This window comes from Vipera ursinii (genome assembly GCF_947247035.1).
Source record: "Vipera ursinii genome assembly, chromosome: 2".
Lineage (NCBI taxonomy): Eukaryota > Metazoa > Chordata > Lepidosauria > Squamata > Viperidae > Vipera > Vipera ursinii.
The window spans coordinates 24429719-24562448 of NC_139513.1; the positions used below are offsets into that span (position 1 = coordinate 24429719).

General features: G+C 42.1%; 7 protein-coding genes and 2 long non-coding RNA genes across 10 annotated transcripts; 4 read left to right on the forward strand and 5 right to left on the reverse strand.

The window, feature by feature from the left end:
• Positions 1-9791: 9791 nt before the first annotated feature.
• On the reverse strand, positions 9792-10492 carry LOC310636348 (histone H2A-like; the record flags this gene model as incomplete). The annotated part of the gene is made up of 1 exon (XM_083356101.1): positions 9792-10492. Exon 1 carries the CDS (start codon positions 10263-10265, stop codon positions 9792-9794), a length of 474 nt encoding a protein of 157 aa, XP_083212227.1. The 5' UTR covers positions 10266-10492.
• Positions 10493-17384: 6892 nt separating this feature from the next.
• Positions 17385-34909, reverse strand: LOC310636303 (butyrophilin subfamily 2 member A1-like). 2 transcript variants are annotated; one of them, XM_083356028.1, is made up of 8 exons: positions 33978-34909; positions 33089-33224; positions 30698-31045; positions 28366-28641; positions 27513-27617; positions 25158-25178; positions 22626-22658; positions 17385-21335 (listed from the first exon to the last, which is right to left on the reverse strand). In XM_083356028.1, exons 2-8 carry the CDS (start codon positions 33153-33155, stop codon positions 20821-20823), a joined length of 1365 nt encoding a protein of 454 aa, XP_083212154.1. In that variant the 5' UTR covers positions 33156-33224; positions 33978-34909; the 3' UTR covers positions 17385-20820. The 2 variants fall into 2 exon arrangements, with proteins under 2 accessions (XP_083212154.1, XP_083212153.1); XM_083356027.1 differs by lacking the exon at positions 33978-34909 and adding an exon at positions 33784-33962.
• A 5490-nt stretch (positions 34910-40399) lies between these two features.
• LOC310636340 (ohanin-like protein) lies at positions 40400-49614 on the forward strand. The gene is made up of 4 exons (XM_083356089.1): positions 40400-40429; positions 44137-44231; positions 45599-45694; positions 48346-49614. The coding sequence occupies exons 2-4, from the start codon at positions 44159-44161 to the stop codon at positions 48822-48824; spliced, it is 648 nt and encodes a 215-aa protein (XP_083212215.1). The 5' UTR covers positions 40400-40429; positions 44137-44158; the 3' UTR covers positions 48825-49614.
• Positions 49615-68975: 19361 nt separating this feature from the next.
• RACK1 (receptor for activated C kinase 1) lies at positions 68976-78490 on the forward strand. The gene is made up of 8 exons (XM_083356075.1): positions 68976-69228; positions 72488-72659; positions 73112-73259; positions 74070-74165; positions 74865-74975; positions 75864-76004; positions 76633-76743; positions 78355-78490. Exons 1-8 carry the CDS (start codon positions 69120-69122, stop codon positions 78418-78420), a joined length of 954 nt encoding a protein of 317 aa, XP_083212201.1. The 5' UTR covers positions 68976-69119; the 3' UTR covers positions 78421-78490.
• A 355-nt stretch (positions 78491-78845) lies between these two features.
• Positions 78846-82800, reverse strand: LOC310636364. Its single transcript, XR_014491696.1, has 2 exons — positions 82564-82800; positions 78846-82472 (listed from the first exon to the last, which is right to left on the reverse strand). It is a non-coding gene; the product is annotated as an uncharacterized lncRNA (long non-coding RNA).
• Positions 82801-83448: 648 nt separating this feature from the next.
• On the reverse strand, positions 83449-97404 carry TRIM41 (tripartite motif containing 41). Its single transcript, XM_083356003.1, has 6 exons — positions 96134-97404; positions 91933-92028; positions 90076-90306; positions 87280-87302; positions 85835-85962; positions 83449-85461 (listed from the first exon to the last, which is right to left on the reverse strand). Exons 1-6 carry the CDS (start codon positions 97013-97015, stop codon positions 84941-84943), a joined length of 1881 nt encoding a protein of 626 aa, XP_083212129.1. The 5' UTR covers positions 97016-97404; the 3' UTR covers positions 83449-84940.
• Positions 97405-107276: 9872 nt separating this feature from the next.
• LOC310636322 (uncharacterized protein) lies at positions 107277-114241 on the forward strand. The gene is made up of 2 exons (XM_083356064.1): positions 107277-107434; positions 111574-114241. Exons 1-2 carry the CDS (start codon positions 107425-107427, stop codon positions 112704-112706), a joined length of 1143 nt encoding a protein of 380 aa, XP_083212190.1. The 5' UTR covers positions 107277-107424; the 3' UTR covers positions 112707-114241.
• A 162-nt stretch (positions 114242-114403) lies between these two features.
• LOC310636312 (zinc finger protein RFP-like) lies at positions 114404-126055 on the reverse strand. Its single transcript, XM_083356042.1, has 7 exons — positions 125421-126055; positions 122490-122585; positions 120699-120917; positions 120242-120264; positions 119862-119977; positions 118448-118576; positions 114404-116108 (listed from the first exon to the last, which is right to left on the reverse strand). Exons 1-7 carry the CDS (start codon positions 125679-125681, stop codon positions 115582-115584), a joined length of 1371 nt encoding a protein of 456 aa, XP_083212168.1. The 5' UTR covers positions 125682-126055; the 3' UTR covers positions 114404-115581.
• On the forward strand, positions 125983-130332 carry LOC310636366. Its single transcript, XR_014491698.1, has 4 exons — positions 125983-125999; positions 128791-128869; positions 129472-129612; positions 130108-130332. It is a non-coding gene; the product is annotated as an uncharacterized lncRNA (long non-coding RNA).
• The last annotated feature ends 2398 nt before the right edge of the window (positions 130333-132730 follow it).

Genomic DNA, 132730 nt, shown 5'->3' on the forward strand with positions numbered 1-132730 from the left:
CACCTCACAGGGTTGTTGTGGGGAAAATAGGAGGTGGAAGGTGTGTTGGATATGCTTGCCACCTTGAGTTATTTATAAAAATAATAACAGTGATATACAAATAAAGTAGAATGGGCGTTCTCCTACCTCTTCGTGCTATATGAAAAGGCTTATTCATCAACTGGTTTACTGCGAATCTAAGTGTATTTTATTTGCTGTAATTTTGAGGAAAGGAACTTTTATTCTGTCTAGGCTATAATCTCAATTAAATGTTATTTGATTCTGGAAACTGAAATGCTTTCTAAAATATTCTTTTCAAGATGAAGGCAAAATAGAAGACTCAATGCTGAGGGCAAAATAGTAATTCTGACAAAAAAATGTAGCACATTTTAATCTTGCCCTTTCTCCAGGAAGTTTAAACTAGCTAAAAATCCTGTGAGGTAAATTAGTAGAAAGGATATGGGTTAATAGCTTCAAGGGAAATTGGGGAACTTAGTTATCTTTGGTCAGCTTTTCTTTGTTATTAAGCAGGCTGGTAATTTTGATGTTTCTTTATGTAATTTTATATAGTATGGAGATGATGCAATTGTCTATTAATTGTCAGCCTGTTGTTTTCATTCTTGCTAAATGTCCTGTTTATTATCTCAGTGGGGATATTTTGTTTCAACAGCAGAAGCCAGACAGAAAACACAATTCTCCCAAGGGGTGACATCCTACAGGATTTCATTCCCATTAGTTTTATGGAGGTTTATTCTAGCATCAGCAGTGCCCCTCATTCACAAACCTCCCCAAGCCATCAATTTTTGCAAGAGTATGTTTGGCATGGATAGACATGCCTAGCCGAGGATTATTTTTAACCCTGAATTTCTAAATGCCTTACTTTATTAAACCAGAAAGTGCTTGGTTTGCTTCTGGCTAAGTATGTTGTTGTTGTTGTTGTTGTTAGTTGAAAAGTTGTGTCCGACCCATCGCGACCCCATGGACAACGTTCCTCGAGGCCTTCCTGTCCTCTACCATCTTCTGGAGTCCATTGAAGCTCACACCTACTGCTTCAGTGACTCCATCCAGCCACCTCATTTTCTGTCGTCCCCTTCTTCTCTTGCCCTCAATCTTTCCCAGCATTAGGCTCTTCTCCAGTGAGTCCTTCCTTCTTATTAGGTGGCCAAAGTATTTGAGTTTCAGCTTCAGGATCTGGCCTTCTAAAGAGCAGTCAGGGTTGATCTCTAGGACTGACCGGTTTGATCGCCTTGCAGTCCAAGGGACTCGCAGGAGTCTTCTCCAGCACCAGAGTTCAAAGGCTTCAATTCTTTGGCACTCATCCTTTCTTATGGTCCAACTTTCACATCCATACATTGCTACTGGGAAGACCATAGCCTTGACTATACGCACTTTTGTTGGCAGGGTGATTTCTCTGTTTTTTAGTGTGCTGTCTAGATTTGCCATGGCTTTCCTCCCCAGGAGCAAGCATCTTTTAATTTCTTAGCTGCAGTCCCCATCTGCAGTGATCTTGGAGCCCAGGAAAATAAAATCTGTCACTATCTCAATTTCTTCCCCATCTATTTGCCAGGAATTGAGAGGGTCAGATGCCATGATCTTGGTTTTCTTAATGTATGTTGTAGGAAGCCTATAATCAAACCACAGTTAAAACAAAACTATGAGCCGTGGTGGCGCAGTGGTTAGAATATAGTACTGCAGGCTACTTCTGCTGACTGCCGGCTGGCTGCAGTCTAGCAGTTCGATTGTCACCGGCTCAAGGTTGATTCAGCCTTTCATCCTTCTGAGTTGGTAAAATGTGGACCCAGATTGTTGGGGGGCAAATATGCTGACTCTGTAAAGGGCTGTAAAGCACTATGAAATGTTATATAAGTCTAAGTGCTATTGCTATGCAATTTTATAACACATTTCTATTCTGTTGCAATCTAAAGACATAATGCCTTACATAGCATACAAAAATAGTTTAAACATTCAAGTTATAAAGATAACCCCAAAATATCATAACTAAAAATAATAAAATGACCCTGAGCAAAAAAAACCCCACAATATGGAAGAAGCTTGCATTTTTAAATAGCTTCTTATGGCTATAAGATTGACTATGAATTTAAATTGACTATGAATGTTTGAGTCAAATGCAGTCTTTGCTTCTCTCCTTCCATATTGCCCTCTGCAGTAATTGCATTTTTTATTGTCTAATGCAGTTTCTATTAGGTAAGCCTGAAACTGGAGGACAGATTCTAGGCAGCATTTTATAGGGTTTCAGCAAGAAGGCCTATTCAAGCTCTGCTATTCTAGATACTTGTTATTTCAGCTAGGGGCTAGGCCTGCAACCCGCGGCTCCGGAGCCGCATGCGGCTCTTTCAGCCATCTCCTGCGGCTCCCAGTCCTCTGCCATGTGTTGGCTTTTTTGGCAGCTGAAGCACACTGCTGGTTCATATTTAAGTGATTGTCCATTAGGACTCCAAGATCCCTCTCAGTTACCACAGTTGAGCAAGGTACCACCTATACTATACCTGTGCATTTGGTTTTTCTTGCCTAAATATAGAACTTTACTTTTTTCACCATTGAATTTCATTTTGTTAGATAGCGCCCAATGTTCGAGTCTGTCAAGATCCTTCTGTATTTTAAGCCTATCTTCTGGAGTATTGGCTATTCCTGCCAGCTTGGTGTCGTCTGCAAATTTGATGAGTTCCCCATCTATCCCCTCATCCAAATTGTTGATGAAGATGTTGAAGAGCACTGGGCCCAGAACAGAGCCCTGGGGCACCCCACTACACACTTCCCTTCATGTAGATGTGGTTCTATTGAGGACCACAAGCTGAGTACGGCTGGTCAGCCAGCTATGAATCCATCTGGTGGTGTGATGCTGCCTAACCCACATTTTATTATCTTATCAAGTAGTAGGTTGTGATCTATCAAATGCCTTACTGAAGTCCAAGATAATGTCATCAGGTAGGCCTAGGGAAGAATAGTGTGTCCTTTTTTTCCAGTAGCTTATGTTGAATAGAGGAGGGGAAAAGAAGACATCAAAGAAGAAATGTGAAAAAAAGAGATTGGAAGAAAACTGTGTTAGTCTATGGTGGCAAAACATCAGAAAAAGTCTGGTAGCAGTTTTTCTTCCTATTTAATTTAATTAAAAGGTCTAAGCTTTTGTGAATTGTAACATGCTTCATCAGATGGAATGGCTAGACTGATGTAAAATTTAAATTAGGATGAGATAGAAGGGAAGAAAGATTATTTACGCCACTGCAGATTACAAATAGCTTATCCATTAACACTTGTAATGTGTTAAAACATCCATTGTATTTGTTGAGAGTTTACCTGAAAACCTTTGTTGTATGTGAGTTCAGCAAAGGCAATGTTAAAATCCCATTCTTCCAATTTGACTTCAATTTCAGGTCTGCCCTGGGGTACCCTGGTCACACGTCTTTAACTTGGAGGTCCTCTGGGTTGGAAAGGAAGCTACAACATGAAATAATCCTTGCTTTTGCAAAACATACCTGCCTACTTCCTACATTAGCAGAGCATGAAACATTTCGTAGGTGTGGATATGAGAGAAAAAGGGATGAATTCTCTTCCCATTTTACTGTCTCCCTCTTAGAGAAGGATCTTAAATGGGTGACCTAACAAAAACTTCAAGCCTGTTGTGAGTTTTCTTGATCTTTTTTCTTTTATAAAATTGCCATAAAAATAGCATAGTTAAATCTCTGTGGAGACTAACCTTTTCCTTGCCTATCTGATTTCCAGGACATCAAAGAGACCATAAGCAAGCATGAATTATTTTGTCTCTCCCTTACCAACCTTTCTGTCATATGTAAGATTAAATAGACGTTCTAATAAGGAAAGAAATAACCCTTTTCTATTTTGCAATGGATCAGTTGCATGGAAGAAATGGGCTGAATTGGAGCCAAAGGCCAAGCTTTCAGGGTCTAATAATCTTGTGTGAAATTCAGTCTTGCCCCTGTGCAGATGTGACAAATATTTAATTAATATTCCATTTTATTGGATGCTTGATGATTTGTCTGCTTGGTCCTTCGTTTTTACATAAACCACTTAAGCATGTGTCACTTAAGCAACCATGCTGGGCTTGTCCAAATTCTGAATTGTCTGAATTCACATTTAAGACCTGTGGCTGCTGGTGTTTCATGCAAAACATTTGTGGCAATTCTAGGTAACATCTCTCTCCCTCTTGGGTGGAGCTCAGTTTCCGGTGATTTCACAGACACAAGGCATTTCTCTTGGCAACTGTAAGGAAGTAATTTATCAGATTGGATGCATCATCCCTGTCCACCAGTGCTTTTTTTCTTAAAAAAAAGGTGCCGGAACTCAGAGGTGCTGTCACTGGGAGTGATGCCGGTGTCTGTAAGAACCCCCTCTTGTTACGGCATTGCCGCCTGTCCTTTGCACCCCAGCCCCTTTGGCTTGGAGCCACAGGGATTCTCCTCCCCACAGCCGCCATGGGGATTCCCCTCCCTGCAGTTGCCATGCTGCAGCCCATGCTGAGCCCCCACCCAGAGCTGCTGTGAACCCTGACCCAGAGCTGTGTTCCTCATGGCAGTCGTCTCCGACACTGAACAGCTGACGGCCTCCGGCACTGTCCCTGACACCAGCTGAAGACGCCCCAGCCCTGGAGCGCTGCATCAGGCCACCTGGTGTCTCCAGCACCAACAGCTGATGGCCTCTGGCCCCAGCACTCGTTCACTTACTGCCCTGTTGCTTCCAAACACAGTAAGTGAGCGAGCAAGTGGCATTTGGAAGTGTTTAGAAGGGACCGGGCAGTAAATGAGCAAGTGAACAAGAGGCCTTTGAAAGAGACGGAGTGAGTGGGGGAGAGACTGAACGAGGTGCCTTTGAAAGAGACGGAGGAGTGAGTGAGAGTGACTGGAGACTTTTGTGAGCAAAGTGTGAGAGTGAGTGGGGGGGGGCTTTTGCGAGTGAAGACTGAGAGAAAAAGGGAAATGTGAGGGGGAGAAGGAAAAAAGAAAAGGCACTGACTTCTGACTTCCTCTGTTACAGGAGTAGAAGGAAGCATTAACATTGAACCTCAACTTTTTACTTTTCTATAACATTATAAACTAGCCATTTCTATAACAATAAATGAATCTAACCAATGAAACCAAAAATACACCCCCCCCTTTTTTTTGTCATCACGTTTTTGACACCTTGTTAAGCACTGGTGGTACTTGAATATTGTCATGTCCTAAAAGTGGTACAATTTCTGAAAAGGTTGAAAAGCCCTGATGTAAATGCAGTCTAAATTGTTTATTGCCATCCTATTTGCAAATATCTTACTTACCTAGTCGAGATGGTGTAGTTGGGCAGCAGGGAGAGGTGCAAAGTTCCTGCCTTCACTGCAGACAACTTGCCTGTGCAACGTTTGCTGGCTGGGTCTTTTGCTGCACTCAGCAGTAATTCCTACTGGCTTTCGAAAGCCAGTAAGCCAGGGCTAGGCAACCTTGGCTCTTTTATGACTTCGAAAGCCAATAGAGGGAGCAGCACAGCAAGTGCAAAAGCTTTTTTTTTTTTTTTTTGCAAAAAAAAGGTGCCGGAATGCTGTTCTGAGCATTCTATGAGAAAAAAAGCCCTGCTGATAACCATCTATTTGAAGGGCCCAATATCCATCATAATTTTGTCAGTCACAATGGCAGAGTGTAGTTTTTTATAGGTAAGAGGTTTGCCACTGCCTTCTCCTATAGAGTATGAATTGATGTGTTTGCCATTGTCACTAAAGTGACCATCTACCTCCAACATCTTTCTGTATCTCTGCTACGGAATATAGGTACCTGTTTGCTTTAGCTGGGCTTCTAAGAGTATAAACAGTCTTGATGTACTCTCACAACATTTTTGATCCATCCCTTACATAAACATCAATCTCCAGGATAATAAGGCTCGAGGAGACTCCTTGTAGTAAGTTACCCCAATAAACTTACCCCTTAATTCGTTCAATGTTTGCAGCCTCCTCAATTTGGTATACTCCAAGTATGTTGGGACTGCAATTCCTAGAATTACTAGGTATCTGGGAACACATTTCAAATTCCACATTTGAAAAGCCTGTTTATGGCATTATAAATTAAGTGCCTTAAATTTAAGGTAGACAATTGGATAAGCATGAAGGATTTTAGACATTCAGCTATCAATGGCATTTTCTTGCTTAGCAACCAGTGATGCCGGATTCTAAAACTAGATTGTTTTCTTTTGTGATCTCTGTCTATGTGCTATCTCTTTCTAAGTTCTAAGAATATATATACATCTGTATAAACATCTGACAGCCTATCCTCTAGAACATCCATTCCTCTTTTTATTTAATGCATTAGACAACTAACTTTATCTAACATTGACTTTTTATGCTTGTAGAGGTATGCTTGTTCAGAAAAAGTGAAAACATTGATTATTTATTATAAAAAGTTGGAATTATAATTGAGCTGATATAATACGATATAGCATGGTTGATAAAGCAGTGTAAATTGATTATATAATTGAAGAGAAGCTGAACATTTCTTGCCAGAGTTGTTATCAAGCTTAATACACAGAAGTGCATACACACCGACAACTACATGTAAGTGCATGTATGTCTGGCCATGAATGGTTCCAGCATTTTCAAAATAGAAGATATTATGGGAAAAGTGAGTGAGTGAGTGAAAGAGATGAGATTCTTAACTGAAATGTACAAGAATATGGAAGATCTATGCAAGCACTTAATGTGGTTTTGGGAACACTTCCTGACACATAACATCAGCTGACATTTAGGGCTGAGTTGGTGTCTTTCATTTTTTTTAATGTGGCTTGTTTGAACCTGGAACAAATCTGTTGTTCTTAGTTGTTTTTGTTTCCAAAACTTTATTTCTTCTGAGCTAATATATGATTCACTTTTCCATTGGATGAACCATTTCGGTTTCTTGGACTTTTCCTTTTGTTATTTTTCTTTGTGAGGTTTTTCTTTTTCTTTTTGGAGATATCAACTTTTAAATGCAGTGTGTTAAAGCAATTCAACACGGATTTTTCCTTTTTTTCACAATAGAATAGCCTCTCATCATAATTGAGAGCCAGGGTTGCTAGCAATTGTAAGGGCTGAGACTAATTTAAAGGGATTTGATAAAGTAAATCATAGTCTCCTTTTTGATAAAGTGGAAAAATGGGCTTAATGGCACCACTGTGCATGGATTCACAGTTGACTTCAGTCATCCTGGTGAGATAGTCAGCATATAAATTTAATAAATAACATTTTTACCCCTATCAGGAATTGAATTTGAATGAAGTTTCAGAAAAGCAAATGTCCTGTGCTGGTGGTACTAAGCTCCCAAAGATCTAGCATGGGATAAATGAATTCTTCCTAATAAAAATAACTTCCTGCCTTTTTCTAATCATTTCTCCCCTACAGCAATTTGAAAATTAAAACAAAGTGAAACAAACCACTACTCCATCCATGCAGAGAAAATTTCCTTGAGTCATACTTGGATATCCTATTTGCAAATATCTTACTTACCTAGTTGAGATGGTGTAGTTGGGGAGAAGGGAGGAGTGCAAAGTTCCTGCCTTTGCTGCAGCTTGCCTGTGCAACATTTGCCGGCTGGGTCTTTTGGCGTGCTCAACAGCAATTCCTGTTGGCTTTTGAAAGCCAATAGCATAGCTGACTCAGGAATTCTGGGAGTTGAAGTCCATGAGTCATGAAAGAACCAAGGTTGCCTTTTCCCCTGCAATAGGCTTTCAAAAGCCAATAGCAGCACAGCTTGTACAAAAGCTTTTTTTTTTTTGCAAAAAAAGGTGCTGGAACACCGTTCTGAGCATTCGATGAGAAAAAAGCCCTATCGTCCACCATATTGTTTCTGTCATGGTGCAGAACAGAAGATCATCTGGGATCCTACTTTCCATCTCTAGTGTCCCCATTATGTAAAAAAAATAGTTGAGGCAGGAGTAACCGATGACCATTATTGGATCCCTGACCAGATTGGTCAAAACTACCAGGCAGGTTGTGGAGAGCTAGTGCCACCTGGTGTGGAGACAATTGAGCTCAATGCAGTAACAATGCCTTGATGAGCCCTAAGTTATTCCTGTGCTTTTAGCTACAGGGAGTTCTCAGCTTATGACTCTAATGGAGCCTGCCCAATATGGTTGTGAAAGCCATAAAACAGGTCCCCTATGTGATCAAACCAATTTTATGACTTTTCTGGTGGTCTAAAGTGAATGCTGCAGTTCTGAAGCAAACCAATGGTTTGCTGTGGGCAGGTTTTGCTGAAAACTGGAAGGAAATGTTAGTTTTTGGCAAAAACACTGTAAAATGTGCTCATCTGACCACGGGTTGCTGCAATTCACCATAAATGCATGCTGGCTGCTGATGGCCTGACATGGTCATGTGACCGGAGGGAGGGTGGAACTTTGGAATCAGGTCGTATCTCCAGTGAGGGAGATGGGTTAAGAAATATGAAATATAACATTTTCCATTCTGCCTGACTTTTTGTTACTGAAACATCAGAAGAAATAAATTTTAAGATCCTATTTTCCTTTGGTTTCCAGAAATAAAGATCAAAAGTACTCTAATTAATACCTTACTTTTAATGCCATTTGAAATGGTAGTCTAAGTGAATAGCATAAAAAAAGCCTCTTAATAAAATGTGATAGTTAAAAGAGCACTTCCCAGACTCCTGATTTTTTTTGTATATTGTCTGGGCATTTAATCTGCAAAAGTAACCTTGAATGTATTTAGTGTATTTGCTTGTTTTAATGGGTATTAACGATCTCAAATTTGGGGATTTTCACCCTCCCTCCCCCCAAGATTCAACTACATCACCAGCCTTCAATTTGATTCCATTCTTTGTGTCTCTAAGGGCATTTGCTTCAGGAAGGCATTTCTGGACAGTAGAAATAAAAGCCTCAGGAGAAAACTGGGCAGTGCATGTTAGCAAGGAGTCTGTCAGATGGAAGGGTGCAATCCCCCTTAGTCCAGAGAATCTGAGCTTTGCAGAGAACTAATATCATAAGAGGAGTGAGGAGGCTTGCTATCTGTATTTATATAGACTCTGAGGAGTTAGTAGCATTTTTTATGCCCACTCATAAGTTTTTCTCCTGTTTTTGCTGGAGATTGTCCCATTCTTCCTGCTGTCAGAAGAGCCCAATTGTTTTTGAAGCATATCTGTAGTAAGCTTGATAATCAAAGGTAGATTTTTTTATCCCACATTTATAAAAATTCAAGGCAGCAAAAAATACCTTACTCCCTGCTCTTTTCCTCACAATCATCCTGTGAGGCAGAGGAGGCTGAGTGATGGGTCCAAAGTCCCCCAGCTGGATTTATGCTTGAGGCAGGAGTAGAAACACCAGGTTTCCAAGTCTGATGCCTTAACCATTAGACCAGACTGGCTATTAGAATGTAGTCGTAAACATTTACACCAATTTGAAATTTTTGTTAATTTTAATATTTTCTCAATCCTGAGAAATTACCAAATATTGGCAGCCTAATGTACTAAATATACTGAGCAGTTGAGTAATTACAGGATTGTCATCACTGTTCAATAGAATCAACTTGTCTAACCTATGATTTAGTACTTAGAACAGGGACATTCTGCCATTGGCAACTTTTTATAAACGACCACAAAACGTTTTGACTTTACTACTTATTTCGTTAACAGCCCCGCTTCTATTATGTTCAGATACTCTTAAAATATTTAATATTCGTAAAATTGGTATTTAAAAAATATTCCTGTATAATTGATTTTTGTGAATTTGTTTAGTGCAGCGAAAAGCTCTTCCCAAAAGCCTGTGGGTGGCTCTGAAAAGAGCCTTTGGGTCTCAGTATTGTCCCTCGGGGCAAAGTTGTTGTCTTGTCTTCACTGAACAGCAACGGGAGCGGCCGTCGGTTTGACTGCGACTTTGGGCACCTTGGAAGACTTGCTCACGCCGGCGGTGGGCTTGCCGCTACTAGCAGTATGCAGGACTTCGGTTTTTTTCGGCAATAAAACCGCATGGATATTCGGCAAGACGCCTCCCTGGGCGATCGTAACTCCCCCGAGCAACTTGTTCAGTTCTTCGTCGTTGCGCACCGCCAACTGCAAGTGTCGCGGGATGATTCGGCTCTTCTTGTTGTCCCTCGCGGCGTTGCCAGCCAGCTCCAGGATCTCAGCGCTCAAGTACTCCAGCACCGCAGCCAAGTAGACCGGGGCCCCTCCTCCAATCCGCTCGGCGTAATTGCCCTTGCGTAGAAGCCGATGGACTCGACCCACGGGAAACTGCAAGCCGGCTCTGGAAGAGCGGGACTTCGCCTTCGCTCGGGCCTTGCCTCCAGTTTTGCCGCGCCCAGACATCCTTAAAGCCCTTCCGCCTCCCGAGACGAAACAGCAGCAAACAATCGCCGTTGGACGGCTTTTATACCTTTCTTGACCGCCTCTCTCTTACTGCGATTGGTTGAAAAGAGCAGACCAATAGGAACTGTTCTATTTTAACCAATAAGAGACTGGTATTGTCAAAGACCAGTATAATAAAACGACGTAACGGTTTTTATAAACAAGAAAAACCTCTGATATTCTTTGTACAATTCTACTCTAGTATTATGTGCGAGCGAAGTAATTTACTTTACCATATCAATAAGATTTTATTTTATTTATTTATTTATTTTAATCCCATTTATATCACGCCCTTCTCCGAAGACTCAGGGCGGCTTACAATTTAAGCACAAACCAATGTGCTTAGCACATTGACTTATTTTGTAAATAGACTTATTTTGTAAATGTTTGTTCTGGTTCATAGTTCCATACAATCTAGAATTGATCCATTTGATTAAAATCTTCCTGCATATGAAATCATACGAAATTTTTTCCTAAAATCTACTATATTGCGTATTTGGTTGACGAGAATTTCTTTAATGTTGTATTCGCAAATGTAAATTTCCGGTTAAAAAAATATGGATGTCGAAAAGACCCAAAGGGGAGAGGAGAGTGAAAACTGACGGGCGCAAGAAAACCGCTTATGAAGCAAATGTTCCGCGTTTCCCGCCCCGCCCCACCTCCACCCCGTGTTGTTCTTTGTCGCGTTGTATTTCCCTGACAAAGCAGCTGCTCTCCTTAATAGCGTATTGTTTAACAACATAATAACGCTAAACACAAATCAATTCTCATCAGGAAGCCGAACGAAGATTTCTAATCTCCGTCAATATTTTTCTCTAAATATTTTCTCTATATTAGGCACTGTATCATAGCTAATGTTTATTTTGTTAATATTGCAATTCAGAACCAAATGTTCAATCATTCTAGAAAGGGCGTTCAATCGGTGGGATTTATTAGAATTTACTATGATAAAAAACTAAAATAGTTACAACACTTTTGAGGAAAACTATCAGTTAAATTCAGACATCAGATGTGCATGAGTTGGGCAGCCATATAAATATTGTTTAAAAAATATTTAATTATAATAATGAGGGAAAGAAAAAACGGCTGAGAAAATTTAGAACTCCGTCCTCTTTGACCACATCACTTTGAAAAATTCCTCCTTTGCCTTTAACAGCCCATCCCCATTATAAAACAAACATTGATAAGCAGGACAGGTTGACAGAATATATTTCTCTTTCTATGATTTGTATGATTATTTTATCAAATCCCTATGTCTAGAAAACCTATTGTTCTTGATAAATTCTAAATACTGGAAATATAGCCCAAACTGTTCATTCTTTAATGTATTTCAATTGAGACCACTGCACTGATCCTGCATTTCCAAGTATCTTCTTTCCTGTGGGTCTTTAATATTTTACTTTTACTTTTTTTCGTATATCCTTCACATTGGCCAGTTTTTCTGAATGTAATCCAATTAGAATTTACCATCAGAATCCAAATTAATATGATCTGGAACGTCTCCTTTGAGGCGAACTCGACTCTTAAGGACACTAGATTACTGACATTAGAGGGACTTTATTGGTATTATGTACATCCATTAGAACAATTAAAAGATATACTATAAACTACTTATACTAGTACTTAGATTAAATTTATTTAATATAGTAAAAATCTAAGCTGTTTCCCTGCTTTGACTAGGATTATATTGAATTTACATACAGTGCATTTGTTGAGATGGATGGCAGTACAAACTGAATAAATAAATACACCAAATTCAATGTTCAACCCAAATCTTTGCTTTTCATCCTAAACTTTTATGAGTGAGGGGTCTTTGGTGCTCTCTGAACTTGGTTGTTTTCTTGCAGATATTTCATTACCCAAACTAAGTAACTTCATCAAGGTAATGAAATGTCTGCAAGAAAACAACAAAGCTCAGAAATCACCAAGGGTCCATCATTTCAAGTCTGAGCTACAAATATTCGCCTTTATTGGTACTTTTATAAGTGCAGTTAAACGTTACTTTGCAGGCTAATCTGACCGGGAATGTGCTGGTTATACAGATGATTAAACGAGTCCGAACTGAAACGTGAATTTGAAACATTCCGTTTTATTAAATACAACTCAATCTACAAGGTTTCTTGAAAGACTTGTTTGAGGGTTTGTTACAATCAATGAGGAATAATATAGACTTGCCTGTCCAATACTTATTAAAGATGGCCATAGTACTTTTGCTGTTACAGTACTTTTCTTCGTATATCCCTCACTGGCCAGTTTTTCTGAATGTAATCCAATTAGAACTTACCATCAGAATCCAAATTAATATGATCTGGAACGTCTCCTTTGAGGCGAACTCGATTCTTAAGGAGACCGTGGGCGCACTTGCTTTCATTTTTAAAGTGTTTATTCAAACACCACAGTTTCATGATCACAATAGGGATCCCAGTTATTTCAAACTAATTAGCATCGTAAAATCTAAAATATGCCGACCAAAACCCATACATATCTCTCGGAATTCTTAGATTTCATCAGAATATTGTACCGACCAATGCGAATAGAAAGAATGGGTGGGGAAGAAATGACAATTGTGTCTGTGCCTGTTACCTTCGGTAACATCTTCCGCTGTAACATAACAATAAAGCGTCATGGAGAATTTTGTGAGCTCGGAAATTTGTTTATTAGGATCAGCCCCAAATGTAGCCGATCAGCGCACAGAAATGCAAACATCTAATGTGATGGCTCCGTGGCTGAATCTAGAAGTGCGCTAAGAAAGTTCCGTCGAATCCAAACAAATCCCTGTTTAGTCCTGCATTATCTCCGTCGCACCTGAGAAGATAATAGCTGAAAGCTATTTTTTTCCTTCCAATGGGCGACAAGGTATTGTTATTAAGCTAATTCCTTGCAGTACCTCCATTTAATTCCATTTGATAAAATGTCATTTTTTAATTCCCTTCAAAACCCCAATACGGCCTAAGACAAAAATTACAAGTAGGTGATTTTTTTTCTTTCCCGTATCGGACAGTTAAAACAGAACCTGAACGGTAAAAAAAAAAAAAAAAAAGATCGGACGAACAATAAACCAGGACTTGTGCCCAAATCAGCTTAGAAAACCCTTCTATTTCGACGCAGGAATACAAACTACCTCTGATTCAAAAATTAAGTTGGAATATGACGGTCGGTTTTCTAATTTTTCAGTCAAGAGAGTCACGCCCCCTTTACAGTCAGCCCTGACAGAAAACTTTGAAAAAAAGAGGTTGACCTTTAAGTAAAGATACACGAGATTGCACTGCAGTACCGCTTATTGTCTGTTGGCTGATTATTATGTTGATGTATCTTGTGCTGTTTCAATTGTGCAATCATAACGGCAATCTGGAAAAAATGCACAATTCTGTTGTGCTGTATAATGTTGAGAAGATGTGAGAAGAAATTTCATTTAATGCACACAGCATAAAATATTGAAAAAAATAAACCAATTTTTCCGAATATGAAATAAAGTTCATTGCAGTTTTTTCCTGGAACAGCATGTGCAACTTCCTCTGGCATAGGAGATTTTTTTTTATGCCTAAGGCAGGATTAGAACCCACACTCATGACTAGACCAAACTGGCTCACTTCCTCATGCATAGTAGCTTTTGTAAAAGGTAACCAACTTCTCACATGGATAGGTTTTCTAATTATTATTATTAAAGTAAATAATCATAATGAAATATGGGAGGATTTTATAAAAACAGTGTTGGTGTAAGACAAAGGGAATAAGCCTACTCAGGAATATATGCTGTTTTGGAGGGGATAAGGGCACAATTGAAATATATTGTATATTGTTAGTTGTTATATGAGAAGAAATATAGGTAATAAAAATGGTCTCTGGGGGGTGGGTGCACTGCAATATTTATATTTTTATTGTTTTTTATTTAGACATATGTATTGTTTGTATTATTTGTATTTGAATAAAAAATGGAGAGGTTTTCTGTCATGTTTAGGTAGTTTTCAGAGAATTAATAAAATTAGTGGGCATAAATTAATTTAACAGTGCAACTTGCATGAGAAGCTTCACTTGTTTGAATATATGTCCTCCCACAGCAATCATTAAAAAAGTCTTGTCCTCTTTTACTTCTGTCCACTCTAATTTATCAAACTGGGAGAACAAAATTCACTGGAATTTTTCAGTTCTACATGAATTATGTCTTTCTGTTTTTCACCAGTTAGAATCTTCTAAAGAAAAGGGGTGAGATTATTGAAAGTGTCTGACCTGACTGAAAACTGAATGTTTTCTGGGAGACATTAAAAAAACACACACACACACAATGTCCATCATATAACTGACTTTGGACATTATGATTTCTCCATTGCAGTCTATAATTTTTCAACATCCCTTATGATGTTTAAGCAAATGATGATGGTCTTAATATAATCTTTGGTGTCATTTTTTTCTTCACTGGTTCCTAGGAGATATCAACAGATAGGACTTTAATAGATATATATCTAGAGCAGGGGTGTCAAAGTGCTGGCCTGCAGGCCGATTGCATCATGCAGAGGTCACACCCACCCCAGCTCCGGCATATATTCCTTGAATTGGTGTAAGCTACCCAGAGTTCTTAAGAATTTAAATATGTAAGTTTAATAAAATATGATCAGCAAATTAGGTATTACCCAAAGTCAGGAAATAGTTTTCCATTTTATTTGACACTGTGACAAATTTCATATTTTGCATTAAACCATAATATGCTGTGTTTGCTTTGAGCCTATTGTAGGAACCTAGTCGACTTTATTGGTAAACCATGGTTTGGGGAAATAAAGGATTATGTGAGCCAATCCAGTTTTTTTGTCAGTTGTAGTCAAGCAAACAGAATGGGTGTAATCTGTGAACTGAGTTTGTGAATATGCTTGTAGTGTCTTGTCTTTGCAGAGTGGCATAAAATGCGTTAGTGACCATCCATGAGTAGGACAACTAAAGCTTCTGAAAAATTGGCATGGGCAAACAAGCTGCAGGTCTGTTCATGAATGTGCTGCTGTTCGTGGTTTAGAGAAATCATTCCCTGGAGCATGCAGCTACTTCAACACTGTCAGATTACCTCTAGGTCCAGGATGATGCTAGCCAAGCTTCTTTTCTGCCTTCAGAAATTGTGAGGGTTCCATCATTGGATTTTTTAAAAGAAGAGATTGGACAGCCATTTGTCTGAAATGGTGCCCTAAGGCTACCTTGCAGTTCCAGTCTCCTGACATCCTCGCCTTGAAGGAAGCTTGGCAAGGTTACCTGCTTGAGTTATTTGAGAACCATGTTTTCTCCATGAGAGCAACTATTTCAGCACCTGAGCAACTGTAACTATCTCAGCCAGTGACATTTACCTCGGCACGTGCCTTCAAAGAGGGATGAAGATCTGCTAATGTATTTCCATCTCATAATGAAATGAATGACCTAGGGCAGTGGTGACGAACCTATGGCACGGGTGCCAGAGGCAGCACTCAGAGCCCTCTCTGTGGGCACCCGCACCATGCCCCGGAGGTGGCAACTGTCCCTCTTCAACCAGCCGCCTGCTAATTTGCCAATGTCCCACGTGGCTGAATGCATCCCAGCACGGCTGGTTTCCCTCCCCTCCATCCCGTCCCTCCTGGCCTCGCATGCTCTCCTTTTCCCAGGCACGACCCACTGCATCACCTCCTCAGCTGTTGGCCGACCATCTATCTCGGAGGCGGCTTCTTTGAACTGCTGGCGATGGGCTGTAGAGCCCCAGAGTATGCCTGTCGAGGGGCTGGCAGGCTGTGGCTACTGACAGACACCGTTGGCCCCCATGTGCTCACTGGCCTCTGTGTGTGGGGGGCGATGGTGTCAGGCAGCAGCTGCCCCAGCCCTTGCCTTGCCCCATGGCAATGGCACCCCCACCCTGGCTCGCCTCACCCCACAGGATGAGTCTCCTGCCTACAGCCCCACCTGCCAGAGACCTCCTGGAGCTCCCCCGACTCTGTCCACCCCCCACAGGTGTCCCTCCCCACGAGCAACATAGAGGTGACCACACCTACCTTGGCGACACCCACCCAATCTTCCATGACCACCACATCCTGGCTTGATTATATTATTGTGCTACTGATTATTTATGAATAAGGTAAGACCTTTTTGTTATTATTAATAATTGTTCTTTCATTATGCTATCATAAAAGTGGAATATTCAATTTCTTGCAAATATTTTGTATTAGCAGAACTGCATGCAAGTAAGAGTAAATTTAATGGCTCATCCCTTTTTTTTATCTTAAAGCAGTTTTGCATCATCATGACACAAGCCCTGTCCCTTTGCAAAATTTCACGGTGAGTAGAATATTAGTAATGATTCTTCTACATTGCAAGATATGTATTATTGCAACAAATAATATAACAGAAAATTGAACCTGTGGGCTCTTTCACTGACATGATCCAAACTCCCATCATTTTCACAATATTGTAAAAAGATAGAACTCATACCAAATGTTAATAACTGGGTTCTTCCCTCCACCCACAAATGTGAATTTTCTTCAGAAACTGCTCCATTTGTGATTATTTGAACAGCAAGTATTTTCATTCAGAAACATTGTGAGATGTGTTTGTAAGGAGTGCATTCTCCAAACTACACTGTGTTAAAGTGGATCTTGTCACATCCACCTTAAATGATGTTCAGGTACTCAGCTGCTTCTGCTTTTTACTTATCTGGATGACCTGCAAGGAATTGTGGTGTTTTTATGATGGACAAATAGATGGGAAGCCAAACATGATTTCCCCACCCCCCACCCCTCATTATTTTGGTAGAAATTCATTCACCATACAGTACTGACATTAGCCACCCAGATTGGTTCACACATTCACAGAATTTGAACCCACTTCTTTTCTTGAAAAATATGCTTGTTTTGGCAGAAGAGACAGATTCTCCCCAGAGACTGTGCTCTTTGGAAGAACTAAAAACAAAACCCCACAAGATCACATTTCCTCCTGACTAATTTATATCTCCCTCAAGTATGTATAAGCTTGATAGTGAAAGATTGGCTATAGTCAAATAATATTTTTTTTTCAAAGAAGGCCTTCCTACTTGCCTCTTCCCTACATTTTGAAGTATTTACATTTAAAAGGAAAAGACAATCTCGTTTGTTCTTTTACTTAAAACATATTTTAAGAATTTAAAATTACATGAAGACAGAGCATATCAAATGAATTAAATTTCATTTAGAGCTACATGCACAAACACACACTTAAACAGTTTTCCCTCTGGGTGAGAGTAAATCAGAGAGCTATCTTTTTTTTTTACAGTAGCCTTTTATTTCCGAGAGGATTTTTCTCTCAATAAACAGCTATCAGCACAGCCAACTCATTATTATTAAATTATTCCTTAAAAAGTCAATTGAGCAAGGAATAACTGAAATAGCAACAATCTTTTGTAACTTATTTTCCATCCCTATGTGGGTGTGTATATGTCTCCTTTTGGTTATCTTAAAAATATATAGTAAATTTATTAGAAATTAAAATTAAAAAGATACAAATTAAAAGAAATGAATGAAGAAAAATGGAAAATGCAGAAAAGGAAAAAATATTGAAAAGGGAAAAATAAGCACATATGTAAGGAATATGTAAAGAAAAAATAGATCAAACAGAAAGGAAAAAGAATAAAGATAAAGAAATAAAGAAATGGCTTCCTCCTTCATCACAAGTATAAACAATTTTAGCGAATTATTATCTTCCCTTAAAATACAGCAATGATCTTTTCTTCCTATATCTTATCTATAAACAAGTCCTTTAAAGTCTTGTCTTTCCATCCAGATCAGCAAAAGTTCATTAAGGATTACCAGAGATAATAACATAACTATTTTAATGTTAATTCAATAATCAGCTTTCTTTTACTTTTAACAATCTCTATCTTTAGTCCTGTCAAACAATATCCTAGAAGCTGATTTCTTCTATTTTTTATTTTATCCCTTTTCACAAATTTTTTCAAAACATTAATAAGACTTGTGTAAATTCAGTATAGAAAAGTTATTCAGGTGACTCCTTTGCTATATCATGTTTTTAAGAGAATTTAAAATGCATTTTTCCACAGGAAGAATTCCTATAACTAATTCCAAAATCTTATTTCTAAATTATCTGGACCCTTAGTCAATTTGTAACTTTCCAAAAGTTCCAATCACCTCTTTTTTTGTTTATTCCAAAATACTTAATTCCTAGACTTGTATTTAAAACTCTTTTCTCTAAGGATTGAAGGAAACTTACCCAGTGCTATAAAACCTGCTGCTGATCCAAAGATGCCTAATAGCTGAAAAGCAGTTAACAATTTCCAAAAGTGATGAGAAAAGGAACTATGCAAACCCACTGTTCTTTTAAAAGCAATGACCAGAGTCTGAGTAAAACTGACTTTCCTACATCTCCCAGAGCTCTAAAGCAGGGGTCTTCAAACTTGGCCCTTTTATGACTTGTGGACCAACTCCCAGAATTCCTCAGCCAGGCATGCTGGCTGAGGAATTTTGGGAGTTGAAGTCCACAAGTCATAAAAGGGCCAAGTTTGAAGACCCCTGCTATAAACCCACCAGAGACTGTTGTCCTGGAGCCTTCTCACAAGAAGCAATTGTGCGCTATCTCAAGTCCGTTCTTTGTCCAGAAAGGAAGTACTAAGAGCCGGTCTACTCACTGGCTCTTTATTCTGCTACAGTTGTTGCTGAGAATTGATCCAACTTCAGTTCAGCATTTCTATCCCAAAAGTCCCTTGCTTTTAAAAATTGCTAAGAAAAATCCCATTGATATTTTGAGCTCCATCACCAAATTTGCTCACACTCTCCTTGGAGGAGACAGCTCATCAGATACAAAGCGTTCTACAAACACCCCTTTCCTCTTGAAGCTTAATCTTGTTTTTCTCTAAAACAGCACTCAGTATGTAAATCACCAAGTTTCCTGTTCTCACTCAGCTCCAGCTTGGGGCAGGGTGAGGGGCATTAACAGGAGTGGCCCCAAAATGAAGTTGTTTGAGAGGAGGAAACTGTCTTCTGCCTCATGGCAATGTGCTTGCATGCAGGCAAGTATTCTGTCATTTCAGTGCAAGTGGTTCTTGCTTACCGACTGTCTGATTTAGCGACCATTCAAAGTTACATGATAGTATAAAACAAACCCCCAGTTTTATGACTAATTCTTACACTTATGACCACTGCAGCATCCTGCAGCTCCATAATCACCATCGACATAGATTCATAACTGGTTTCCAACAAGCAGAATTAAGCAAGGAGTAAAATCACAAATTGTGATCATGGGATATCTCACTTAATGATCCTGGCACTTAGCGATGGGAACAAGGGAACAATAGCCAGCGACTTAATAGCCAACTATCAACACCCCAATCAACATCTAAAAAGCCATCTACAACAGTCACCATCTAAATACTACACACAAAATAACCCCAAACACACACTCTGCTAGAGAGAAGTTCCCCAAGGATGGGCTCCAGCATGAGTCTGAACCCACTAGTCCCTGTGACTGACCCAGATTGGATCCTACAACATTATCCTGGGACACATGTATTCACCTTCATTCGTCTTAGCCAGGGGTCCTCAAACTTGGCCACTTTAAGACTTATGGACTTCAACTCCCAGAATTTCCCAGGTTGGGGAATTCTGGGAGTTGAAGTCCACAAGTCTTAAAGTGGCTACGTTTGAGGACCCCTGGTCTTAGCGACGGAGTTGGCAGTCCCAGATATGGTTGCTAAGCGAGGACTACCTGTACCCATTCCTGCCTTTCCACCCTATGCATTCCCTTCCCTTTGCTCATGAGAGGCAACCTGTGGGCTACATGCTGTTCACCCTGCTTCTCTCTGTCTTATTTCCAGAGCTATCCAAATAGTGCTTCCCAAACCCAGCCCTAGTTTGCTGAATTATAAGAACAAGATTTTTCATGGTTTTTTTATATATACGCAAGCCTCAGGGTAGTCGCATTAAGCCTCCCATTGCATTAATGCATTATTCTATTTTAAAAGGAAACCTGGAAAAATAAAAATAAAGGCTTAACATTTTAGCTCCCACTCCTCACCATGTCGCTGCCATATTCCACCTAAGATGTCAATCTCATACGTGCTGAAAAAAATATATTCTTTTAGCATGTAATCCCTGTCTGCCAAAAATGTTGCTTCCCCCCTCACTTAATACACCTATAACACACATGTACCACCTTAGTCTATCACTCCAAGGTTGTTTCTCCATTCCTGATCTACTTCCAAGATTCAGGGGATCAAAAAGTAGAGGAAACAACTTGAGATAAATCAGCAGCAGGTAAGTAAGATATAGAAAAGGCTGCCCCCCCAACGTTTCCTTGCTTGAGGTGAGTGATATCCTCCCGCTTTGTCAAGACCCCACAAGTTTCTCCTTCTCCATGATTGTAAAGCTGCAGTAAGAAGAAGCGACCCATATAGGACGATTTACAGCCCTTGCACCATATGGAAAATGAACTGCCTGTCTCTGGCTAAGTGCTAAGGCCCGTCACAGAATGTGAAGGATAAGTGTAGCGCATTTAAACTTCTGACTGAACCTCTCTTAAAGGAAAGTCATCAAGGCCACATTCTAAGCCAGCACCCTACCCCTACGTATAAGAAGGGGAAGACCACTTCCCCATTGAACGCGGCTGAGAAGAAGGTGAATATATGTGTTTGGTGATTGACGTCATGAAAGGCAACTAGTTCCATCTCATAATCCAGGTAAACCCCCAGTTTCCTGGGCTTCTTCTTCAGAGTCAGGGGGGTCTTGGGTAGAGTGAGAGCTTTGTATTGGATCCGATCCTTTCCCACTGCCCAGATTCCTTCTTCTGGGACAAGGATGAGCTTTCCCTTCCTCTTCATGGAATCTCTAGCCACCCCCAAGGCCCAGTACCCATCCTCTCCAACTTCTACTTCCCAATAATGCTTTCCGGAGGAAAATCCATCCCTCCCCAGGACACAGCGCTCCATATTAAATCTTTTAGGGCTGTATGGTAGGCTCTGCCACATGAATCCCTGTATGACCGTTCTTTGATCTGCAGACAGGATCAGGTCGTGGTTGGCTGTTTCTGGATCCAGAACTATGTTTGCTGAGAGGAAAAGGAGAAGTCGGAAAAGAGAAAGAAGGGAAGGGTGAAAAGGTTAACCTAAAAGAAAATGCTGCAGTTGCCCCATTTTTAATTATAACGAGGAAGAGAAATTGATCAGCACATAGATCTTATTTTGAAACAACTTTTAGTGTTTATCCCATTAAAAGTCCCATTTCCAAGGCTGCACCAAGTCTCCCTTGATCTATTTAGTATGAATAGCCCGGCATAGTATGAATGACACTTCCCTGGACTAAATTCTGCAGCAAAACTAAGGGGTGGTATCTTCATGCCTAAGCACAATAGGCTTCCATTATTTCATTTTAAATAAAATATACAATGTATTTGCTACCCAGGTATATACTAAGTAGGTAAGTATGTAGTTTAAACTTACTATCTAATTTTTTGGAAGCTTTTTTATTGTACTTTTAACCATATGTCGATGAAGATTCTCAGTCATCCAGGTAGAATTCTCTGGAAGTTGAGTCATGGAAGCAACCTGACTCAACAAGAAGAAAAAATTTCCAGACAATTCTACCTGGATGACTGAGAACCTTCACTAACATATTGCCACACACTTTGGGAAAGAAACCTTGAGGTAGAGCGGGAATACTCCTAAGAATTTTAGGAGTATTGCAATGACTCTCTGCCTGTTCAGATTCTCCTAACCAACTTGTTCAGACTGAAGATGCTGCTTGGACATGCAGTGAAACATCCCAAAGCAACAAGAGAGAGAGAAAAAAAGTCCAGTTGCCATGACTCAACTTCCAAACTTTAATATGTTTTCATATTATTTTATGATGTGGTTATAAACTTCCCAAAGTCACCTAGGGGAGCTGAAGGTGTAAAATTGGATAAATAAATAAAATAAATAAAAAGTAAAGTTAAAAAAAGGCAGCTACCTGTTAACCTCAGAACTTAAAATTGTCTATTTGTACAATTCATGAAGAGGTCTTTACACAACGATGGTAGGGCTTCTATGGAAGTCCCTTGTGTGTAAGTCCCTGCTTAAAAAAAATGAAATTTCCTCCTAGAATTTCTGTAAAAAAGATATCAAAATCTCCACTAATGTGTATCGTATTTGTCACTGAAAAATGCAACTGGGCTGATAGCACTTGATTCCTTTACATATAAATACCAAAACTCAACACATGACAACACTTTTGCATTAAAAAAAAGTTCCCTGAAGTAAAAACCTCATTAAAACTTGATGTAAAAATTCAGTTTCGGAGATTAGCACAAGAATGATGGAATTTACATTTTGGAGTGATAACAAACAGGACAACCACCAACCTTTTTCTATTGGCATCACCATGTTCCTCCAATCTAAGAGCAAGATTAAAGATGAAAATGAATCAAAGGAACAGTTTAATGTCAAAAAAATAATTTAAAAAACAGCTGTTCAAAAGTCACTACAAAGTGATTTTCTTTCTGCATCATTAGAACCTAGCAGGCCCAAGTGCCTTTAAGTTTTAGGGCCTCCCCGATCCAATGTTTTTCTAAACAAATTTAAATCATCATCACCATTGTCATCGTGGTCATCATCTTTTGGTTCCGAATGAAGTTGCCCCCCCAAAAAACGATTGGAGGGTTCTCCTGAACTCACAGCTTTTGTTCAAACAGGAGGTGGCAGCAGTGGCCAAGAGGGCTTTTGCAAACTTTATTTTGTGAATTTTGCATCGCTTCCTAGACTTGGAGGCATTGCTCACATCACTCATGTCTTGATCATCTCCCAAGTGGATTACTAAAATTAAGTGGGGCTGCTTTGAAAGATCATCTAAAAGCTGCACCTAGTCCAGAACGTGCCAGTATGAGCAGTTATGGGTGTACCTCAATGCATGCATGTTATGCCCTGTTTTCCCTACAAGTTCCACTGGCTCCCAATGTGCTTACAAAATGGAATTCAAGATGTGGTTGCATGTTTTCAAAGGGAAAAAAATGAAGAAAGTCCAGCTGACTTTTAGAAAAAGCACCTTTGGGACAACCATGACCTGGAGGATTGAGAATCTCCACAGAGACGTGGTTGTCACCTATAAAGCCTTCAATGGCATGGGGCTGGATTACTTGTAGGACCTCCAGATGTTTCTTTCAGGTCCTACAGGAGAGATACTGTCCTGGTCCCCACAATTAAAGAATGCCATTTTAAGGAAGTATGTCAATTCTTCCCTCTGGAACACCCTATCTCCCAAGATTAAATTAATGCCAACTATCAGCCTTTCAGAAAACTCCAGGGCGACTTCCGGGTGGAAGATCTCAGCGTATTTGAAAGACCATTCGCAACAGAGATATATTGTGGAGTGGAAAAAATGGATTGATTACATCCAGAATAAATATGGGACTGAAAAGTTTCATTTAGCATTTGAATAAGTGCTGATGTGATATTTATATTGTTTGTAGTTATTTTATAAGAGTTAAAGTGCGATAGATTTAATAGTTTACTGTTGTTTGCATATGTTAGATTATGATTGTTTCTACTTTTATACCTTGTATTTAGCACTGGGAAGTCGGGGAGGGGGGAGGGGGAGGGAGGGAGGTGTTGGGGAGGGTTGGGAAGAGGGGAGGGGGTTGGGAGGGGTTTGGTTTTGTTTTGTTAAAGATAAAATGTACTGTAAAACTTTTCAATAAAAAAAAGAAAACTCCAGGGCTTGGAAGGTGGGAAACTACATGTGATATTGTTGTTCTTGATGAGCATTCATTGCATTTCTTTTTGATAACCATTATAAGTTTTATAAGGGATGCGGTGGCTCAGTGGGTTAGGACGCTGAGCTTGTCAATCAGAAGGTCGGCAGTTTGGCGGGTCGAATCCCGAGTGCCGCGTAACAGAGTGAGCGCCTGTTACTCATCCCAGCTTCTGCCAACCTAGCAGTTCAAAAGCACATAAAAAATGCAAGTAGAAAAATAGGGACCACTACGATGGGAAGGTAACAGCGTTCCGTGCGCCTTTGGCGTCTAGTCATGCCGGCCACATGACCACGGAGACATCCTCGGACAAGCGCTGGCTCTTCGGCTTTGAAACGGAGATGAGCACCGGCCCCTAGAGTCGGAAATGACTAGCATGCATGTGCGGGGGAACCTTTACCTTTACCTTATAAGTTTTATGTTTCTGCTGTTGCTGTGTTTTTTCTCCTGTTTTTTAATGTGTTAGCTGCACCTAAGTCATATTTGGGCTATGGGTAGCCATAGAGATTAATTTAATAATGATTATTTATATTTAATAATTATCTACTATAATTTGTCAAGGGAAGTTGAGAAATTGTCCCAGGAAAGAAGAACAGAGTATTACTGCCAATAATATTTCTATTTCAGTGTACACTTAAAAAAATTGTGAAGGATTTTGAAAATCTTTTGAAGTATAGTGTTATTTTTTTTAAAATTCACCTAAAGGAGTGACCAATAATAAAATTACATGCTTTGCTCATTGAAATTTAATCCCTTCAGATAACAGGACTAGAACTTTTTTAAGACTCTTATTTGAAACCATGGAAAATGCTGAATGTCACATCACAATGACTGAGATAATTGGGCTTGCCTGTTGGTAATTTTCTGAAGTCCACACTTTGTTCCTATCAGCAGATACTTTGCTATGGACTTTTATCTGTCCCTTTCTGTTTTGTTACACAGAGTGACAATTTAACAAAAATATAATTAAATTGATATTCTTCCTTTTCCATGAAAGGAACTCAACACGCAATCACCTATAATACCTATATTATACATTAAGGAATGCTTAATCTCACTGGAATTGATGTGTTAATAACTTCTGTATTAGACTGTGGCCGAAATGTTTTTCTCAAAAAACAGAAGAAGCAAAAGAAAATCACTTACTCAGTTCAGTGACCAGCTTTTCTAGAATACAAGAAAACAAAAACAACTTATTACTGTACTGCTTACAGATGCAGAAAACATAAATGTGTGACTTTGACTCCTCCCCTCAGGACCCCACTATAGGGCACTGCATGCCAAAACAACTAGACACAAAGACAGTTTCCCCCCCCCCATGGGATCACTCTGCTAACACCTAATTCCCACAGCACTGTCTTATGCCTAAGGATATTTACCCATGTTAACCTTCTCATCTTTCCTTTTACCTTCTCCTATTGGTATCTTATGATTTATCACTTTCTTGTTTGTTATGTACACTGGGAGCTTATACACTAGAGACAAATTCTTTGTGTGTCCAATCACACCTGGACCATAAAGAATATCCTATCCTACCCTATTCTTTGCCATCATTATTTATAAATAAAGCCAACTGTTATTCCCTAAATCTTTGGAGAAACAATAAGGAACAAAATAGCAGCTAAACATAATCATCATTCAATATATAACATAAGAGAAAACTAATCAAGAGCTAGCCAAGAACTTTTTCATTCACGTTACACTGTTGATGGATCGATCTTTAGAGTTATTCCTTTAAACCAGTGGCTTTTAAAATATGGTCCGAGGATCCCCTTTGATAATTATTGAAGACATTTGCAGAATTTTAAAACAATGTTTGCTTTTTATTTGTTACAAAATATGTTCTCATTTTAAGAAAATTTTATTAGATTTAAAAGATAAAAGGTTAAAATACAAAATTACAACAAAAAAAAAAGAAAAATTAGGGGGCCATAGAGAATGTTTAGTATAGGTTTTTCATGAAAGATATTTATGTTAGTATGTTGGGTTAAATATTCTTTTTACTTCATTTAATAAATAAATATTCTACAAAGATATACATTTTAATTTTTAATATAGTAAATATTGATAACCTATATAAACAAAACTCTTTTAGAGTCCTCCATAATCTTTAAAAGTTCAAAAAGATTCTTTGAGCAAAATGTTTAAGAAGCACTAGTTCAAACAATGGGTGGACTGGATGACCTATCTGCCACTAGATGGCAACAAAGTATTAAAAGTTTTGTTTTTTGCAACTGTTGGCTGCCATCTATTGGCCAACTACTTTATGCAGCTGAGATAAAGTTGTCGAATTGAAATTTAATTAAGGGTTAACTGAAGATCCCTGTGGGAGTTGTAAAGTATCCTAAGAACATAACTGAGGAGAGGAAGTAAAGAACAAGAACCTTTGTGTGTGCTGAGGCCATTTTGCAATGGCTCCCTTATTATCATTAATATAACGGTTAATATCATCCTGCTTTTGTTTTGTTTTGTATTAAGTGCTGTATGCCACCCAGTGTCACTTTCATGTAAAATGGGTGACTACACAAATACAAAAGTATTTTGTATTTTGTACTTTTGTACAAAAGTACAAAAGCTGAGTCTTTTCCATTACATTTTTAGTTCTGCACATTCAGCCTAAAATGGGCTAATTGATTTCAGGACTGGAAGGACTAGTTAACCAACCCGTTGAAAAACAGTAGCTATAGAAGCCAAAATTCAGTTAACCTTGCAGCCAAAAATGGAGCGAGGAGAGGGTGAAGAAGCGAGGGACAGATTGAAGGGGCCAGTCGCACAGAAACCAGAAGAATTATGAGACTGCCAGCATAGGACACATCATTTCAGGTCATCTCCCTGAATATGCCTTCTGGAGCAGAGCACCTACACCATCGTTAGTGGCAGATGAATGCTAAGGTTCAAGCAAAGACATAAAAAGAGTAGTGTGCCATGTGTTAATGCTGCAACCATTGACATGTTTTTGCACTGACACTACAAGAGGCAGCTTTTTGCTTTAACTGTTTGGCTTTGAATCACTAAAGCACAGGAGGAATTCAACCCAGATGTTTTGAGAAGATAAGAGCACGCTTCAGAAGGGAAATGAAACTTTGTGTGTTAGACTAATTGGTGAATGTGATTCATGATGTGTAATTAAGGGAGGGAGATTCTGTATGATATGATGGGTTAAGGGGAGGAGAATTTAGATTCTGGCATCCATTCATGAGTCCCAATGCTCCATTCTCATTATTATAGACTTTTTGGGAATAAACAATCATGCAGTGTTCTTTGATTTGTCTCATTAATCAGAACCATGACACCATGTTTGCACTGAGGCAAGACGATTAGTGGATTTATTCTTAGAAGGCGCACTAGCCAGGAATTAAAAGAGAAATGTAGTATTCCAACCTAATAAGAAACACTAATTCCAACCAAACACGAATACTGTAACCGCAGGGCTAACTGACAATTAACTGTGCAATAACCGTACTTTTATGCCAGTAAAAGGACAGTTTCCTATGTACTCACTGTATTTGTTCATTAGGTAAAGAATAAATATAGCGAATCCAACCACAGCCATTAGGGAAAAACATAGAGCTACTATCCAGGATGATATTTTGGGGAAGAGGTGATCTGAAAAAAAAAATGAAAGAAATATAGATGAATCCATTTTAAAGCAACCTTGAAATATTGGAAAATGCTCTGCTTTCGTCTTTCCTATCCCTTCTGCTATGATTCATGTTTCAGGAACATACACCTTAGCCCAGGGGTCAGCAACCTGAAACAGTGAAAGAGCCACTCGGAACTGGTTCCCTCACAAAAGGAAAAACTGGGAGCCGCAAAAAATGTGTGCGCATGTGCGTACATGTGCAGAACAGGGTTTGACTGAAGAGTAGAGCCAAGGTGAGATATGCACCTACCCTGCATATTTGAATTGATTGGTTGAACTTTTTTAGTCCCACTTTTTTTTCTTTTTGGACTGCACATGGCAGAGGACTGGGAGCCGCAGGAGACGGCTGAAAGAGCCGCATGCGGCTCCGGAGCCGCAGGTTGCAGACCTGTGCCTTAGCCTGTACCACACACCCCAAACCCAAACCATGCCCATTGATTCAGATACATACATGTTCCTTAAATCTTCCCCAATTTTTTTTCTTTTCAAGAGTAAAAAGAAAAGAAAAAAAGAAAAGAATGCAAAGAAATATGCTACATGCACTCATTTGAGATTTTTCTTCTTGGAAGGATGTCTTGTCTTCATTGACTCTGAGTTTGCCCTAAACAAGACATGGGCACCACCTGCAAATCTGTCCAATTTTGAATCCCAGACTCGTATGACTGCAAAGCCTAAAAACAGAATGGCTATTAACAGTTTTGGTTGACTCACTTGTTATGTGGATGGTTGATTCTTTTTCCAGACCAAGGAGGCTGTTTCTAATGACACAGCTCAAGTTTGAACTTCCTTTTAGAATGAGGTCAGCTTGTACATCAAATGTCCCATCTTTTCTTTGTGAATCTTTTTTGGCCAATGAAGATAGAAGTCTCCCATTGAGCTCTCTCCACAGGACCTCAGGCTTTGGGTACCAGCCACTGGAACGACAAACCACTCGGATCCCTCCGTCCTGATAACCTTCAATGGAAAGGAGAGGAGCAGGCCCTAATGCTAGATGTGGGACAAATAGGCACATTTTAAGCGTTTTCAGGCTGTTCCAAAGGTGGACATCCTGCAGCGAAATCTGCAACCCCAAAACCCCTACGTTGACATTCTGGCTTCAATTGCTGGAAAAACTTGCGGAATGCCTTCCTGCCCTTGTGAGATGAAAACACACACAAATCCTACAACATAAGCAATAAAATAAGTTTAAAAAAAGAAAGAAGAATTCTCCAAAAAAAGGAGGGAAGAAACTTGAGAAAACTTAAAACCTCATTTGTATCCATGGGATGAGGTGCTATTCACGTTGAGTTATTGTCCCATTTATTCTATCTTTTGGGCCCAGCCCAAATATTAAATGAGGTTCTTGGCATCCCAGAAGTTACTAGCCTGTTCAAAGAGCTATGGAATCAGTTCAAAGAAAATAGCAGCAAGGTATCCAACACTGAGGGATAAAAGAATACTTTTTTAAAAAAAAATACTGTAGGATCAGAAGATTGATTGTCCAGTCCAATCTTCATCCTGTAATTATTTAGATTTATTTTTTTTAATCGTCACCCCATCTCCCTCCTCATCCCCAATCCATATATAAAATTTATATTCTACGATAGAAAGTTGGCATACTGCATAACAAGTGTCTATGGTTGTCAGATTGAGGCATAAAGGGAAACCATACACTAGAACAGGGGTAGGCAACCTTGGCTCTTTTATGACTCGTGGACTTCAACTCCCAGAATTCCTGAGCCAGCCATGCTGAGGGGAAAGGGAGAGGTTTCCAAGCTGAGCCATGCTGGCTCAGGAATTCTGGGAGTTGAAGTCCATGAGTGATAAAAGAGTCAAGGTTGCCTACCCCTGCACTAGAACGATTATTCTGGGGGATTTTTTATGTCTGGATTATGATGAGTATTGATAACTTCCCAATTTGTCTGCCTCTGTTTTTTTTACCTCTTAAGGCAAAGAAGGGTGATTTTTCCTCCTCCTCCTGTCAAAACGATCCTACCCTTTCCTTCCAACATAAGATGAATGGTGGATTGAATCAGTTCCAGACACTGCTATCATAAGAAACATGAAATGAAACGTTCCAGGTCTGGGTAAAACTTCCAACAGTAGCATTTCAGATATTTCTAGTAAGCCTACAAACAGAGCATGCAGTCAACAGTACAGTATGTCGTAATTCTTCTCATCATTCACTATTTAGAAGCATATTGCACCTGAATGTGAATGTTCCAGTCAGGTATCACAGGTGTACAGCCAGACATCAGTGGGGTTGCATATCTTTAAAGGACCAGATTCCAGGCTTTGAATGGGGATAAATATTCAGGACGGCACTTACAGTAATTGAAGAAGCTCAAGGAGTGAGAAGAGTAGTAGTTATTACCAAAAGTAGCTGCCTGGATTTACTTTACAGCAGGTGGAGGAAACCTCAACCCTCAACAACAAAGCTGTAGGAGATGACCAGGCTGAACAAGAGGGAGGGGTCAAATGTGTCATCAGTCTTGAGTTTCTTCGTGCCCACTAGAGATCTAAGTCAAACCCACCTTGAATTCCTCTGACTCTTATCTACTGCCTATTTGCTTCAACTGTTAGTAGTTCAGATTCTTACAGAGAACATAAGCTTGCAATAAACATTTGTATTCATCTGAACTGCTGATTTCCCACACTTCACAGCAGCCCAGACCTGAGTCTAAAATTGGTAGCAAAATGGTAATTTTTGGTGCCATGATTTAAACCCCCCCCTCCCCTTTTCCCCTCAAGCATCTGGAAAATTCAATTGTTTTGGGCTTGCTTTTTTATTACATGCTGACACTGAAAAAGGAAAAGCTATGTTTTTCATCAACCATACTTTCTGGCCCCCATTTCAAAGATGTGAAATAGAAATAAATGGCCAGTAGAAGAAAAATGATTATCCACCTTGACCTTACAGTAACTTTTACTCCTTCTAAACATCAAGAAATAGCTCTGATTTTCTCACAATCTAAGAACATATTGGAAGGCTGATGACTGCAGAGGTTTTAGAGCCAACTTCAGTTACACATTTCTATTAAAAAAAGATTTGCCCCTTACTTACCAGTCACTTTCATATCTAATGTGGCTTCCTGTTGGAAACTCCCATTCTTAACAGAGCAGTGGTAGTGTCCCTCATCAAATAGGCTAATATTAAAAATTTTCAGCCCAATCTTTCCATCCCCAATGCCATCTTTTAAAAATTCTGTTCTTCCTTGGTATTCCGGCTGCTGCTGTTCCAGATGATCTTTGCCACTGTGATAAAGGTGTATATATGAAGAATTTTGGGAGCGGAACCAAGTAATCTCCATATTCTGGACATTTGTTCTGGGGGACAGATGACAGTGTAGCACAATAGTCTCCCTCAGAGAGGCAGTGACTGGGTGACGTGGTCCAAGCAATGTCAGCTGCACTGTGAAATGTACCAAGTGTATAATAATTACAAGTGGCCAAATCGATTGAAGGAATAACACCATATAGACAGCTTATCTACAACCTCAAAGCATGTCAGGCAATTGATGTTTGCCTGAAATAGTAACCCTTCATTTAAATACTGTGGATTGGGTTTCTGTTGGGTAATCATTCAACTCAAAACCAGATAGAGGGGGAAAAATGGGGATGTGGTTGGGATAGCTCATAATGCAATATTTGCTTTGCACATACGAAAAACCAAAAAGAATATTTAGCATTTCCAGATAGGCTGAAGAAGAACTATACAGGAACGAGCTTAACGTCCCTGATAACCACAATGAGGTGGTTACTGACCTCGAGCCAGACATCCTAGAATGTGAAGTGAAGTGGGCCTTAGAAAAGCTGAGCAACAACAAAGCTAGTGGAGGTGACAGTATTCCAGCTGAGCTATTCAAAATCTTAAAAGATGATGCAGTAAAAGTGCTACACTCAATTTGTCAGCAAATTTGGAAAACTCATCAGTGGCCACAGGATTGGAAAAGATCAGTTTACATTCCAATTCCAAAGAAAGGCAGTGCCAAAGAATGTTCAAACTATTGCACCATTGCACTCATTTCACATGCTAGTAAAGTTATGCTTAAAATCCTACAAGCTAGAGTCCAGCAGTATGTGGATTGATAACTAACAGAAGTACAGGCAGGATTTCGAAGAGGCAGAGGAACTAGAGATCAAATTGCCAACATACGCTGGATCATGGAGAAAGCTAAGGAGTTCCAGAAAAACATCTACTTCTGCTTCATTGACTATGCTAAAGCCTTTGATTGTGTGGATCACAACAAACTGTGGCAAGTTCTTAAAGAGATGAGAGTACCAGACCATCTTATTTGTCTCTTGAGAAACCTATATGCGGGTCAAGAAGCAACAGTGAGAACTGGACATGGAACCACTGACTGGTTCAAAATTGGGAAAGGAGTCCGGCAAGGCTGTATACTGTCACTCTGCCTACTTAACTTATATGCAGAGCACATCATGAGAAAGGCAGGGCTAGATGAATCTAAAGTTGGAATTAAGATTGATGGGAGAAATATCAACAACCTAAGATATGCAGATGATACCACTCTAATGGCAGAAATTGAAGAAAAACTAAAGAGCCTCTTGTTGCGAGTGAAGAAGGAGAGTGCAAAAGTTGGCTTGAAACTTAACATTAAGAAAACCAAGATCATGGCATCTAGCCCTCTCAATTCCTGGCAAATAGATGGGGAAGAAATGGAGGTAGTGACAGATTTTATTTTCCTGGGCTCCAAGATCACTGCAGACATGGACTGCAGCCAAGAAATTAAAAGACGCTTGCTCCTGGGGAGGAAAGCCATGGCAAATCTAGATAGCACACTAAAAAGCAGAGACATCACCCTGCCAACAAAAGTGTGTATAGTCACGGCTATGGTCTTCCCAGTAGCAATGTATGGATGTGAAAGTTGGACCATAAGAAAGGCTGAGCACCAAAGAATTGAGGCCTTTGAACTGTGGTGCTGGAGAAGACTCCTGCGAGTCCCTTGGACTGCAAGTTGATCAAATCAGTTAGTCCTAGAGGAGATCAACCCTGACTGCTCTTTAGAAGGCCAGATCCTGAAGTTGCAACTCAAATACTTTGGCCACCTAATGAGAAGGAAGGACTCACTGGAGAAGAGCCTAATGCTGGGAAAGGTTGAGGGCAAGAGAAGAAGGGGACGACAGAGAATGAGGTGGCTGGATGGAGTCACTGAAGCAGTAGGCGTGAGCTTAAATGGACTCCAGAAGATGGTAGAGGAGAGGAAGGCCTGGAGGAACCGTTGTCCATGGGGTCGCGATGGGTCGGACATGACTTCACAACTAACAACAACTCTCTCTCTCTCTCTCTCCCTCCCTCTCTCTCTCTCTCTCTCTCTCTGTGTGTGTTTCTGTGTGTGTAATGCTTCTTAATACATAATACATAATACAATACATAATACAATACATACATACAATTATATTTCTTAGAAAGTACAGTAATGCATAAGGTTCTTACTTGGATTGCCATTGATAATAGGTAGAACAACTAAGAAAGTGATGAAAATAAACAGGAAATAACTCATTTTGGAAACAGAGCTGAAGGTTTTCACTTCCCTTGTTTTCTTGTTCTGGTGTTCAAGACAGGTAAGAAACTGACAGAAGAGAAGTGAAAAAGAAATATTGTTAGTATTGTATTTTGTTAGTATGATTCTGTTTTTCTTTACATGTATCCATAGCATTACCTGACTCAAAATGCTGGTAAATGGTTTTTAATGGCTGATCTAGGCACAAGCTGCTGGATAATGTGAATTTTCAATTAAATTTATTAGTGGAAATATGACAATACTTAGTTATGGTTTGGGATCGCAACAGACTAGCATACAATCTTTTTCTCTTCATTGTCAGAAAATAGTTTCAATGAAAGAGTGCCTGTGGAACTTCCTGCCAGGTAAAAAATTAAAAAGTGTAAAACTAGATAGAAATATTAAGCAACTGTTACTCTTTTTCAGGCAGACTATCAGCTTAGCTATTCAGCTTTTGAAAAATGCCCATAAATACCTCAATCCATTAGGACTGAAGTGTGACAACCAGTGAGACAAAACATTCTCACACGGAAGACAAACTGAATCCAACAAACACATGCACGTGGTAAAATAATTGCAGATACACGTTTAGTCTTGCAAAATCAACAGTTGTAGTCGTTACTCTTACCTTATTGATGGGCAGTCCTTGGGTCACGTCCAACTTGCATTTCCTCAGAACAAAAGGAAACTGCACAAGTTTCCCCCTTACCATAGGAGCGTTTCCCCCCCCTCCATTGACAATCAGCAATAGAAAGATAAGACGAATGGGAGGTGATCCAAATACTCTTTTGCACAGGCAGATGCCAACCAGCCCACACTTACCTTGAAGGGGGTCTTGGGGATGGTGGAGCAAAGAGGGAGGAACTTGTCTTTAAAGATCTCATTTGTCAAAATCTCCTTGTTAAGCTACTTTCTCTTGTGCTCCTCATCGCATTATCAGCAGACAGCAGAAGGCACAACAAAATGGGAAAGAGGCCAGGTTTAAAACCAACGTCATCTTCAGCTAATCACCAACAGGCAGTCCAGCCATAATGTTTACAGATGTTGCAGCAGCATCAACAGTGAGATAGTTTTAGAGATCTGTAGTGTGGGAAGGTGATGATTATGAGGTTGCCTGTTTTTTTTTGTTTTTTCTTGGTTTGGGTTTTTTTTTGCAGAAGGAACCCAATTACTTCTCAATTGAAAGGATCTAAGCAACTTCCTATGTTCCCACTAAGCACGAAGTAATATAGGCAAGGTACCATATGTTCAGGCGGTTGCTTATATTATTTGTCGGGGAGCAACTTTTTTACTACTGACCAGGCATCAAGCTGGAGACCTTTACTACCCAAAGCAGGGACTCTTTCATCAAACCATAGTCCTGTCCCGCCCTTCTGAAAACGCTTTTGGTAGCGCAGTACTGGAAGAAGGAGGACCTGCCTACTATTGAAGAATGGACTTTGAAAGTTTCGAACTTGGCAGAAATGGCTAATATCTCGGCATATGTGAAAGATCACTCACAACAGAGATATATAGTGGAAATGCAGAAGATGGATTGATTTTATTCAGAACAAATATGGGACTACAAAGTATTATTTAGCATTTGAATAGTTATTAGTTATTGTAATTAGAGGCTATATTATTTTTCTTTTCTATGGTTAAGGAGAGTTAAAGTGCGATAGGGTTTAAAGAGTAATTATGGTAATTAGAATATTTTAGAGCAGGGGTGTCAAACTCAGTTTCATTGAGGGCCGCATCAGCATTGCGGTTGCCCTCAGGGGGCCGGGTGGGTGTGGCCTGGGTGGGCATGGCCTACTGGGTGGGCGTGGCTAGAGTGTGTATGGCCTACTAGGTGGGCGTGGCCAGCTCTACATCGTTCGCATCAAGGGTGCCTATGGGGGCCTGGGAAGGAGTGGGACAGATCTGGGGGTCTCTGGCAGAAGGAGGGTCTCTGGGCCAGGGCCAAGGCAGCGGGGGCCATTCCCTCACTGTTTCCAGGATGGCTTCGCGGGCCACATGAAACCACTTCGTGGGCCGGATCCGGCCCCCGGGCCTTGTGTTTGACATGTCTGTTTTAGAGTAAGATTGTATGATGTAATACCCTGTATTCGGCTCTGGAAAGTCGGGTGTGTGTGTGTTGGGATGGGAGGGATGGGGAGAGGGGTGGGGTAGATGGGGTATATGTTTCAAAATGTATTTTAAAATTTTTCAATTAAAAAAAGGCTAAAAGACCCACATAATTGTTCTTCTCTAGTGAAGCCCCATCGCTATTTCTGGAGAAAGGATTGCACAAGAGTGCATTGTTCCAATTTATTCTCAAGTTTAGTTTGCTCCCAATATACTCCAGTGAGGATCTATATCTAGCAAACAAGCCATACTCAATATTATAACATAATGTCTCTTTTTAAAACATCAACCAAATCAAAACATTAACTGGTGAACGAGGAATAAGGAGCAGGCAAAAGCAGGGGAGAGAGACATGGATAACAGGCAGGAATTTATATTATCAGTATGTCTATTAAAAGGACAAAGAACTTTCCAGAGTCATTGGAAACAATACTGTAGGCAATTATTAATTTATTTTTATTTATCATGCCACAACACTGTTTCTCAGTCTTGGAAACTTTTAAGATGTGTGGACATCAGTTCCCAGAATTCTCCAGCCAGCAGGAGTGTGTTAAGGCCTTGTTTCTTGGCTATATTTAATTTATTTGTATCCCACCTTTATTATTTTTACAAATAAGGTGCTGAACATATTCAATCCACCTTCCTCCTCCTATTGTCCCCACAACAACAACCCTGTAAGGTAGGTTGGGTTGACAGAGAATAACTGGACCAAAGTCACCCAGCTGGCTGTCACGGCTGAGGCAGAACTAGAACTCGTGGTCCTCTACTTTAGCGCATTAACCACTAGACCAGGGGTCTTCAAACTTGGCAACTTTAAGACTTGTGGACTTCAACTCCCAGAATTCCTCAGCCAGCAAAGCTGAAGGAGTTGAAGTCCACTAGTCTTAAAAGTTGCCAAGTTTGAAGATCCCTGCACTAATCAAACTGGCTCTATATAAATAGGTAAATACAGAAATAGATCCTGTTTTTATATAATAAATTGAAACATTTATATAAACACATATGCCCTGTTTTTACTCTCTAGGATATCTTGCCATAGAGCTCCTGAAACATCTGTTGAATTGACTACATCCCTAAAGCCATTAATAGCTAGAATTCAACTTTTCTTTTACCAGGTTGTTTCATTTTATATAATAATTTTTTTTCAGAAAAGGCCCAGGGGAGTTTATAAGGAAGCTGTGGAAGGAACTGGATTGCTTTCCAGGTGCATGAAGTTTTTAACAACTCTTTTTATTGACTTTCATCACTCCCTGGTATGGCACTTGCAACATGCCACCAACTCAGTTATTCCAACTTTGTTGGTTGTTTTCAGAAGATGGGGATGAGTGTCTCATGGTCGGCAGTATCAGAGGATACTGGCAACGTGACAACACATGACCATAAGTCACTTTTGTCATTCATACATGACAGTAGTGAAAGAAAAGTCCCGGGTTTTTAATCAGGATTCTTGGTCTTCCTATTTAGGGGGCACAAGTGTGCCAGGCAGAAAAAAATAGGAATTTGTCACACTCCCTCTGGTTAGCTATGCAATACATACATACACACACACACACACACACACACACACACACACACACACACACACACACTGCTGCTCCTCTTCAGGATGCCAATTTAGATAAGGACCAGTTTGGGCTATGTCCTATCTAGGATCATGCATTATTTCTCAGCAGTCTCTCTCCCTACGTTGGCAGAATTGATAACTCACTGTGGAGTACATAATAAGGAAGGACAAGAAACAATGGTTGGAAACTGACCAAAGAGAGAAGCAACCTGGAGTTAAGCAGAAACTTCCTGACAGTGAGGACAATCAACCAGTGGAACAGCTTACCCCCCAGAAATTGTGAGTGCTCCATCACTTAAAAGAGGAGACTGGACATTCACCTGTCTGAAATGGTATAGGTCAGACATGTCAAACACAAGGCCCGGGGGCCGGATCCGGCCCGCAAAGTGGTTTCATGTGGCCCGCGAAGCCATCCTGGAAACAGTGAGGGAACGGCCCCCTCTGCCTTGGCCCTGGCCCAGAGACCCTCCTTCTGCCAGGGACCCTCAGATCTGTCCCACTCCTGCCCAGGCCCCCATAGGCGTCCTTGAGGCGAATGATGTAGAGCTGGCCACACCCACCCAGTAGGCCATACGTACTCTAGCCACGCCCACCCTGGCCATACCCACCCGGCCCCCTGAGGGCAACCGCAATGCTGATGCGGCCCTCAATGAAATTGAGTTTGACACCCCTGGTATAGGTTCTCCTGCTTGAGCAGGGGGCTGGACTAGAAGACCTCCATGGTCCCTTCCAGCTCTATTCTATTCTATTCTATTCTATTCTATTCTATTCTATTCTATTCTATTCTATTCTATTCTATTCTATTCTATTCTATTCTATTCTATTCTATTCTATTCTATTGCAACACTTGTTGTAGGGGATCCAGATGAACACAGCATTGTAGCTTGCAAGGCTCTATGAGTGCCACCTCAAGGAGAGGAGAAAGGATAAAGATGTAGAAGGGAAACAAACATCAATCAATCAACCAAGTGTTTATCAGTCATAACCATTTTCTCGGACAGACTTCTCCTGAGTCCTATAGTTGTTGATTCTCCAGAATAGATCTGTACTCCAAATCAGAGTTTCAATCTGGACAATTTCCATATCTGCAGATTTCATTCTCAGCAAAGACCATTATGGTTGGGGAATTCTGGCAGTTAATATCTATGCAACTAGAAATTGCCAAGCTTGAGAAACAGTGTCTTAGACTACAATAGATTGTAATATAGATGATGATGATGGCGATGACAACAACATGCTGCCTGAATCATTTTCCTGCACAATTCTGCTAATAGGGTACAGGATTTTAACATGGCAACTCAGAATGGTATCCAATTGTTTCCTATGGAAGTTGGAGGTACATGTCACCCTTTTCGGCTTTCCCGTCTTTCCAAAGAGCTGACGGGTAAAGCTCTGAGTTCTTTAAACCGAATGAGTACACACCCTCCAAACAAGTATTGTTCGCTGTTAATGATTATTCTTGCTTGCTTCATGGCTAGAGAATACGGCTGATAATTGGTGTTTTGGCTGTTGCATACAATGTTGTTTCCTAAACTAATTACTGAATAAATAGCCAAGACGCTTGGTATGTTTTCTGAATGGGAACCAACTGGAAATTCTCTTTTAAAGTTTTGAACTGAAGGACAATTCTACTGGACATAACAACAACAACAACAATAATAATATTGGAAGGGACCTTGGAGGTCATCTAGTCCAACCCCCTGCTCAGGCAGGAAACCCTATATTATTTCAGACAAATGGCTGTCCAGTCTCTTCTTAAAAACTTCCAGTGTTGGAGCATTCACCCCTTCTGGAGGCAGGTTGTTCCACCGGTTAATTGTTCTAACTGTCAGGAAGTTTCTCCTTAGTTCTAGGTTGCTTCTCTCCTTGATTGGTTTCCATCCTTTGCTTCTTTGTCCTGCCTTCAGGTGCTTTGGAGAATAGCTTGACTCCCTCTTCTTTGTGGCAGCCCCTGAGATACTGGAACATAGCTATCATGTCACTTTATCACAATACAAGTAGACTTTCAACCTTTTGTTTAGTGACCTTCAAAGTTTCAAAATAACTGAAATAAAGTTATTTATGACCATTGCTCACACTTACAACTGTTGAAGCAGCCCCATGGGCATAGGATCAAAATTTGGATGCTTGGTAATTGCCATATATTTATGACAGTTGCCATGTATTTATGACGGTCATATGAATACTTTTTGCAATCTTTTGACAAGCAAAGTCAATAGCCAGATTCACTTAGCAACCATCTTGCTAACTTACTAGCAACCACATTTGCTTAACAAGTGTAGCAAAACAGGTCATAAAATGGGGCAAAACTCACTTAGCAATAGAAATTTGGGGCTCCGTTGTGGTTGTAAGTTGAGGACAATCTGTAGTCAATTTAAGCCAGTTTGGGGCAGTAACTAAAGTTGCTGGACTAAAGCATCTTCAACTGAATGGCAGCCAGCTGGGTGACTCTGGATGGGTCCCTCTTTCTCAGCCCTAGGAAGAAGGTACTGGCAAGCCACTTCTGAAAAATTTGCCAAGAAAATGAGCTTGTCCTGATCAGGAGTTGAGAGTGATAAGAAGACACAACAAAAAAGGGTTGCGTTATATGCATGTATGTAAGCAACAGTCTTTCCCAGGTTGGCTGTTTCCAGATGCGTCGGGACTTCCAGGTTTCAACCACTTCTTTTGCAGATGCAGCCCAATGTGAGCAGCAATCAGAGAAGTCTAGGATAAAGAAAACTCATTTGGGAATAAGTGGGGGGGGGAATTAAAAGTAGCTAAAGAATGCAGAAACTATAACTAGAACACTTAAATCCCCACTTTGTTTTTCTTCCTCCCACCAACCTCAGTCATTGTGGACAATTGGTTTGGTTGAAGAAAAATGGGAGATATTATCCAACATATAGTGAGAACATCAGGTTGGAGAAGGAGATGGATGGATGGATGGATGGATGGATGGATGGATGGATGGATGGATGGATGGATAGATAGATAGATAGATGATAGACAGACAGACAGATAGATATAAAGTATCTCAAATCTTAGTACTTTGTCTTCTAAAGGCATCCAGAGAGCCACCATAGAGAAATGTGGAATATGCAAAAATATTATTATTAGATACTACAAGCTGAATGACAAGCTGAATGAACTACCTTCTGTTATTCAAGATAAAAACAAGATTTATTTTTTTAATTCCATTTATATCCCGCCCTTCTCCGAAGACTCAGGGCGGCTTACAAGCTTAGCAGTATTTTAGGGCATCTTAAAGACTAAAAAAAGTAGGTAGTAGTCTTTAAGGGCCACAGAACTCTTAATTATTTCCTGTGAGCTAAATTTGTGTTCAAGATTATGAAACCTGAGGTGGGGATGTGACATCTCCTGGATTTGCAACATCTAACAGCTCTGATCAGTTAGCCGGCATCTGGTCCCCACTTCCCTCTGTACAGTATGCCCAACTGAAAAATGCTGCAGAACAGGCTATATGGTTCAGTTTGCACTTTTGAAATAAGGAGAAACAGGAAACCATATCCTTGAGAGAAAGTATTTAAGAGACTTCGGTTAAGGGGCTGGCATCATTTGATCCAGAGAACTCACAGTCCCCAGGCTCACAACCGAAAAGAAGGTAAGATTTTAAATTACTGTAGTTAAAGAAACTAATTTGATGTTGAATATGATAACAGCAGCACGGTTACTGGTGGGACAATATTGGAAGAAGGATAGTTTGCCCACTATAGAAGAATGGGTGTTTAAAGTTTCGAATCTTGCAGAAATGTCTAAGATTTCTGCTTATTTGAAAGATCATTCACAGGAAAGATATATTTCAGTTTGGAGGAGATGGATAAATTATATTCAGAACAAATATGGGACTAAAAAGTTCCATTTAGCTTGTGAGTAGATTTTAGAGGGATATTGTTATTTTAGTGTTAGTACTTTGTATGTATCTATGTTAAAGGGGAGTTAAAGCACATTATGAATTTGGTTAATTGTATATTATGGATAATTCTTATTTAGAATATGATTATTATAACTATAATCCTGTATTTAGCTCTGGGAAGTGTGGGGGGGAAGTGGGTGGTTTGGGGGGGGATTTGGGGATATATTGTAAAATTTTGTTTCTGTAAAACTCTTTAATAAAAAAAAAAGACACCAGTCCACAACCTCAAACAGTCACACTCCAAACTCCACTATGGCCAAGACCAAAGAGCTGTCAAAGGACACCAGAAACAAAATTGTAGACCTGCACCATGCTGGGAAGACTGAATTTGCAATAGGCAAGCAGCTTGGTGTGAAGAAATCAACTGTGGGAGCAATTATTAGAAAATGGAAGACATACAAGACCACTGATACAGGAATCTCCCTCGTTCTGGGGCTCCACGCAAGATCTCACCCCGTGGGGTCAAAATGACAACAAGAACGGTGAGCAAAAATCCCAGAACCACACGGGGGGACCTAGTGAATGACCTGCAGAGAGCTGGGACCAAAGTAACAAAGGCTACCATCAGTAACACACTACGCTGCCAGGGACTCACATCCTGCAGTGCCAGACGTGTCCCCCTGCTTAAGCCAGTACATGTCCGGGCCCGTCTGAAGTTTGCTAGAGAGCATTTGGATGATCCAGAACAGGATTGGGAGAATGTCATATGGTCAGATGAAACCAAAGTAGAACTTTTTGGTAAAAACTCAACTCGTCGTGTTTGGAGGAGAAAGAATGCTGAGTTGCATCCAAAGAACACCATACCTACTGTGAAGCATGGGGGTGGAAACATCATGCTTTGGGGCTGTTTTTCTGCAAAGGGACCAGGACGACTTGTGAGACACCTCACAAGACCAATGGCTCGTTGAGGCGCTTCCAAGCAAAAGGCAGCATGCAGGGATGCAATCAGGTGAAGCTTTATTTAGATATAAAGCAGAGAGGAAGAGTTCCCTGGCATGGAGGCACCCATGCCTGGATTGAGCCCATGGATCAGTCCCAAAGGGAGCTAGAACAAGAGCTGAAGAGCAGCCCCTGTGCAGAGGTTTTTATGGGGGTCCCCGGCCCCCCCTTACCAATGAGAGTGAGGGGGCCGGAGGGCCATTAACTCTCTCCAATGGGGCTGCAGGGGCCGGAGACCCCTGACCCACTAGTGGGAGCAAAGGTGCCTCTTTGCTCCCATCTGGTGACCTTTTAAGGAACTGCCATGGCTGGCACAAAAACATCTAACACGACTGATCCGTGTAAAGGAAAGAATGAATGGGGCCATGTATCGTGAGATTTTGAGTGAAAACCTCCTTCCATCAGCAAGGGCATTGAAGATGAAACGTGGCTCGGTCTTTCAGCATGACAATGATCCCAAACACACCGCCCGGGCAACGAAGGAGTGGCTTCGTAAGAAGCATTTCAAGGTCCTGGAGTTGCCTAGCCAGATCTCAACCCCATAGAAAACCTTTGGAGGGAGTTGAAAGTCCGTGTTGCCCAGCGACAGCCCCAAAACATCACTGCTCTAGAGGAGATCTGCATGGAGGAATGGGCCAAAACACCAGTAACAGTGTGTGCAAACCTTGTGAAGACTTACAGAAAACGTTTGACCTCTGTCATTGCCAACAAAGGGTATATAACAAAGTATTGAGATGAACTTTTGTTATTGACCAAATATTTATTTTCCACCATAATTTGCAAATAAATTCATTAGAAATCCTACAATGTGATGTCCTGGATTCTTTCCCCCCCATTTTGTCTCTCATAGTTGAGGTATACCTATGATGAAAATTACAGGACTCTCTCATCTTTTTAAGTGGGAGAACTTGCACAATTGGTGGATGACTAAATACTTTTTTGTCCCACTGTACATGCCAGGTCGTTTTCAGGCATGATCCTGCATAATAGTTTTATCTTATCTCCCGAAGGAAAAATTATTCAAGAGAAAATCCGAATAAAGGTAGATCTCAACTTACAACGATTCATTTAACAATGGTTTGAAGTTATGCCAGAACTAAAAAAAGTGACCTGACCCATACTTGAAGCTATGACTGCCACACCATCCCTGTGGTCATGTAATTGAAATTTGGGCATTTGGCAACCAGCTTGCATTTAAGAGCTTGCAGTGTCCTGCAGTCACATGACTGTGATTTGCAATCTTCTCAGCCAGCTGCTGACAAGCAAAGTCAATTGGGGAAGCCAAATTTGCCTAATGATTGTGTGATTCATTTAATGGCCATATAATTTGCTTAAAAACCGAGGAGATTTACAGTACTTAATGACCACAGTAGTAGTAGTAGTAGTAGTAATAATAATAATGATGATGATGATGATGATGATGATGATGATGATGATGATGATAAAGTTGGAAGGGACCTTGGAGGTCATCTAGTCCAACCCCCTGCTCAGGCAGGAAACCTTATACCATTTCAGGCAAATGGCTGTCCAGTCTCTTCTTAATAACCTCCAGTGTTGGAGCATTCACCACCTCTGGAGGCAGGTTGTTCCACTGGTTAATTGTTCTAACTGTCAGGAAGTTTCTCCTTAGTTCTAGGTTGCTTCTCTCCTTGACTAGTTTCCATCCGTTGCTTCTTGTCCTGCTTTCAGGTGCTTTGGAGAATAGCTTGGCTCCCTCTTCTTTGTGGTAGCCCCTGAGATATTGGAACACTGCTATCATGTCACCCCTCACCCTTCTCTGATCATAAAACTGATCATAAAATTGGGTCCAGTCACATGATGATTTGCTTAGCAACTGCATTGCTTAGTGACTGAAATTCCGATCCCAGTTGTGGTTGTAAGTTGAGAACTATTTGTAGAAGCAGTAGTCATCAACAAGTTGGGATAGTGGAATTGGGAACGTGAAGCTGTTGTGTGGAATTGTGCAACACTTTGCATGACCTGCTATGAAAACCTGTGCTGCAATCCTTCCTGAAACGTTTCTTAAGTGTTCAACCAACTCATTGCAAAACAGAAGGACAGTTTTGGATTTCAATCCTTTTGTAATTCACAAAAGTCTTCAAAATTTTGTTTATTGGTCATCTGCCAAATCTGAGAATGAACTGTGTCAAAATGAACTGCTCCAACACTGGAAGTCTTTAAGAAGAGACTGGACAGCCATTTGTTTCCTGCCTGAGCAGGGGGTTGGACTAGATGACCTCCAAGGTCCTTTCCAACATTATATTATTATTATTATTATTATTATTATTATTATTATTATTATTATTATTATTATTATTATTATTATTATTAATCACTCACAGCAAAACTTTAGAATAAAAAATGATGACATTGTATGGCATGCTCTGGATTCACTTGAACTAGTCCTAAATCCGTGTTATCATTTACAGTACTTATTTTTTCTCTTCCTTTTGTAGGAAACTAGAGTTTATAACAGTCATGTCTCCTTCTGATGGATTCCAATTTAGTCTGAACTTCCTCCAAAGAAAGAAAGTTCTGTGGAAGCTCACAGGTAAAGAAAAAAAAATACCCTGGTTGTGGTTTGCTTTTGCTGTATCAACACTTTCAGCTCACTTTTGTGCAAAAATAAACTCCAGGGTGCCCCTTTGATCATATGATGCACACTTTTCCCCTGTCTGGTGGGATAAAAATATAAAGATAATGCTTTTATATGTAGCAAAACATTTTTTTCTGCTTTGGTCATCACTGAGTCATATACTTTTTGTCATATTTTGTTCATGTATTAGCGAAGGCTTAATCCCTGTAGAACAGGGACGCGGTGGCTCAGTGGGTTAGGACGCTGAGCTTGTCGATCAGAAGGTCGGCAGTTTGGCGGGTCGAATCCCGAGTGCCGCGTAACAGAGTGAGCGCCTGTTACTCATCCCAGCTTCTGCCAACCTAGCAGTTCTAAAGCACATAAAAATGCAAGTAGAAAAATAGGGACCACTCCGGTGGGAAGGTAACAGCATTCCGTGCACCTTTGGCGTCTAGTCATGCCGGCCACATGACCACGGAGACGTCCTCGGACAAGCGCTGGCTCTTCGGCTATGAAACGGAGATGAGCACCGGCCCCTAGAGTCGGAAACGACTAGCACGCATGTGCGGGGGAACCTTTACCTTTTAATCCCTGTAGATTGCTGGAAGAGACGGATTTATCTTAGAAAGGAAAAGGAAATACATCCCTCTGTGTATTTATCAGCCAGTCAGCCTTCTCCAAATATCTTTTCCAAACAAACCAAACAGAATAATGTATTTGGCTAACCAGGGAACAAAAGTCAGAACATTTCCAATACATGCAAGATATTACAGGTAATCCTGCCCATAATTGAGCTCACAATTTCAATTGTAAGACCTGATGGTCATGAAGTGGATCGTCACATGACTATACTCAATTTTGCAACCTTTTTTGCAGCAATCATAAGGTATATGTGGTGGTTTTAATAAGAACTTCATGGTTGCCCAACCAAATGCCATGGTTGTTAAGCAAACCCATTGTTTGTTAAGGGGAGCTTTTTGCTGGAACCTGGAAGTACATGCTGGTTTTTGTTAAAAATGCCATAAATTGTGGTCACGTGACCACGGGACATGGCAAAAGTTCATAAATTCAGACTGGTTGTCCAGCACTCAAAATGCACTCATATGACCACAGGCAGGGTTGTGGATCTGAGCGGGGATATGAATCTTAATGCTGAAACTTCAAATCCATCTCGTAAGTAGCTTTTTCAGAACCCATGGTAAGTTGAGGACTATCTGCACACTGCATGTGACAACAAGTGCTAAATTACACCCAGTTTTTTTCTGTAAACCAAACTTAATCATCTGTAAGACAATATAAAAATGCCTTACATATTCTTGCCTTTGTGCTTTGTCCACATTTAGGACTCTGTTACATACTCCTGTTCACACTATGCTTTTTTGCTAACCAAGAAAATGGTGGAAAAGCTCTAGCTTTACCCCCTGGGAATTGGCACAAAGGTAAGAGATAGGTTAAATAAGATTGGTGGGCGGCGGCGAGGGTGGGGAGGGTAAGTATTGCTGGACTTTAAAGCATCTTAGTTGAGAAGAAAGGTAGATGTCCTTCTCCAAGATCAGTTGGGTCAGGTGAACAATAATGCCAGACAATCTCATTGCAATTAAGTTGGATCGCTAGATATTCCCTGGCCTCCTTTGTATGATCCAACAAGGGCACTTCTAACATCAGAGTCACTTGTTGAGATGGGCGGCTATAGAAATCAAATAAATAAGTAAGTCTGTCTGTCTGTCTGTCTGTCTGTCTGTCTGTCTGTCTGTCTGTCTGTGTGTCTGTCTATCTATCTATCTATCTATCTATCTATCTATCTATCTATCTATCTATCTATCTATCTATCTATCTATCTATCGTGGAGGGAAGAGAGAACAAAGTCATGTAAAATTTAACTAACAAACATTGGCTTTCCCTGCTTGCACCTAACTATAGTCCAAACCTGTCCCAGAAACATTTTTTTGTACTGTATTCCCATGATTTTACTTTCATTCCCAGTAATCTATAAAAGAGGCAACTTTAAGCCCGCTTGAGCTGTGAGGGCATTTTCTTTTATTCTGACACCATATGTTGCCTAGAGCATGGGTCCTCAACCCCCACTCCGTGGACTAGTATTAGGCCGCAGCATGCTAGCAACCAGTCCGCACAAACAAGCAAACCCCCATCTGCAAGATGCAAGCAGCAGGGGAAACCACGCCCCCTCTGGTCCACGGAAAAACCTCTCTCCATGGAATTGGTCCCTGGTGCCCAAAAGGTTGGGGGCCTCTGGCCTAGAGTCACCTTGGTGAGATGGGTGGTATTAGAAGTCTAATAATAAATAAGCAGACTCAAATGGGGCCTTGAGATGCATAAGATCTGCTAGGCTTTGACATCTTAGAGCAGCGTTTCTCAACCTCTGATAGTTGGACTGCAGAATAGTTTCTTAAGTGGGCTAGCAGATACAGGAAACAGTGCAACAGTGACTCCAGAACTATAGGCAGCCCAAATGTGCTTTTTGAGCGGTCAGAATCTTTTTTGACAATGGTTCTTGAAAACCAGCTGCCTGTAATCAATGACTTGTAAAAAAACAAGGCTAGTGGTAAAAATGAACCATATTGGAGAACTGAAGATCACAGCACTTGTTGTGTCATAGCAATAGCAATAACAATATTATATACCGCTTCACAGTGCTTTACAGCCCTCTCTAAGCGGTTCCAGAGTCAGCATATTGCCTCCCCCAACAATCTGGGTCCTCATTTTACTGACCTCAGAAGGACGGAAGGCTGAGTCAACCTTGAGCCAGTGAGACTGGAACTCCAGGCTGTGGGCAGAGTTCACCTGCAATACTCGATTCTACCCACTGCGCCACCACATCTCATATCACACACATATGTGTGTGTGACTAAACATACACTATTATACATTACACACCAGGCATACATTATTCTGTTATTCATGAGTGTGAGTTTTGGGGAGGCGAGTGTGAGGGATTTTGTTTTCTAAAAAGCCACTGTGGAAAGTCAGCCCCCCAGAGAAGGAAAAATTAAAAGGGCAGAAAAATATATTTCCTCAAAGGCTCTTAAAGAGGCAGAAAAGCATGCCCAGTTTTTTTTCTTAATAGACCAAAGTCTCCCTCCCACAAGCAGAAACCAGCTCTGTAGAAATGCAGATTAATAATCCATTCAGGAAAGTTGAAGCTAGAAGATTAAGAAGACAAAGACACCTAAAATCTTGGTGGAGCAGTGGGCTAATGCCTCCTTAAGTAACACCAGCTGCCTGCAATTAGTGCAAGTTCGCATCCCACCAGGCTCAAGGTTGACTCAGCCTTCCATCCTTCCGAGGTAGGTAAAATGAGGAGCCAGATTGTTGGGGGCAATAAGCTGACTATGTAATAATGCCGCTTGGGGGGGTGTGAAAGCGCTAATAAGCAGGGATATACATAGAATGAAGGCTACTGCTAAGCTTGTAAGCCGCCCTGAGTCTTCGGAGAAGGGCGGGATATAAATGGAATTTTTTTAAAAAAATCTACATACCCCACCCAATTTCTAAGACAGGACATAATAGGATTAACCCACAGATGCCAAAGGGGCACACTCAGACTCAGGTCAAAGTACATGACACAGGAAATACTAAGCCTCAAACAGGAACAGGAAACAACCTCAAGAGCCCCAGAGGGTATAAAAACTCACTCCCTACATGTGCTCTTTCTTCCAGAGCCATCTTCCTGTCTGGTTCTCCTTTTCAATAAACTGCAACCTTCTTTCTAAAGCAGTCGCCATGTTGTTTATTCCTGGCTTGGACTGAACCCTGATGAAGACTTTTCCTTCAACACCACAGTGCCCCTCTTACCTATCACTTAACTTTTGACTTGTTTTAGGGGAGCAGAGTTTTTCAATATCATTGGAAAAACGGTCAACCTTTATTGCACTACAGTATATCTCTATATAAAGCACTATTTAAAAAATCTTGGGCTTATATGAAGAATGCAGACATGGAAGATGAAGCGGGATTCTTTGTGGCCTTTCCTAGCTCTCCAACTTGAGGGTGGGTGAATAATAACGTTTTCAGTGATGTTGCCAACTCAGAATTTGGTTTGCCTTCTGACGTTCCATCTTTCTCCTTGCAGCTGATGTGACGTTTGACTCAAACACAGCATTCAAATCACTGGTTGTGTCACCAAACAAGAAGACTGTGAAAAATGTAGGTGTCCCCCAAGATGTGCCAGACAATCCAGAGAGATTCAGCAGCAGCCCCTGTGTGCTGGGGTCTCCTGGGTTCCGATCAGGGAAACATTTCTTCGAAGTGAAGTATGGCATACAAAGGGAATGGGCTGTTGGGTTAGCCGGGAAGTCTGTGAAGAGAAAAAGATTTCTCAGGCTTCTCCCTGAAGAACGGATTTGGCAAAGGGGTCTCTGGTGGCTTCGGCACCTGGAAACTGATCCTGTCCGAATCTTTGGAAACGCAACTGTGTTTCTGGATTACGATGAGGGAAATGTGATATTTAGACTCAATGGTAACCTCACTACCCTCACGGCCAATTTCAGTGGGGAGGAAGTTTTACCCTTTTTCTTTTTAGGGCGCAATGTTTCACTCTCACTTCTTTAAGAAGTTACAGTTCTTGATTAAAACAAGGACTTCTCTCTACGCAACCTTTGCAATGCCTGTTCAAGCGTTTAATAATCTCTGGCTTTGGGAAGATAATCATGTACAGGTAGAGCTGAACTTACAACCGTTGGTTTAGTGACCGCTGAAGTTACTAGGGAACTGGGAAAAAAAACAACAAAAAAACTTATGGCCACTTTTCACACGTATGACTATTGCAGCGTGCTCAAGGTCATGTGATCAAAAAACAGTCACTTGACAGCGGCCTCATATTTATGACGGTTGCAGTGCCCAGGGTCACGTGATCAGCTTTTGTGACTTTCTGAGAAATAAAATCAGTGGGGAAGCCAGATTCACTTAACAGCCTGTGTTACTAACTTAACAACTGCAGTGATTCACTTAACAGCCGTGTCTGGAAAGATCGTTAAATCAGACAAAACTCACTTAACAGCTGACTTGCTTAATAACAGAAAATTGGGGTTCAGTTGTGGTTGTAAGTCCAGGACTACCTGTATCATATGTGAATATCCCTCCCCGTCCCCAAACTGCCAACAGCATTTAAATTCCAGACTTGTGTTTGTTGCCATACGCTTTGCACTTCTTTATATAAACAACGTAAATATTGCAGACTTTTCCCCTTCCAGGCATAAAGATTCCTTGAAGGGAATTATGTGAGGTCATATTAAAGGTTGTCCCAGTAATATACCAAATCTGTTTGATCATTTTAACAAAAGGAATTGTATATGTACAGTACAGTACTCCTAATAAAGTCTCAATTTTATTACTTTCATCATTTAAATATGATTTGCTTCCAATTTATGGTTACCCTCCAAAAACAAGTAAGCTTCTAGCTAGACCAGGGGTGGGCAACCTTGGCTCTTTTATGACTCGTGGACTTCAACTCCCAGAATTCCTCAGCCAGCCATGCTGGCTCAGGAATTCTGGGAGTTGAAGTCCACGAGTCATAAAAGAGCCAAGGTTGCCTACCCCTGAGACAGACTCTTACTAGTTTTGTATGTTTCTTGACCCAAGTCATCACCCAGGGCAATCAAAACATTTCATTACCCTAGTAAGTCTGGAAGTGAGCCTAAATAATACGCAGAGTAGCTTTGATTCACCTTAAAGAAGCCCAGTATTCTCCACAACCAAAGTGATTCTCCTTGATGACTCAAAGACAGAACCTAATTTACCCTGATAAGGTAGTTTATGTCACTTTGCAGCCTCAGCCATGTTATAAAATTACTCTGGGTAATTTCTAGATTAGTTTGCACTAAGCACTAATCAGTCCACCGTTATATCCCGATTAAAGCAGACACAGTGCTGAAATTCAGGTAGCAAAAATATAGCTTGATGTTTGTCATCTTTGTGTTTGGAACAGTACAACTCTTATTGTCTAAGCAAGGGAAGCCTAATTGGGTTGAAGTTTTCTTGGCAAGATTTCAGAAATGGTCTTACATTGCCTCCTTCCTAAGGATAAGAAAGAGGAACTGGTCCAAGGTCACCCAGCTGGCTTTGTTCCTAAGGCCAGACTAGGATTCACAGTCTCAGAGTTTCTGAAATTTTGCCAGAATTGGCAAAACTGAACAACTGAACAAAATTTTGAACACGACTGAATGAAATTTTAAAAAAATGAAGCTAACAAATGAATCAGTTGATAAAATCTTAATATATCAGTCATATAGTGAGTGTGTGAGTGTGTGTGTGTGTGTGTGTATGAGGAAGAAAAAAATGCATTTGAAGGATGGTGAAGATGAAGACAGAACTGATGAGATCTTCAGGAAGACAGTTGAGAAGTTCTTTTTTTAAAGGATAAGGAATGAATCCACATATCAACATGGAAGAAGCGAGGATGGTTTGCAAGAATAGAAAGATATGAAGAAGTATCATGAACTGTGTTGGCATAAACTGGTTTCAGAGATCCAGTTTGGTCTAGTGCAGGGGTCTTCAAACTTGGCCCTTTTATGACTTGTGGACTTCAACTCCCAGAATTCCTCAGCAGCCACACTGGCTGAGGAATTCTGGGAGTTGAAGTCCACAAGTCATAAAAGGGCCAAGTTTGAAGACTCCTGGTCTAGTGGTTAAGGCACCAGACAAGAAACTTAGGCATGAACCCAGCTTGGTGATCTTGGGCCAGTCCTCTCTTAGCCCTTGGAAACAGGAAGCTAAGGAAAACAGGATAAGCCATTTCCAGAAATCTTGCCAAAAAACCTCCAGGGAGTGGACCAAGCGCACACCAGCAGTCAAGAATGACTTGAAGGGACAAACCAAAAACTAGTTTTAGCTATGTTTCCTTTTCTTGCCTTAGACCAGGGGTGTCAAACTCAATTTAATTGAGGGCCGCATCAGCATTGCGTTTGCCCTCAGGGGGCCAGGTGGGTATGGCCAGGGTGGGTAGGCGTGGCTAGAGTGAGTAAGGCCTACTGGATGGGCATGGCCAGCTCTACATCGTTCACATCAAGGGTGCCTATGGGGGCCTGGGCAGGAGTGGGACAGATCTGAGGGTCTCTGGCAGAAGGAGGGTCTCTGGGCCAGGGCCAAGGCAGTGGGGGCCATTCCCTCACTGTTTCCAGGATGGCTTCACGGGCCACATGAAACCACTTTGCGGGCCGGATCCGGCCCCCGGGCCTTGTGTTTGACATGTCTGCCTTAGACCTTTCGTTTCTTTGTCTTACTATTGATCCTCTGCTGTGCTTTGGGTAACATTGCTTCTACTGAAAGTGTGTAGCCTAATAGGCCAAATCTATACCTATGGTGCAACCCTCCCTCCCATGATTAACAGGAAAACTTCATGCTCTTCATTCGTTCACATGATCAACTAAAAGCCATCACTTAAAAAGAAAAGCTTTCTCCTGTTATACAGAGGCATATAGAGAAGAGTGTCCATGTCTAAACTACTTACAGTATGTGGGGGTGGGTGGGGAATGTTTATGAAAGGTGAGTTCTCAGGGATAGAAGGAAGCATTGTGATTGGTTGCTAGGAACAGAAGCCGGATGGAGTACTTCCATTGTGTCAGATTTTGCTATACATATAGCTAAGACACCAAGTACAAGATTCTGTCTCAGCAGAGGCTTGGCACAAAGTAACGGCAGGCTGACAGGCACAAGTCCCATGAGAAAGATGATGACCCAGGAGAACATGATGCCCATAGGAATGCAGGCACCAGTTCCTAGAAGAAAGGAGACTGGTCAAAGGAAAAAAGAAGCTGCTAATTTCACCACAAAGACCCTGATGGTAGCAAGCTCATTGCAAAATAAAAAAAGCTGGATTCCTTGGAAATCCATTGATTCCCTGCCCAGCATCTCAGGGCTTATTATTGAAGCAATTGCATCCTGTAAGTCACACAATGGCCTCACCTTTGCAGAGCTGAAGGAAGTGCTCGGCACAAAGGGGTACGATGTGAGGAGGCACTATCCTAGAATCAAGAGAAAGCTCCAGTCCTTGGTGTCCAAAGGTGCCCTGGTGCGTATGACATGTGGCAATGGCTCAAGTTTTTTTGTAGTCAGAAAGTACCAGGAAAAGATTGCCAAAATATCCAGAAACTTGGAGAAAGCTGCAAGGATAAAGAAGGCAGGGGTGTCTGCTTCCGAAAAGACGAAGGGAAAAACTGAAGAAGCAAAGAGTTTGAGCTGGAAGGCTGGAAGAATTAGAAGAAAGCCCAAGAGATCCCATCAGAAATTAAAGGCAGGACAAAAGCCGTCAAGGCGATCCATCAGCCCAAGTAAATCTGTGGAAAGAACACCAAATCTCTGTCAACGAGCCCTTTCTGCTGCTAAAAAATCAAGTTCTGCTGGTAGCAAAAGTAATTCTAATTCTCGAGAATCACACCACTCCAATCAGGGATCTGCTTCTGTTTTAAGGAGATCCAGCAGAAACTGCAAGAATACAGCTGCATCTTTTTTTAAGACACCCCAAAGTTCTCTTGACGAAAGAGCTCCTAAAAGATGCAGGCCTTCCAAGAGAGGGCTTCCTCCTCCAGTAAAAGTGCAAGTCAGCCCATACTACAAGGACAACCTCCTTGCAAAGCAAAACACCCACTGTAGAAAGGTGAAGATCTACTCTGCTAAACGACGAAGCCGTCGCCGGATCAGAGCTGCATTTCACCCACCAAGGAGGATCTCATCCAATTCAGAAAAAGTCCTGAGAAGATAACAGAACTAAACCTTGAGGATGGAGGCCTTAAAAGTAGATGTCTTCCTTGTATCTATTAGAACCACAAAACATTCAATAAAGGTAACTAAGGCCTCAGGTTCCATTCATAATGGATGATTTCATAGCCATAGCCAGTGCTTTTTTTGTAAAAGAAAAAGGTGCCGGAACTCACACATGTCATACAACCCACCTTGCCTACCCTACAAGGTTCCATCCAAAAAAGGTGCCGGAACTCCGTTCTGAGCGTTCTAGGAGGAAAAAAGCCCTGGCCATAGCAATAGCACTTCATTTTATATACCGCTTCAAGGTGCTTTACAGCCCTCTCTAAGCAGAGCCAGCATATTGCCCCCAACAGTCTAGGTCCTCATTTTACTGACCTCAGAAGGACGGAAGGCTGAGTCAACCTTGAGCCGGTGAGACTCAAACTGCTGGAAGGTGGCAATCAATAGAATTAGCCTGTAATACTGCATTCTAACCACTGCATCACCACAGCTCTTATTTCAGAAGTACAAGCTAGGGTCTGTATAATTTGGGAGACATACAAAGTGGCCTACAAAAGTGTTTTAAAATCTGTATTTCATTTAGCCTAGTCTAGCTACTTGAATTCTTCTGTTCCACTTGGAATGTTTTGCTCTGCCATAGAGATGTGAATTCTCTCTGTAAATTACAATATTCCTGGCAGCCTTAAACCAAACCCACAGTTCTTGCACATCATCATCATCATCATCCACAAATACAATGATGTTGAATTCACAGGCTCTTCAGTCATAGTGGCAAAATTCTGAGACTGCCAGCCAACCAGTCCTCACTCACTGTCTTTCAACTTTGTTCCTGAATTTATTTATTTATTTATTTTATTGGATTTATATACCACCCCTCTCCCAAAGGACTCAGGGCGGTGTACAGGGCAATTAAAACATGGTATACAAAGTTAAAAAGTAAATTAAAGTTAGCCCCAACAAGACAAATTCTAAAATTTAAAATCCCAATCCCTTAGTCCAGGCTGGCAAGCTCAAATAACCAGGTTTTCAGGTCGCGGTGAAAAGAACGAAGGTCAGGAGCCATCCGGAGCTCAATAGGAAGCTGATTCCAGAGGGCGGGCGCACCCACAGAGAATGCTCTCCCCCTGGGGGCTGCCAGCCGGCATTCCCTGGCCAACGGCACCCTGAGGAGACCCTCTCTGTGGGAGCGCACAGGACGATGGGCAGTTGACGCCGGCAGAAGGTGCTCCCGTAAATAATCCGGACCCATGTCATTTAGGGCTTTATAGGTCATCACCATAACCCTCCATTCCAGAATTTCCACTGCTCTGAAAGGCAGAAATTTAACCCATTGTGCTATCCTGGCAAGCCCTATGGAGTATTATCATCTCAACAAATTCTGCTTGTGTGATGAGCCTGAAAAATTGCAGTCGTTCTAAGGGCTCTACCCAAACTGGGCAACCTGCAATGGAGACGGCACCAGGAGGCAAGGGCTCCAGCAGAAACTTAAAACACTGAATAATGCTGGTGACTCATGAATTTATTCTGTGGCAGAAGTGGGGGGCAGTTTTAAAGAGGAGGCATGGAAGTAGGTTCTTTTTTAGAGGGTCATTCAAATGTGTTGTCATTTGCTTTACCATCAAACGTATGTGGGAGGCAGGTGTGTACAGTTACAAATGCTGGGTCAAGTTGTTTGATAGGACATTGTTAGAGAAGAAAGTTACATATCTTCAAGCCAAGATCTTTGAAGTCATCCCCTCAGAGAAACCCAGGAGAGCAGAAAAATATGGATCCTGTAACTATTTGTTCAGTGGGATGCTTCATGGGGGAAAACTGGATGGGACAAGGAAGCAGGAAAATTGGGTCATGAGTGAGGGGAGGTCCAAGGAAAGATTTAGAAAAACCAAATGGAAGAGAGAGAGAGAGAGAGAGAGAGAGAGAGAGAGAGAGAGAGAGAGAGAGAGAGAGAGAGAGAGAGAGAAAGAGAAATATTGTGAGAAAGAAATCTTGGAAGAAAATAATGTATCTCAATGTGGAACAACAAAGAAGATCCTAAATTTCTCTGGGGAAAAATTCCTGATTGTGCTGCTGGAAAGAGATTTCATGAGTCAATATTTAATTGCGGTTTATTAAATAAATCATGGTTTCTTGGGTTTGAATGATACTAATTCATAAACCCTGGTTCGTAGTTATAATGATTGAATACAATATACTAAACCACTTTTTGTTTACTAAATCCAAACCATTTTTATAATACATAATATAGCTGACTGAAGTGACAATCCTTTGTATTTCAACCTTTGCAACTTCCAGATGTGGACACTTAACTCCCAGAATTTTCGTGGTACATTCATTTTCCTCTGTTCCTGAGAATGACTCAGATGAAAAGATCTTGCTCGATAGGAAGTGGGGGGGGAATAAAAATGCTTTTCTGGTATAGGGTTAACAGTGGGCTTGTGGAATTATTTTGAATTAGATGTCTACGGAGATTCTTAGTCATCCAGGTCATGTTTGTCTGTTCAGTTTTGAGTCACAACTGAAGAAGCTTCTTGGATGAGAAGTGAATGTTTTCAAGGAAAACAAAGAAAGTCCAGTTGCCTTTTGAAAAAGCACCTTTGGGATTTTGAATTAGAGAGAGAATGGTTTTAAGGAATGGTATTTGTTCTGATGTGACATCACACCACCTTTATTCTGGTTTAAAACAAATTTTGTCTTCTTTATTTATTTATTTATTTGTTTGTTTGTTGAATTTATATACCGCCCTATTCCCGAAGGACTCAGGGTGGTTCACAGGGCAATTAAAACAATACAAAAAAGAATAAAATAGAATTAAATTAATAAAGCCCACAATTCCTAATAACAATAAAAATTAAAATTTTAAAATTAATTTCATATAATTTAATTAAATACTTTAAAATTTAAAATCCCTCAGTCCAGGCCAGACAATTCGAACAACCAGGTTTTTAAGTCCCGGCGAAAAGAGCGAAGGGGGGGGGGCAGCCTCACTACTTTGCCTTGCTGCCCAAGCAGGTGTTTTGGGTATGACCAAATCTTCCATGGAATACAGAATTATCTGTTTTTTAACCTTTGATATGGTAAACTGAGTAATTTACAGGATCTAATCTGGGTCGGTAACCAAGCCAGACTGGATCCTGCAACAACACATATATGTAGGCCTGCCCTTTGTGTCCCTCCCCATTGTACACTTGCGGACCTCATGGCAGCCTGTCAGAATGCAATGAATGTTTCTGGGCAAGATTTGTTTCACTTGTAGGTATTTTAGTCTTGCGTGTTATATTTTAAATTTTATGTTGTAGAGAATGCCTTATTTTAATTATAAGAGCCTTGGTGGAGCAGTGGGCTAATGCCTCCTTAAGTAACACCAGCTGCCTGCAATTAGTGCAGGTTCGCGTCCCACCAGGCTCAAGGTTGACTCAGCCTTCCATCCTTCCGAGGTAGGTAAAATGAGGACCCAGATTGTTGGGGGGCAATTAAGCTGATTTTGTAATAATGCCGCTTAGGGGTGTGTGTGAAAGCCCTAACAAGCAGGCATATACATAGAATGAAGGCTACTGCTAAGCTTGTAAGCCGCCCTGAGTCTTCGGAGAAGGGCGGGATATAAATGGAATTAAAATAAATAAAAATAAATAAAAATTATCCTAGGACACGCACATTCGCCTTCATTCGTTGGGTAATTTAAACTCTTCGTCTCAGAAACAATAAATGGGGCTTGCTTCTTATTGGATAAAAGTTTCCCCCTTCAGAAGGCTTTAACCAATGACATTTAAGGAAGCTTTATTTATTTATTTATTTTTTGCATCGCGCCGTTAGTTGTAGGAAGGAGAGCTGTTTCGCCTGGAAGTGGTGAAAATTGGCGGGGAAAAAAATGGGCGCGTAAAGTTGGCACCGTCTAGATTGGCAGCCGTGGTAGTTTTTGTGGGGCAGCGAGAGAAAACCAGTTCCGGAAAGGGACCACCGTACCAAGTGAATCGGAAGAGGAGCGCCAGGTTTGGAATTTTAAGAGCCATCAGAGAAAGCAGCCCGGGACAAGGAAGATTCGTCGAATAAACTACAACCTCCAGCTACGTGCAGATCTTCATTTTCCTGCCACAGCGGGAGTTCTCGCCGCCGCCGTCGCCGCCCACATCGGACCTAAGCAAGCAAGCATGTCAACGCCAAAACGGCCCTGGGAGTTGGACGGCCTGGAAGTGTGACAAAATCAAATACCCGCTTTGGCCAAGAGAGAGCGATGGCTTCAGCCCCGAGCGCTAAAAGGCATAAAGGTTCTTTTTAGAGCCGTGATTCAATAACTGACGAGGGGATAATAAAGTTGCTTAATTATGGTTATGATTTGTGGGTTTTGATTAGGCATTTTCGCTTTCTGAGTAGATCAGGGGTCTTCAAACTCGGCCCTTTTATGACTCACGGACTTCAACTCCCAGAATTCCTCAGCCAGTGTGCCTGGCTGAGGAATTCTGGGAGTTGAAGTCCATGAGTCATAAAAGGGCCGAGTTTGAAGACCCCTGGAGTAGATAATAAAAAGCCGTCCCGCCAATCTGAAAGTGGATAGAATTGATTTTTATGCTGCCTGAGCAAATCGATTTTTGCCCATATTTCTTAAGATTTCTGCCAATAGCGGCTCTCCTTTTTATTTTGACACTGTTGTAAACTTAAAATATTTTAAGCTGCGTTATTGAGAATCCTTTCGCATAGTTTACCCTAGTTACATTCTTAGCCTCCATCTGCAAAAAGGTATCTTCAAAAGTTTTGAAACTAAATCCTACCATGTGTTAAAAGGGTTGCAAATTTTTAAACTTCTGATAGAAGAAGGAGTCAGTAGGGGAATATTGGAATAAAGTGCCTCAAATATACTAATATCATTTTGTTTGCTCTCTAATCCATTTTCATTATTTCATAGTCTTTAACAGGGATCTAAACAAAGCAACCTATACAAAACATGAACGACCCAAAAATAATGTATTTTAAAGGAATAAACTATCCTTAACTTTATTACCAAAATCATTGAAATAAGAACTCTTGATTTAGAAAGAACAGTGAAACCAAGTTATTTTTCCCTTTGATATTGAGTGAGAAAAATTTCACTCAACTAACATTTTTTCAAACATTAATATTGTCATAAAAATAAGCTTTGCTGCTAGCAAACCCATTACTCACTGCAAATTAATATTTAATCTACCTGATTAATCAGCCAACAACTATGGCTTTTAGGTTCCATTCCTGTATTACAAGTCCTATTTAACTTGCTTGACTTACATACTTTAATCATGAAATCCTTCATCTATTTACCTGGCGATATTATATATAAGAAAAAAAACGAGGCTTCTGGGGGAAAAAAGGAAAGAACCGTAATTATCATTTGACACAAACTTCCTTTACACAATCAAATGCTAGTATTTTTTTTTAAAAAAACAACACCTCGATTTCCCCCCCTCTGAGTACACTAATGTATTATTAACCCGAGACATTCAAAACGGGAGTTGTTTATTTTCCCTTTGATATTGAGAAAAATTTCACTTGACTAACATTTTATCTTGCTTGACTTATACTTTAATCATGAAATCCTTCATCTATTTACCTGGCAATATTATATATAAGAAAAAAAACGAGGCTTCTGGGGGAAAAAAGGAAAGAACCGTAATTATCATTTGACACAAACTTCCTTTACACAATCAAATGCTAGTAGGTTCCATTCCTGTATTACAAGTCCTATTTAACTTGCTTGACTTATACTTTAATCATGAAATCCTTCATCTATTTACCTGGCAATATTATATATAAGAAAAAAATGAGGCTTCTGGGGGAAAAAAGGAAAGAACTGTAATTATCATTTAACACAAACTTCCTTTACACAATCAAATGCTAGTAGGTTCCATTCCTGTATTACAAGTCCTATTTAACTTGCTTGACTTATATACTTTAATCATGAAATCCTTCATCTATTTACCTGGCAATATTATATATAAGAAAAAAATGAGGCTTCTGGGGGAAAAAAGGAAAGAACTGTAATTATCATTTAACACAAACTTCCTTTACACAATCAAATGCTAGTAGGTTCCATTCCTGTATTACAAGTCCTATTTAACTTGCTTGACTTATACTTTAATCATGAAATCCTTCATCTATTTACCTGGCAATATTATATATAAGAAAAAAACGAGGCTTCTGGGGGGAAAAAGGAAAGAACCGTAATTATCATTTGACACAAACTTCCTTTACACAATCAAATGCTAGTATTTTTTTAAAAAAAAACCACACACCTCGATCCCCCCCCCCAGTACACTAATGTATTATTAACCCGAGACCATTCAAAAGGGGAGTCGTTTACTCTCTGGTAAAGACCTGATACGAAAATGCCACTAGCTCTTTCAGCGATTCCGGAGTGGCTCTTAAAAGAGCCTTTTGTAGTTTTGCGTAGTTCAACCAAAGCGAGAACCTCGTTAACGAGCTTTCCCTGCAGGACGTTTGTTCACCTGCCGTTTCCTTCCAGAGTTGGAAGGCTTATGGCCTTGGAGACCTTTAGGTTTATGAACTGCCGGTTGTTTCTTTCGGGCCTTTTTCGGCTCCTTTTTCCCCTTGGCCGTTTTGACCGCTGCTTTTTTCGGCTTCGGCAGTTGATTCTTGCCGAACTTGAAAGAGCCAGAAACACCACTGCCGGTGACACGGATCAGCACCCCATTGGAGACCAGATTGCGCAGCTCCCTTTTGAGGCGGAGGTTGTTCTTCGTCAGGTTATACCCAGCTTCGATCAGGGACTTTTTGAGAGCAGCCAGCGAGATGCCTTTTCGGGAATTGCAGTCTTCTAAAGCTTGAAGAATCAACTGCGAGAGAGAGACCGAAACACGTTTCTTTTTCTCCGTCTCCTTCGTCGACGTACCTGCGGTAGAAGTTTCAGCAGGCGTTCCCTGCCGCTTTTCGTGAACCATTCTCAAACGGAGACACGAATGCACACTTGGCACCGAAAGCCCGTACTGAAGACTGTTGGGCGAGGAGATGGAAATATATGCAGCCCTCGGTCTGACGTAACGGCATAGAACGCCGCTGCTCTTCTCTGTTTTTAGCCGTTTCACCGTAGGGAGAGGACCTCGCAGAGTCAGTTTTCATTCAGGTCCACTTCTCCTCAGCGTATCCGACAACCGATAGTTTTCGCGCCGTTTTCAAAAAAAAATAGCCTTTGATATCGTCGCTGTCTGTTCGCTTGTTTTTGAAGGGTACGTGAGGTTTAGAAGTTTGCGGGTTCCACCGCCTTCTACTAATTTTCTCTCCCAGATGTAAGGAAAGAGGAGGCACGTCGCGCTTAATATTCAGCCAGTTAGTTTACGTCACTATTGGACGGCGAGAGTTGTGACGGAACTTGAAAAAGGGCAGACTCCTTCTGCCTCACTAGGGAGAAAATAGGATGTGTTTTATAGTATTGTTCTCCGTATCGCAAATCTCACCCTCCTCCGATTTTGTCCTCAATGAGATTGGTCCTGCAATGTAAAAGGACATTTTTTCAAGAATAGTAAGTTGCATGGAGTTGTAATCTAACAGCTCAATATTATCCCTGTGTATTTAGGATCATGGGTACATGGTTGACACATAAGTGCATAATCCTCTGTCCTTTACTGCAGTCAGTGGAGCTTATTCTTAAGTAAATTAGCACTAAAATATTTTCTAATATTTCACACATTCTGCATAAATAGTAGAGAAGATTGCATGACATTGGACATACATCTGCGTTTTAAAAACAGCATTTTATCCCACTTTCTACAGAGGACAACTTATACCACAGTTTGAGATGATTCATAAAGTCAGATCCATTTTTGACAGGAAAACATACAGTAAAGCAACTTAGCCTGACTTAGTTTTTTTTTATTGAAAAGTTTTACAATACATTTTATTTTTAACCAAACAAAACCCCTCCCAACCCTCTCCCCAACACCTCCCTCCCTTCCCCCTCCCCCCTCCCCGACTTCCCAGAGCTAAATACAGGGTATAAAAATACAAACAATCATAATCTACCTTATGCAAACAACAATAAACTATTAAATCTATCGCACTTTAACTCTTATAAAATAACTACAAGCAATATAAATATCACATCAATACTTATTCAAATGCTAGATGAAGCTTTTTAGTCCCATATCTTTTCTGAATATAATCAATCGATTTTTTCCACTCCACAATATATCTCTGTTGTGAATGGTCTTTCAAGTACGCTGAGATCTTTGCCATTTCCGCCAAGTTGGAAAATTTTAAAGTCCATTCTTCTATAGTCGGCAGTTCTTCCTTCTTCCAATATTGCCCTACTAAAAGTCTTTTGCATGTTCTGCCTGACTTAGCTTTTTGTGTGAACTCAGCTGCTGTTTTCTAATCGGTATTTTGACAATTACAGTTTATCAAGTAAACTTGATTAAATCACAGATTAGCATATGTTAATGAATTAGTTTAAAATCTGCTCACAGGGAGAAGATAACTGAAATATCTGTATTCTGTATTTTATCAGTGATGCCAATATTACACAAAAATTAATGGAGCAGTTTTTAACTTAAAAGTTTTAATTTGTGTAGCTTCAAGCTCAATAAACTATAAATATTAAGAAATATAAAATATCTAATATAATGTGTTAAACTGCCAGGATGACTAACACATTTTTTATTTGGTGCCTAAGAAAGTCTGATATCTGAGTTGCTACTACCAAAATATGTCTATGGAGATTCTCAGTCATCCAGGTCATGGTTGTCCCAAAGATGCTTTTTTCAAGAGTCAACTGGACTTTTTTGTTTTTCCTTGAAAATGTTTTGTTTCTCATCCAAGAAGATTCTTCAGTTCTGACTATCAATATACTTCTATCTTCCCCATGAATAGAACACATCTAATTAAACATGTTTTTTTTTTACAAAATGACATTGACAATGCCTAATTTTGGGAGAGCAGGCATTGATTCCTTTGAATGCTATTAAATGACACTAACATAAAATAACTGCATAAAAATTACTCAGTATTGAGTAAATATGCAAGAAATAAACATCGATATTTGAAAAGGGTAATTTGACATTTTTGAATAGCATAATTTTATTTCAGTCTTACAGAATAGAATAGGATAGGATAGGATAGGATAGGATAGGATAGGATAGGATAGAATAGAATAGAATAGAATAGAATAGAATAGAATAGAATAGAATAGAATAGAATAGAATAGGAAGGGACCTTGGAGGTCTTCTAGTCCAGCCCCCAGCTCAAGCAGGAGAGTCTATACCGTCTCAGACAGGTGAATGTCCAGTCTCTTCTTAAAAACCTCCAGTGATGGAGCACCCATGATTTCTGAAGGCAAGATGTTATACTGGTTAATTGTCCTCACTGTTGGGAACTTTCTCCTTAATTCCAGGTTGCTTCTCTCTTTGATCAGTTTCCAACCATTGTTTCTTGTCCTGCCCTCTGGTGCTTTGGAGAATAATTTGATCTCCTCTTCTTTGTGGCAGCCTCTCAAATACTGCTATCATGTCTCCCTTATTTCTTCTTTTCTTTAGACTAGCAAAACCCAAGTCCTGCAGCCGTTCTTTATATGTTTTAGTCTCCAGGCCTTGGATCATCTTAGTTGCTCTTCTCTGAACTTTTTCCAAAGTCTCAACATCTTTTTTGTAGTATGGTGACCAAATTTGGTTGCAGTATTCCAGGTGTGGTCTCACTAGGTTTTTATAAAGTGATATAAAGCGGTATATAAATCAAATAAATATATATATAAATATTAATACTTTGTGTGATCTTGATTCTATGCCTCTGTTTATACAGCCCAGGATTGTATTAGCTTTTTTGGCGGCTGCTGCACATTGCTGGCTCATAGTCAAGTGATCGTCCACTAGGACTCCAAAGTTCCTCTCACAGTTGCTGTTTTTGAGCCAGATCTCACCATTCTGTACTTATATCTTTGATTTTTCCTGCCTAAATGTAAAACTTTGCTTTTCTCCATATTAAAATTCACCTTGTTGGATAGGTCCCATTGTTCATGTTTGCCAAGATCTTTTTGAATCCAGAGCTTCTCTTATTTATTATTTATTATATTTTTATACCGCCCTTCTCCCGAAGGACTCAGGGCGGTGTACAGGACAATAAATATAAAAACAGAATACAAAAGTTAAAAAAATGATTAAATATAATGCCCAAATTTAAAATTTAAAACAATAATTAAAAACATATTAAAACCCCAACCCTAACCCATCAGACCAGGTCAGATTGCTCAAATAAATACGTTTTTAGATCGCGCCGGAAGGAGCGAACGTCGGGGGCCGTCCGGAGCTCAACCGGCAAGCGGTTCCATAGGTCTGGCGCGCCCACAGAGAACGCTCTCCCCCTGGGGGCCACCAATCGGCATTCTTTGATCGGAGGCACCCTGAGGAGGCCCTCTCTGTGGGAGCGCACTGGACGGAGGGAAGCTGATGCCGGCCGCAGGTGTTGCCGTAGGTAATCCGGACCCATGCCATGTAGGGCTTTGTAAGTCATTACCAACACCTTGAATCTCACCCGGAGGGCAACCGGCAGCCAATGCAGCTCGCGGAGCAAAGGTGTATCATGGGAGTATTGGGAAACTCCCAGTACAACTCGCGCGGCTGCATTCTGCACCAGTTGGAGCCTCCGAGTGGACTTCAAGGGCAGCCCCATGTAGAGAGCATTACAGTAGTCTAGACGAGAGGTCACGAGCGCATGAGTGACTGTACTCAAGGCATCCCGGTCCAGAAAGGGTCGCAACTGGCGCACCCGGCGAACCTGGGCAAAGGCCCCCCTAGTCACAGCTCCAATATGCTCTTCTAAAGAGAGCTGTGAATCTAGAAGGACCCCCAAGTTGCGCGCCCTATCTACGGGGGGTAATAGCTTACCCCCCCCATGGCCAGAGATGGAATAATTGGAATTTCCCGGGATGCCGGCACAAACAGCCACTCAGTCTTGTCAGGGTTGAGCTGAAGGCTGTTCCTCCCCATCCAGACCCGGACTGCCTCCAGGCAGCGGGACATCACATCAAGGGCATCACTGGAGTGGTTTGGGGTCAAAATAAAAAGCTCCAAAACCACGAATGATCTCGCCCAGCAGCTTCATGTAAATGTTGAACAGGAGAGGCGAGAGGACCGATCCCTGAGGGACTCCACAAATGAGAGGCCTCAAGGTCGACCTCTGCCCCCCTGCCAACACCGTCTGCGAACGTCCCAGAAGGTAGGAGGAGAACCACTGGAGAACTGTGCCTCCCACTCCTAACCCCCTGAGACGTCACAGCAAGATACCATGGTCGATGGTATCAAAAGCCACTGAGAGGTCTAAAAGGACTAGGACAGAGGAGCAACCCCTGTCCCGAGCCCGCCAGAGATCATTCACCAGTGCGACCAATGCCGTCTCCGTGCTGTACCTGGGCCTGAAGCCCGATTGGTACGGGTCTAGATAATCAGCTTCATCCAAGAACAAAGGGACCTGTTGCGCCACCACACTCTCAACAACCTTCGCCAGAAAGCGAAGGTTGGAGACCAGACGAAAGTTGTTTAATATTGCTGGGTCCAAGGCAGGCTTCTTGAGGAGGGGTCTCACCACCGCCTCCTTCAAGGCGGCGGGAAAGCTAGCCTCACTCAAAGAGGCAGTAATCACTGCCTGGAGCCAGCCTCGTGTCCCATTCCGGGCCGCATAAGTCAGCCAGGAGGGACACGGGTCCAACAAACACGTGGTGGAGCTCAGCTTCCCCATGATCTTGTCCACTTCTTCAGGAGTCACAGCATCGAACTCCTCCCAGATTAAATCGATAATACTGCCCGTATCCTCATCGTCAGACTCTGCCCAGTCGGAGTCCAGACCGGTCTGGATCCGAGCAATTTTGTCCGACAGAAATCGACTAAACTCCTCGGCTCAACCCTGCAAGGGTTCCTCCCTCACCTCCTGATTAAGGAGAGAGCGAGTTACTCTAAACAGGGCAGCCGGGCGATTATCTGCGGACGTGATGAGGGTGGCAAAGTGGTTAGACCTTGCCACCCTCATCACCGCGAGATACGTTCTCGTGAACGACCTTAGTCGTAACCGATCGGATTCGGATCGGCTGGATCTCCAACAGCTCTCTAGGCCCCGTCTCCGACGCTTCATCTCCCGGAGCTCCATGGAGAACCATGGAGCCCATTGGGATCTGCGCCGGGTCAAGGGCCACATGGGTACAACTTGGTCGAGTGCCTCTGTGGCCGCCCTTTCCCAGGCTTCCACTAGGGCAGGGGTAGGCAACCTTGGCTCTTTTATGACTCGCGGACTTCAACTCCCAGAATTCCTGAGCCAGCATAGCTGGCTCAGGAATTCTGGGAGTTGAAGTCCGCGAGTCATAAAAGAGCCAAGGTTGCCGACCCCTGCACTAGGGCATCGACCGAGCTGTGGGCAAAGGAGGCAGGTGGGGGCCCAAGCGCCACCTGGAACCACTCAGGGTCCATCAGGCGCCTAGGACGGAACCATCTCATTGGCTCAGCAACCCCACGACGGGGAGTGGCAAAATGGAAGACCAACCGCAGGAGATGATGATCGGTCCATGACAGGGGTGTAATAATTGGGGAACCCCCAAGATCATCTAACCACCGTCCGGATAGAAAAACCAAATCGAGCGTGTGACCTCCCCCATGAGTTGGGCCCTGAATAACCTGCATCAGGTCCATGGCCGTCATGGAAGCCATGAACTCCCGAGCTAACTCAGATGATCCTCCCAGGGATGGTAGGTTGAAGTCACCCAAAACTATGTTTGGGGAACTCAACCACCAACCCTGAAAGGATATCGAGAAGCTCAGGCAGGGCTCCTGCTACGCGACTAGGCGAAAAGTACACCAGCAGCAAGCCCAACTGAGCTCTAGGGCCACATCTCAGGAGGAGGGACTCACACCTGACTATCTGGACTATGGTGGCCTCCCACGGACATAAAGTCTCCCTCGCAACTACTGCCACTCCACCGCCTGCCCTGAGCCCGAGGCTGGTGCAGCACCCGGAAGCCTGATGGGCAAAGATCAACCAGGGGGACCCCGCCCTCTGGGCCCAACCAAGTCTCCGTAATGCAAGCCAGGTCCGCATGCTCTTCTGGGGTGTTGGCTATTCCTGCCAGTTTAATGTCATCTGCAAATTTGATGATTTCCCCTTCTATTCCCTCATCTAAGTCACTGATGAAGATATTGAAGAGTACTGGGCCTAAGACAGAACCTTGTAGTATCCCACTGCTTACCTCTCTCCATGTGGATGTAGTACCATTGAGGACTACTTGTTGAGTACGGTTTGTCAGCCAACTACAAATCCATCTGGTGGTGGTGATGTCTATTCCACCTATATGCCTGGTTTCAAACCAGGGATCTTTTGTGTATGAAGTGAACTGTTACACTACAGAAACCCAATACTATGTTCGTGTGGTGAGCTGTTCTAACTGACAAGAAGAGCCTGGAAGAAACCCCACAATTCAGCAGAAATTTTCTTGAACTTTACTAGAGCTACAGTGGTGGATGCTCAGAGGAATGCTGTATGGAGTAGTGGGTGCTTTAAAAATAATTTGGAAGAAACACTTGAGATTTCATCCAAGTCTGATGGCACCTCTCTCCGTTTCTTCTCTGGAGCAGCCCAACCCTTTTCATGCTGAGGAACAAAAGGCTGGAAAAGGGTTACTTTCCCCCCCTCTATTTAACACTCTATTTAAGAGTCACCTTAATTTCAGTCAGTGGATATCTTAAAAAGAGCATCTGTTTTTCAGGCTTGTGCAGAAGTCCAGGACTTCCCCTCCCAAGTCAAATTTCAATAATGAACAGAGAGCTCCCAGTTTTAAGGCAGGGGTGCTGTTGCCTGTTTTCCACATTTATCAAGGCATAGGCAAATGTTAATGTAAAATTTCTAATCTCCCTGTTACAAGTTTTAAAAACTTGTGGAAACAGAAGAGGTTTGTTGAAATGTCTTTGAATATTAGTAGCTTGGATTGGTAGTTGGGCTGTTGGTTTGATTTCCGAGCTTGGCGATTTGGCTGCAAATGTTTTGTCTCCATTCGGGGGTGTGGGGGGACAACTTCAGTGTGCTTTGAATTGTGCTCATACCACACACCAATTTACATCACACAAAAAGGTATTTGAAGGCCAGTGCTCTGACAGAGGACCACAATTCAAAGCACACTGAAGATGTCCCCCTGGAGATGAAACATTTGCAGCCAAATGGCCAAGCTCAGAAATCAAACAAACACCCCGACAGAAGAGGTCTATTTCATTAATAAAAATGGCAGTGTTAGCACTAATGATGTTACCTAGTTTGGGTAATGAAACATCTGCAAAAACCAACCAACTTCAGAACCAAGGACTCCTCATTTCAACCCTGAGTTACAAATATTTTCCTTTATGAATAGAGTAGAAGAATAGAATAGAATAGAATACAACAGAATAGAATAGAGCTGGAAGGGACCTTGGAGGTCTTCTAGTCCAGCCCCCTGCTCAAGCAGGAGAACCTACACCGTCTCAGACAGGTGAATGTCCAGTCTCCTCTTAAAAATCTCCAGTGATGGAGCACCCATGATTTCTAGGGGTAAGTTGTTCCATTGGTTAATTGTCCTCACTGTTAGGAAGTTTCTCCTTAATTCCAGGTTGCTTCTCTCTTTGATCAGTTTCCAACCATTGTTTCTTGTCCTGCCCTCTGGTACTTTGGAGAATAATTTGACCCCCTCTTCGTGACAGCCCCTCAAATACTGGAACACTGCTAGCATGTCTCCCCTATTTCTTCTTTTCTTTAGACTAGCCAAACCCAAGTCCTGCAGCCGTTCTTTGTATGTTTTAGTCTCCAGGCCATGGATCATCTTAGTTGCTCTTCTCCGAACTTTTCCCAAGGTCTCAATATCTTTTTTGTAATATGGTGACCAAAATTGGTTCCAGTATTCTGGGTGTGGTTTCACAAGGGTTTTATAAAGTGGTATTAATAGTTCGTGTGATCTTGATTCTATGCCTGTTTATACAGCCCAGGATCGTATTACCTTTTTTGGCTGCTGCTGCACATTACTGGCTCATAGTCAAGTGATCGTCCACTAGGACTCCAAGGTCCCTCTCACAGTTGCTGGTTTTGAGCCAGGTCTCACCTAATATGTACTTGTATCTTTGATTTTTCCTGCCTAAATGTAAAACTTTGCTTTTCTCCACATTAAAACTTATTTTGTTGGATAGGGCCCATGGTTCAAGTTTGTCAAGATCTTTTTCAATTCTGAGCTTCTCTTCTGGGATGTTGGCTATTCGTGCCAGTTTAATGTCATCTGCAAATTTGAATTCCCCTTCTTGCTCTTGTTTTTTATATATATATAAATAAATTTTATAAATAAATATATATATATATATATATACACATAAATGGAACAAATTCTGGGAGTTGAAGTCCACGAGTCATAAAAGAGCCAAGGTTGCCTACTCCTGATCTATACAATAATATTTGAAGAGATGAACTTTTTGAGAAGCTTCTCTCTTTCCCCCAATGGAAAACTTCAAAATTAGCCCTCCTGAATTTCTGTCCCTGAACGAGGGTTGGGAGAATCAAACAGTAACATTTTCTGTAGCAGGAAATTTACCCAACTTCTGCCCATCAGGTACACCGCCCTGTACACCGCCCTGAGTCCTTCGGGAATAGGGCGGTAGAGAAATTTAAATAAATAAATAAATAAATTACAGTATTTTATACAAGGCTTCTAATCTAGAGTTCCTAAGAAGCGATCAAAATCTCGCCACAGGCGGAGAAATCCTGCCGCAAACATCGCGATACGTGAGATTCTTAGCGCGCTAATTGTCCGAGTACTTCTGTAGTCTTTGTAAGAAATCAACCGCTACCGGTTGATAAATCAAGTATGCAGACATACACATTCTTTTTTTTACTAATAATTAAATATTAGGGTTGGTTTTTTTTACTAATCACGAAGCATCTCTTAAGAGATTGTTTTTATAAATTTTCCAAGCTGAAACGCGCAGGCGATCTCTGGAGGCAGCCATATTGTACGGTCCCGGCAGCCGGAGCGCGTGAAAAGAAACCATTTCCGCTTCCGGAAGTCGCTGCTTCTTCCTTTCTCTCTCTAGGCCTGGGCGAGTTGGCAGGTCCGGCCGAAGGGGCCTCCGCTGAATCCGACGCCATCCTCCGTCCGCCGCGGCAGCTCGAGCTCTCTCAGCCGCCGCCATGACGGAGCAGATGACCCTGCGTGGTACCCTAAAGGGCCACAACGGCTGGGTGACCCAGATCGCCACCACCCCGCAGTTTCCAGACATGATCCTCTCCGCCTCACGCGGTAAGGAGGAGCAAGACGGACCAGTCCACTAGGGAGGCAGAGGGGTGGCCTAAAGCATAGACTGGGAGAATCCATGACGGGGAAGAAATCATGAAAGAGAACCAATTTCGCAGGGGAGATCAGCGAGGGTAGCGTGGATCGCTCGACCTGGTGAATCAAGTTTTCTTTTGGGAGAAAACTGCCCGGGGTCGGATAGAGGCAATTTGGGGAAGAAACCATGGTGCCTTAAGAATGGGAGGATAGGAAGAGGATTGCAAGTCGAATAATGGAATATTGAATTCAGAATTCAGACTCTTGGGCTAATGCCTCCTTAAGTAACACCAGCTGCCTGCAATTAGTGCAGGTTCGAGTCCCACCAGGCTCAAGGTTGACTCAGCCTTCCATCCTTCCCAGGTAGGTAAAATGAGGACCCAGATTGTTGAGGGCAATTAAGCTGACTTTGTAATAATGCCGCTTGGGGTGTGTGTGAAAGCCCTAATAAGCAGGCATATACATAGAATGAAGGCTACTGCTAAGCTTGTAAGCCGCCCTGACTCCAGAAGAGATATAAATGGAATTAAAATTAAAAAAAATATCTTGCAAGTCTTAGGAAAGAGGGGGGGGGGAAACATCCGTCCCAATGATTACATCTGACATTGTCTACTGATCTTTTCAATGAGATCTGAAGACACGTCCTGCAATTATGATGGGACGGGAGAGGGATCAAGAAAGAAAATGGAAGCTTTCGTTGGGGTTTGGTTCGCTCAGAATTCAAGGCAGAATGAGAATGCTTCAACTGTTGCCGTGGCCCACAAGTCAGGAAGGTGTGGCTGTTAAAAATCTTAGGCGTTTGCATTAGTGCAGGGAGGAAAGATTGCAGGCTTACCCGTCATTTTATTTTTTTAGTTGGAATTCCAAGTTGAAACCGCTTAAATCCGGATATGAAATGGTGAGCCAGGTAAACTCTACACCAGGGGTCTTCAAACCTGGCCCTTTTATGACTTGCGGACTTCAATTCCCAGAATTCCTCAGCCAGCATGCCTGTCTGAGGAACTCTGGGAGTTGAAGTCCACAAGTCATAAAAAGGCCAAGTTTGAAGACCCTGGCTCTACACTCAAAAAAACACCTGAGCATGTGCTTAGCCCTGGTAATTTGTGATCAAGTGCAGAACTGTGGCAACAAGGACTTACGTGGACAAATCGGTTCCAGGGGGTCCCCCCCAAATTTTTTTATATAGTAACTTTGTTAGTGGCTTGCTATAAGACAGCTTTATTTTCCAGTTCTAGCATTTATCAAACAACTGGGGCCACAAAATGATTACTCATCATCTACCCTGTCTACCTAGTGCCCCTTCCTGGATTACAGGAAAAGTCCAATGAGTATTTCTTATTAGGGCAACTCTGTTTTAGAGTAACTCATTTCTTGCTTCAGGAGAACTGAAGTTACATCTTTGGAGCATTTATGTTATTACAATGTTTATGCCTCTCTTTCTCCAAAAGGATTCTAGCTTCTTTGACAGATTATAGCAGTGTTTCTCAACCTCAGTGGCTTAAAAGAAGTGTGGACTTCAACTCCCAAAATTCTCCAGGCTGGAGAATTATGGGAATTTGTCCACACATTGTTGGAAGTTGACGTGGTTGAGAAACACTGGGCTATAGTGCCCAAGAAGCAGAGATGATGATTATTCATAACCAGCTTAAACATCAAAGCTGGCTCAGTGACTTTGGGCCAGTCACTCAGGCCAATGTACCCCACAGTTTTTTTGTTGTGGAAAAAATAGGTTGCATGAGTATTAGATGGGTTGCCAACTTAAGTTATGTATTTAAAAAAGGCAGGATAAAAATATAGTAACAAGACTTTAGAAAGCTGCAAAGATGGAAGTCCAAAAAATTGCTATTGAGGGTGTTTTTTCTATGCTTTTTAATGAATGCACAAGTAGATGATGAAAAAGGGGACACATTTACACTGGAGTGTAAGGAATGAGAGAGTTTCTTCTGTCCAGGATGTTAAATTTGCCGATTGAATAGTAGGGATGTGAAAGTCCTTGATTAATTGATGTTGGAAATGAGGTCAAAACAGCTCTAGCAACATTCCTAAAGCAACCCATTTTTAGTTGAAGCTTACTTTTAGAAGGAAAATTTTGGCAGATGTCTTGTTCTTGGGCTGATACATTCTTAATAGGTGTAGATCACTTTCTCAACCTTGGCTTTTTAAAGATGTGTGGATTTCAACTCCCAGAATTCCCCAGCCAACCATGCCCCAAACCAATTCCACACCAAGGTTGAGAAAAACTGGTCTAAATTATGTTGGTGGTGCCTTTTATTTACACAGAATATACTTCTTCATCAAAGGCTTTACTTTCAGTGAGTTGAAAATTGGCACTTCTCTGAAGCAGGGGCTAGTGCAGGGGTAGGCAACCTTGGCTCTTTTATGACTCGTGGACTTCAACTCCCAGCCTGGCTCAGGAATTCTGGGAGTTGAAGTCCACGAGTCATAAAAGAGCCAAGGTTGCCTACCTCTGGGCTGGTGGATCATGGCACTCATCACTGTCATTTCAGCTAAAAGACAGCATTGCTTTTAACCTTCCACCAGCAACCTGTGTGCGCGTGCGGGGAGAACCTTTGCTAATCAAGGGAGAATTTTTAATCAACTAAAACTGCTGTACTTGCAGCTTGAACTGTGGCGTTCACATGGGCTTTGTCACCACCCTAAGCATTAAGCTTGGGAACAGGATGAAATTCAGGACCGTAGATGCAAAAGGTTGCGGGGTGAGAATCAATTGTTTTGCTTTTATTTATTTATTTGTTTGTTTTATATACCGCCCTTCTCCCGGAGGACTCAGGGCGGTGTACAGAGCAATAAAGTTAGAATACAATAAAGCAATAAAGTGAGAAAATTTTAAAACCCAAATCCATCAGGCCAGGCCGGCTTGTTGGAATAGATAAGTTTTTAGATCACGCCGGAAGGAGCGAAGGTCGGGGGCCATCCGGATTTCAGCTGGTAAGCGGTTCCAAAGAATTGGCGCACCCACCGAGAATGCTCTCCCCCTGGGGGTCACCAGCCGACATTCTCTGACCGGTGGCACCCTGAGGAGGCCCTCTCTGTGGGAGCGCACAGGACGGAGGGATGTTGACGCTGGCAGTAGGTGCTCCCGTAGGTAATCCGGACCCACGCCATGTAGGGCTTTGTATGTCATCACTAGCACCTTGAATGCCTTTTGTAGGCATTTTCCTGGTTTGAGATTTAATGCAAGGAATAATCTTTTTGTGTCCTCTTACAGATAAGACCATCATCATGTGGAAGTTAACAAGAGACGAAACTAACTATGGGATTCCCCAGCGAGCCTTACGAGGCCACTCTCACTTTGTCAGTGATGTGGTCATCTCTTCAGATGGGCAGTTTGCCCTCTCCGGCTCTTGGGATGGCACACTGCGTCTCTGGGATCTTACTACGTGAGTGCAAGTTGTAAATAAAAATGGCTTCTGTGTTTCAGGAGGGGATAATTTATTTCCTGTGAACTTTCTTGTTTTCTATTTTCTGATTGCTTAACTACACTCCCAGTGATTAAATCTGATAGGACACATCAGGATCCCATTCAGCTTCACTGATAATATTTTGCCATTGTAGTAATGGGACAAATAATTTTTGTTTCTTTTGAAGATTGTATACATTGCATAATTCAAGTCCTAACCCTGAAAAACAATACTGTGCCAATATATTGTTAATAAATCAATTAAATTAAAGCCCCTAGGGATGATCTTGGCCTTTACTTAGAATTAGGACAGTGCTAGGATTTGCTATAACAGTGAAATGGTGAAGAACAGAAAGAAATGTTGTGTTTCAAGGACTCCTCTACCACGTTCCAGTACAGGGAAATAAAAGTGTCAAATCGGCTTCCTTTCAGAGGCACAACCACTCGTCGTTTTGTGGGCCATACCAAGGACGTACTGAGTGTGGCCTTCTCTTCCGACAACCGTCAGATCGTCTCAGGTTCCAGGGACAAAACCATCAAACTCTGGAACACCTTGGGTGTCTGCAAGTACACCGTGCAAGTAAGCCTCTTCTTCCAGATCTTGGATCGGATGCTGTTAACGTTCACTTAACATGACAGTCTTTATATTAAGTGACACTGAAGGTTGGTCTTAGATACGTTTACTATTAGCATGCAACCATGTCTGACTTGTAAAGCAGGGGTCCCCAACTCCCAGTCTGTGGATGGCCCTGGGCCGCGGCGTGCCAGAAACCGGGCTGCGCAGAGAAGCGAAAGCCCAATCCATGAGACGCAGGCAGCACACACAACCACACCCTCTCCGGTCTGCAGAAAAACCTCTCCCCACGGAATCAGTCCCTGGTGCCCAAAAGTTTGGGAGCCGCTACTGTAAAGCACCAAGAAATTTAGCTGTTAATAGAAACAGATCTATTGAATGCGGGATGAAGTCATAACATTTTCTCAAAGGCAGCTCTGGTTCTGTGGGATATAAGGAAGGGGAGGATTCCTTGGCATTTAAGTGGGCTGTTTTTGGAGGGGAAGTATGATGCTTTCGGTTAATATTTTTGTAGTACTATATTAGACACTTTACTAGGACTTCATAGGTAAAGGTGTGTTACTGCTCAAGGAATGTATTTGTTACAAATTCCTATCACGGAGAAGAGAAGGCAGAAATTGCAGGGGCAAAAGTAATGGGAAGAGAATGTGGAAATACAATTACTTGATGAGACATAGTTTAAAATAATGAAACAGGTTGAGGTTTGTTTTTTGGGGTTTTTTTTAAAGATAGCTTTGTTGTGTTGCTAGTCAACTAGCACCAAAGGATTGGGTAAAGAAATGCTTTTCTTTCCTGATCTTTTTCTCTCTCCCCTAGGATGAAAGCCACTCTGAGTGGGTGTCTTGTGTACGCTTCTCCCCCAACAGCAGCAACCCCATCATTGTTTCCTGTGGCTGGGACAAGCTGGTCAAGGTGAGGGGAAACTTTGCCTGATGTGTGTTTGTGTGTGTGTGTGGGGGGGGTACTCTTGAAAAAAGCAAAATTTTGAAAATAATAGCTTGTTCCATTATCCTCCAGCAGTAAATGTTTACAGAATCTCCTTTCCCTGGGATCTGTGTGTGTGTGTGTGTGAGGTACTCTTGAAAAAAAGCTAAATTTTGAAAATAATAGCTTGTTCCATTATCCTCCAGCAGTAAATGTTTACAGACTCTCCTTTGCCTGGGATCTGTGTGTGTGTGTGTGTGTGTGTGTGTGAGGTACTCTTGAAAAAAGCTAAATTTTGAAAATAATAGCTTGTTCCATTATCCTCCAGCAGTAAATGTTTACAGACTCTCCTTTTTTGTTACATTAAATAGATTTGAATCTATTTTTGTGGAGGGATTTACTTCACTTGAAAGTTATCTTGAAAGGTGCTGCATTTTTTTTTCGTGAAGACACAAACTAGTGCATCTCTAAAATAGTTTACCTACTGGCAAATATTAATATTATTTTATTTTTTAAATGCATATGCGACCCATTGCACTGTTGCAGCAATTCTGGATGGATTACAAAATATTTAAAAGACAATGCAGAATGATTAAAATTAATAAAGGTTAAATATGTACTGCATGTCGGCCATCCAGCAATTCACACTTCATGCCTTGAAATAAACTTTACTTCTGTGGGTGGTAGGTCTGGAACTTGGCCAACTGCAAACTGAAGACTAACCACATTGGGCACACCGGCTACCTGAACACCGTGACTGTGTCTCCTGATGGGTCATTGTGTGCATCCGGTGGCAAGGTAAGTCAGTGTGGTGATTTAAAAGACTGCCTTGTTTTCTTTTTCTGTTTTCACAATTATTAAAAATGGGGATTCTAATGAAAATTGGTTAGACAGATCCCTTCTGCAGAGAAGACGAATCTGACTAGAACTAACAGGACTCAGGAAATGTAAGGAGAAAGTACTCCCAGTATTTTTAATTGCACCCTCAGAATATGATTGACTCGGAAGCTGAATCCCGAAAGAGAGAGATTTAGGTCTTCAGTTGGGCCGATTCATTTCTTTCCCTTCTCTTGGCAAAGAAAGAGGAATCCTCATTGATGTAGCTCGGTCTGTCAGCATATTTTAATTTTTGTTGAATCATTGTTTTTAGTGCGATAGTGTTCTTTGAATGAGCAGCGAGAACCACTTCTTAGCTAAGAAGAATGAGGGATCAAAACCAGTTGCTTAGGTTCTTCTTCGGTGACGATTTTCCTAGAAAAACTGGAAAGGGATATATGGTATCTTGTCTTCTGGGGGAAGGCTGGAAATTAGTGGCTTGCAAACTGTGACAGTTTTCATCCTAGCTATTTTCCTGGTGGTGGAGGGTTACAGGAAATCTGGCTCAGCTGTGATGAAACACACGAGCGCCATCTGACTCCCATGCAGATAACCCACACTCTTGTTTCTGAGCTGCCCAAATTCCCTCTTAGCGTCGGAGGGAATTTCTCAAGGTGTGTTGTATTGTGAAAGGGGATTATGTGATATACATAGCTTTAGTTTCTGAGCTTGTGCTTTGATTCTTTAAATGGAGAATGCGATTGTTACCTTTTAGGAGAAGCATTTGAAAGTTTGCAGTTTTATAATGGAAGGAAAAAAGAACGGTCTGATAAAATGGGCTCCATCTATTCATTTGTTTCTCCATTCTAGGATGGGCAGGCAATGCTGTGGGACCTGAACGAAGGCAAGCACCTTTACACACTGGATGGTGGGGACATCATCAATGCTTTATGCTTCAGCCCAAACCGCTACTGGCTGTGTGCTGCCACTGGTCCCAGCATCAAGATATGGGTATGTTGAAACAGCCAATGCACAATGTGCTGTGCGAAGGAACAGTTACGACAACCCCGGCTGAGAGTTCAAAGTAATAAATATGACAGTCTTTTTTTTTTAAAAAAAAAAACACCTTCCTTTGGAGCTTTGATTTTACATCAATAGAATTTTCCTTTTGGGACACTTAGTGACATATTCAGAGAGATCTATGCTTTTCTCTGATGTCTGTTGACTTTTGTTATTTGTCACACCAGTTCCGAGAATGGTGCATATTTTGTCTCGGGCTTACAGACTGGATATTTAGTGACAACAGCTAGAGAAGAACGGGAAGGAAGGATTATCAGAGGACACAGGCATATCAGAATAGATATTTAATTTTTGCCGGTGATGGGGAGAGCCATCTCTTGAGTTAGCATTATGCTTCTGCCCTAGGTGGAGCTGTGCTTTTTTTTTTTTTTTTTTGTAGCTTAAGGGTTAAAGGGTTGTCTTTGCGGTGATGAAACACACAATGCCGTCTGACATTACTTCCCATGTGGAAAACCAGAGGCTGTTTCTGAGCCTATTACTCTCAGTATAGCTGGAAATTGAGGAGAGCCAGGGCTGCTGCCTCCCTTTGACCTCAGTTTCCAATCTTATTTTCTCACAGGATCTGGAAGGCAAAATCATTGTGGATGAGCTCAAACAGGAAGTGATCACCACCAGCAGCAAGGCAGAACCCCCTCAGTGCACCTCATTGGCTTGGTCTGCTGATGGGCAGGTAAGATAGGAGAATCCCAGCAGCCTCTCGAGAATCGCAGTTGCCTTCTCTACTAGGAGAGGCTTGACTGACAGCTGGAACCTTTTGAGTTTTGGGATCTTGCAGCACGGTTCACTTTGAAAGGGAATAATTTAAGGGACCACGTGTTATTGGGGATGAAATCCCGTACGCTTAGTCTCCGCGTTCCTAAATCTCGGGTATGCTTTTTGTGATTAATTTTTGCATGCTACATTCAATAAATAAAACCCATTCAGTTATTGAGCAAGGATTGAAATCATGAGTATGCAAAAAATGCAAATACCCAGGGAGACGAGAGAGCAGCCATTAGTAGTAGTAGTAGTAGTAGTAATAATAATAATAATAATAATAATTTTATTTATATACCGCCCTTCTCCTGAAGGACTCAGGGCGGTGAACAGGGCAGACATATAAAAAATACAAAAGTTAAAAAGAATTAAACATATGCCCAAGCTAAAAACAGTAAATACATATATTAAAAATGACAATAAAAACCCAACCCATCCCCCATCAGGCCAAGCCGGCTTGTTCAAATAAGAGTGTCCTCAGATCGCGACGGAAGGAGCGAAGGTCGGGCGCCATCCGGAGCTCAGCCGGCAACCGATTCCATAGCTCCGGGGAGCCCACAGAGAAGGACCTCCCCCTGGGGGCCACCAACCGACATTCTCTGATCGGTGGCACCCTGAGGAGGCCCTCTCTGTGGGAGCGCACAGGGCGGAGGGAAGTTGATGCCGGCAGCAGGTGTTCCCTAAGGTACTCCGGACCCATGCCATGTAGGGCCTTAAACACCATTACCAGTACCTTGAATCTCACCCGGAAGACAACTGGTAACCAATGTAGCTCACGGAGCAGAGGTGTAACATGGGAGTATCGGGAGACTCCCAACACAACTCTCACGGCTGCTTTCTGTACCATGTCTTGTCTTAGTGTGGGAAGTTGCGAATGGCAGGAATAATTGGGCCAGGGGTAGGCAACCTTGGCTCTTTTACCACTTGTGGACTTCCAACTCCCAGAATTCCTGAGCCAGCCATGCTGGCTCAGGAGTTCTGGGAGTTGAAAGTCCACAAGTGGTAAAAGAGCCAAGGTTGCCTACCCCTGGTAGACGTTGGGCAGTTTTTAGTATTTCCTTTAGTTTTTGGATATGTTAAGTTTCAAGGGCTGAAAGGTGGGGGGGGGGATAGAATTTCAAGAAGCAGCCAGGATATTGTAGGCTGTCAACCCACAGAAGGAAGGAATTTAGCGCACAGGATGCAGATTACATACAGATTGTTAGTTTTTATTCTCCCTTTCAACTCCACTTAAGAAAGAGGAAGAGTTGCACTTCATTTCCCCCTAGTCCTCCCTTCAGATTGAAACAAGTCACTCTTCTCAGGTTTATATAATGTGTCCTGATGTATTCTCTGGCTCATTCTGCTGGGGGCTTAGCCCAAGCAGTTGACGTGCAACATCTGCATTTGGGATGCATGAAAAGGGATTTATTTTTTTTTTACTGGGTACCATTAGGAATGCTAAATCAGCCCTTCATTTCATCCTTTAGCCTTCCGCCCCCTGATCCTTCTGTTAACATTGTTTTTTCCCCCTCTTTCCTTTCAGACACTGTTTGCTGGCTACACAGATAACTTGGTTCGTGTCTGGCAGGTTACTATTGGGACCAGATGAGAGAGCGCACAAACTATTAATTATGTACAAATAATTCAATTAAAAAGAAACAAGGATTTGTGAGCTGGAAGTGACGTGGTTTTTATAGGGAACTTTACATCCAACATACATTTTCTTTTTCCCTGCAGAGGTAGTTTTTTTGGCTGACACTTACTGTACTTTGGAAGATGTGAAGGACCAGCAGGGACAGATCATCATGGAGGAAATTTACGTCTTCCCCCCCCCCCCAAAGTTGATACTGACCTGATGGCACATAATCACTGTATTAATGTTTGATTGAATAAGGCTTTGTATTTACTAGTAAGGTTGTCCTAAAGGGTATGAATGGAAAAACTAGCTCTGCAAAACAAAGATCTGCCCAACTCGTATATGCATTGTGGTTTCTCACACACATACAAAAAGGGTGACACTTATTTCAAGATAAATCATTTTGCCGTTTTATGAAAGCGTTGGATTCTACAGACATCTCTGTTCACTGTTGTTATCCTGTCAGTTGGAGAGACAGCCCTCAAGAGTGTCCAAGCTAATAAGAAAAGTTCAACAAAACAAGTGAATAGGAGTAGCAGAAGTTTTAAAAGGGCAAGGACCTTGTTTACATATAATTAGGATTTTTTTTTTACAACCCTTTAATCTCTCTTGGGGTGGAGTTGTGGCGACTGAATGGAACTGAGCCTTTACTGGCTGGATGTCCTTCCTATGTGGAGTTCACAGCAGATATTTTCTCTTTGCGCCCTGAGAGAAAAACATCTGCCACTGCATAGGATTGAACACTCAAACCTTCCAAGTAAGAGGTGAGTGTCTTCACCTCTAGGCCACCATGTCATTCTATGTAATATTACAAAAAAAATATCTATTATAGAGGATAAGTGGACAAGTAGCTTTGACTTTTCTAGACCTGTCACAGTCCCACATTTTCAGTGCTTCTAAGAGCAACTGCAGTCTGAGAAGATACATACTAAGGCTGTGGTGGCGAACCTACGGCAGGTGTGCTGCAGGTGGCACGCAGAGCCCTCTGTGGGCACACACGCCATCACCCCAGTCCTAGGCCTTCAGCTGGGTTTTACAAAACCTTTTTGCTTTAGGCCTCGCCTGCCGTGTGCAAAAAAAAAAGGTTCAATCAATTTCAACTTCTTGCGGGGGAAAAAAAAGATCTCACAAAGTTGGAATTGATGGCTTGAACTTTAGTCCCACCCAGTCTGCCGTTACCACGGCAGTCACGCCCACCCAATGGGCCACACCTACCCGGCACCCGATGATACATAAGTGGGGTTTGGGTTGCAGTTTGGGCACTCAGTCTCTAAAAGGTTCACCATCATTGTCTTGGCTTAGATCAGACATGTCAAACACAAGGCCCGGGGGCCAGATCCGGCCTGCGAAGCCATCCTAGAAACAGGGAACAGCCCCCACTGCCTTGGCCCTGGCCCAGAGACCCTCAGATCTGTCCCACTCCTGCCCAGGCCCCCATAGGCACCCTTGATGCCAACGATGTAGAGCTGGCCATGCCCACCCAGTAGGCCATACGCACTTTAGCCATGCCCACCCAGTAGGTCACGCCCACCCGGCCCCCTGAGGGCAACCACAATGCTGATGCGGCCTTCAATGAAATTGAGTTTGACACCCCTGGCTTAGATGCACTTTTCTTCCAGGGTGTTTTCTTTCATGGAGCGGAGGGCCTCCTACAATAACTGCTACTCCTACTTACCCTGCTAAAGAGAATATTCCTGCTGACGAGGAGGTTGCTTTCATAGCAGTTATTGTTCAGAATTCCTCTGCTTCTCTCACTTCTCCCCACAGTTGGGGCCAATTAAATGAAACTACTGATGTCGCCTAGACAGTGTTTTTTTTGTAAAAGAAAAAGGTGCCGGAACTCACACGTCATACAGCCTGCCTTGCCTACCCTACAAGGTTCCATCCAAAAAAAGGTGCCGGAACTCCGTTCTGAGTGTTCTATGAGAAAAAAAGCCCTGCGCCTAGAAAACCGATATCGGAGAACACCAAGAATTCCACAGTTCAAACCTGAACTACAAATGTTCTCTCCTATTAGTAGGTGAAATCTAGTTAACCTTGGGCAATCCCCAAAAGCTAATTCGAGTTGGTACTGGTTAAGTACCAGGATGTTACCGAGGTGGTAAGCTAGAATGGAAAGTTGGAAAAAAAAACATTGCAGAAGACGGCAGTAGCAAATCTTGTATATTAAGGAAATTCTTGTGACGGACTATAAAGGAATCGGAGTTGACTTGAGGGAGTCGTGGCTGGAGAAGATGCATAATTTGGTATGGGATTCCTTCTTTTCCCCATCATTTTCTAGATCTGCAATCGGATCCTGTCTGCAACCATGGGATGGAGCCCAATTGAACCAAGCAACTCTGGCTACCCCGGAGTCAGGCTTGTAGAGTTCCCTCAAATGCCCAAGAACTCTCCAGTTCCTCCCATGTGGGCAGTTTCTCTTAAGGACAAGGCCAGAACCAGAATGTTGACTGCTATGGTGCCATCTGATGCCCACCCCAATGCTGTGCACTCCCACAAGAACAGTGTGCCAAGTCTACCAGTCCCAGACGAGTATGGGCAAGACTAATAAAACTAGTAGCAGCTCACATCTGTTATGAGGGAGAGAGTCAGGTCCTGGTTCTTCAAGAGGGCACGTACTATCATGAATTAAGGCGGGTAGGCAACCTTGGCTCTTTTATGACTCGTGGACTTCAACTCCCAGAATTCCTGAGCCAGCCATGCTGAGGGGAAAGGGAGAGGTTTCCAAGCTGAACCATGCTGGCTCAGGAATTCTGGGAGTTGAAGTCCACGAGTCATAAAAGAGCCAAGGTTGCCTACCCCTGAATTAAGGAATTCCAAGGGGCCTTTTGTAAACTTGTGAACAAAAACACTCCCTCTCAAAATTTGCTGAGGCAAAATAACAAAGATAATAAAGGCCCAGTCTAGTACAACACCAACAAAGAAGAAAAATAACAGCTCTCAAAAGAAACCAGCATGGCTGCATAAAGACCTCTCTGATAAACTGAAAGATAAAAAGGACAATTATAAGAAGTGGAAAGAGGAGCACATAACTAAGTCAGAATAACAGCAAATAGCCCATGCCTGCAAAGATGAAGCGAGGGAAGCTAAGGCTCAAAATGAACTAAGGCTTGCGATCAAAGTCAAAAATAACAAAAAAAAGCTTCTTTCAACATATAAGAAACAAGAAAAAAGTTAAGGAAATGATTGGTCCATTAGTGGGGGAAAGTGGCAAGAAGGTGACAAGCAACAGGGAGAAATCAGACCTATTTAACTTGTTTTTTGCATCTGTCTTTACACAAAGGGAAAAAGTCCAACTTACCAAAAACAGTGCCATAAAAAACAGAATAGAAACACAAGTTAAGATAGGCAAGAAAATGGTAAGTGAGCACCTGTCCAGCCTAGACGAGTTCAAATCACCAGGACCAGATGGATTACACCCCAAGGTTCTCAAGGAACTGGCAGATGTGATCTCAGAACCACTGAACTATATTTTTCAAAGATCCTGGAGCACTGGGGAACTACCAGAGGACTGGAAGAGAGCTGATGTAGTTCCCATCTTCAAAAAAGGGGAAAAAATAGATCCAGGAAACCACAGACCTATCAGCCTGACCTCAATACAGACAAATCTTATTGCATTCTTTGACCAAGTGACAAAATTAGTGGACCAGAGGAATGCTGTAGATATAATTTACTTGGACTTCAGTAAAGCATTTGACAAAGTAGATCGCAACCTACTTGATAAGATAGAAAAATGTGGGTTAGATAGCATCACCACCAGATGGATTCGTAGCTGGCTGACAGGCCGTACTCAGCATGTGGTCCTCAATGGAACTGCATCTACATGGAAGGAAGTGTGTAGTGGGGTGCCCCAGGGCTCTCTTCTGGGCCCAGTGCTCTTCAACATCTTCATCAACAATTTGGATGAGGGGATAGATGGGGAACTCATCAAATTTGCAGACGACACCAAGCTGGCAGGAATAGCCAATACTCCAGAAGATAGGCTTAAGATACAGGAGGATCTGGATAGACTCGAACACTGGGCGCTATATAACAAAATGAAATTCAATGGTGAAAAAAGTAAGGTTCTACATTTAGGCAGAAAAATCAAATGCACAGGTATAGTATAGGTGGTACCTTGCTCAATAGTAGTAACTGTGAGAGAGATCTCGGAGTCCTAGTGGACAATCACTTAAATATGAGCCAGTAGTGTGCTGCAGCTGCCAAAAATGCCAACACAGTGCTAGGCTGCATTAACAGAGGGATAGAATCAAGATCATGTGAAGTACTAATATCACTTTACAATGCCTTGGTAAGGCCACACCTGGAATACTGCATCCAGTTTTGGTCACCACGATGTAAAAAAGATGTTGAGACTCTAGAAAGAGTACAGAGTACAGAGAAGAGCAACAAAGATGATTGGGGGACTGGAGGCTAAAACATATAGGGAACGGTTGCTGGAATTGGGTATTATTATAAAATGTTTGATGGCTTTCATTAAAGAGATGCATTTTGAGATTCATACATTCAGTGAGTGGATCAAATTTACATGTAGAGTGAAGATAAGGAGGAATTTCCTGACAGAACAATCAATGGAGCAGCTTGCTCCATCACTGGAAGTTTTCAAGAAAAGTCTAGACAACCCTTTGTCCAGGATGGAATAAGGACTCCTACCTTGGGCAGGGGGTTGGACTAGAAGACCTCCAAGGTACCTATGATTCTTCTTACAGATGTTTTGCTCACTGCAATTGAAATTTACTTGCCCTTGTCTGGGATCTGCCCAGCAAGTGAATGATCAAACCTGTTGCAGGCCTACATAGTAAGATTATTAACAAGATTTACAGCATTCTCCTCTGGACCTTAGGCTTGGTACTGAAACCATTGGATTGTGCAGTCCTTCCAGAAGAATATTCTAAGGATTCTTCATATCATTAAAAAACAACAATCCTAAACCACTTTATTAAATAATTCCGAAGAATCTGCTCATTTTCAATATTCAAATAAACCACAACAGCAAAGCACTTAACATGTAATCATTTATTACTTTATTTATGTCTCAACATTTTTCCAAAAAACTAGATTTCCTTTTAATATTTTTAGCAAAAAATAGTTCAGAAGCAGCTCTGTCAAGCCAAAAAGATTTTTTTTAAAAAAAAACCACATATGGCTGGAACAGCTAAAGCCTTCAGAGGTTCATGACTCCACAGTGAAGGCTAAAACTAGTGAAGGACTAAAATAAGTTATTTAAAGCAGATGGTGGGAAGGCAGAGAAAGAGGGGATGAGTAAGACAACAATAATGGCATCTTAGCAATCTGATGGGATAGCACACACAACTACAATCGTGACTGACATTCAACAGCTCAACAGCACTTGGTACTGTCATTGCTCCAAATGGCCAGCATATGACGTTCTAGAATAGATAAATGGCAGAAGAGATAGAACAGAGCATCAAAGATTAAGAGACATTTCAAATGGGACATCACATGAAAGCAGTGTAATGAACATGGGACAGAACTTGCAATTCTATTTTTTTTTAAATTTGTTATTAGTAAATTGCAAAAAAAAACACCAAAAAAACAAAACAGGAAATCAGAATACAGGCATCGGAGTAATTAAGGAATAACCGCATTAGGAATCTGCCAAAATATTTCCATATCATTACTTTAAAATGCAAGCTACTGTGAGGGCTACAGGAATCCAATGCTCTGGTGAGAGCAACACAAGCGTTAACACTGGGGCTATTCACGTTCCAGATGGTACTGGACCACAACTCCTGTATCCTTCAACATAGGCTATGATTGCTGGGGCTCTTAGCAACTGTCATTCAGTAACATGTGGAGGGCCACATGTTCCTCATCCCAGCTTAAACCATGGACTTTGATCCAACCCCAAGAACATATTGGAACAGTCATCTTGTCGGATCAGGGGAATTCAAAACAGAGAAAAGTTACCACACATACAGTAGGTCTATATTTTGTTTCGGTCATCAAAGCCTGGCTAGAAAGTTCTAGGTAATCTTCAGAAAAGTCAAGAACAAATCTTGGATTGCTAAACCCAAGTTAAAAAGTCATGGCAGGTCCCACCAACCTTATAATTGCATGCTCCATAAGGTCTAATTTCTCTTCTGAGACACTGAAGATCAGGGTCTCAACTATCTAAAGATGAGAACAGTATAAACAGCTGACATGTGATTATACCCAAAAAGTATAAGAGAAAGAGAGAGAGCACTTTTTTTTTTTTGCTAAGATGGATCTGCACCACAAGCAAAATAAAGTCAGATCCATGACCTGGTCAAACACCAGAGTAGTACTGTGCAAAACTGAATTCATCAAAGGGAAGGAATCCCCATCAAAAGGAATCCAGAATAAGAGCCAGATAAGGAATCCACCAAAGTCCAGGGATGATGAATTGTGCTCTTATCAGGCATAATTAAGCGAGGGGATGGGAGGGCTGCTAGGATGAAGCTGAGGCCTCAAGGGATAAATTCAGCTACGTGCAACAGCCACAATGGCATCAATTGCAGATTTTTATGCGGGTCCCCTTAGAAAGAATGCGGAAGAAGGGGAAGATGCGCTCACGAAATGAAGCATTGAAGGTGTGAATATGAGCCATGTTTTCAGCATTGTAGAATCCTAGCTGGCCTCGTTCGTAGTCCAGGTAGACACAAAAGCGCCGCAATTTCTCAGCCGGGCAGAGGGACGTCTGCTCCGTGGTAGTCAAAGCCTGGTACTTCTTACCATTGGTTCCTACACACCAGATCTCCCGTTTCTGGTGGTAAGCACCGCAGGATTTCTCTTTCCGTCGGGCCGATTCGCGGGCTGCCCCCACGGCCCACCCTCGCCGGCCACCCACCTCCACTTCCCAGTAGTGGCGACCGTACGTAAAGCCCTGCAAGGCCAAAACACAGTAGTCAGAATCAAAGCGTTTGGGGTTATCTGGAAGATCCCGCAAGCGTTCCCCAAGTCGGACGCTGCGGCAGTCGGAGGAAAGAATGAGCCGTGGATGAGCTGTTTCAGGGTCCAGAGTCAAATCAGCTGCGAGAGAGAGAGGGAGGGGGGGGGGAAAAGAGCAAAAAACAATTTAAGTGAGGAGCAAAACTTTGTTATCCCCGTTTCTCAAAGCCTGACGATATCTGGATTTCAACTCCCCGAATTTCCCAGCCAGGACCTGCCCAGGTTTGAGAAATACCCATCTATTTAAACTCCTGCAAAACAGCAGGGTAGAAGTCCAAAGAGAAAAGCCTTTCACAGCGTGAATTGTATCTCTACTTCTGCACTGCTTCCACTCTTCTTCCAGTGACATTTACTACAATACATTCTTAGCTTCCATTGCACAGCGGTTGAATACATGGCTAGGGGCAGTCGCATACCTCTGTATTTCTCACTGCAGGAGAAAAGGTGTCCTTACCTTGAGGGGCTTTGATAAAGGCCTTCTCCATCTTCCTCATTAAGACATCTATAAGGAAGTAGTTGCGGCATTTTTTCCCCGTGTCCACTGGCACCATCTCTGGATCTTGAAATGTGATATTCTCACACCTGACAAAGGGACCATATAGAGAGCAAACGTGTTAAAGACGAGATAAAGGGCAACCAGCGAGAAAGGCATTGAGTAAGAACAGGAAATGCAACATATTGGGGGCCTGATACGTTCCTAGGGTAACTCGGCTGCTACAGCAGCACTTCCATGTGCAAGTTCTCCATATTATTTTCGTACGGAAATGGAAGAGAAGCAAGGCAAATAACTCATTAAAATGATAGCAGAATAATAAAAAAGGACCACGGGGGAGATTTATTGGCCCCTCCCTCATCAAATCTATTTGCATTATTGCAGTCAAACTCTGCCCACAAGCTGGAGTTCAGTCCTGACGGGGCGCAAGGTTGACTCAGCCTTCTGTCCTTCCGAGGTTGGTAAAATGAGGACCCAGATTGTTCGGGGGGGGGGGGGCAATATGCTGTCATTGTAAACCTCCCAGAGAGCACTATGGGGCTGTAGATAAGTCTAAGTGCTATTGCTATTGCTATCTCTACAGGACCAAGCAGTTCTCAAAACATGCAGATAAAATTTTTTCACTGGATCTGCTTATTCTGTTCCCCATAAGAGTCAGACATGACTGTGATCACTTGATTAACAGGCTAGGGTCAGGTGTGCCGCACTCACAAAACCAACTACTTTGCCACAAATAGAAAGCAGTACAGAAATACCGCAATTCCCCTGGGCTCTAAATTAGCTAGGCATTCTCTGGAATCTGGATGGTCCATCCATCCATAAAAGATATAAGCGAACAGGTTTCCAATAAATATTCTAACAACATTTTTGAAAAGCCACAGTTTTAGCTTCTTAAATTAACTTTGCTAGTGACATTCAAATGTAGTCTAATAGCCACAGTAGCTAGACACGTGGTAAAATAATTATAGCTGCAGGCTGCCAGTTTCACAATCTTTTGAGCTGAAACTGTTAAGATACTGCCACACCCACTTTTCCCCGCATGGTCAAGCATAGATAAATGGATCTAGGTGTCCCAGGCAAACTTCCATACATGCATTAATCGAGCTCAATGCTACTTAACTTCAAGCAAGTTGATCTATTCCAAATTTTTATACCATTTTTTTTAGGTGTGTGTCTTCTTATTTGATGGGCAATTAGTATCTCAGCTAATACTAAAACCGACAATATGATGAGATTTCCAAATATTCTTGAGTACTCAACCTGTCATTTGCAGAATTGGCTCAAAGGCATTTGTGAAAAGCCATTAAATTTTTTTTTTTAAAAAAACTTTCAGATACAACCTGGTTAACAGTGAAGCAAAATTTCAGGAATGTAAATCAGAAATAACCAACCGAAATTCAACCAACCTGACTAAAGTGCCTTTGAAATCCTAGGAAGAAAAAGAAGAAAAAGTCTTAGGATGCTTATATATCTAGTTGTTATAAAACACAACAAATACATTGAAACCAACCAATTTTCTGTAGAATTTTCTGTGGACTTTTGCCTGAAAAGGGTTTTCTTGCTTTTTTTTTTTTGAGAGGGATTTCTTGGGGTTCCAAATCTTGCGTTTGTTGTCAGAAAGCTTTCCTTGAAGAAATACTACTTGTCAGGCTTCCTGGTTTGAATGTGACAGACATGACCCAGATCCTTGACACTGTGTGGCTAGATATATTGCATATCGGGAAGATCCAGTTTATACAGGTGATTGCTTTCTTAGTATGAAAGTGCAGTCTCCTCATAGATCTTTGTTACTGCTCCTGTAATAACAGCATTCCCCCCCCCCCGCGCGCCAAGATCTGGATGGCTACAATCCAGTTGCTCTTTCTGAAGGCATTAAAACATTTGATATTACCCTCAGTATTAACCCTGAGATTAAGCAAGCCCCATTGTTTGACAGCATATTGTGATCTGAAGTGGAATGTTGTTGTTTTTTTTACCCCAGGTCAGGGGTCGGCAACCTCGGCTCTTTTATGACTCGTGGACTTCAACTCCCAGAATTCCTGAGCCAGCTATGCTGGCTCAGGAATTCTGGGAGTTGAAGTCCACGAGTCATAAAAGAGCCGAGGTTGCCGACGCCTGCCCCAGGTGTATTCTACAGAATAGGTTTTGTTTATTTAAAACATTTGTATAGCTGTTTATTTGTACAGCTGCTTACAATCAAACATAAAGCAACATGTACAGAAACAGAAACAAAAAAATAAATAAAACCGATCATCAAAAAAACAGAAAAACCTGCTACTGCCAAACTTCCCTGCAACCTACACGTTACCTTCCACTTCAACCTCACACTATCCCAACACTCGGGAAAGAGCTGTGTCTTAAGCACTCTCTTTAAGCTATACTGATTTTATAAACTCTGGATTTGGGTGTTTTTTTTTTAATTTTAAATCTTTATATGCTACCCAGCATATCTTTGGTGAGGGGGGGGGGGGGTTTACAAATTATTATTTTTTTTAAAAAAAAAATCTCCTGCAGTTGAAAACTGGAATTTCTCTCCCCACCTTTCCTAAGTTTAATGGACACCCCTAACTTAGTGCTTTCTGATAGCGCTCAGAGGCAGTAGACTGTTGGCACAATCAGCATTCCTGCCCTAGCCTCCACACTGTGAGCATCACTTGAAAGATCTTCATATGAGACTTATAGGTGTTAATCAATAAATCATGGGGACCTCTGATCCAGCCCGTCTTTCTTCCTTTTTCTTTCTTTCTCTCTGTGGCTGCTCATCTCAAATTTGGCAGCTAACAATATGAAAAGGAAGAGTAAGAAACAAAAAGAGCAGAAAAAACACCCAGAAGCAACAAGCAGGATAAAAAGAAATTCAAATCACAAATTAGCATAACAAAGCGCATCGGCTCAGTCACACCTCCGGACCCCCCCCCATTCTTTTAAGGCCTTATAAAAGGCCAAGAGGATCCCCCCCCAAATATCTCGATGGACTGATATTCTATGGGGAGGGGGCCACAAGAGAAAAGGCTCCTGGGGCCCTGCCAGACGGCCTTCCTTAGCAAAAGGAACTTCTAAGCATGCCTCTTCTGCTACCAGAGCCACTCCAGCATTGGAAAAGTCTTACCTGCAATCTAAATCGGCAGGGAACTGATTTGTTTGTTGTCTGCCACGTTTAATAGCTTTTACCTCTAACCAACCTGTTTTAATTCAAATACAAATCTTAAAAAAAACAAACCCACTTCTACATGCGTGTAATGCCGTCCAAATAATACAAACTAATGTGTGGGACATCTAATTCAATGTAATGATGTAAACCGGTTTCCAAGTTCTAATTCCGTACAGTTGTACAGAATATTGGTCCCCTTCCAAGAGAATACCTGAATATCTGCAAACCCCAGATACTGTATATTGCTCGTTTTCATACATAACGTATCATGTCCACTAAATTCAACGCACTGCAAACTGAGCAACAACCGTTGTCCTAAATTGTCCTAAATCACTGGAAAACCTTCCTTAAAATCCACAGTCATTTTAGCATTCATATAGACCAGGGGTGACGAACTGCTGTCCTGCGGGCCGGATGCATCATGCCGAGGCAGTGCCCACCCCAGCTCCGGCAATGCAGGAAAAAGTCACGGCACATCACGTGACACGGTAAGTTTGACACCTGTGATATAGACCTATTATACAGTTGGGTGTTCAAATACAGTAAGAGATGTTGATCAGATGCCCAGACATACACCTGAAATAAAGATGAGAAATACTGAGAGGTCGGATTTTCTATAGAGGCTAATTAGGTCATATTTGGGGGGGCTTTCGTTAGGCTGGCAATAATGGAAGTGGGACATCATTGGAAAAGAAACTACTCTCGCTGCTACCCTTAACTATCTTTGAAAAGCAGCCTGAAATCACACTGCCAAAACTCAGCTGCCAAATGTCATTAATGCAATCTGAGAGTTCTAAGTTCGAAATCTACTCTCTGAGTCTGCCAACGCTCAATTTCAACATAGGCATGTCTTTTAGGTAATTGCTATGCTAGTATTCCACCCCCAGGATTATTAAAATAGCTTTTAATGCGATGCATACTCCACAGGGTGAACTCATATTTTTAACAGGTCAAGCAATCCAAGGCTTATATCTTTGTGTTTGCTCTTAATCCTTATAACAGGCAGGCAGGCAGGCTTGGGATCAGTCAGCAACTAGGGAAAGAAACTTACCTTGAGCAGCTGCAGACCATCTTGCTTGCTCTTGTCTTCTGCTTCTGCAATAAGACGGGTTAGTGCAGCACGTTGCTCCTCCAGGTGAGAGATGTTGCTACTCTGGCTGGCCAGTTGTTTCTCATAGCGGTCTTGCAGCTGGTGAAGCAGCATGGCTTGTTCTCCAATCAGGAACTGCTGTAGCCGCTCAAAGTCGGACTCAAACTCTTCCATATCAAGTTTCATCTTGTTCTGGGGCAGATGAAGAAAGGAACAGGAAGGCAACAGGAAGGGTTACAGACTAGCCAAGATTTGGGACTACGCCACCTTATGGCAGAGCACATTAAATCGATGTCAGCTTCTTTAGCAGGCAGCAGGACCAGACAATATCTGCCTGGTTTCATAAACAACAGCAATCTCATAGCAATCTGTACAGCTGGCAGATGCCATATTTGTGCTTGTCTATGATGGAAAGAGAGAAAACCTTTTCCCACTTCCAAACTCATGCTTGAGGCAAAATCACAAGGAAGAAACTCACTGCATTTATTACAATCCTTTCTCTGAGACAACATAAACACATTTATGTTTTAAATAAATAAAACAATTCCAAACATTATGCAGTTTACAAGAAGTAAAAATGACTTTCTGCAAAGAGAGCGCTGCTGATTTCAACTATTTTAAGCATTTTCCTAGGCAGAACCTGAAACACTATTTAACGTCACCTCTGTTTAGACCAGGAGGAATACTAAAGAAGTTAGAAGACGAGACCAATTCTAATACTGACGGACCCATATATACCGTACTCAGACTGCGAGGCAAATCAGCAGATCTTCCGAGATATATTTAGAAGAATGGGATTGCACAATACTTGCACCTGAACATCAGCAAGACGAAAGAGATGGTGCTAGACTTCCGGAAGAAAAAGGAGGAACCTGCCCCACTTTACATCGGGGAGGACTGTGTGGAGAGAGTTTCCTCCTTTAAATTTCTGGAAGTCTACCTCTGTGAAGATCTGACCTGGAAAGTTAATACAACCCAGGAGGCCAGAAAGGCCCAACAGAGACTTCACTTTCTCAGGGTCTTGCGGAAGAACAGGGTAGAACAACAGCTTATGACCCTCTTTTACCGGTCTTGTATGGTATTGTGGTTTGGTATGCTGGTCTGACAGCCACGGTTAGGAAGGCATTACAGAGGGTGGTGAGCACAGCACAAGACATTGTGGGCTGTCCCCTGACACCACTGGATGACATCGCCAGGGCTCGTTGCCTTGGAAGAGTGAGGAAGATTCTCAGGGATGACTCACACCCTGGTCGGTATCTCTTTACTCTCCTACCATCCGGTAGGAGATATAGGAGTATAGCCAGCCGCACCAACAGGCTGAAAAACAGCTTTTATCCATGGGCTGTTAGGCTTTTGAACGGGAAATAATTTTTATAAACTTTATGCATAATTGACTTGCGAGGCCAGTGTGTTGTGCAATTAGTTCACATGGTGTAATAAGATGGAGGGTTTGTGTCACTGTAAGCTGGGGGCACGAAGGGAGGCTCAGCCAATCTCAATGTATACATGGCTGTACTTTGACAATAAAGGTTCATTCATTCATTCTTGGCAGATAAAGCCATCTATATACTTATAGTTAAAACCAAGCCTCTAAAATTTAGACTGACTCCTAGGCATGTCAGTTAAGAATCTGGGATTTCTACTTCTCTAAATCCTTGACTTCAAGATAAGGAACAAAGATGACCGTCCACTCTTAAGACCAAGACATTTCCTCTTCACCCAAGTTTTATTAACAAAAATGTACACTAAGAATGAGGTGATCATTCAAACAAGAGACTGACTGGAAATGTAAGAGAATTAAAGAAATATTGAAGTTACCTTGATATCTGTTATTTTCTTCTCTTCGCTTGACTTCTGCTGCAGAACTGATTCCAGTTTCCTTTTCAACGGATCCAAGTGACCCTGGAGTTTAGTCTAAAAACAACCAGTATAACAAGAATGCCACAACTTAATTGTATTTATGTTCTACATTCATAAAAACAGCAGCTGGCAGAAACTAAGTTCAAATCCAATGTTCAGAGAAATAAGTATTAAATCATCATGTCATGGTAACATAGTTATCACACTGTATTTGGATACCTCTTGTTAAGGAATTTGTTGTGCAGAGGTCTCCTTGTGCTACCAAAGAGTTGCACAGACAAGGAATGGTACTGAGAGCAGTAAAAGTCACACACAGAAATACACTGAGTTCTAAAAGCAAAAAGTATTTTACTTTTGAGGTGGTGTAAAAACAAAAATGCACAGTCAAAAATAAACAGTCCAAGTCACAAAGTCTTCTTACCGGTCCAGAGGTCAATACACAGTTTAGGTTACAACAGTAGTAAACCAACAGCAGAGCAAAAACAGTAACAGTAGAGAGCAGTGAATTCAGAGAGAGAGAGAAGCTACGTCCCTAGCTTCCTCTTATGGCCATGAGAACACTTACACACCCATTGGCCAATTAACTTCTTAAAGACATAGCATTATGGTTAATATATTTTCAACCCAACATTGTAGGCTAACAACATATGCCTAACATTCTCCCCTTTGGGTAGAATAATATATAACTCTTACAATCTTATGCATATTCTTTCACAATTAGCATTGTGTTTCACAGCACTTTGTACCTTCGTAAAATGGTCTGCAATATTTACATCAGATGAACAATACTCTAGCTGTATTAATTTATCTTTGACACATTGTCTGACATTTAAATAACGAAGATCAGTATGTTTAGATCTTGTTCTTACTGCAGCATTATTAGCCATCTTTATCGCATCTTGATTGTCCTCATACACAATGAATGGATCATTTACATTTAAACCCATATCTAACAATAATTGTTTGTACACTAGCAGTTCTGTACATAACGATCAGGTGGACGTCTGATGTGCGTTGAACGCCAAGGAATTACAGGGCTTTGAGTTTCTGACTCCTCTCCTTCCTCTGATTCATCTTTTATCTCCCCTATCTCCTTTTCATCTTTTATATTTACAGGAGATGTATTATCATTACTAGTTACATTATCAGAGGAGTCCTCAAACACTAGAGGATCAGTATTAACAGTTTCTTGCTCTAACCTATCCCAACCAACGTGCTCAAGGAATTTTGCACTCACACTGTTATATACATTAGTTGTGCCTCGTTCCCAGAAACGATAGGATCTATGGTTAGCTTCATAACCTACGAAGTATAATTGCCTAGCCCTATGTTGGCCTTTGCTCCTGAGTTGTGCAGGAATGTGGACCCAAGCTGGGGTGCCAAACGTGTGCAGGTAATCAAGGTTTGGCCTTCTACCATGCCATATAGTATATGGTATTTTACCAGTAGAAGTATTAACAACTAAATTCAGAACATGGTTTGCACATTTTGCTGCCTCCCCCCACAGTCTATCTGTTAAGCCTGAATCTTGTAACATGGTTCTCATCATGGCTTGTAACGTTTGCCCACGTCTCTCAACAAATGCATTATGTTGAGGCCTATAAGGAGCTGAACGTTTATGCTCAATGCCAGCAGATTCTAACATATCAACAAAACGCTTGTTTGTAAATTCAGTACCATTATCAGTAATTATGCACTGAACCTTTCTCTTTGTTTTCCTTTCCACAAACTTCAGCCAGTTTGCAAATTGTTGGAAAGTGTCTGCCTTTGACTTAAGCAGATAACAAAAACCATAACGAGAGTAGTGGTCCAATATACTTAAAATATAACATGACCCTCCTAAACTTGGTTTCATGGGTCCAATTAAATCAGCAAACACAACTTCCAAAGGAACAGTTGTTTTGAAGCTGTTTACCCTGTTTGCAGGGGTTGCCTTACTCTTTTCCTGATTACAGGCATTGCAATTCAAATACTTACTACATGGCTTCAGTTTAACTCCCTCTACTAATTCAACTGTTTTACGTAGTGAGTTAAAGTTTTCATGCCCTAGCCGCCTATGCAATAAATGTATACATTCATCATGTGGCTTCTTGTTCTCACATATTGAGTTAGCTTTAACTGTACTAACCTGGTTACTTGTGAGAACGAATAAACCATTTTTCAAATTTGCAGTTACACAGGTTCCATTCCTCTCAATAGTGCATTGCTCCCCTCTGAATGTTACCACAAACCCAACTTTAACCAATTCCCTTACAGATAACAGGTTGAATCTTAGTTTAGGTATATACAACATAGGTAACTGCTCATTAATGCATGGACAATAGGAATTACCTTCACCAGAGGCCTTCATCTTCCAACCGTTGGCTAGTGAAACATATTGGTTGCTGTTTTTCATATTAATAAACCTCTTTTTCACTTTAGTAATGCATTGTGAAGCCCCACTATCAACAACCCACAATTCATTGTTTCTGGATGTTGATTCATCAGAAACAGCCAAACCAATGTCCTTCTTAGCCTTTCCACTGCTATTCACATTCTGTTTTCTACCCTTCCTACAGAATTTGGCTATATGCCCTCTAGCCCCACAAGAATAACATTTCTTGACGTTGTAAGCAGTGGAGAATGGCTGCTCCACTCGTGGCTGTGTCTCTCTCAGCTGGTCTCTGTCACGCCTCCTTCTGGACTCTTCCAGCAGTCTCCCAGTAATGTTAGTCAATGTCAGTTCCTCTCTGGTCAGGACTTCCAAAGAAGAAACATATCCATCATAACTCTCATCCAAAGATGACAGAATAATGTAGACCTGATGCAACTCTGAAAAAATCAGCTCCTTTTCATGAAGCTCTTGAAAAGTTGCCTTCATGTAATTTAAATGGGTCAGCATATCTCCATTCTTCTGCAGACGAGCCCTAAACAGCTTACGTGTAAGGTGTATATGTGCACCCACACTGTCTCGAACATAAAGCCTGCGCAAAACATCCCAACACCTAGCAGCAGACTCCTCACCACGAATATGGACAAGCTGCTGGTCATTCAGTGTTAGTCCAATAATGCAAAGAGCTTTCTCATTGCTACGTTTAAAGTTGTCTAACTTCTTTACATCCTCTTCATCATCTGGATCCCAAGCAGTAGTATCTGGTGGGTTATTTACAACAGTCCATAGTCCTTCCTTGCGCAAAAGCAAGCAGCATTTTGTGGACCAGGAAACATAGTTTGTCCCATCCAACCGGGTTATCCAGGAGATGCCTGACAACAGTTCTTGTGCCATTTTACACCAAATAGCTAACATAAACTCAGCTAGGAATACTGTGTGTACTAACTCTCAGTACAGACCTGGGCCCATAACCAGTGTTAAGGAATTTTGTTGTGCAGAGGTCTCCTTGTGCTACCAAAGAGTTGCACAGACAAGGAATGGTACTGAAAGCAGTAAAAGTCACACACAGAAATACACTGAGTTCTAAAAGCAAAAAGTATTTTACTTTTGAGGTGGTGTAAAAACAAAAATGCACAGTCAAAAATAAACAGTCCAAGTCACAAAGTCTTCTTACCGGTCCAGAGGTCAATACACAGTTTAGGTTACAACAGTAGTAAACCAACAGCAGAGCAAAAACAGTAACAGTAGAGAGCAGTGAATTCAGAGAGAGAAGCTACGTTCCTAGCTTCCTCTTATGGCCATGAGAACACTTACACACCCATTGGCCAATTAACTTCTTAAAGACATAGCATTATGGTTAATATATTTTCAACCCAACATTGTAGGCTAACACCATATGCCTAACACCTCTGATGCAAATAAATTTCTTATCTTTACAACACAGCTTCTACAAAATCCCATCTCTCTCTTAAATGACCTAAATTTGTAGCTTCTATAGTTAAAGGGGAAAATGAACTACCGGTATATACTGTTTTTGGTAGAAAATTACAGAGCAGCTAAATAAAGAGAATGTTTACTGAGTATTTTTACTGATCTATTTATATTTATACATTTGCATAAGCACATCATCCAGGGGATTTTCTGTGGCCAAAGCAGGGACTCTATATTTATACTAGCATGCCACTCATGTTTGTCAAAGCCTGGCAAAAATTATAGTACTATAAACAGAAGGCTCCAATTTAACAAGATTACATACTAGCATTTACACCATCTCGTTGTATTCCATACCTTATATTCTTGCACAACTTCCTCTAGTGGCATAACACTGTGGTGTTTATGGGTTCGTGACTCTCTGCACACCACACAGATGGGCTCTTCATCTGCCTCACAGAAGAACTTAAGCGGCTCCTGGTGTTTCTCACATAGGGCTCTCGGAGCATGACTCGCAGCTAAAATAGATGGCACCCCTGATGAATCCCCTGCTGCCGCCATGTTCACTACGTCATCTGATATTATCCTAGGCTTCAGCGGTTGTGGATGCATCTGACGGATGATCTGCACCATATTGGCCAGCTGAAGATTGGGCCGGAAATTGCGACGAGGGAAAGTTTTGCGGCACTGAGGACAAGTAAAAGACTGCCGTTGCGGAGGAGTAGGTGGAGTCGCCGGGACACTATAGGCTTCCATTTCTCCTAGGTCTTCGTCCATCACTTCCTCGTCCTCATCATAATTATCAAAAATCAAATCACTCCCCATAGCAGCATCCCAGTACTCTCTGTCGTCATCGTCCCAGACATCGTCATCATCATCCTCGTACTCATCCCTCGATACGTCATCTTCGTCCTCCTCATCGCCCATATCTCCATCTCCTAAGTAATCGTTGTCCTCCAGGTCGTTGTCATAGTCCCCATCTTCCTCAGGGCCCAGGTCATCTACCCCCCCCTCCTCCTCGGCAGCCCCCTCTGAGCCAGAGGCCCCCACGTCGTCGCCTTCCTCTTCATCCGAGCCCCAAAGCTGAGTGATGCAGACGCGGCAAAAGTTGTGGCCGCATCCCACCGACACCGGCTCCGTGAAGTAATCCAGGCAGATGGCGCAGACGGCTTCCTCGTGCAGGGTGGCCACAGGGTTCGGCGGGCCGCCGGAGCTCCCCGCAGCTACCGCTGCTGCCATGAGGCCCCCCCTCCTCCGCAATTTCTTCACGCCCTTAGCCCACTAGACACGCCGCCGACAGGCCGAAATGTCTTCCTCGGCCCTCCCAGGGACTCCCAGTCCCCTTTCCCGCTCGCCGGCCGCCGAAAAGTTCCCTCCCCAAAGGTTGCCGGGAGAAGACGGCGCGCCCGCCCGCTTCTCTTCTGCCGGTCCCGCGCGCGACCCTCGCCCTGCTCCCCGAAGAGCTCGCGCCCGCCTGCTCGCTCGCTGGCCCTCGAGGGTGGCAACTGCCGGGCCCGGACTTGACAGTCCCCCGACCCAACTCTACGAAACCGTCACCTCCCTTTACCCTCCCTCACACCGGAAGTGAAAGCCCGAGAGGCGTTCTAGACCGCCGGTGGCTCCTCTCTATGGTACGGCAAGGCCTCGCCCGTGGGGAGGGGTCCTTAACGGAATGCGCCGGACTGAGCTTCGTGTGTAGGAAGGAGACCTGTCCACCGGCAGTTGAGTTTCCGGGGTCCAACAGCAGGCCGGAGGGCCAAGGGCGCGCGCGCTTGCTTTAAACAAGCCCACTAGAAGTCCGGAACGATTTTGACCTCCGCGACGTTTCCGTGTCGAACGTCGCTATGGTCACACGCCGGAAGATCCGGCTTTATAGGTTTTTCCGACCAACGCACCGGAAGTCTGGCTGCGTTCTGGATTGTTATTTTAGCCTCAAATGTACGCGGAGGATTACGATTTCGAAATAAAGGAAGTACTACTACGCGAAGGACGGGAGCGCTGTTACTTTCGAACCTCTAAAACAGGGGTCTTCAAACTTGAGCCCCTTTAGGACTTGTGGACTTCAACTCCCAGAATTCCTCAGCCAGGCACGCTGGCTGAGGAATTCTGGGAGTTGAAGTCCACAAGTCATAAAAGGGCCAAGTTTGAAGACCCCTGCTCTAAAAATGTTCTTGCAATTGCTCAAACTTATTGCATACTACACTTTTCCTCCATTCCTCCTCCTCCTCCTCCTCTTCCTCCTCCTTCCAGTGGTAAATTTCCGAATAAAGGTTAATCTATGGGTTACAGATTTATGTTCGACTTTTAAAGAAAACTTCTTGTGTAAACATTATTTTATATAAATACTTGGTTTTCCCTTATTCTAGAACAACTCATTTGGCGGATAGAGGCAATTACATTTCCTTATAGTTGTAGCGTAGAACAAAGCAAAAATGGAAGGTGAGCATAAAAAGAGAGAAATTTAGATGGCACAATCTCTTTTTAAAATTTCATCTCCCTTCACCATTTATTGAACAAAGCACATATATGGAGGCAGATGGGTTGATTGTGTGCTGTGAAGTTAATGTTGACTTAATGACCACATGAATAGGTGTTCATACGGAGGCAGATCTGGCCATTACTATGAATAAAAATGGAAATAAAGCATAGTATATTTTAGTGATACGTACAACAAACGTAATGGCCACCTAATGAGAAGGAAGGACTCACTGGAGAAGAGCCTAATGCTGGGAAAGATTGAGGGCAATAGAAGAAGGGGACGACAGAGAATGAGGTGGCTGGATGGAGTCACTGAAGCAGTAGGCGTGAGCTTAAATGGACTCCAGAAGATGGCAGAGGACAGGAAGGCCGGGAGGAACGTTGTCCATAGGGTCGCGATGAGTCGGACACGACTTCGTAACTAACAACAACAACAACCCTGGTGTGATGCCTGTCAAAGTTGTTTCAAGTTAACACTCCAGGTACAAATGACATAGTATGAATATCTCTGGATATTGTTGCAAGGGACATTAAGAATATACTATGGAAGTGTGGAAACTGATTTGTGACAATCGTGATGTGTCTGTTTTACTGCAAGCTTATATTGCAACAGGAGTTGTAGTGTTCTAGGCTTAAATGCCATATAAGCCCTTCTAAACAAACAAATAAATAAATACAGATGGCAAAACCATGATATCTAGCTAGTCCTCAACTTATGACTACAAATGAGCCCAAAATTTCTGATGCTAAGTGAGACATTTGTTAAGCGAGTTTTGCTGCATTTTACAACTTTTCTTACCACCACTGTTAAGTGAATCACTGCAGTTGTTAAGTTAGTAACATGGTTGTTAAATGTATCTGGCTTCTCCATTGAGTTTGTCAGAAGGTCGCAAAAGGGGATTATATGACCCTGGGATATTGCAACCATCATTAATATGGATGAGTTGTCAAGCATCTGAATTTTGATCATATGACTATGGTGATGCTGCAAAAGTCGTTAAGTGTGAAAAACAGTCATAAGTCACTTTTTTCAGTTCTGTTGTAACAGAATAATCACTAAATGAATTGTAAATCGAGAACTACTTGTATGTGGTTTAGAAGTTTAACACATTTTTAGGCATTTAGGAAGAAAAAAAAGGCATTTTAGCTTTATTTTAGCTAAATAATTAGCTAAATAATTTTTAGCTAAATAATTAGCTAAAAAAAGGCATTTTAGCTAATGCCTCCTTAAGTAACACCAGCTGCCTGCAATTAGTACAGGTTCGCATCCCACCAGGCTCAAGGTTGACTCAGCCTTCCATCCTTCCGAGGTAGGTAAAATGAGGACCCAGATTGTTGGGGGCAATAAGCTGACTTTGTAATAATGCCCTAATAAGCAGGCATATACATAGAAGGAAATATACTGGAGAAGGAAATGGCAACCCACTCCAGTATCTTTGCCATGAAAACCCTATGGACAGTACCAAAAGGCAAAACGATATGACGCTGGAAGATGAGCCCCTCAGGTCGGAAGGCGTCCAATATGCTACTGGGGAAGAGCAGAGGGCTAGTACTAGTAGCGCCAGAAAGAATGAAGCGACTGGGCCAAAGCCGAAAGGACGCTCAGCTGTGGATATGTCTGGTGGTGAAAGGAAAGTCCGATGCTGTAAAGATTTTTTCTCCATAGGAACCTGGAATGTAAGATCCATGAATCAAGGAAAGTTGGACGTGGTCAAAAAAGAGATGACAAGACTGAACATCGACATCTTAGGTATCAGCGAACTAAAATGGACAGGAATGGGTGAATTTAATTCAGATGACCATCAGGTATACTACTGCGGGCAAGAATCCCTCAGAAGAAATGGAGTAGCCTTCATAGTCAATAAAAGAGTAGGAAAAGCAATACTGGGATACAACCCTCAAAATGACAGAATGATCTCAGTTCGAATCCAAGGCAAACCATTCAATATCACAGTAGTCCAAGTCTATGCCCCAACCACCGGTGCTGAAGAGGATGAAATTGACTGGTTCTATGAAGCCCTACAGCACCTTATAGAACTAACACCAAAAAATGATGTCCTTATCATCATGGGGGATTGGAATGCTAAAGTAGGAAGCCAAAAGATAACCGGAATAACAGGCAAGTTTGGCCTTGGAGTACAAAATGAAGCAGGGCACAGGCTGATAGAATTTTGTCAAGAGAATACGATGGTCATAGCAAACACTCTTTTCCAACAACCCAAGAGACGGCTCTACACATGGACATCACCAGACGGTCAACACAGAAATCAGATTGACTATATGCTCTGCAGCCAAAGATGGAGAAGCTCGATACAGTCAGTAAAAACAAGACCAGGAGCTGACTGTGGCTCAGACCATGAGCTTCTTGTTGCAAAGTTTAGGCTTAAACTGAAGAAAGTAGGGAAAAGCACCAGGCCAGTCAGGTATGAATTAAATCATATCCCTGTTCAATATACAGTAGAGGTGACAAATAGATTTAAGGAATTAGATCTGATAGACAGGGTGCCTGAAGAACTATGGACAGAGGTTCGCAACATTGTACAAGAGGTAGCAACCAAAACCATTCCAAAGAAAAAGAAATGCAAGAAAGCAAAATGGCTGTCTGAGGAAGCTTTGCAAATAGCTGAGGAAAGGAGGGAAGCAAAAGGCAAGGGAGAAAAAGAAAGATACGCCCAATTAAATGCAGAATTCCAGAGAATAGCTAGAAGAGATAAGAATGCCTTCTTAAATGAACAGTGCAAAGAAATAGAAGAAAACAATAGAATAGGGAGGACCAGAGATCTTTTCAAGAAAATTGGAGAGATGAAGGGAACGTTCAATGCAAAAATGGGCATGATAAAGGACCAAAATGGCAGGGACCTAACAGAGGCAGAAGAGATTAAGAAGAGATGGCAAAATTACACAGAAGAACTATACAAGAATGAGCTTAACGTCCCTGATAATCACAGTGAGGTGGTCACTGACCTCGAGCCTGACATCCTAGAATGTGAAGTGAAGTGGGCCTTAGAAAAGCTGAGCAACAACAAAGCTAGTGGAGGTGACAGTATTCCAGCTGAGCTATTCAAAATCTTAAAAGACGATGCAGTAAAAGTGCTACACTCAATTTGCCAGCAAATTTGGAAAACTCAACAGTGGCCACAGGATTGGAAAAGATCAGTTTACATTCCAATTCCAAAGAAAGGCAGTGCCAAAGAATGTTCAAACTATCGCACCATTGCACTCATTTCTCATGCTAGTAAAGTTATGCTTAAAATTCTACAACCTAGACTTCAGCAGTATGTGGATCGAGAACTACCAGAAGTACAGGCAGGATTTCGAAGAGGCAGAGGAACTAGAGATCAAATAGCCAACATACGCTGGATCATGGAGAAAGCTAGAGAGTTCCAGAAAAACATCTACTTCTGCTTCATTGACTATGCTAAAGCCTTTGATTGTGTGGATCATAACAAACTGTGGCAAGTTCTTAAAGAGATGGGTGTACCAGATCATCTTATTTGTCTCTTGAGAAACCTATATGCGGGCCAAGAAGCAACAGTGAGAACTGGACACGGAACCACTGATTGGTTCCAAATTGGGAACGGTGTCCGGCAAGGCTGTATACTGTCGCCTTGCCTATTTAACTTATATGCAGAGCACATCATGAGAAAGGCAGGGCTAGAGGAGTCAAAAGTTGGAATTAAGATTGCCGGAAGAAATATCAACAACCTAAGATATGCAGATGATACCACTCTAATGGCAGAAAGTGAAGAGGAACTGAAGAGTCTCTTGTTGCGAGTGAAGAAGGAGAGTGCAAAAGTTGGGTTGAAACTTAACATTAAGAAAACCAAGATCATGGCATCCGGCCCTCTCAATTCCTGGCAAATAGATGGGGAAGAAATGGAGGTAGTGACAGATTTTATTTTCCTGGGCTCCAAGATCACTGCAGATGGGGACTGTAGTCAAGAAATTAAAAGACGCTTGCTCCTCGGGAGGAAAGCCATGGCAAATCTAGACAGCACACTAAAAAGTAGAGACATCACCCTGTCAACAAAAGTGCGTATAGTCAAGGCTATGGTCTTCCCAGTTGCAATGTATGGCAGTGAAAGTTGGACCATAAGAAAGGCTGAGCGCCAAAGAATTGAGGCCTTTGAACTCTGGTGCTGGAGAAGACTCCTGCGAGTCCCTTGGACTGCAAGGCGATCAAACCGGTCAGTCCTAGAGGAGATCAACTCTGACTGCTCTTTAGAAGGCCAGATCCTGAAGCTAAAACTCAAATACTTTGGCCACCTAATGAGGAGGAAGGACTCACTGGAGAAGAGCCTAATGCTGGGAAAGATTGAGAGCAATAGAAGAAGGGGACGACAGAGAATGAGGTGGCTGGATGGAGTCACTGAAGCAGTAGGCGTGAGCTTAAATGGACTCCAGAAGATGGTAGAGGACAGGAAAGCCTGGAGGAACATTGTCCATAGGGTCGCGATGGGTCGGACACGACTTCGCAACTAACAACAACAACAACAACATACATAGAATGAAGGCTACTGCTAAGCTTGTAAGCCGCCCTGAGTCTTCGGAGAAGGGCGGGATATAAATGGAATTAAAATAAAATAAAAATAAATAAATAAATAAATTCCCCCCCTCGCATATGTATCTTAATCCCAGAGGGTATAAATCCTAGTAAATGCATGCGGTCAATTGATGAAAAGGCTCTTTATAAATCACTAATGCTGCCTATTTTAACCTAGTTTTTCCACGTGTATTTTAGGCTTGAATATTACAATATTAATTGTTCTACTGTATTTATTGTATTGGAAATACATCAGTGCCAAATAAAGCTTGTAAATAGAATAAAAAAATAAAATGGAACGGAACACTTTGATCCTACAGAAATAGCCATGCTGCCAGAGAAAAGCAATAGGTTGTTTAGATATGATAGAGTAAAATAGACTGCTGTTTCTCGACTTTACGGCTGCATGGAAACTAAATATACTGATTCCGAATCTCGGAGCCCTCTGGATGAGGTGAAGGGGCAAGGTAGCTTTGCTACCAGTAGCAAAGAACCCCTATATTTGATATAGTACTTGTGGATACCTGCGGATTTTATTGGAGACTTAAGAAGATTATAGCCTCCGCATTCCATCTCAGCTGGCTGCTTCCCGGAATCGGCTTGCAGGATACTTTGAAAAATGTCTATCGATTCGTTGTGGGAGCCGAATATAATTACAAGGAACAACAAAACTTTTTGCAAACGTGTTAGTGCCACCATTAAAAGGTTGTAGGTTATAGGAGAAAAGCAAGAACCAACGGGTTTCTGTAGTGTAGTGGTTATCACGTTCGCCTCTCACGCGAAAGGTCCCCGGTTCGAAACCGGGCAGAAACAGTTGCTATTTTTTTTTTTGCTTTTTCCTTCACTGTTCCATAATCTTAAAAAACAATTCTTTAGATGTCTATACTTTAGTGCAAACTCTTCTTTTCCATAACGATTAATGGTAATTCAGAGTGCAGTGCTCCAATAGTCTTGCTGATTTTAGGGTACGCCGCATCCTAATCTTCGGAGCAATTTTCCAAAGAAGGCAGTTCTAGTCAAGGTTCACATCATCTACACAGAGATAATAGTAGTATAATAGTAGTATAGTTATACAGTATAGTAATACAGTATTAGTACAGCGCAGTACGATAGCAGAACATAGAAATATAAAATTAATGCCTTTTCTGTTAAGTAACATTTTAGAAAGACTGTTTTCCCATAGCCCGGCTAGCTCAGTCGGTAGAGCATGAGACTCTTAATCTCAGGGTCGTGGGTTCGAGCCCCACGTTGGGCGCACTATATTTTTTTTGTTTTTCATTTTAATCTTTAAAAGCAAAATACCGTAAATTAATGCTGCCGTTCTTTATTTTTCCAAAGCTAGTTCGATCATTTGCAGCTCAAACAATAACGGTGGGAATAATGAGGAAATGAGGAAATTATTATAGGAGCGTTTTCTTTACCATATTTTGTTTTTCTTCCCTTTTCCATTCTGCCCTGAGCACACTTTATTGTACTCTGCATAGGTACTTAATAATCTTGCTTCATCATTTTTCAGCAGTTTTTCAATTCTTGTGTAAGCCTCAACTCTGAAACATAACCCCCCCAGATACCTTGAAATATGTGCACATGAGACAAGAGCAGATCATGCATGCAACATCACTTTCTGCTTTCCAACTGCAGACACGCAAATCTTATTATAAACGGGGCCCCGTCAAGTTGAAGGAGACAGCTCTAGAGTAATCTTCCTTAAAACTGGATCCTACGGGTTTTGGATCTATTCTATTTTGCTGACCAAATAAATCATTTTATTAAGGTATGTTTGTAGATTTTTCCTTGGATGTCACATTCAAAAGATGGCAAACATAATCACTAGAGGACATTTAGCATTAGCATTCACAGAAGATGAAAGGAGAAGGTATTTAAAATCGTGCCTTGTTTCTTTTATGCTTTGTCCTATTTTTGAAAGTGAATTTTTAGGCCTCATAATACTAGAGCTCAGTGCTGAAACTTTTTCTTTCACAAGATTCCCTGCAGAAACTGCAAAACCATCCATCTATACGCAACTTCATACAGCCCATTACAACCAATTTATATATACAAAATGTAGGGAGAATCCCCATCTCGCTTTTAATATGAGAAAGCCCCCATATTAGCAAAGAAATGCCTCCCCCCACCTCCAGAACAGAAAAGGCTTCCCTGAAGTAAAATCACTCAAGCGGTTGGTAGCCCCTGTGAATATTTAGTTTCACAAACTATTCCATTCATAAACAAAACACCTTCAGCTACAGTCTCCACAGAATGCTGGAATTGATCAGATTAAAAAAGCAGAGAGACAAAGACTCCTAAAGTCTACATTCCCCACCCAGCTCCAAGGACAGGGCATGACCTCCCAGGCACAATAGGAATTAGGCAATAATAATTAGAATGCTAAAAGGGCACACTCAAGCACAGATTAAAGTACATTTCACAGCAAAACTGGGCATCTAAATAATAAAGCCCTAGAACCACATATGCTGATGATACCCAGCTTTTCATTTCGACCCCAAACCACTCCACGTGATGTCCCGTTGCCTGGAGGCGGTCCGGGTCTGGATGGGGAGGAACAGGCTTCGGCTCAACCCTGACAAGACTGAGTGGCTGTGCGTGCCGGCATCTCGGGAAATTCAGATTATTCCATCTCTTACTATGGGGGTTGAGTTATTACCCCCCCCCCCGTAGATAGGGCTCGCAACTTGGGGGTCCTAGATTCACAGCTCTCCTTAGAAGATCATATAGGAGCTGTGACTAGGGGGGCCTTCGCCCAGGTTCGCCTGGTGCGCCAGTTGCGGCCCTATCTGGACCGGGATGCCTTGCGTACAGTCACTCATGCGCTCGTGACCTCTCGTTTGGACTACTGCAATGCTCTCTACATGGGGCTGCCCTTGAGGACCACTCGGAGGCTTCAACTGGTGCAGAATGCAGCCGCGCGAGTTGTGTTGGGGGTCTCCTAATAGTCCCATGTTACACCTCTGCTCCGCGAGCTGCATTGGCTTCCAGTTGCCCTCAGGGTGAGATTCAAGGTGCTGGTGATGACCTATAAAGCCCTACATGGCATGGGTCCGGATTACCTATGGCAACACCTGCTGCCGGTGTCAACCTCCCTCCGTCCAATAAACACGTGGTGGAGCTCAGCTTCCCCATGATCCTGTCCACGTCTTCAGGAGTCACAGGATCGAACTCCTCCCAGATAGCATCGACAAGACTGCCCATGTCCTCATCGTCAGACTCTGCCCAGTTGGAGTCTGAATCCGAGCGATTTTGTCCGACAGATGTTGGCTAAACTCCTCGGCACGACCCTGCAAGGGCTCCTCCCTCACCTCTTGATTAAATTATTATTATTATTATTATTATTATTATTATTATTATTATTATTATTATTATTATTATTATTATTATTATTATTATATGCCAAGACCCAACTTTTTGGAGAAGGTTCTGATGCTGGAAAAGGTGGAAGGAAAGAGAAGCAGATGATCAGCAACAAGGTGGATAAACATGATAATGAGTGTACCTTTGGGAGACTTGAAAGGTTTAGATTGTTATGGAGAAAATCTATGTATGTGGTTGCTAGGAGTCAAAAACAACCAGATAGCACACTGTGTGTGTGTTTGTGCGTGGGGGGGGGAGAGAGGGCGACCAGAAATACATATGAAGTATACCAAAAGAGTCTCCTATAAGCTAAACACAATATGTTTTATTAATTTTTTCAGAGAAAATGTTACTATTCTGTACTTAGTAATATTTAAAGGTCATGCATCCAACCAGTAAGGCAGTGTTTAGAAGACAATGCCAAATAATTTGAACATGTATTGTAACCTGTCTTTTAATTCTATTTTTAACTTTGTTCTTGTTTATGCTTTTCTATTTTGACATGTTTTTATTGTAAGTTGGTCTAAGTCACTTAGGTGAGAAAGCAGTACAGAAATGTGATGAATTTCATATACTATTTTTCATATACTATACTATTTTATATACTATTATATACTGTTTATAGGATTTCATTTTTGAGACACCATGAACATAATAAAGTACACCTAAAGAAAAAAAATTGAACATCATTAAACATGCTTTTATTTCAATATTCTTTCCTCATTTTTAAAAAAAAGTCATTGGCATTCGTCATTTTAAAAAAAGGCAAACTGATGTTTGCTGAGGCTGAAAAGTTTAGAAAAAGAATTTTCTAAATGACCGCAAGAAAGGCTCTCTAAAAGCGGCTTTTTTTTTTTGAAGACCTGATGAGCCAGTCTTGCAGCGTTTGAGGGGACCGGCTTGCTGAAAGGGGGAGTCCGGGCCTTTGTCCCCAAGTCCCTCGCTTTACTATCACCACCATCTACCCCCCAATAGGATCCCTAACAGGATACCCCATCTCTGCCAAGCCCAATACTGTATTGTGCGTCCTGGCTTAGTAAGCTGCCGACGCAGAACTACACTACCCAGAGTGCCTTTCCGGGCATCCCCGCTTCTTCGCTCTTCAGACTACATTTCCCACCATGCTTAGTGGGGCAACACAAAAGGCCGCAGGAATTTGGACGGAAAGTGACTCTGAAATGGGCATCAGCTGTCCGACGCTGCGGCTTGGAGCCGCCTCGGGACTGAAAGTCCGCTAAAGCGGCGCGCCTCGTTGGGCATGGAGTCCGGTAAGTTCCTGCGATGGGGTCCGCTAGAGGAAGGGAGGGGCCTGGACAACTTCGTGGGTGCCTCCCGAGGAATGGGGTGCCCAGAAAGAGATGATTATGGAGCATTGCGCTGGCCGTTGCCTTATTGATTGGGGTAGCTTCTAGGCCAGGGGTAGGCAACCTCGGCTCTTTTATGACTCATGGACTTCAACTCCCAGAATTCCTGAGCCAGCATGGCTGGCTCAGGAATTCTGGGAGTTGAAGTCCATGAGTCATAAAAGAGCCGAGGTTGCCTACCCCTGTTCTAGGCTGCGTGGACGAATGCAGAAAAGATGTAAAACCTGCGGAAAGAGTGTGAAACCTACCCGGGAGAGCCTTTTCTTTGTGGCACGTTTGCTCACTTTTCCATTTCAGGAAAAATAGAATCGGGGTTGGTTTCTCTCCCTTCGCAAGATACAAGGACCTTTCCCGTGATATTTGATCTTTTTATTTTTAATTTGGATGAAATCATCCTTTATTTATTAAATTTATATAGCAACCCATCTCACATACATGGCTCTGGGCGTCATACAATAAAACAATCAAATAAGCAATATGACACAAGAATTTTAAAAAAATGTAAAACAATTAAAACATAGATATAAATAAGACCGCAGAATTATGGACCTACAATAGCGGCCTTGGGAGCTCCCTACTTGCCTGGGATCCCCAGCCTGTTGAAAGATACAAGGACTTTTCCCGTGATATTTGATCTTTTTATTTTTAATTTGGATGAAATCATCCTTTATTTATTAAATTTATATAGCAACCCATCTCACATACATGGCTCTGGGCGTCATACAATAAAACAATCAAATAAGCAACATGACACAACAATTTTAAAAAATGTAAAACAATTAAAACACAGATATAAATAAGACTGCAGAATTATGGACCTACAGCCTGCACACAGTATAGCGGCCTTGGGAGCTCCCTACTTGCCTGGGATCCCCAGCCTGTTGAAAGAACTATTTGAGATATTTCCTAAATGTCAACCCACCACATGGTTCCAACAGTGAGCTGCCAAAGGTGACCAGTGATTCAGTGAAATCCCCATAGAAAGCAGGTTGGGCAATCGATCCCGTATTTTTGATATGTCTGGTTGGAGATTAACTTTGGAGATGAGAATGATTTGCCTCCCGGAAATTTGGTTAATCCATTTTCATCAAGATTGCAATGTTTTCAATCCAGAAATGAAGTTCTTGTTTCAATGTGCCATTTTTTTAAAAAAAATAAATTTCAACATCATTTCCAAAGTTGTTTGGGGATTTAAAGTGTAGAAACAAGTATGTTTTTTCATCAGATTTTCCAATGTTATTTTGGACTTTTTCCTGCCAAAATTCATCCCTCTTGAGAATCAGCAATTTTGCCACTGAATTTTGGCAATTATTGGTGTATAGAACAGTGGGCTGGCTACCCCCACCATAAAGTATAGTATAGAACCACAGAGGTTCATACAACATGCTAAGCTGAAAACAAACACATCATGTGATATAATATGTGAACCCAAGTAACTATTTCTTCTAAATATTTATTCTAAACCAATACAGTAGTTTCTCACAGATAACTGAATCATAATTGCACTAAATTCCTTCATTGCACAAAGCTTGTGTATTTGGTTGTTTTGGTTTAACACATTGGGCATACCTACAAGGTATAAGGTACTTTCTGTTATCTAATACAACAAGAACAAGTAGGCCTAGTAATAACTAAATAAATCAATGATACATGCATAGGCAGAGCCAATCATGTAGACATACACCCGGTGTGGTAAAGATGCTAGACTAAGAAAAAAAAGTAAAGGGCCGTACTCATCTGTTTTTGCTTCAAGGGAGGCTGTGTTGTCTAAACACACTCTTGTGGTTATATGGCTGGCATGACTATATGCCAAGGTGCGTGGAATGGTTATAACTTCCCACTGAAGTGGTCCCTATTTATTTACTTGCATTTGCATGCTTTTGAACGGCTAGGTGGGCAGGAGTTGGGGCAAGTAATGGGAGCTGTCCCTGTCACACGGTGCTCAGGTCTCAAAGCTCCAGTTGACAAGCCCAACGTCTTAAGCACTAGGCCACCACGCCCGCTAAGAATAGGGAAATCCAGGTTTTAAACCTCCCTCAAGCTTAGAAGCCATTTGGTTTCTATGTCACTCTCAGGTCTAAACAGCATCAGGTTCTGAAACACACTGGCTAAAGAATAAACCCTTGTCTCATCATGGATTGATGGCTTTGCCATGTGAATTGGGCAAGCAGATCCTGAAATCAAGTAAGACAAATGCTAAAATGAGCAGCTGCATGGGTAGTGATGGGAGCACCCCGATACTCCCATATTACACCCCTCCTGCGTGAGCTGCATTGGCTACCGGTTGCCCTCCGGGTGAGATTTAGGGTGCTGGTACTTACCTTTAAAGCCCTACATGGCTTAGGCCCGGGATACTTGCAGGACCATCTGCCGGGAACGAATTCCCATCGCCCAGTACGCTCACACAGAGAGGGCCTCCTCAGGGTACCGTCAGCTAGGCAATGTCAGCTGGCAACCCCCAGGGGGAGGGCCTTCTCTGTGGGAGTGCCAGTCCTGTGGAATCAGCTCCCCCCTGAGCTTCAGATGGCCCAAAATCTCCAATCCTTTCACCGCGGCCTCAAAACACTCCTATTCCACCAGGCTGACCTGGACTGACAGGCATTTTAATTAATTATATTTACAATTTTTAATTTATTTTTAGTTTTTAATTTTAATTTATTGCACAGATGATTTTAATTTTATTTTTATCTTAATTTCTGTACTTATTATATGTTTTGTTGTTAGCCGCCCTGAGTCCTTCGGGAGATAGGGCGGGATATAAATCCCATTAATAAATAAATAAATAAATTTACACACACATTTTTGAGCTATATGTCTTTTAGTCTGTGCGATACACTGCACGGCCAGCTCTTTCCCTTCTGTCCTGTCTATTTCCTAAATAAGGGGGGCTTTTGCCCTAGGGGGGCTTTTGCCCAGGTTCGCCTGGTGCGCCAGTTGCGGCCCTATCTGGACCGGGAGGCCTTATGTACGGTCACTCATGCGCTCGTGACCTCTCGCCTAGACTACTGTAATGCTCTCTACATGGGGCTTCCCTTGAAGACTACTCGGAGGCTCCAACTGGTACAGAATGCGGCCGCGAGAGTTGTCTTGGGAGTTTCCCGGTACTCCCATGTTACACCTTTGCTCCGTGAGCTGCATTGGTTGCCAGTTGTCTTCCGGGTAAGGTTCAAGGTTTTGGTTATGATCTTTAAGTCCCTACATGGCATGGGTCCGCGATACCTCGAGGACCACCTGCAGCCGGCGTCGACTCCCCTCCGCCCTGTGCGCGCCCACAGAGAGGGCCTCCTCAGGGTGCCTCCTGTCAAGGAATGTCGACTGGTGGCCCCCAGGGGGAGGGCCTTCTCTGTGGGTGCTCCGGCATTATGGAACCAACTGCCGGTTGAGCTCCGGACGGCATCAGACCTCCGATCCTTCCGTCGCGGGTTGAAGACCCATTTATTTGAACTAGCGGGTCTGGCCTGATGGGGGTACATGGGTTTTTATAGGCTTGTTTTATTATTCTTGTTTTAACTTGGGCATTATTTAATTGTCTTTTAATTTTTGTATTGTCATTTATATTTATGCCCTGTGAACCGCCCTGAGTCCCTTTGGGAGAAGGGCGGTATAGAAATCTCAATAAATTAAATTAAATTAAATATGAATCACTGCCTACTTCCAGAGTGGGATTTAATACACATACAGTAAATGGCTTTAATTTTCCCTTTGAACCCACAGAGCCAGCAGCTCAAGAGTTGTCTAAACCTTGCAATTTAGTACTAAAGGAACCAAAAAAGGAATAGAATACATATGCCGGAGCCAGACTTTGCACCTGCCTTTAGTGCAGTGATGTTTCTTTTGGCATTTAAGATTTTAACAAATATCAGACTATCTCAACCAGGAATAAGCCATACAAAGCCTTGAGTGCAGGGAGAGATTTAAGTCCCCCCTCTTCTTTTTTTTTTACACTTGCTCCCTATTTGTTCCTCTGTGGTCAAAATCCCAGATTCCTTTTGGCCTCACAGTGGAGAATAAATGACTGACAGGCAGCTTCGCTTCTCTTTTAGTAGGTGAAGATTGGATCAAGAGAGAAGGCAACGAAGGATCTCTCCAGCCCAGGGTTGCCCTGCTGGTTGGTGTGGAACAACCAACCAAAAAATTATCTGAGAAAAGTGAAGTTTTCCTGGAGTCTGAACCACTGAAAACTCTGAAGAGGGATTTGGACATGCATCAGAATCCTTTTACGGAGGAGATTTGTTTTGACTATGAGAACAGTCCTAGGAAGATCTACCCCAACGATCGGCCATTTAAGTGCGACGTGTGCGAGAAAAGCTTCCGCCACAGTTCCAGCCTGTTAACACATCGAAGGCTGCATACTGGGGAGAAACCATATAAATGCACTGACTGCGGGAAGAGCTTCAACACCAGCTCAGCGCTGATTGTGCACCGCCGGACCCACACTGGAGAGAAGTCCTATGTTTGCTCGGACTGCGGGAGGTGTTTCAGTGAAGGTTCGGTGCTCATCAAGCACTGGCGGATCCACACCGGGGAGAAGCCGTACAAATGTGCCATTTGTGGAAGGGGCTTCCGACAGAGCTCCCAGCTGCGGGCCCACGAGCGGACCCACACGGGGGAAAAACCTTACGAGTGCCAGGACTGCGGGAAGTGCTTCAGCACCAGCTCAAATCTCTCCGCCCATCAGCGGACCCACACAGGGGAAAAACCGTACATCTGCCCTGAGTGCGATCGACGGTTTGGTCACAAGTCGCATCTCATCTCCCACCAGAAGACACACACTGAGAAGCTGCACGCTTGCTCGGACTGCCCAGCAACTTTCCGCATGCTTCATCAGCTCCTGGTCCATCGTAAGTCCCACCAGGAAGAGAGGCGCTACAAATGCCTCCTGTGTGGAAAGACTTTCAGCTACAGCTCAGCCCTCTTGGCACACCAGAGAATGCACACTGGGGACCGGCCATTCAACTGTCTGGAGTGCGGGAGGAGTTTTGTCCGGAATTCAGACTTGAACAAACACCAGAGGATCCACACAGGGGAGAAGCCCTACGAGTGTCCAGAGTGCGGGAAACGATTTAACCAAAGCTCCCACCTGGTTAGCCATCGGAGAGTCCACATGAAAAGCACTGCAAAGAATCCTGGCGCGGATGTCACCGCCCCAAGGGGACGAGAAATTGAGTCTTCCTAAAGAGCTCTTTTGCAGCGTTTCTTTGTAGTCTGCATCAGGGGTCTCCAAACTCGGCAACTTTAAGACTTGTGGACTTCAAGTCCCAGAATTCCCCCGCCAGCATGGGGAATTCTGAGAACTGAAGTCCAGAAGTCTTAAAGTTGCCATGTTTGGAGACCCCTGGTCTACATTATGATGACTGCAATCTTGTGCTCCTTACAGGAGAGTAAAATCTTATCCCATCCAGTGGGATTTCATTTATTACTCACGGATAATAAACTTGTTAGACAGATGTGTGTTTTTACACATGAAAACTAAAGAAAATTCTGCTCCAGCAAATTTCAAATGATTCATTAAAGGGTAATAGGTTACATGGCCAGGATATCTTATGGAAGCTAAAGTATATGCTAGTTGATGTAATTGGAGCCACTTCTGTAGAAAAGAGCAGAGAAGAGCTGCACGACCAAGATACTATTATCTGGCTATTGAAAAACATTGTTTAGCACTTCTCTGACTTCCGTTGTCTTATGAAGCATGCTTTTAGCTTATGATTGCACAAGTGAGAGTTTATAAATTTGTGATGTTTTTGCTGTTCAGTCAGATTATATTCTTGAGCTGCTATTATATATGGCCAGCAGCATTTGTCTTTTTATGAGAATGCAGAATGCTGATATTGTTTAAGACAGCAGACAGAATAGTGTTTCTGGGATTTTTCCCCAAATTGGATTTTTTCAGTGTTTTTAGATACGAAGAACTTCAGTGGTTAAGGTCTACTAGTGAAGCTAGAGTTTAAAGACAACACACTTTCACTGAAGTGATGAAAAAGCGTGGTTTTTTTCGCTACCATAGGTACAGAGAAATAACTTAAACTGACATCTACCTATTTTCTATAGATCACATGCGAATGTGGTATCAGCTATCTCCTTTCAAAGAAATAGAACTCCAGCTGGCTTTTAATAACCATTCCATTAATGATATTCCCCTTGTCTTAATAAAACTTACAGAATTTGATCACTTAATAATTCCCATCATACTGATGGCTGCACTAGACTGGATGGTTTAGGAACAGCTGCAGTTAAAAATGTTGGCATCTGAATTTTCACATATGAAATGTACGTTATCTCACAGACCTCCATGTTTGAAGTCATCCATTTGTCTTTTGAAACCTGTAAGCCTGCCCACCTTTGTGGAAATATAGACCAAATAAGTTTAAAATTGCAGTCTTACTGCAGGATTCTTTTTTTACTCAAAAGTTCTTGCTATGTCCTGGCTGACTTCAATCTCTTTCATTTATTAGGATTCCATAATTATTTTTGCTCTCTGACAACTGAGACCTGTTTTGTTCCATAATCCTGACTTCCTTTTGCTAGCAAATGTTTCCCTATGTACACTGTTTTTCACAAAGCAGATCTCTGAAACAGAGTATATGCTGCAATAAATATGTTAGTCTTTAAACTGCAAGAGTTGTCTAGGCGCAACTAATTGTCCACTGGTTAAATGGTGTTTTTCTTGACAACACTCAACACTGGAGCGCCTTTACAATGCAATAAGATTACAACCACACACACAAGGAAAATGCTGTTCTGAATAAATATGTTTATGATTCCACTTCATGGAACAAATTATTTGTTGCAAAATTCAAAGCTTTGGTATTGCACTGTGTTTTGCACTTATGGTAGGTCAGCCTTTCTTACTCATTACTTGATGTATGAAGCCAGTGACAATGCCTCTGAATTTTTATTGGTCTAATACCTCTTTAGAGAGAGATGTTCCAAAATATAAGCTGTGCAGTACACAATATTTCTTCCTTCGCCATTTTTAGATCAAAGTAATACAAAAATGGTTATTCAAATAATAGTGAATAGTGCAAAATGAAGCACAAGTAGCTGCTTTGAAGCAATTTGGTGTTATTCGCAGTAGTGGCACGGATTTTTGTTTTAAAGTAAGTGTGTCGGTGCAAGATTGATTATAAAAAATGTTAAACCTTGCAACCAGAAAAATCCAATCAACTGTATGCCAGTACAAATCAACATAAGCAGTGTGCAGTGGAACAGCCTTACAGAAATGTATATATAATTGTATTTGCTTGCATGATTCATTTTTAAAATTTACATGTTATTTCCAACTCAGTGTAGAGGTAACCTCCTAAGAATAGGTGGAAAAAGAAAGCAAATTCTGCTGTCAGCTGAGATGCAACTTACTTCACACAGGAATCTTGTCACTGGAAGAGATATAGGAAGCCTCTACAGCAGAAGAAAATGAGTGGAGAGGTTAGGGTGAGGGAGTTTCAAGACTCAAAGCTCTTCTGTCCCCAATGTGTGAGGAGAGGGAGACGGGAATATACATTATCTGCAATGTCCCAGAAATTTCTCTGTTGAAGGCTTTGACTTCAGATTTGCCAAAAAGACAGGGGGCCATCCGTTTGATTCTAAACTCTTAATGAAAACTGCCATCTCGCACTTTTTCCTAAACGCAGCCAAGAGGACTAGAAACACGTTTTATGTTTTGACTAGGCATGCTCTCCAGCACATTTATTTTATTTTGCACTCTGCTACAGAATGGTGTGGGAGAACAATTCTCCTGGGACATGAGTGTGTCCAACTACCGTATGTAAGCATTTCCAAATAGTTCTTTTTTTCTTCTTCCATCAGAGCTTTCTGCTAGTCAAAAGCCAGTTTGTACAATTGCAATTCCTTCCATTAAAATACGGGATATCCTTGACTGGTGCTTTCAGTAACATTTAGTGCTTCACTAGAAACTCAAAACAGAAAGTAGTCATTTCTCTGCTGACACGATTAACCAAAATAGTTCCAAACAACGGTCACGTTGCCGCGTTAAGTCCAATATTATACAAGACCTCTCAAACTGCTGAAATCCAAAAATGGCCGGAATAATCTCAGGGGCATAAGGTGAGCTGAGATCCAGATGGCACCCAGAACCAAGGGTGGATCCTTTCTTGCTTGAAGGAGGTAGGTGGGAAAGTAAAAATGGGAGCATCCAGCTCGGCATCGAAAAAGGCCACCCACCCTCCCTCATAATCCAGATCTACTCTGATCCTCTTGGGCTTCCTGAGCAGAAACAGGCTAGTCCAGCAAGAGGTCAGGCCTTGCAACTGGCCCCAGCACTGCTGTACTGCCCAAATGCCTTGCTGTGGGCTGAGGCTGAGGCTCCCTTTCCTCCTCACGGACTCCTGGGCGATGCCGATGGCCCAGTTCTGCCCCTGCTCGACGTTCACCACCCAGGAGTGTTTCCCAGAGCGGAAGCCCTGGCAGCCCAGCACGAAGAGCTCGGCATCAAATCTCTCAGGATTGTCCAGCAGGGGCTGTGCGTGATCCAGGTAGGTGACTGTCTTCTGATCCAAGGAGAGGAAGAGGTGGGGATTGGCTGTACGTGGATCCAGAGTCATACTGAGACTGGGGGAGACTGAGAGAAACAGAAAAAGGGTGATGCTCTTGCTGCCTTCTCAACTCTAACCTGCCTTCTCAATTACTTCATTAAAGCAAACTGCTCTTCCGGCTGGAATGAATGGGAATGTTCATTTGCCCAGCAGCTTAGCCCCAGCATCAACTGCACCATCTCAACGTGCAATCATTATTTTGGAAATCGCCTATTAGCATCTGCATCTCCTAATTCTTCTCTTAACCATTTCTTAAGTAAGGTGAGACACCTGCAACTCTTATGCAAGTAAGAAAAAAAAGCCATGCAATTTTTAAAGATTTTTTTTAATCCCACCTTTATTATTTTTGTAAACAGAGATAGCCCTCGATTTACAACCCTAATTGAGCCTGCAATTTTGGCTGTAAGGCATGACATCTGTAAAGTGGGTCACTGCGTGACCCCACCCAATCTTACAACGAGCAATGGTCATTAAATACAGCAGTGGTTAAAGCAAACGCCATGGTCATTAAACGACCCCCATTTGCGCTATGGGATGTTTTTTGCTGGAAACTAAAAATAAATAATGATTTCCAGCAAAAAAAATGTCGTAAATCACAATAATGTGCTGCGGGACACTGCAAAGGGACAGTTACTGAGTGGCAAAATGTGGGGATGTGATCTGTGGGGGCAGATGTCAGAACTTCAAATTGGGGTTATAACTCCCTTTTTCAGGGTCTGTCATAATTTCAAATGGTCACTAAATAACCGGTCGTAAGTGGAGGACTACCTGTAATTCAAGGTGGCAAACCCACCTTCCTCCTATTTTCCCTACCACAACGGTGCGAGGGGAGTCGGGCTAAGAGAGTGAGTGGCCCAGGATTATCCAGTTGGCTTAGTGCAGGGGTCAGCAACCTGAAACAGTGAAAGAGCCACTCGGAACCGGTTCCCTCACAAAAGGAAAAACTGGGAGCTGCAAAAAATGTGTGCGCATGTGCGTACATGGGCACATGCGCAGAACAGGGTTTGACAAGAGTGGAGCCAAGGCGAGATATGCACCTACCCTGCATATTTGAATTGATTGGTTGAACTTTTTTAGTCCTTTTTTTTTGGACTGTACATGGCAGAGGACTGGGAGACGTCTGAAAGAGCCCCATGCGGCTCTGGAGCCGCGGGTTGCAGACCTGTGGCTTAGTGCCTAAGGCAGGACTAGAATGCACAATCTCCCTGTTTCTAGCCCGGTGCCTTAAGCCCTTGACTAAAGAGGCTCACCTTTTAAATTTCTTATCCTTTAAAGTAGGAAATACCACGTTTCCCCCAAAATAAGACCCATCCTGAAAATAAGCCCTAGCTTGATTTTTTACGTCTGTGCCTAATATAAGCCCTACCCCAAAATAAGCCCTAGTTAAGACCGTGCCCACTCCATCCCACTGTCTGGTTGTACAAGGTGGGACAAGATGCACGTGTAAAAATCAAGCTAGGGCAGAGGTGGGGGATGGAGCTGCCCATGTGCCCCGTACCTGCTTACCTCAGGGCCTCCTCAGCCAGGCCTCCCACGCCCAGACATCTGTCTTGCCTCACGATGGTTGCACCACCAGCAGCAGCCCCATCCAGCAGGTACCTGCGTGGCCACTGGCCACTTCTTTTGGTTGCTGGCGGCTATGAGTGGCCGCAGAAGAAGTCAGGCAGCAGAGCGACAGGTGTCAGGGCGTGGGAAGGCCTGGCTGCAGCAGTCTTGAAGTAAGCAGGTAAGACATATATCCAGGTCTTATTTTGGGGAAAACACGGTACATGCAAACCACTCCTGCAGCTTCATAGTGTTAAGTATTACAGAGAAATAAACTTAACACAAAAGAATCATTAACTTCATCCCTCTGTTTCTTAACTGTCTTAAAAGAAAAGCTGACTCAGAGTGTGATACAAGCCAGTTCATTTCCCGCTCCTCCGAAAGCAACATTCAGTGTGGCCTCAAGCTATCAGAGATTCTCTAGGTCAAGTTCCTGATCTGGCAGTTCCCAAAGAAGCCTATCTTAGGGCCATGCACAGTGTATGCTAAATTTACCTGTTAAGAGAAGAAATGTATTTAGCTCTGCAAGGCAGTCTAGAAACAGCATCTTTTAGTTAATGTTCAAAACGTGCCTGGCCTGCATCAGTGCCTCTTTGCAAGCAGCCCATCCAAATCAGTTGGCTTCATGCCACTGGACTTTTCACAGGTAAGAGTCTTGCTGCAGGGGCCATGTTACAGAAAAGCAGCATCCGAAGGAGCACCTCTACAACATGAGGTTTTTCCAAGACTTAAGAGACAGCAAACTTTTAATCTTACCCAAGCTGCCAGCTCCGAAGGTATGCAAGAGTGAAAAAAACAAATGAAGCAAAGGCAGCATCACCTTTTTTGTCTGCTCTCAGGGCATCGTTATGCAATCCTGGACAGAAGGTCTGGGGCTGATCAGTCTGACTCAGGAGGGCAGCATTAAGCCTTTGGGTCTTGCTTTTCTGAAATTCGTCCATCAGTGATTCTAGACAAGAGAGAAAGGTGAAGATTTGGTCCTTCTGTCAAGAGCACACTGGAGAATTTGCTTTTCCCCCCCAACATACACGTATCTGTTTATCTATCCATTCATCATTCTCAGTGGGAAGAATTTTAAAAAAAAATTATCCCCACAGAGGCCTAGAACCTTTGAAAGAAAGAATCTAAAAATTAGAAAGATTCAGAGAATTTCTGCTCAAAAACTTTCCGCAGTTCTTCAGAACACAGCTGTTTGAGGAATGGAATTAGGAATCAAATGTGGCATCAGGAACTCTGAGCACATCATTACACTTCTTGCTTAAAGGTAACACAATTCTACACGCCATGCTCCAGAGCTGAAGTGGGATAACTGTGACTCCCAGCATTCCCCATTACTGGCCATGATGGCTAATGCTGCTGGGAAGTTTAGTTCAGCAACATGTGGATGGCTTTAACTTTCTCTGTCTCTTCTCCAGAAAAGGAAAATTGAGATTTCTTTACACAACGTCTTGCCACATGCTTGCTACAAGATCATTAGTAAGAAGTGTACAATCTCCTGTTTCCTGAAGTGTAACAGGACTCCACATAGATCATCCTCAAAGAAATGTTTGCCCTGGACCCACTCCTCTTTTAGAATGTCTCTTTTTCTTGTAACTGCTGCCCCAATCATCTTTTTCAAGTGGTTGGTTTTCAGGCTGAGCAAAATATTCTGCTTGGATATGTTCTTAGTACAAAAGCAGTGTCAAACCTCTTTTCTTTAGGCTAAGAACGGTACTGAAATGCTTAAAGCAGCATTTTCACAGTCAAAAGAGCAGATCCATACATAAAATGGACTTTCTGCAAAATATCTTAGGTAATGGTAAGTCAACATCAGGAGTTGCCATTTAAATTTCCCATAATACCCTCAACCAATGTTTTTCAACCTTGGGAACTTCAAGAACTGTAGACTTTAACTCTCAGAATTTCCCAACTATCATGGTTGGCTGGGAGCTGAAGGCCACACACATCTTAAAATTGCTAAGGTTGAGAAACACTGCCCACAGCATTACCATACTACTACTTTGGACCAACATGGGATGGACATTTCAATGTAACTACTTCTGCTATTTCCCCATAACTTCTTTCAGTATTCATGGAAGTAGAAATTCCCATTGAATCTAGAGCAAGTCCTAAGAATTAATCTCTTCCTTCTTTCCACCCTCTCTACTTTTTCCCCATTTGGAGGAGATCGTTTCACAGGAACAAGGTTTAGCCTACAGTTACAGAAATGTGTATATCTTATGTAGCTTCCGTACCTCTAAAATTCTTGAAGTTTTCCATTAATAGAGCACTTTGCTGAGACATGGCCCTGAGATCTTTTTCCAGGTTAACAGGTTTCTCTTGGAAGCAAAGGAGCTCGGCCTTTTCACACCTAGGAGATCAGAGAAGTCCCAAACTATTTTAGTTCTGTGGCTTTCCCTGATGTCTGGCTGCCACCAAGCATCTGGTAAAGAGAAAAATTAGAAGGACAGCCAGACTGTCTCCAAGTTAATTTTCATCTGGCCTCTTTAAAAGAAAGAACAGGGATTTTCTTTCTGCTAGAGCTCACAGGAACATAAAAGATTTTTTTTAACAAAATAGTTTTCCATAACCACTCAAATTCATTATTAACCCTGAAGGACTAAAAATCACATACCTGCTTAAAGTTTCCTTGAGATCCTAGAGAAACCAGAGACATTTGAGTTACTTTGTGAAGAGGAAAAAGTTATCAGAGAACAACTTTGTTCAGTAGGATTTTACAATTTTAAGAAAGAAAAAAATTAGAATATAACTAAGGGATCTAAAGGAGATAGTCTGAAGCAGGAGGACGTTCCTAAAAGCAGAATTCCCCTTGAAATGCTTAGAAATATTCCACTGAGCAGAGAGAGGTCTGGTTTGAAGATCTACCTCCCTGGGTTTATTTCATAAAGAAAGAACATCTGTCAGGGGGATTCTGGGAAAACCCAGTGTCATTCCTGCTGAAATTACGACTGAATTCCCAATGCAGACGGACATCTTTGTTTTGCCATCTAAGAATCTTTGCAGAGATGCTTCGATTCAGTGAGAAAAAGCCACAACAATTTATGTTAGAAATATAACCTTAGAGTGTCCACCTGCAAAAATTCACCCGCAGGCCTCCGACAGTGCTTCTCTATGTCACAGATCAGGTCATTGAGAAAAGAAATGTTGTTTGAAAGTCTGGAGCTAGTTTCATCCTGTTGCTCCTCCAGGTCACTCAGCTGAGCCAAGAGGCCATTTTCCTGCTCTTCTAGAAACAAGCGGAGTTGCTGGAATGCCTGCACAACCTTTTTTCTCTCTGCTTTGATGTCTTCCTGCAGACGAGAGAGAAACAGGCAAGAAAATAAAAAGTCAACAAGACCAAGGTTGTCTCTGTACAATTAACCATATATTTTAGCATCAGCATATTGTGTAATGTCAGGGAGCAATGCCACTATATCACAATATTGCCATTATTAAATAATATACTACATTTGTCAACATATTGCTAATGCCTATCATTACAAGTAGCCCCTGACTTACAATTGTAATTGAGCCCAGAATTGGAATGTAAAACTTTGTGGTCGTAAGTTGAGGCAGCCACGTGACCGAAAATAATTTTTCGGCCTTTTTCACAATGGTTGTTAAGTGAATGGCCATGGCTATCAAGTGAACCCATTTACTTGAATGGGTATTGTTTGCCAGAAGTCAGCAAAAAAATTACAAGTCACAATCATGTTACTGCAAAATGCTACATCTGGCCATAAAGCTGACCTGCCAAGCAAGCAGTCGTATGATTGCTGGGGAGGGGGCATTATCGTAACCACTTATGATGGCCAGGGTACTTTAAGAGCCCTAAAGTACCTGTTCCATGGTGGTTGAAACTTTGAACAGTTGTAAAATGATCAGTTGTTAAACAAGAATTACTTGTCTGTGCCATACACTCAATGAATGCATGGAGGGGGTTATGATTAATCAGATCTCTGTTCTCCTCCCCCTGGAGACACACACACACACACACACACACACACACACACACAACAATTACATTGGAGTGAAAAGACAAGCACCACTTGGTTAGACTGTAAAACTACAGGACACAGGATCAAGTTCCTACACATTTGTAAAACTCATTTGGGTGAATCAATCACTGGAGCCTCACCTACTTCACAAGATGAAACATCAAGCATACCACCTTTCCTAACGGAAAGACATGATATAAAATTTAAAAAAGTAAAGGTTTCCCTGTCCAGTAGTATGCAACTCTAGGGTGCAGTGCTGATCTCCGTTTCTTGTCTGAGAGAGCCAGCATTGTCTGGAGACATTTTCCATGGTCATGTGGCCAGCATGGCTATATACAAAGGCACATGGAATGCTGTGTCTTCCCACTGAAGTGGTACCTATTTATCTACTCCCATTTATATCCTTTTGAACGGCTTAGCTGTCAGGAGCTCTAGGGCAAGGAACAGGAGCTCACCCCATTGTGCAGTGCTTGAGTCTTGAACACGGGCTGTCAGCTTTCCAGCCGACAAGCTTAGTATCTTTAACTGCTAAGCCATCATGCCCCAAATACATAATAAATAAATAAAATTAAATTAAAAAAGCATAACATAAAATTTAAAAATAATATAATGATGACGATATGATATATATGATATGATATGATATATATGATATGATATGATATATAACGGAACGGAACAGAACAGAACAGAATAAATATAGGCTATAAATTTGCATACTGGATTTAGTGGTTAAAAATTGCTCATGATTATTTTTCAGACACTCAAAATAAAGCTGTATTTTATTTTACGAAATGTGCAACAAAATCAACAAAGGGGGAAATGTATTTCAGTGAAGAGAAACTGCTACAGTTTTCCTTAGTACTCAGTGAACAAGTTGCCTACCAAACACTCAGCCATTTGCTTCTCCAGAGTCTGTCTTGATCTTTCAACAGTCGTTCTCCTCAGCTTCAGATTATGCAGCTTGATCTGGATCTCTTCCTGAGCAAACAAAATCTATTAGGATTGTTTCCCTACATTTATTGAAATGCTAAACCATAAAATGCCTGTTGACACCAGTTGATGGGGAACAAAACCAGAGACAAGGGTTGACCATCCTGTGTTCTGCTTAAAGGCTTCCATGGGGCAATCTGTTGGCTAAGATGGACAACCAGATGTTAGGCTAAACACTGTAAGCCAATCAAATGTCAGCGTCGCTCTGCAGGTTTCTAAGTAGGGAGAAGATAAATAGGAAAACATTAACCACCACTAAATAAATCTCCCTCAAACTGAGTTGATTTTGAATGATTTCACAGGCACATTAATGTTACTTCCTTTACAACAACAACAACACAGAAGTAAGTGGCTTGCCATTTCCTCAACTAAGACATTTTTTTCCAACTTTCCAATTTAGCTTCAAGTCTGAAATGTCATCATATTCTCCTATCCAAATATTAACCAAGTCTGATCCTGCTTAGCTTTTTGGAAAAATACACAGACAGCTCCACATTCTCGTTTAGGCTATTTTATTGATTTGATTTGGGCACCACCAAACACTAAACTGACTTTGCTTGGCACACAATATAAAAGAGCAAGTTAAAAAGTGCAATGAAATAAACAAACAAATAATGTCAAGTAAATCATATGCAACTATATGCTGAATATATTCAACATATATTCAGTAGGGCTTTTGCCCTGGTGTGCCAGTTGCGGCCCGATCTGGACCGAGATGCCCTACGTACAGTCACTCATGCGCTTGTGACCTCCCGGATAGACTACTTCAATGCTCTCTACATGGGGCTGCCCTTGAGGACCACTCGGAGGCTTCAGCTGGTGCAGAATGCGGCCGCCCGAGTTGTGATGGGGGTTTCTCGATACTCCCATGTAACGCCTCTTCTCCACGAGCTGCATTGGCTTCCAGTTGCCCTCTGGGTGAGATTCAAGGTGCTGGTGATGACCTATAAAGCCCTAAATGGCATGGGTCTGGATTATCTTAGGGAGCACCTGCTGCCAGTGTCAACTTCCCATCGTCCCGTGTGCTCCCACAGGGAAGGCCTCCTCAGGGTCCCGCCGGTCAAGGAGTGCCGGCGGGTGATTCCCAGGAGGAGAGCATTCTTGGTAGGCGTGCCTGCCCTATGGAATCAGCTGCCGGTGGAACTCCGGATCGTCCCCGACCTTCGTTCGTTTCGCCGGGCCTAAAAACCTGGCTATTCGAGCTGGCCGGCCTGGGTTTTTAAGGTTTTAAATCCAATTTTAATGTGTTGGGGCTATTAATTTAATCGTATTTTAATCTGTATATTGTATTTTTAAATTTGCCCTGTACACCGCCCTGAGTCCTTCGGGAAAAGGGTGGTATATAAATCGAATAAAATAAATAAATAAATAAAATAAACATGGAATTCCATGCACCCTAACAGGGTTATTTATGCTAGACCAGTGCTTCTCAACCTCAGCAACTTTTAAGATGTGTGGACCTCAACTCCCAGCACTTCCCAGTCAGTATGAAGTCCACGCATCTTAAAGTTGTTGAAGATGAGAAACACTGTGCTAGACTGATGTAGGATTTTGACTGGAATGGGAGGAAGGAGAGGGGAAGTGGTTATGCAGATGCATTAAACTTGAGACATCCCGTGCATCTGCTGAAGTGAACTGTGGCTCATTAAATTATACCATTTAATAAAATGTGTTCATTTGAAGAAGTGCTACAGGACTCCTGATTTTTGGCTGCGGAGAGTAACACGTCTGCACTGATCTTGGGAAGACCTTCTTTCCTTTTTTCTCCTCAGTCACCCATGCCACAGTCTGACACTTCAGCCTACCTAACTGAGCTGTCGTTAGGACAATAAAATCAAAGATAAATCTTACTGCCCGTGAGCCCTCAGAGGAAAGATTAGATCTAAGAGAATAAATCACGACTCTTACAAATGGCGTGCTTTGCCTGTTATAAAAACATTTTGAATCTCGTCTGGATTCAAAAGTTAAGCAGATTTGTTTAGCACTGAATGGAAGATTACCAGAATCCCCGCCAATGGCACACCACTTCCATACTGTTGTCAAGAAAACTACATGGATGTGTCCAGGAAACTACCATGAGTCAAGACGGATTTGAGCATCGGCCCCAAAGCTAAGATCCAATGAATTCTTTTCATGTGAAAGACTCTATTCAAGGAAGCCTTGTGGATGTAACAAACTGCAACTTCTATTTACTACAGGGATGGGGGAAATGACAGAAACTGATTCTTACATTACTGGAGATCATCTTGTGGGGGAACGCATATTCAAGGAAGCCTTGTGGATGTGTCAAACTGCAACTTCTATTTACTACAGGGATGGGGGAAATGATAGAAACTGATGCTTACATTACTGGAGATCATCTTGTGGGGGAAGGCACATACAGAACATACACATTTGAACCCACAGGATTTGGGCAACTTACTTTATTGGAGGGCTGACTGAAGGAACAGATTCTAGGGTATGGGTCTAGGTTTCTCAGGGGAAAAGCTAAGATAATTAGGCTGGGTTTGCACAGTATACAGTGCATACAGTCAGTCCTGGGAAATCCAGCTGCTGCCTTCACCGTCACATTTAAGTCACAAGAAGGTGGTTGGGCTGTACAGCATAAATTTATATGGCCACCGTACTAGCGCCGTTCAACCCGTTTTGGACTTAAGCATATTGTGCAAAGCCACCAGGTTTTGAGAAGCATCCAATCAATGCACAGGTTTGAGGGAGAGGGCTCTCAAGCTTGTGCAAGCAGGGCAGAACTCCACCACTTCCAAGAGCGAAGAGTAGTAAGTAGGTGGGTCTCACCTACGCCAGCAAAAATGATTTCGTTACCCTGTAATCTTGAGCTGCCTCCTCGACCGGAAGTACCAAGTGGGCCCGGTGCTTCTTGGATTTGTCGCATACCAAGCAGATGAAGGCACAGTCCTCCCAGCAGAAAACCTTCAGGGGCTCGCGATGCTTTTCACAGAGGGCCTCTCCCGCCAACCCCCCTTCCATGGCTGGCAGATGCAGCCCTTCCGACGTCCTCGACTCGGAGATTCGTTTTTCAGGGTCGTTCTGAACAGGAGAGGCGGGTCTCCCCAGATCCCCCATGGTCTGGGCGAGCAACAGCTGGGCAGGGGCGACCACCTCCACCTCCGGCCGTGGGGCAACCCAATCCCTCCCCAACACCCCGGAGTGCGAAAATGGTGGGGGGGGGGGCGGAGAGAGCTGTTTCGCATTCAAAACGCCCAAAATTTCCTAGATAACTTTCGCTTTCCTCCAACCAACCAACCAACCTGGGCGAGGGGAGGAGTTGTTTTCCAAGTCTCTCGCGTCTGATTGGTGGATGGGATCCTCTTGGTTGTGTGAACCCCTCGGAAAGCGTGCCAAATATTAGCCCCGGTCTCCGTTTGAACGCTGCTAGAGACGGTAGGCGGTGGGGATGTCTGTACGTTGAATGCGGTTGTGAAGGGTGACTAAAATGGCAGTGCTGTCAGAATCCATTTATATCATATTCATAAATGGAATGTTTCAAACATTAGTCCATGGATTCTGCCATCTCCCGAAGAGAAGAGGATAGATGTGTATTGAACCAGTATTAGGCATTTCAAAGGAAAGGAGAAGCCTTTTGAACTGGGGAAACAAAAGGGGGGGCTAGCATCTGGCTTTTGTCAGGGAAGACAGCAATAAACATGAAGGGTCCTAAGTTCCTTTTTCCCACGAGATGGATGATACGAGAGAAAGGATGGGGGACTGACCAAATGGGGTTAAGGGGGGTTAAGCCAGGAACTCTTTATAAGGGTTTACTTCATGGGATAATATTAAGTCCTGTCTCTTTTCCTATAACCAAGCATGCCATAGTAAAGATTCTTTTTGGAATAGATTTGACTCCAGAATTCTGTCTTCCTAAGACGTGGTTTGGGGTGGGTCATGACAAGTGCACTCTCACCGAAGACTTTCCTATCGGCACCTTGGGAACTCAACTCTGTCCAGCCTTGCGTTCTGCAGATGGGTAACACCAGCGGTCTTCAAACTTGGCCCTTCTATGACTTGTGGACTTCAACTTGGTGGAGCAGTGGGCTAATGCCTCCTTAAGTAACACCAGCTGCCTGCCACTAGTGCAGGTTCGCGTCCCACCAGGCTCAAGGTTGACTCAGCCTTCCATCCTTCCGAGGTAAGTAAAATGAGGACCCAGATTGTTGGGGGCAATAAGCTGACTTTGTAATAATGCCGCTTGGGGTGTGTGTGTGAAAGCCCTAATAAGCAGGCATATACATAGAATGAAGGCTACTACTAAGCTTGTAAGCCGCCCTGAGTCTTCGGAGAAGGGCGGGATATAAATGGAAATAAAATAAAATAAATAAAATAAAATAAAACTTCCCGAATTCCTCAGCCAGCAAACCTGGCTGAAGAATTCTGGGAGCTGAAGTCCACAAGTCATAAAAGGGCTAAGTTTGAAGACCCCCCCCGTAACACACTTCTCGGAGTCCGCTGCTAAAGGCCGTTTTGAGTTCTGCACGAAACATCTATTCTATTTAACGTGTAGCAGCTCCTCCTACAATAGCGCTACAGGCTTATAAAGGACAACTGATTTTCATTTTCAGGAGTTTATTCTCGAGCCTAGGGACTCAAGGCATACAAGAACAGGGCATCTGTGACTTTACAACAGCTGTAGAAGACGAGATTTCTGCTGGCTTAGTTGATGCAGCAAACTGCACCTATTGAAATCTTTTCTAGGCCACAGAGGTGCTAGATGCCTGCTGTCTGGTGTGCTTGGCTACTATGTCCTTAGGTTCCATAGTTTATGACTTCCAATATGGTGAATCCATCCAATTATCTTCAATAAACTATGCTTAAATCCTGTTTTGTTGTGATGCACAGTAGTCTTTAAGCTGGCACAAATCTCCGTTTTATTGTAAAAACCCTCTTTAAATCAAGGACAACTTTGGATAACTTTATGGAAATGCTCAAGTAATTTTCTTGGTGACAATATAGGAGTACTTTGCCACTGTTTTCCCCCGAATTCCCCCCCCTCCCCAGTTTCCGTAAAATACAATCCTGGGATTGTATAATTTTCCCTAAAGTACAGTCCTGGGTTTTCCTGATGGTCTCATCTGAGCTGTCTTTCCTTCTCTTCTGAAAATCCACTAGTTGTAGGATTTGCACTAGACATTTTAAGATAGTATTGTTAGTTAGGTGCCTGATTAGGGTTGTGCGAGTGACAACATCCTATTTGGACTTGTTAGTGACCGAAGTTAATAACAGCACTGAAAAAAGTGACATGACCGTTTTCACTCTTATGACTATTGCAGCATCCCCATGGTCATATGATCAAAATTAAGCCATTTGGCAACTGACTCATATTTATGACGGCTGCAGGAAAAGTGGAAGAAAAGATGAGGGTGGCCGGCAGTGATGTGGATGCACTTAAGTTACAGAGGTGACCTGTGCACTGTTGGAAGACCTGAAGAACCAGGACAAAATGAGAGATTGGCTCCTGTCTGGGGAACAGAGTTGACCACTGCAACAGTGGCCATGGTGGAGAACCTATGGCACGCGTGCCACAGGTGTCATGCAGAGCCCTCTCTGTGGGCATGCGCGCCATCGCCCCAGTCCTAGGCCTTCTAGCTGGCTTTTATAAAACCTTTTCGCTTTAGGCCTCTGCCGCCATGTGCAAAAAAAAAAAGTTCAATCAATCAATCAATTTCATCTTCTCACGGGAAAAAAAGATTTTGCAAAGTTGGAATTGATTGATTGAATTTTTTAGTCCCACCCAGTCTGCCGTTACCACTGCAGCTCCACCCACCCAATGGGCCACGTCCTCCCGGCACCTGACAATTCATAAGTTGGTTTTAGGTTGCAGTCTGGGCACTCGGTCTCTAAAAGGTTCGCCATCACTGATATAGGGACTGCCTGGTGACTATCACCATCTTGCCTTTGCACAGTTCATGTGAAGAAGTGCGCCAACACCCCCAGGTTGAAAGAGGATTGGTATAAAACTCCTCCTCCAGGTCAATGTAGAGGACTGGTTAACAGTTAAAAGAAACGCTTAATTGCAGTATCTGCTGCCTGAGCTAGGCAGGCACGCCCGTTATTGAAAGCAAAGGTATACTTTTGCCATGCTCTGGATCTTCTTCCTCAATAAATATTGCATTACAAAGTGATGCATAAAATATAATGTTTTTGACTCATTTGTTTAATTGGGTTTTCCTTATTTTAGGACAGATGTGGAAAACAGCGCATTTTAGATAATATTTTATGCCGAAGTATTGAAATCCTAAGGGTGCTTTGTCCCAAAGGTAAGTGGACTTCCTTGGTTTTTCCTTTGAAATTATTTTTTTTTCTCCTCCAAGAAGCTTCTTCAGTTTTAACTGAATGATGGGGAATGGATAGCTCAGAGAGCTAAAGACCATCCCTCAGAGTGCTAATGACCCGATGATTGCAATGAATACAAATCCTTCTATTCCCCACCAGTCGGTTAAAACCTGAAGAAGCTCCTTGGATGAGAAGCGAAATGTTTTTCAAAAGAAAAACCAAGATAGTCCAGTTGACTTTTGGAAAAAAACATCTTTGGGACAACCATGTTTTGGATGAATGAGACTCTCCCTAGACAGAAATATTGAAAATTCAAAAGGTCCACATTTAAGCACCACTGTTAATAGTGATGTTCATGAAATAATAATAAATCATTACAAAGGATTTGGTGGTATACTCTAAAGAACTAATAAAATTAGTACCAAACTGGCTGGCTTTTCTGAAAGCGTCCCCTCTTTTAGGCATTCCTTGATCATCCTCAGGAATTGTCAGTGAAGAATAATAAATTTACCTTGTAATCTTGAGCAGCTTCCTGTATGGGAAGGATGAAACGATACCAATGTTTCTTGATTATGTTGCACAACAGGTAGATGGAGATTTGATCTTCCTTACAGAAGACTTTCAGGAATTCCAAGTGACTCACACTCCTGATCTACTTCTTGGGCTGCTTTGAGGCTCAGATCCATCACTAATTCCACAAGTCTTCTTTGAATCGCTCGTCTCCTGGGTGAGTTCTCCATACTGGAGCAAGCCATATTGGTCACCAATTACTCCCAGCAAAGTTATTTAGCAACCACAATTGGGATTGGCAACTTGGTCATTATGTGAAGCAGTTGCTAAGTGAAGCCACAACTATGTTTATGATCTTCAGACAGATCTGCGGAAGTCATAAATGAAGGATTGGTTGTAAAAGTAATTTTTCATCATTATAACTTCAACGGTTGCTAAGTGAGGCAGTCACTAAACAAGGACTACCTGTACTGGACAATGCAAGTTTGGCAGAAAATGTCCCCATAGTGGATTGATTAGAGTCATTCTGATAGCAAGATGGGCAGCATATGAATTTAATAAATAAGGTTTTTGAAACTTTCCTGGCAAGGAAGATAAAACCTGCTCACTCAAGTGTCTCAGAAAACTTGTTTTCGTGTTTTTCTCTGTGGGAGAAGCCACAATTTCTCTTTCTCCCTGCATGTGCCACTACAGTATTTCTTCCATTCTCTAGGGTTTGTTGGAAAGGTGTCTCCAGAGAATGCTTGAAACAACTCCCTGTAGACTGTGAGAAGGCAGTTGAACTGATTCCAAGCTTAAACATTTTGTGGCAAGAATGAATTCAAGCTTGTAATCTGAGTTAGGCCCAGAAATGCAGCCCAGCTGGCTTGTTGTCAAGGTGCTGCAGAAGGGCTAACTTTGCTGAAAGCAGAATAATAAACCGACTTCCTGACTTTTTATTTATTTAAATCATCGGTGGGTCCTTTGCTTTGGGGCAGTGATCCTGATATAGAATATTGTGTATTTTTGCTTTTTCGCCAATACTTTTATTGTACAAAGTAATATGAAAAGGTGGTGGTAGAAGAAGAAAAAACAGGAGGGAACAAAGCCTAACGTCTGTATTTTAGACTCTACCCCAAATTTGTGTAGACTTGAATTGGTGCCATGTGCTATAGCCTGTAGATTATACCTGTGGTATCCCTTGAGGATCTGTTTTAACTGCTCAGGATTGGGACTGCCACAACTCTAAACCGCCCTGAGTCCTTCGGGAAAAGGGCGGTATATAAATTGAATTAAATAAATATAAACTAAAGGAAGGCTTTGCATTTAATGGTGTTTGAAGGAATATAGAATACAAAACCCCAGCTTAGCTAACCCTTTGCAGTTCAAGACAGGTAACAGAGTAAACAGATTCCTGCTTAGTTTTTCTTAAAAAAATTAAGTGGGAATGTGGAATTAGAAATGCATTTTCTTTACTCCTACATAATAATGGCAAGATATACATCCACCCCTGTACATTATATTGCAAGAACTGCAAAGTTTGCTAAAGCACGAAGGGTTTAGGATAAATTAACTTGAATAGCCAAATGAGACCCAAATGCATTCAGTGAATATGGATGTTCATTGTAAGAGAAGAAAAAAAAATCAGATGAAGGGATCACATGCAAAAGCAGAAGTGACTTGGGTATTTTTACCAGTTGCGCAACAAGGTAGCATTGGATTGGATTTCTGTTGACTGTTTTCTTCACAAAACTGTAATGCCTTTTATCACAATTTTTCAATTATCCAGCCTAGGAATTTCCTTGTAGTCTCTTGTTCATGTTCAACCCAGTTTATGTGCTGTCCCATGCAGAGAGGGTTGCTGGACACTACGTGAAACAGGCAGAATAAACTCAATGGATGAGATCATGCAAATTACTTTTATTCACAGGTATCCTCAAGTCAATAACTCACAGTTACAGCAGAGGTTCTTCTGGAATGCAGGTTGTAATCTGGACCCATCTTGTAGGTAAAAGAATAATGGATTTCCCTATTCTGTGTAAATGTTACATGCTGATACAGAGCTGTGGCTAGGATTCATGCAGAGAGACAATAAAACTCTGGCACGAAACTGGGATGTCCTGCAATAAACTTTGAAGTTCCTCCCACTGACTAGATAAGATATAGGACTAACAACTAGACCACATTTCCCAGAAGCCATCTCTTAAGGAAACAATGTTTAACCCTTTAAATGCTAAATGTTCTTACATACAGTTCTGTTAAGGAAATGCTAAATACTGTAACACAGTTCTTAATTCCTAAGCTATCTATATAATGGACCAGATGATTATATACTGGTCCAGTACAGTTTAGCTTTTCTGAGGTTAGCTAAGTGCCACCATTCACTGAACAACAGTTTTTTTTTAGAGGTGTTACATGGGAGTATCGGGAAACCCTCATCACAACTCGCGCGGCCGCATTCTGCACCAGCTGAAGCCTCCGAGTGGTCCTCAAGGGCAGCCCCATGTAGAGAGCGTTGCAGTAGTCTAGACGGGAGGTCACGAGCGCATGAGTGACTGTGCGTAGGGCATCTCGGTCCAGATAGGGTCGCAACTGGCGCACCAGGCGAACCTGGGCAAAAGCCCCCCTGGTCACGGTTCCTATATGGTCTTCAAAATTGAGTCGTGAATCCAGGATGACGCCCAAGTTGCGAGCCCTATCAACAGGGGGTAACACCTCACCCCCCATCGTTAGAGATGGAATAGTCTGGTTGACCCGAGATGCCGATATGCACAGCCACTCAGTCTTGGCGGGATTGAGACGAAGCCTGTTTCTCCCCATCCAGACCTGGACCGAAATTTCCTGTAGACCAAGGAAATTTCAGGAAGTCCAGCTTGTGGTGCAAGTTTCAAAGGCGGAAAGACCCTATTTTCTTTTACATCTGAAACACTATCAAATAAAATATTCTGCAGGCCCCATATCTATCCCCAATCTCTTCCTTGCTTTCTTTCCTAACAAAGTTCTTGACGCAAATCTATAGGGTGGACACCTGATTTGGTACACACCTAGAATCTCCCTGCTTTATTTATATGCCATGTGGCATGGTAAATGTATATATAAAATAAAATAGAATTGGTTAAGTACAGGTAGTCCTCAATTTATAACCATTTGCTTAGTTCAAAATTACAACAGCACTGAAGCAAGCGACTTATGACTGCTCCTCCCATTTACAACTGTCACAACATCCCCATAATCAATTATAATTCTGGCGCTTGGCATGTATTTACAATGGCTGAAGTGTCACAGGATCCTGTGGTCACCGTTTGTGACCTTTCCAACCAGTGTCTGACAAGCAAAGTCAACGGAAGAAACTAGAT

What these genes read in the sequence shown, in the direction of transcription:
- LOC310636303 (XM_083356027.1), bottom strand. Translation starts at nt 33,867, where the DNA reads ATGGTAAGGGGGAAACTTGTGCAGTTTCCTTTTGTTCTGAGGAAATGC. An exon ending in AAGGACTGCCCATCAATAAG is followed by an intron (nt 33,225 to 33,783) that starts GTAAGAGTAACG and finishes CTCTTCTGTCAG; the next exon opens with TTTCTTACCTGTCTTGAACA. An exon ending in TATTATCAATGGCAATCCAA is followed by an intron (nt 31,046 to 33,088) that starts GTAAGAACCTTA and finishes TACATTTCACAG; the next exon opens with TGCAGCTGACATTGCTTGGA.
- LOC310636340 (XM_083356089.1), top strand. Translation starts at nt 44,159, where the DNA reads ATGTCTCCTTCTGATGGATTCCAATTTAGTCTGAACTTCCTCCAAAGA. An exon ending in AGTTCTGTGGAAGCTCACAG is followed by an intron (nt 44,232 to 45,598) that starts GTAAAGAAAAAA and finishes GTCCACATTTAG; the next exon opens with GACTCTGTTACATACTCCTG. An exon ending in CCCTGGGAATTGGCACAAAG is followed by an intron (nt 45,695 to 48,345) that starts GTAAGAGATAGG and finishes TTCTCCTTGCAG; the next exon opens with CTGATGTGACGTTTGACTCA.
- RACK1 (XM_083356075.1), top strand. Translation starts at nt 69,120, where the DNA reads ATGACGGAGCAGATGACCCTGCGTGGTACCCTAAAGGGCCACAACGGC. An exon ending in GTCCCAGCATCAAGATATGG is followed by an intron (nt 76,005 to 76,632) that starts GTATGTTGAAAC and finishes ATTTTCTCACAG; the next exon opens with GATCTGGAAGGCAAAATCAT. An exon ending in CTTGGTCTGCTGATGGGCAG is followed by an intron (nt 76,744 to 78,354) that starts GTAAGATAGGAG and finishes CTTTCCTTTCAG; the next exon opens with ACACTGTTTGCTGGCTACAC.
- TRIM41 (XM_083356003.1), bottom strand. Translation starts at nt 97,015, where the DNA reads ATGGCAGCAGCGGTAGCTGCGGGGAGCTCCGGCGGCCCGCCGAACCCT. An exon ending in ATGGTCTGCAGCTGCTCAAG is followed by an intron (nt 87,303 to 90,075) that starts GTAAGTTTCTTT and finishes TTTTCTTCCTAG; the next exon opens with GATTTCAAAGGCACTTTAGT. An exon ending in CTTTATCAAAGCCCCTCAAG is followed by an intron (nt 85,462 to 85,834) that starts GTAAGGACACCT and finishes TCTCTCTCGCAG; the next exon opens with CTGATTTGACTCTGGACCCT.
- LOC310636312 (XM_083356042.1), bottom strand. Translation starts at nt 125,681, where the DNA reads ATGGGGGATCTGGGGAGACCCGCCTCTCCTGTTCAGAACGACCCTGAA. An exon ending in AGGCAGCTCAAGATTACAGG is followed by an intron (nt 122,586 to 125,420) that starts GTAACGAAATCA and finishes TTGTTTGCTCAG; the next exon opens with GAAGAGATCCAGATCAAGCT. An exon ending in CCTGAGAGCAGACAAAAAAG is followed by an intron (nt 116,109 to 118,447) that starts GTGATGCTGCCT and finishes TGTTTCTCTCAG; the next exon opens with TCTCCCCCAGTCTCAGTATG.